The 144,179-nt window shown below is 38.3% G+C and overlaps 2 protein-coding genes and 1 long non-coding RNA gene across 4 annotated transcripts in view; 1 reads left to right on the forward strand and 2 right to left on the reverse strand.

Moving 5' to 3' along the window:
- Nucleotides 1-19,093: 19,093 nt before the first annotated feature.
- Nucleotides 19,094-104,131, forward strand: MROH2B (maestro heat like repeat family member 2B). 2 transcript variants are annotated; one of them, XM_072605740.1, is made up of 42 exons: nt 19,094-19,684; nt 23,557-23,618; nt 31,975-32,085; nt 32,244-32,403; nt 33,493-33,591; nt 35,191-35,342; nt 36,834-36,977; nt 38,118-38,210; nt 38,305-38,374; nt 46,046-46,159; nt 47,795-47,868; nt 49,274-49,396; nt 51,030-51,143; nt 55,122-55,275; nt 55,446-55,486; nt 57,236-57,377; nt 58,559-58,602; nt 61,490-61,597; nt 63,166-63,282; nt 64,861-64,968; nt 70,544-70,696; nt 72,245-72,271; nt 72,629-72,751; nt 73,128-73,207; nt 74,195-74,330; nt 74,837-74,932; nt 75,512-75,601; nt 75,993-76,113; nt 77,895-77,992; nt 82,582-82,734; nt 85,632-85,789; nt 88,975-89,101; nt 89,680-89,867; nt 92,457-92,597; nt 93,293-93,407; nt 94,420-94,566; nt 94,821-95,003; nt 98,741-98,896; nt 99,252-99,386; nt 100,018-100,120; nt 102,550-102,615; nt 103,990-104,131. In XM_072605740.1, the coding sequence occupies exons 1-42, from the start codon at nt 19,657-19,659 to the stop codon at nt 104,094-104,096; spliced, it is 4,761 nt and encodes a 1,586-aa protein (XP_072461841.1). In that variant the 5' UTR covers nt 19,094-19,656; the 3' UTR covers nt 104,097-104,131. The 2 variants fall into 2 exon arrangements, with proteins under 2 accessions (XP_072461841.1, XP_072461842.1); XM_072605741.1 differs by lacking the exon at nt 72,245-72,271.
- On the reverse strand, nt 24,052-31,217 carry LOC140501791 (uncharacterized). The gene is made up of 3 exons (XR_011966353.1): nt 31,009-31,217; nt 26,012-26,106; nt 24,052-24,754 (listed from the first exon to the last, which is right to left on the reverse strand). It is a non-coding gene; the product is annotated as an uncharacterized lncRNA (long non-coding RNA).
- A 34,610-nt stretch (nt 104,132-138,741) lies between the features above and the next one.
- Nucleotides 138,742-144,179, reverse strand: part of C7 (complement C7) — a 68,551-nt gene continuing 63,113 nt past the window's right edge. Inside the window, exons 17-18 of the mRNA XM_072605742.1 lie at nt 140,808-140,992; nt 138,742-139,084 (exon numbers count right to left, since the gene is read on the reverse strand). Of these exons, the coding sequence (XP_072461843.1) occupies nt 138,909-139,084; nt 140,808-140,992 (361 nt within the window). The 3' untranslated portion in view covers nt 138,742-138,908. The remainder of the gene's footprint in view (nt 139,085-140,807; nt 140,993-144,179) is intronic.

The following is a 144,179-nucleotide window of genomic DNA, read 5'->3' on the forward strand; positions in this document are numbered from 1 at the left end:
TCCTGATCTATTTTTTAATTTTTTATTACTGCAGTTGTATTTCTGCATGCTACTTTCCAGGGAGGAAATTTATTCTCATTAATACTCAAGGGAAGGACCTAAAACATGGCAATGATTAGGTTAAGGATAATCACCAACCCTTCTACTGCCTCCCAAATGTCTCTCCCTACTAAAGGAATTTTAGTGCCTAAAGATGAAGCCAGTGGCTCTCATTCATTTCAGAAAACTGGGAATCTGAAGCCAAGTCTGCAAAGAATACAACCCACAAAACCAACAGTAGCATGATGGAAAAGTTCATCAGCCCCACCATCTTCACCATCAAAAGAAATCATCTCCAACCTACAGTGACACACAAGACAACCCATACTAGGAACCACAACAGCCACCATGTTCCATGGCCATGTACACAGATGTCAGTTTAATGAAAAAGCATGGAAGAAAGACCATGTGGTGATGACAGAGGAGTAGAATATGACATAAAAAAAAAACAACACAGTTGTAATGGGTGATTCTATTGTGCGAAGTTTTGGGTTTTTTTACATACATGAAATTATTTGATCCTCATAAATGACCCTATAAAGTAGTTACCACAGGTGCCTACTGTAGGATCAAAGCTCTTAAGTGAACTGGACCTCCTTACACATAGCCAATGAGGCTACACTACACATCATCATTTCACACAAAAAATGGCCCATCTTCCTGCCACATACTTAGATGTAAGTAAAATAAATAATAACAAAAGAATCATGATATTAAAAGAGAAGTGTATGATATAAAACAAACAAATCAATACCCATGGGATAAAGATCAATATAAGAACATTTTACCAAAGACAGAAAACAAGAAGGGGAGGAAAAGGAAGAATAAGTCCTTTAGTGTATTTTGTGTGTTTGTATGTAATTCTGTAGAAACAAAGATGAAAGTTTCATGCAGGCAGAGATTATCTTGTTTTGATCTTTGTATCCTTGGTCCTCAGGAAGGCTAGCATAGAACCGGCTCTTGATAAGTATGTTTAAACTGAATTCACTATGCGATCCTTTCGTTGCTTCCAATGCTGGTGTCAATGCTAACTCTCCTAGTAGATTCATGCTACTCTTCTGCTTTCATTTCAAACATGACAAATATGTGATAAATGTTAATTTATATGCCTTACTCACTAATTGTTATTTCAAGGCAACACAACAGAAAAAAACATCTCATTTAAAAGGCATTATAAATTCCATCATATATGATCATGAAAGACAAATTCATCAGGGTTGTCTAGTGTCGTCATCCTAACTTGGAGTTATAAGGAGGTTGCAAATGCACATGGCCACCAAGCACTGTCATTTAGTCATTGTGCATTTTCTTAATCAATAAATGATGACAAGAGATCACGTGGCAATCTGCAGAATGGTTTGATGCTAAAAGGGTTATTTTAACATGAAAAATGAAGACACTAACATGAAAAATTAAGACATGGGAGTTCTGTTGTTGTTCAGTTGTGTCTGACTCTTGGTGACACCATTTGGGTTTTCTTGGCAAAGACACTGGAGTGCTTTGTCATTTCCTTTTCCAAATGAGGAAATGGAGGCAAACAGGGTTAAGTGACTTGCACAGGGTCACAAAGGTCTTAAGTATATGAGGCCAGATTTGAACTCACAAAGGTAAGTCTTCCTGATTCTGGGTCAGGTGCTCTGTCTACTATGCCCCCTACCTGCACAAGAATTAGCAGACATTAATTATTGACTCTTCTCTGCTGTTAACTTGCTGTAAGATTTTAATTCCCTTAATCTCCTGGTACCTCAGTTTCCTTATCTGTAAAATGTCAACATAAAAATGTGTTCCATTGACTTTATAGAGCTGTCATGAGGATCAAAGGAGAGGATGGATGAGAGTTATGAAAAAAGTATAAAAGTAATATGCAAATGTAATTATCACCATATTATGATGTATAACATATAATGCATAATGACATGACATGGCATGTATGTATGGAACTTTGTCCCCAGGTAATTCCTCCAGAGCCAAATTTATACATTCTTTAAAAGAAGCAAGGATCAGTCTGATAAAATGCTAGAAACAACTTACTGAAATGAGGAAAGAATTCATAGCATTCATTTCATATACCAAAATATGGAGAAGGGAAAATTCTTCACTCTATAATGATCATGGCACAATGAAAAAATGATAATATTATCAAAAGTCAGAGAAGCACAGGGAGTCACACTCTTTCCTCAATAAACTATGCCTAGCTATTAACAAGGAGTGTAGGTATTAACTCTTCTGGGCCCTGAAAAGGTTCACTATCAGCAAAACGTGACCTTATTAAATATATCCAAGACCAGTTCTATATATGGGTACATAACTGTTGGTTTCCTAACCCCCAAAAGCCCATTTACTGTAATCTGAAATTCCTGTGATTAGAATCATTAATGTTTAGGTGATAATGTCAAAGTAATTGTGTTCAGGAAGCCCTCATTAGAAAATGTTTCTATTACCTTGCCTATTTGTAAACAGGACAGATCATTCTGGAAGGATAGATTGGGGTAATTTTGTACAAAGTTGGTCTCAGCTTCAAGAAAATTTTTGTTGTTGTTTAGTTATTTTCAGTTGCATTCAATTCTTTATACCTCATTTGGGGGTTTTCTTGGCAAAAATATTGGAGTGGTTTGTCATTTCTTTCTCCAGCTTATTTTATAGATGAAGAAACTGAGGCAAACAGGTTTAAATGACTTTCCCAGGGTCGCACAGCTAAGTGTCTGAGACCAGATCTGAACTCAGGTATATGAGTCTTCCTGACTCCAAACCCTATGCTCTATCTACTCTAATATCTAACTGACCTTCAGGATCAAGAATACCTGAGTTGAAATCCCACCTCTGATACATACTGGCTGTACCACCCTGAAAAAAGTCATTTAATCTTTCAGAGGTCCAGTGAACTCCAGAAGCCTCTAAATTGCAGACTAGTTGCCAATTGGCATTAGAAGAATGAATTTCTTCACCAGGAATTCCCTCTAATACTAAAATCATAGCTCCAGACCAAAAACAAATAAAAAACAAATTCATCAGATCAGTAGCTTGACACTAGGATGAACTAGACTACCTGTAATATTGGACAATCTTGGCAGCAACAAGCTCTGGGTAGGCAGGGAACAGACACACAGCAAAGGTTATGAAGGCATCTGTTAGACTATAGAGAGTAGGTCTACAATAATAGATACCTAAGACTGGCACCTGAATTCACTCTGCTCTGCATCTGCTGCTCTGCCTGGTTTCAATTCCATGGAACAAGATCTCCCTTTGCCAGGTATCCTCCAGTTTCCTCCCATTTTCCTGCCTCCCGTCATATGTTGTCTCCACCACCACTCCCATCAGAATGTAAGCTCCTTGAGAATAGAAACTGTCATTCTTTCTGTTAATTATATCCCCAGTGCTTAGCACAGTACTTGATACATGCTAGATGAATTAATTAACATAATTAATAAATGTTGATTGAATTGGATTGGACCTGGGGGTGGGAGAAAATGGGGAAAGAAGGAAAGAAGAGAACTCCTAAAGGAGAAGGAGACATTCATTAAAGTCCATCATGGTTTTGTCTAGGGCAGGGCTTTTAGAGAAAAAGGATTTTCTGAGAGTCACTAATAATAATTCCACCTCTAAGAGACTTCAAAAAAAAACCCAACACAAACAAAACAGAAGCAAATAAGCCCTTCAGGCTACTTCAAAAAGAAAGAGATAAAAGGACTTCACAATATAATAACACATAAGAGGTCTTTCATGTAGAAGTAGACTAGGGGAAGGGAGAAAAAATAGGGTGGGAAGAAGAAAGCCCAACCTGTTTGTAGTATCTAGATAAATAGACTAAATGTTTTGTTTGTGGGGCACAACATCAGTAAAAATAACAAAATACATTAACTTCTCTCAGCTGTGATCAGTTAGAGATAATCCCTAGAATCATTAACACCTAGAGTTCAAAGGAACCTCAAAAAGAGACAGAATGATACAGTGGAAAGGACATTGGCTTTGGGGTCAGTGGGTTCAACCCTATATCTGTTCCTTTCTGAGTGACCTTAATCAAATCTCTTAACCTCACTGGATTTAATTTTCTCATCTGTAAAAAAGAGGGGAGGAAACTGACTTAGATCAGTTCTGAGGTCCTTCCAACTCTATTGTCCATACTCCACTTAAATGCCTTTTGTGATGAGGAAGTTCATTACTTTGGTGGACAGCTCCAGTTATTTCTCCTTATATTGAGTAAAAATCTACTTCCCTGTAACCTTTCCTAACTGATCTCCCCTCAGGAGAGAGGCAGAATAAGTGTAATCCCTCTTCCCCATGGCATGATTTTGGGATTTATTTGAGAATTAAAATTCCCATTACAGATGTTTTAAGCAATTTTCACACTCCTGTAAACAGTTTCTCTCCTTAAATTTACATCTTATAAATAATTCCAACTTATCTTTATAGGTTGTTTTAACTTTTTCAACCTTTTCTCCTACATGGAGCCTAATTTTTACCCTTCATTCTTGACTCTATGTAACCAGAGAGTGAGGCTGGTGGCACAGTGGATAAAACTCTGGGCCTGGAACTACAAAGACTCATTTTCATGAGTTTGAACCCAACCTCAGACACTTACTGTGGGCAAGTTGTTTAATTCTGTTTGCCTCAGGTTCCTCATCTGTAAATTGAGAAGGAAATGGCAAACTACTCTAGTATCTTTCTCAAAAAAAAAAAAGCACTCAAATCTGGTCACAGGGAATTGGACATGACTGAACTACAACCTCTGATTTTTGTTGGCTATTTGCTTGGAAATTTTTTTTTATTCACTATTCTCTGTAAATGATGGTCTTTTGCACATCTGGTATTGAGTGAGAAGACTTTAATTTGTCAGGATATTCTAAGAGCTAATGTCCAGAGGAGAAATATCTTTTCTATACTAGACTCGTATCTCCTATACCAGTAATACATGTAATTCTAGTCCTCTACTCTCCTGAGAGACAGGTGAGTAAAGGAATAAGCAGCCAATCACAGTCTTTCTTTTCCTTCTCCTACTCCTTTCCAAGCACAAATCAAAGTCTCCCTTGGCAAAGGATGGACCAAATTTCAGACATATCTATCCATGTATCCCATGATCTATATTTAGACAATTCACATAGATATTTATATACACACATCTTACACACACACACACACACACACACACACACACACACACACACACACACACACACACATCTTAGAGAAGCAGGAAAGTCACACAGTAGCTAGAGTGCTGAGCTTGAGTTCAAATCTGGTCTTAGACACTTACGAGCTGTGTGTCCTGGACAAGTTACTGAACTTCTATGTGCCTAAGGATCCTAAACTGTAAAATGAGGAATAATATTCACTCCTACCTTGAAGAGTTGTTCTGAGGATCAAATGAAATAATATTTGTAAAAATCGCTGAGCACATGCATGTACGTAGTATGTGGTACTATAGTACATGGTACATAGGAGGTACTTAATAAATACTTGTTTCCCTCCTTCATTCCTAACATGAGTATATATGTATCTGACATAAACAACTCTGAAGAAGAAATAGGTTGTTACATATCTTATGGAGGAAGAGAATGGGAAGTGTGAAACAATGGAAAGAGTTTGGGACCCGTAGAATTTGGTTTCAAATCCCAGTTCAGCTACTTATACCTCACTAAGTCTGACCTCACCAAGTATTTTAATTTCTCTGGACTTCATTTGAAAATGAGAAGCTTTAGACCAGTTGATCTTTAAGGTTCGTCCTAGCCCTAATTATATGATCCTATGTTCTAATAATAATAATAACTAGCATTTATGTAGCACTTATTATTGGTCAGTTTTTATGCTAAGCATTTACAATAATAATTGTAAATTATTATTTATTAATTATTTATCTTGTTTGATCTCACAACAACCTTGGGAGATAAGTGCTATTATCATTCCTATTTCACAGGTGAAGGAAACTGAGGTAAAATGAGGTAAAGTGATTTACCCAGGGTCACACAGCTAGTAAGTGGCTATGACCAAATTTGAACTCAGGTCTTCCCCCACTCCAGGTCCAAGGCACCACCTAACAATTCCTGTTTAACATTAATGGGCCATTTACACCATATCTCCAGTCAGCTGGACATCATCCATAATCATTCTAATATTAATAGAAATAGAAATCACTCCAAATTCCTTGATATTTAGTCCCTTTTGGGGATTCAAGTATTCAAATTCCTCATGATTGGTAAGTACCCAGCTTTCTGTCTTTGAGAAAGTTTGAACCTTCTCTGAATAAGGAAGTAGGCTACATATCTGTGAATGTGTGTGTATACATGTGTGTGCAGATATATACACCTATATACGTAAATATATATGTACACATATATACATATATATCACAATATAGGCTTCTGAGATATACAATAAGCATTAATGGGAGTGAAGCCAAGATGGTGGAGTAGAAAGACGCGTATACTCTAGTACTTCCCCCACAGCTCACAAAATACCTGTAACAATGACTCTCAATAAAGTCTAGAGCAGCAAAAGCCACAGAACAACAGAGCAAAAGAGGTTTCCAGCCAAGGGTAACCCAGAAGGCTGATAGGAAAGGTCTATCTCACTGGACGCAGAGTGGAGCCCTGGCCACGAGGCTCTTGGAGGAACAGGACCTGAACAGACCTCTGGGGCAGAGTTCCTAGCAGGGAATGTCCCAGATACCTCAACCCACAAGCAACGAAGAAATCTCCAAAGGTCAGTGGGGGAGGGCTTTCCCAGCTGGGTGAAAGGGAACAGGGTTTCTCCAGCAATAGCCCCAGGAGATGGCAGAGGCCCCCACTGTAGACTGTAGGCAGCTAAGGAGGCCAGGAAGCAACCTGGATCCATTGTTCAGGCAGTTCAGCTTAAAACCTCTGGAGGTAGGGAGCAGTTGATCTAAACCCCAGTCCTGAGTGATGGCGCTGCCCCTACCCAAAGCCCAGGGGAACTGAGCAGCTAAGTCTAATCTCTTGACAAAGGATTCAGAAGGCAAGTAATTGGCTGGGAAAATGTCCAAAAAAGGGAAAAAAATATAAGACCACAGAAGGTTACTTTCTTGTTGAACAAGTGTCTCCTCCCATCCTTTCAGCTGAGGAAGAGCAAGGCTTACTGTCACAAGAAGTTAAGATCCCTGCCTCCAGGGCCTCCAAAGTGAATTTAAATTAGACTCAGGCAATAGAAGAACTTGAAAAGCAAGTTAGCAGCTTGCTAAAGGAGAACCAAAAAAATACTGAGGAAAATAACACCTTTAAAAAGAGGCTAACTCAATTGGAAAAAGAGGTCCAAAAAGCCAATGAGGAGGAGAAATTAAAAAACAGAATTAGCCAAATGGAGGAGAAGGTTCAAAAGCTCATTGAACAAAATAGTTCTCTAAGAGAATTGAGTTCAGGGAAATGAATGACTATGAGATAAACCAAGCAGTTGGAAAAGTTTGAAAAAATGGAAGATGTGAAACATCTCATTGGAAAAACAACTGACCTGGAAAATAGATCCAGGAGAGACAATTTAAAAATTATGGAACTACCTGAAAGCCGTGATCAAAAAAAGAGCCTAGACTTTATCTTGAATGAAAGTTACTGAGGAAAACTGTCCTGATATTCTAGAAGCAGAGCGCTAAATAAATATTGAAAGAATCCACCAATCACCTCCTGAAAGAGACTCAAAAAGAGAAATTCCTACGAATATTGTGGCCAAATTTCAGAGTTCCAAGGTCAAGGAGAAAATACTGCAAGCAGTTAGAAAGAAACAATTCAAGTATTATGGAAATACAATCAAGATAACACAAGATCTGGCAGCTTCGACATTAAGGGATCAAAGGGCTTAGAATAGGATATTTCAGAGGTCAAAGGAACTGGGATTAAAACCAAGAATCACTTACCCAGCAAAACTGAGTATAATACTTCAAGAGAATAAATGGTCATTGAATGATATAGAGGACTTTCAAGCATTCATGTTGGAAAGACCAGAACTGTATAGAAAATTTGACTTTCAAACACAAGAATCAAGAGAAGCTTGAAAACATAAACAGGAAAGAGAAATAATAAAAGACTTTCTAAACCTGAACTGTTTACATTACTACCTGGAAAGAAAATATTTATAACTCTTGAAACTTTTTCTCAGTATTTGAGTAGATTGAGGTATTGCACATACACATACACACATACACACACATATAGACAGAGAGTACAGGCTGTGTTGAATCAGAAGAGATGATATCCATAAAAAGAAGATATAAAAATAAAAATTAAGGGGTGAGGGAGGAAACTACTGGGAGGACAAAGGGAGAACTGGAATGGGGCAAGCAATAACTCATAAAAGAGATAAAGAAAAATCTTCTTCAATGGAGGAGAAAAGGGAGGAGAGAGGGGAAATGTGAAGCTACTCTCTCCATATATGGCTTAAGGAGAGAATAACATGCTCACTAAATTTGATATGAAAATCTATTTTATACTACAGGAAAGTAGGGGAGGAGGTGACAAGTGGGGTGAGGGGAATGATAGAAGGGATGGCAAATGGGAGAAGGGAGTAACTAGAAATAAATACTCCTGGGAAGGGACAAGGTCAAATGAGGGAATAAAAAAATAAGGGGGATAAAATAGGATAAAGGGCAATATAGTTAGTATTATACAACATGATTATTATGGAAGTGTTTTGCAAAATGACCCATATATAGCCCGTATTGAATTGCTTGCCTTCTCAGTGGGGATGGGGAGGGAAGGAGGGAGGGAAAGAAAGTGGAATTCAAAGTATTAGAAACAAATGCTGAGAATTATTATTGCATATAACATAAGAAACTCAGGTAATTGGGGTATAGAAGTTTATCTTGCCCTACAAGAAAAGAGAGAAGATGGGGATAAGGGAAAGGTGGGATATGATAGAAGGGAGGGTTCATTGAGGGAAGGGGTAATCAGAATGCAAGGTATTAGGGAGTGGGGGGAGGGGAGAGATGAGGAGAAAAATTGGACATGTTGCAAAGTGATGTAAAAACAATTAACATTAAAGCAATTGATTGAATTAATTACTGAGACTAAATTAGAGACATCTCTAGTTTGTGGAAATGAATTTTAGTCTAAGTCTCCTAGAGGCAGGTAACTTAGGGTAAAATTTGGCATTGATGGAAAAGTTAAGGTTTTAATGGTAAACTTGATTTTATGATTGTTATTTAAGCAGGAACTAGAGCAGGTATAGAAAGGCATGTAAGGCACTTAAGACTTGCCTCAAAAGATGTTCCTTAGCCAATGTGAAATTATAGTCATATCTGAAATCTGGTTATTGGAACTTGTTATTTTAAGAAGCTATTGGGACCATTAAGTGACTGTGAACATCTGAGGTCGTCTAAAATTATGCTCTTAGGTTTAGGACTTTAGACCAACAACGATAAGTTAAGGTCCTTTAATTCTTAGTAATACAGTAATACAGTAATACTGTAATACTGTAATACAGTAATACAATTAGGTCAAGGGCTTATGAAGTTAGCATACGTAGTTATTATTTGTGTCTCAGTTGGTCAATGTTTTAAAAAAATCCTTTTGTGGTCTATATTGTAAATGATTTAAAAGAAACATCACCTGACCAAAAGTTGGAATTGTGTTATGTGATATGAACTATGTTAAAAATGAAAAAAGAAAAAACCAATAAGCATCACTGAGGATCTATTATATTCCAGCACTATGTTAAGAATTAGGGATACAAAGAAAGGCAAAAAACAATCCTTGCTCTCAAAGAGTTCATTGCTTAATGGGGGAAGATACCACACAAACAAATATGTACAAACAAGTTATATAAAGGAAAAATTGCATATTTTCAACAGAGATATAAGGGAACTGAGATAGACTTCTTGTAGAAAGCGGAGTTTTATCTGACACTTGAAGGAAACCAGAAAAGGCAAGAGGCAAGGATGAGAAGGGAAGGTGCACCAGGCATGAGGGACAGCCAGGGAAAATGCCCAGAGTTGAGAGATGGAGCTTCTTTTGTAAGTCACATCAGGGAGGCCGATGTTATGGAATCACAGAGTGGAAAGGGAAGGGGGAGTAGGGTGGCAAATGATTTTGACGAATGCCAAACACAGCAGGTTATATTTGATCCCAGAGGTGACAGGGAACTGAATGGAAGATGCACTAGAGTGAGGAGAGACTTAAAGGAGATCATTATATCTTCTTAGGATATTTCCTCCAATACCTAACTAATACATCTTCTCCTCTAGGAAGATTTTTCTAATTCTTACCTTCTTCTGCTCCCTGCTCCTACCAGTAAAAAAGAAAGATCTCTTCATGCAGGCATAGCACTAATGGAATTCTGCTCTGTAAGTGTGTATTTGGGTATGTATATATGGTGGGAGGGCAGTAGGGAGAGTTCTTTGGAAGTAGAAGGGAACTATTTGTGGGGAAAGTGTATGTATGTGTGTGTGTGTGAGAGAGAGAGAGAGAGAGAGAGAGAGAGAGAGAGAGAGAGAGAGAGAGAGGGAGTGTGTGTGCATGTGTGTGTGTGTGTGTGTGTGTGGTCATAAACAACCTTGGAGTTAGGAAGACCTGGGTTCAAGTATTACCTCTGACACACACTGGTTATATGACCACAGACAAATCACTTAACTTCTTAGTGACTAGACAACTCTTTAAACTGTAAGTTACGTAGCAGTTGTCCATCTACATGGAAGGAGAGAGTTTCTTGTCCAAAAAGTCTTCTGGCAATAAAAGTCTAAGTCACACAGACACACATTCTGAGGGTACTCTGTGTACAAGGACCATGTCTTATTCATTTTTAAATCTTCCACAGGGCTTAGTCAAGTTCATTGTACACAGAAGGCACTTAATGACTGTTTGTATTGAATTGAATCTGTGTCATTATTTTAGCACGATGCTACTTGCCCTTTCTCCAACACTCTGTCTCTTTATTGGAGGGTTTCTTAATTATCTCAGGCTTAGAGTAGGACACATTCTAGTCTCAAAGAATAGCCAGCCTCTTATATGTTGCTCAGGTAGGTGTCAGAAAGACTCTGTTGACCTTGTTCTGTCATTTTCTCAAGTAATTTCCAAACTCTCCAGGTTTGATTTCAATCTTCTATTTGGGTGTGCAATCAGAACATTCCCTGAAGAATTCCCAACTAGGCAGTCAGCCAAGCAGTTTTCAAGTACTTGAGTTCAGTCTCTTAGGAAAACAAAGTGATATAACAATTAATTTTGCTCTAACCGGGTTCTCTATGAAACTAGCTAAGTAGTGTATATATACATAAGAGGGCAAGGGCTATGATTTTCCAAAAATTTTGCTTCCTGCTTCTCCCATGAAAGTCTCACTGGGTTGGCAAAATAATAATGAACTTCATTAAGAGTTTCACAGCAGCCATTGCCCAGCAGGAACTGAGGAGGATGCTGGGATAGTGCCATCACTTGCCAAAAGGCAAGACATACATGAAAAGGATCAGTGTTTTCCTGGGAGGGGTGCAAGGCTAAATGTAATATGGCCCCTTGTAACTCAAAATTATACAGACCTCTGGGAATTAGGTTGTGTGCTTATGTTTTATGGGGGGGGGGGGGTTAAAAATTTATAAATATAAATTTGTTCAAATTTCTGTTATTGTTACTCATGTGAATAATCTTCCACAGCAAATTACCCCTTCATTGTCTGCTGTTGCCTTTACTTTTCCTTTGCCACCTAACTAAACCTCCCTTTGTTTTCCTCTTATCTCCTCTTATTCATTCTCAGGAGCACCTCACTCTTCTCTACAAGTCAAACTGTTGAAAAGAGTCTCCATATTTGAAAACTTTAAGCCCAAAATCAAGAATTAGAAGCACATTGTCTCATAGCTGTTGGTTACCTGCTGTCATTAACAAGATGTGGTGGATAGATCACTAGGGGAAAGGTCGGTTGTAGCTGTTAACTTTGCTACTAATTGTGTAACCTTGGGCAAGTCATTCCATTTCTTTGAAATTCAGCTTCTTAATCTTGCCCCATCTAAGCAGTATAATGGATGGACATGCTGGACTTGGAATCAGGAAGATCTGAATTCAAATTCTGACTCAGTCATTGAACAGCTATGTCACTCTCATCAAGTCATGTAGCTGCTCTCAGTCTGTTTTCCCATCTGTAAAATAGAAATAGTAATAGAACTTACCTCCCTGGGTTGTTGTGAGGATCTAGTGAGATAACATATAAAAAGTGCTTCACAAGTCTTAAGGTGCCATATAAATACTAGCTATTACTATTATCTATCTGTAAAATGGGGATAATAATGCCTGCCTTGCTTACTGAAGAGGTATTGCAAAGATAAAATATGAGATACGGAAATATCTATCCCATAGAGCTAGATTGTATCTATGTTTTCTGGGTTTAAATGTCATTATTTTAGGAGACATATTATTATCAGAGATAAGGACATGTGGTAACACTTTCTGGAGAGGGGGCGAGTAGCCCAATATAAAATATGTATGTGAAAACTTCTTAAAGATGTAAAGGTCTGTATAAATATTAACTATACTATGTGCAAATCTACACAAATATTAAGGATGAATGTAAGTATTTTTTGTCTTTGAAGTATTGCTGGTGCCCAGATCGATGCCTTGTAGATAGCAGGAATTGACAAGTGCTTATTGATTTATTAGCTGATTAAGTCTCTTCGTTAGCACAGTGCTTAGCACGCAGCAAAGCACTTAATAAATGGCTATGTGATTGACTGATTTCCTGACAAACTGGGGCCACACTCAAATCTTTAATACTAAGACCAACAGCATTGGCGATAGTCAGACAGAATGAAATGGACTTCACAATGAGATTTACAGAGTGAAGGGAGTATACATGTCAAGGATATGATGGCTCTCTCAAAGACTGGAAACCTAAGTCATACATGGTAGTATATTGGGGAAAAGAACCCTTGAGACAGAACATCTATAAGGCAAGTGTTTCTAACTGAATGCTGTAGTATTATTAGCCCATTATTTTTCCTCCTCAGTCAATATGTTTCCCTAGATTGGTATTTCTATGACTTCAACATGGATTGCCAATGACTTAAGGTATCGTAGACGTCCAAATCTGGTTTTCTGCCCAGTCTAAGGAAGTGAAGAAGCAGTGGGTTTGTAATTATCTGCCCTGGGTTTCATCCCTAGCATGGAGAGGTCACTCCTTCTCAGGGCCTTAGTTTCCTCATCTGAGTAAACTAGGACTAGTTGGTATATGTTTTGAAATCTAAGTCTAAGTGAGGTCATGTCAACATGGTCATCATTGCCCTCCTCTCATTCTGAGTGAATTGTGCTCCTTAATGATGGCAGTATCCCAGCATCCTCCTCAGTTCCTGCTGGGCACTGGCTGCTGGGATATTCTTAATGAAGTTCATTATTATTTCAGCAACCCTGAGAGACTTACATGGGAGAAGCAAGGAGAAAGATTTTGGGGAAATTACATTATTGAGCCTTTTCCTTTTATTTTCATATACCATATTTCGTACTCATTTTGCCCTTGTTCTTTAAGAGATTACACTAAGAAGGTGGATGGGTAATGATGTGTACAAAAAAAAGAGATAATGAGACCAAATAGAGTGCAAAAAAGGAAAAAAGAGAGTGATACAAAGTGGTATAAGAAAATCTGGAGGAAAAAAAGGATTATTTTGAACTAAAGGAAAAGCTTCATGGACAAAGTGGAGTTGGACTTCACATTAAGAGAAGGATCTCAATGAGGAGAGACATAAAAGAAATGCATTTCAGGCTTGGGATAGTCTACATGAATTAATGGGAAGAGATACAGTCAAGAATGAAACTGGAAACCACTCAGACTTAAAATCAGAAGCTCAAATTGACTCTGAAAGTCTATTGTTAAATTTTCATTGTGAGCATTTGCACAATGGAAATTGGCAAATGCTACAAATCAGGGCTTGACGTAGTATTTTGTCAGTTACCAAGACCTTAAAAAATTATGGAGAAAATGTTAATAATTCAAATTGAACTTTAAAGTGTGTCCTATATACATTCCTCTCTCCACTCCCCAGCTGGTTGTTAAATATTTACCAGCCCATCCCTGCTTAAAACCCAGGTTAATGGGCCTGTTTTTACGTTCTTGTCTTCTTTCTATCATGATATACGTATGGATGGTCCAAAGCCAGTGATAGCTAGAAAAGTCCCTTGACCAAAGCAATGAGCAGAGCTGGCTTCACACCCATTTAATTTAACAATTATTTATTAAACACCAATAAGATACTGTACTAGACACTCAAAAACGAAAAACAAAAGGAAAAGCAGTCATTTCCCTCAAGAACCTTCTGCGCTACTAAGGAGATATAGGATACTTAAACAAATACATAAATACCATAAAATATGAAAAAGGAGAAAGCACTGAATTATAGCAGGTACTCAGGAAAGGTTTCCCATAGGAGATAGCACCTGAGACGAGCCTTGAAGGAAGCTAGAGATTCAAAGAGACAGAGATGAGAAGAGACCATATTCTAGTGATAAGACCATGCAAAGGCTCTAAGAAACTAAAATCCACGCTTACACTTACAAGTGCAGGTCCCATTCATCTCTAAGTAGCTGTTACCTGTCCCACAGACATAGACTGTGTCTATGTTTTCTGGACTTAAAAGTCATCGTCTTAGGAGAAATAGTATTGTTGAGGAGAAGACAGATGGCAATACCTTCTGGAGAAGAAATACTAAGTAATAAGTCATCCAAAGACAGGAGCAGAATCTTGGCAGTGGGCATACAGTTTGGGCAGAGTCACTTGGTTTACACCAAGTCAGGCTTCTCAGTCCAGGGTTCTGTGCTTTGGGAGACTCTCTACCCACCATGAGTGCCTGGCTGATAGTAGGTGCTTTAAAATGCTTGTTTCCTCCCCTCCTTTTTTAGAAAAAGATGCAGAGAGAAAAGAAGAAGATGGATTTAGCTTTGGAACAGAAGGGGGAGGAGAAGGGAAGAATTAGATAACTAGATAAAATAAAGAAAAAGAAATTAATGTTAGGCAATACTTTAAAACTGGGAAAAACGTAACGAAGTAGGGAGGACTTGAGAGTTAAAGGAAGGTATAGGATTGCCTAAAAGTAGTTAAGCTAAAATAACTAAAAAGATAAAAAGTACTATCTTTGCAGAAAAGGAAACAAAAAAAATTAAATTCAGAAAAAGAAATGACATATGAAGGAATAAATAAACCTAACTCATACCTTTAAATGTGAGTGAATTAAACAATCCAATGAAACAATAACAAAAAAGAATGACAAATTGGATATAAAAACAAAATCCAACAATCTGTTGCTTACAAGAAATGTGCATGAAAAAAGCAAAGACACGCACAATAAAAATGAAGGAGCAGAACAAAATTAGCGTGCTTCAAGTGATTCCAAAAAAAGCAGAAGTTGCAATCAGACAAAGCAAAAACAAAAATTCAAGTCCTCTCCACATTCTTATCTTTCCCCCCAGCCTGGAACTTTTACCTAACATTAATTTCTTTTGTTTTCTAGTTGTCTAATCTTTCCTTTCACTTTCAAAATCCAATCATCCTCTTCTCTCCAACTTCTTTTGTTAAAAATTTTTTTCTTCCTTTTCTAAAAGAAAGGACAAAAAAAAATTGGATAAAAAAGGAAACTTCATTATACTAAAAGAAACCAAAACCAATATCAATATTAAACTTATAAGCTCCAAATGCATTTAAATTCATAAATAAAAATTAATTATAACACACATATAATGTAATTAATAGTAACCTATAAGTGCACAGTTTTACGTATATACATGTTATGTGCAGGTATTAAGGTGCATATACTGTGTGAATATATATATATATATGTACACATACATATATATATATACACATATATTTCTTTTAAATTTTGGTTTTAGAGCAAACTGTGACTTCTGAAAAAAGCCCTTATTCTTTCAACCTCCACAAAATATCATTTGTAATACACACCAGTGCATCAGTCCACTTTCCTGTCTTGGAAAATAGAGTGAACTGACCACACAACACAGCAGTTTTTGTTGTTCTTCCCTGTAAGTAGTTCACACTGAGCTGTGACTAAAGCAGGTATGGACCTCCTGTGCTCAGGTCATATCCTCGGACTGAAAAGAGTACAAAAAGTGTTGCCAACATAACTCTGGGTGACATGCTTCTTTTTATTCAAAGGCAAGTACAAGGGGAAAAGAATTACTTCTACCTGAGAATTCATGTTAAAGTTTTACTGAATTGTAAGTTTCCTTAACATTTTTCCATCTCTGTTTTTTATCTAATAGGTTCATGAGCAGATTTGGAGAAAAATGTCATTTGTATGAATCTATCTGATCAATTCTCTAGTTTTAAATTTATGTGTGAAATATATTATAAAAACTTCAGGGGATATCTATTATTTTCAAAATTTTTCCTACTCAATTTCTACCTTTACTGGTTTATATATTTTTTTTAATTTTTATTTTTTAATGTTCTGATGTCTATTAATCATATAAATAGATAAGAATTACCTTCATTAGCACTGTGTACTGAAATAAGAATATTCCTTCTGTATTCTCTCTCAGGCAACCTGAAGGCTGTCTGCCTCACTAAAAACTTTTGAAAACTAATCCTTCATCAATAAGTATAAATTCCATTTTGTTACTTCTTAGAATTTTATACTAGCCATATACTAAAACAAAGAAAAAAATGTCTTTATTCTTTGAAGATGAGGGAAGGGGGAAACCCATGTGTAAAGTTAAATTTTGAAAAGAGAAATGAATGAATGAATAAATTTTGAAAGTATATATATACACATATATAATTTAGTTGATGATAAATAAATTATATATAATATACATTTGTGTATATAATTTAGGGGAGGCATTGTGGCATAGTGGATAGAGTATTGGGAAAAGCCAGGAAGACCTGTGTTCAAATTCTGCTTCTGTATCTATTGACTATTTTGCCCCTGGCAAGTTATTTTATGTCTTAGATAACTCCCTGAGACTAAGTTGCAGAATAAATTTCAACCTATATTGGTAGAGAAATTTCCTCAGCAAGACTTCCCTAAACAGTGAAATTACAAGTCCTGGCTCTATTCTAATAAATTAATTGTTGCATTTGTCCTTCATTTTCAAAGAAGACAGTGACATCAGGGAATGATGACATGATTTGCAGTTGACTTTGATTTGAGTGAGAGAGGGCTGTGCAAGGGTCACCAGCTTCACTTTCTCCTCCAGAGTCACCTGGATTCAGTGTTCAGATATTCATCAGAATGACTAGACATGGCCCTGAATGCAATGGGAGACCATGGTTCTTTAAGGCTAAGGCCTTTCCAGGTTCTCACTTTGAGTAAGGTAACATCCATTCAATGTACAGGCCTCATAAAGAAATGGAAGGGGAAAACCCTCAGGGCTGCTGGTCAAAAGAGAGAGTTGCTATTGACATTTACTCTGAGCCAGGAGAGCCCAAACTATAGTCTTTAAATGATGCTTGGGCAGGGATCTATTGTGATCCAATGTATGAGCTCCAGAGGGAAATGGGTTTATAGTTAGGTCTTTGAGAAAAGAGAAAGAAAAGGAAGGAAGGAAGGAAGGAAGGAAGGAAGGAAGGAAGGAAGGAAGGAAGGAAGGAAGGAAGGAAAGATTAATAGTAACCGCAACAGTGACAACAAAATTAATGTTACACATGTTCATTTCATATTATATTGTAATGTGTTTTATTTTGCTGTAAATATAACTATATCTAAATTTGTGTATAATTTGTTGGGACAACTAAACACATATTTAATAAATAAAATAAAAAGCCATATGATAGACAGAATTGAGATGTAGTAATATTACAAATAATGACTTGCACACAAAAAAAGTGACACCAAAGTCTATCATTCAGGTAGACATGATGGGCCACAAAAAAGAGATAGACCAGTCATAGTAAAAGCAAGGGATGAAGGAACCTGGTGGTTACATTGACAGGAATTCCGAGATACCTTGAGGAAGGCCTCTAGCACCTTGGATAAATATCCAATGGAGGATTTATAGAAGGACATGGTCAAGAATCAAACTGAATGAGAAGATGGGGATAGATCACAACCTGCAACAGTAGAAGTACTCATAATGATGAAATTAATCCATTTATGAACTGAAGTAGCCAGTGTAAGTAAGAACACTCTAAACACTCTAAGAATGCTCTAAGCAGCCTTTATACTCTCTAAAGTAAATGAACTTTTTATGTACAGTCAGGCAAAAATAGCCATTTGTCAACCTTCCCAAAGTTACTATGAAATACATCATAGCAAGTACACAGATTGGTAGTTTTCTTTTTATAGATTTCTATTACATACATGGCATTGATTGAGAAACTCTAAAATTTTTCAGGAAAGATTACAGATAGACTCTATTACCTCCTTAGGAAGGTAAGCAGTAGAGACCTCTAAATTTATTTCCAGACATTCCCTGACATATGAATTTCACAATTGGCTCCCTACCTATAGAAAAGAAGTATGGTGGGTAGAGAAGATAACAGGAAGTCACTTTCCAGTAATCCTTTAGTTAAAGTGGTCAATCCTTCGCTGGATAAAGAACTAGACCCAAGGACCATGAGAGAGAATCTGACCTATTATCATTGATCGTCATCTAAACTAAATGTTACCATATAATTGACTCCCATAATACCAGTGTCCAATAGTTAAGTAGAAGTACACTGCCCCTTTGTCCATCAGAAAAACTTCTGGAGACAATTGAGGCCCAAGGAGATAGTAGCAAATGAGAGTGGCCCCATAAGCTCAACTCAAGTCTTCTTTCAAATCCAGTCCTGAGAATGGCCGTCTACTACTACTCCCTTCCAAACCCTATCACTAAGGCATACAACTCAAGCACTGGAGGAAATTATGAATGGGCAAGTGTTGGGAACAGAGGTGTTGAGGCTACAACCACCTCTAGTGCCAAAAAATGAAAGAGACAAAGACTAAAAGACTTTGATAGAAGGAAGCCAAGAGGTTGAGTGGAAACAAAGGTTGAGTAAAGTTAGGGTTAAAGGGCTGAGGTATTAAGGTGTTGTCATAGTTAGATCAGAAATAAGGTCAAGGGACAGTTCCCAAGAGGTCTGGGGAGTGGACTTTCCACTGTGCTGTCAGTTACACATTCCTCTCAACTGCCCACCCTAGAAATTCTATTTCCACTGAGCGTGAGCAGATTGTGGGACAGTCACCAAGTAGAACAACTTACAAGACCACCCAAGAGGCTTTCCTAACACTCAAGCCAAGAAAAACAATCACGGAAAATGATTCCCAAACCAAATTGTGTCTAATCTCTCCCTGTTTTCACTTGATTAATGGACCCAGGCTCAAGGAGAAGTGCTCCTTTGTCCTGTGCCCTGGGTCTGAGCCCCATTCTCTATACTACCATCATCTTCTCTGGATGTGGTCTCCACTAAAGGGACAACACAAAGTGAAATGCAGCCATTTTGTTGGTCAGCAGCAGCTCAGAAGCAAGATGTCTTAGCAGCACCATCCAGTAATACTCTCTTTGCCAGTAATCACATCCCAGATGGCTTTCAGACCTTAGTGTCAACCGAGTGGAGACAGGATTTACTGTTAGAAAATATCGCCAGCAATTTGTGAGAAACTTGTGAACCTGGTTTTTCTTTTTTTTTTTTTTTTTTCATTCTTTAACCTAATCATTTGTGTTTTAAAAAGCTGCCTCTGGATTCAAGTAAGAAAGGGACAGTGAACAACCAGATATGGCCTGCATCATGGAGGAAACTGGTGGTAGGGAATCTCATCTTCTGAGATATATCTCGTGTGTCTGTGTGTGTGTGTGTCTGTGTGTGTGTGTGTGTGTGTAAGAGAGACAGAGACAGAGACAGAGGGAGAAAGGCAGGGAGGAGAGGGAAGAGGAAAGAACTGTCTAAGCGTTAAATGTTTTAATCAATGGTGTGTGAAAGGGAGGTTGAGTACACAGTTTTTTCCTTTTGTTCCAGCATAGCTAGAGCAATGTTGATTTGTCTGCAGCCTTAAATAACTCATGCATTGTTTGGGGCTTTCTACCTCTTTAAAGGTCTGCAGCCCCAGAATATCAGGGAGTTAATTTTTTTAAAGGAAATTTTCCGATTTAACTATTCAAGACTACCCTGGAGATAACTGCATAAAGGAAAGTGTATTCAGGAAGTTTTTCAAGTAGCAAGTAGAGCAGATTTTGAAAGAAGAAATTATATAGTCAATATAATTATGAATGTTTCAAACAGTGTGTCAGTTTCTACCCTGCTTCTCCCTGAAGTATATGGCATGCAGAAAGAGAAAACAACCTTTCAGCTAGTACATTGTTGGAAGAGAATCTGAAAAAAAAACCACTGGTCCACCATGAAGAAGTGTGCACCTGCTTTAAGTAGCTATGGAAATTAATTCTAAATGAAAACTAGAAACCTATGTTTCTATCCAAAAAGCAGCACTTCTTCTGCCTAAGGAAAGGGTCCTTCTTAATGAGATGTGTGTAGAACAGTGGATTTACAAAATAAACCATTTAAATTGGATTTTGAGCAAAAACACCCTTCCTAACTTCAGTCCTCTAGGCTTCATGGGGGGAAAAAGATCTATTTGTTCTCTACTCCTTCCTTAATTCATAAAACAGTGTCTAACTCTAGACTTAATCAAAGCTTCTTTTCTTTAAAAATTCCATCTAAGAATGACCTGGGTAGAGATTCAGCATAATTTTAGTCCTTCATCATCACTAGGCACCCCACTTCTTAATACTTAAGCTGAAGTGGTATGGAAAATATTTCTACTTTATAATACATTAATTAGCCTCTTCAACTCCTCATGACTTCCAACCAACAAGATTATTTTTATATTATTTACATAATTGCTAAGCCTAAGTGTATGTCTCTTCATGAAGTCCAATACTGTATAGAAGATTACAGATTCAGAAAACAAGTAAATTAGGGAATGATCGTTTGCTTTCAGAAAGCAAATTATTAGATTCCTTTAAAAAGTGAGCTCTCATAAAACAATCCATGACTTGATTAATCCACAACCTAAAGGGACATATCTACAGGATACAAGGAGGTCCAGTAACACTGCTGTGCAACAGCAGTCATGAATTTTATATCTCAAGTTTGTGTTAAAAAACGTATTGGACATTTTATTGTCTGCATTAATTAATCTATCTTCTTTGGGACCAACAAGGGCTAGCCCTGAAGGTAGCTAGAAATAGTCTTCTGTGGTCTATTGTTGGTGGTTTCTCTGAGGTGTCTCTTTGTCCCCAAATACCTCTCCCAACTGACATCTCAGTGCCTGAAATTCCAACACAAGAGATTTATTCCTTTGGTCATTGGAGGTTGCATAGTCTTCCAGAACATCTTACTAAGTTAGTAATATCCAGAGAAAGTTTATACTTTAAGCTATTATCTGCTAACATCAATGGGCAGCTAGGTGGTATAGTGGATAGAGCACCAGTGCAGGAGTCAGAAGGACCTGAGTTCAAATCTCATCCCAGATACTTGACACTCACTAGCTGTGTGACCTTGGGCAAGTCATTTAACCCCAATTGCTTCACCCTGGGTCATCTCCAGTCATCCTGATGAATCTCTGGTCACTGGATCCAGATGGCTCTGGAGGAGAAGTGAGGCTGATGACCTACACAGCCCTCACTCACTCAAAACAGTCAAGTGCAAGTCATGTCATCATTTCTCTGATGGCATGGTCTTCTTTGGCAATGAAGGATGAACACATAACACACTAACATCAATAATGTTTGGTTCATAGCCAGTTGAGAGAGCAAGATGTTGTGGGAACAAGACACAGAAGAGGTGCCTAGACAGAAGGTGAGGTGGGGAAGAGACGATGAAGGAATGATATTAAAAGGAGGAGGTGGGAGATTACCAGTGATGATTTTACTCATTTTTCCTAAAGATAATCATGACAAAGAACTAATCAGTCAGGGATGAAGAAGGAAAGCTCCCACAAGATGTCAGATTTAGTGCCTTTTGAATGTAGGAATAAAGAGAAATGAGTAGCCACTTCTCTGACCAATGGGTAGAAACTGAACACCTTATCCATTCTTTTTAATTTTTAGAAGCAATCAGGGTTAAGTGATTTGCTCAAGGTCACACAGCTAGTAAGTGTCTGAGGCTGAATCTGAACTCAGGTTCCTCCTTCATCAAGGGCTGATGCTCTATTCCCTATGCCACATAGCTATTTGTACCATTTCTGTTCTCTACCTGCCAAAGGCTCCTGGACTCCCCTAGCTATACAGTGATTATCAGTAGTAACTATTGCTGTTTCCCACCTAGCCTTGTTTTCTTGACCTCATTAAAGGGGCCATGCCTTGGCTACTTCTTAAACATGCCTATTCAACAAATGCTTCACTCTAAGTGAGTACCTGCAGAGACATTGGCCTTAAGGCCCCAAGGTCTCCCAGTGCTTCCTGGGCCATCTCCAGTCATCCTGATGAGTATCTGGTTGCTGGATCCAGATGGCTCTGGAGGAGAAGTGAGGCTGATGACCTACACAGCCCTCACTCACTCAAAACAACGTCAAGTGCAAGTCAAGTCATCATTTCTCTGAGGGCATGATCTTCTTCGGCAACGAAGGACAAACACGAACCTTGACTTTTAAACTGTGACATAGAAAATCAGGAACAGTTCTTGACATCAGAAGTCTTGGTTTGAGTCTTGTCTCTGGCACACGCCTAGCTGTGTGACCATGGAAGTCATTTATGCCCTCAGTTCCCCAGATTATGGCCCCAGACCACCCTGGGAGATGTGCTTCTGATCTGAATTGTTGAAGGGAGCTTCAGAAGCAAGACTGCCCTGCACTAATGAAATTACAGGTCTATACTGACATGTATCCATTTTATTATCTTGTGAGTTCTTTGAAGGCAAGGCCTATGTCATAACTATTTTTCCTAGTATACCCATCACAAAAATCATAAGCTTAATAATTACTGGTCAAAATGTTTACCAAAGTTAAATAAAAACTTCACAATGACTATTCCTGGGATAATTGTAACAGTAAGCACCCCAACATACACAGGGGACCTGCTACCACAGGTTCTTTGATCTGCTTCCCTAAAAGGAAAGGCAACTTTTGAGGGGTTAACAATCACTTTAACAGAGCATATGTATCATTCCTTTATCTATCATTCAGTTAGTTCAGGGGAAAAAGTCAAGGCCCAGAACTTCAGAGAAAATATAGAGAAATCAAAGATCAACAGACTGATCCAACTGTCTAACCATAGTTACCAGAGAGGTAAGTGTGAACCTCTGGGTTTTCTAAGCCAGGGGACTCCTTAGTGGCTTCCCAGAGTCCTCCTCTGGCCAAATAAACACTTCCAGTCAGTAAGCCCCCAAATTAAACCTTACCTCAGAATATTTATATACTTTTCAGCACCAGAGGGCATGATCCTCTGACCCAGTCCCTCAATAGAAAAAACAAAAGGTAATTGGGACCCTCCTACAAAACAACTCCCCTAATCAAACTTCCCTCAATGGGTAGGCCCATCCATGGATGGGGAAGATCTTCTTTAATCACGTTATTCAATTAGAGGCACTTTTAGTAAAACAAGAACAGCATAAGATTCTACTTTGCTTGGTCTTACACATTTTCAGCAGAGAGCTCATTGTCTCCTTTTGTTTGCATTGCAGAAATTTCTAGAGATATTCACATCACGCTTGGTATGCTGGACAAAGAGGACAATGAAGGCAAGGTACGGTAAATGGACAAAATCACATAATTGTAAAATCATACATTTAGAGCTGGAAGAGACCTTAGAGATTATTTGGTTAAAAAAAAAGAAGACAAAAAAAGAAAAAGGAAACCTTCATGTTACAGATAAAGGAATGGAAATTTACAGAGAAATATATCCTTGTTGACAGTTTTCAGATCTGTTGTAGAATTTCACACCATTCCTTTTTTGCCTGCTCACTGTAATGTCTTTTCAACTTCCATTTATCTCCAGATTAGCTGTATTTCACATAGTACTATCTTTTCCATGAAATAACAGCTCTAATATAAATCTTAATTATATTTAAATGATTGCGTTTAGTGATATTTTAACAACCACAGAATCTAGCATTCTTCAGAATTAGTGCAAACGGCATCCTTTTCAGTGCCATTATTTGGTGACCTATTTCAAATCACTAAATTCATTCGCTGATTGGTCCTTTATCACAGTACTGAGGTGCTCTTGGGTTGTCAAAAGCAAAACCAATGAAACATAAGCTCTAATATGTCTTAACCAAGGTGGAAAAGATTGAATATGCAGCTGCAATGGTTAAGTTTAGATACAGGCTCATCAGCAAAAAAACTGGCCATCAGATGGTGGCTATTTTATTTATTTTTAACTGCAACTCATGACACTATTAATAGAGAAGGTTTTGTATTCTTAAAAAGAAAAGGTACCCACGTTGAAGGAATCACAGCTCTTTTGAGGCACTGAAGTAGGTGAGAACTATGTTCTATGATGATGAAAACATAATTAAATGTAATCATGTAATAAAATTAAGACTTCCATTGAAGGTGTTAATGGCAGGAAAGATAAGAATAAGCTAACCTTACAAATAAGTCAAATAGGAAGCCTCTTAAATTTTGTAATTTAAAAGGCTACTGGGAAGGTGCCAGATCATCTTCCTGCATGGGTTTGTTGTAAATTTCGCCATTAGACATTCATTCCTTTGTGTCTTAAAGTCAGTCCAGGCTCAAAGAAACCCTTCTTCAATCCTTCAGTGAATTCATGATCTCATTCATTGATGTCAACATTTCCTCCCTCCATTAGTACAGATTACAAGTCATTTGTGCTCTCTTCTCCTGGGTGATTCTGGACCATGTTCTGCCATAGATCCTCTGAAAAGTATTTAAGCAACATATTGGCTCTACTAGTTATTTTTATCTTTCATAGATACTAGTGTATCCCCCAGACTGTCCATATGCTTTCCCTGGCTTTAGCAGGCCCACTTCTCTTCCATGCCTTGGATATTGTGTCTTAAACCAGAGACCTCACTGCATAGTGGATAGAAACCTGACCTAAGAGTCAGGGTGAGCCAGGTTCACATCTACTCTCTGACACCTCCTGGCTAGGGGATCCTGTAAATGTCATATAACATTTTAGTCCTCCAAGAAACCAAGATTCTAAGGTGAAGAACAGAACCTTGCATCACTGAAACCCCAAGTCTCAGCTGCTTCTTATATGAAAAGTGTCAAAAATATTCTAGCCTACTTAAATTTACTATGCAATTTGTTTCTCCCTTGCTCTTTGAGTAACCTGAAACTTTGCTTCTTCTAAACTGGTGGCAATACAAGATTCATAACTATATAGCACCATAAGAAGAATATTTTTGTTTAGAAAGACAGATGTCTGTATTAAGGAGCAAGGTGAGATCATTAGAGATGCTGCACAATTTAGACTATTCAGGCTTCTCTCTTAATCTAATTCAATTCTAAGAGTACCTTCCTATTCATCTTCAGAGTCTGGCTGAGACATGTGGACTAACTAAATATGTTCACCATTCAGTTATATGTCATAGTCTCAACAACAGCTTTCACACATTTGATTTTTCTTTTATGAGTGGTTAGGCTGATCTCTTTTGAATAATCACAGTTCTCACTGATCTCTCTTATGTTTGGGGGTTTCATAACAATTAATTACTATGCTTTCCACAAAAAACGATCATCTGGAAGACCTCAACAGTCAGATGTCCTTCATGGCAATGGTGAAAGCCCTGGCAAGCAGATGTCTGCCTGGTTTGTGCCTCACTAACTAGAAGGTTATTGAATAGAATGGTCTTTGTATTTGGATTTATTAAATAATACTACATGATCTCAATGTGAGCATTAAGCAGTTTTGGAGGAGAAACTTTAGAACTATACTATTGCTCCACCAAGTCAAATGCTTTGGGGGCATGAGTGTAACTAAAAAATAAGGAATGGACTTTTGTATTCTGTTGACCCTTTAGGCAATTGTGTGACAATAAATATATTATCTGCTATAAGGAATTATTTGTAAACATCTCCTATCCCCCTCCTCATATTTTTATCACCAATGTCCTAGATAGATTTGTAGATCTTTCTTATAAAGAAGATTACATTAAGATGAGAAATTACCAATATGAATCAGCAGTTATGAATGTCCTCTTGCTATCTTTTTGGAGTAAGGATGTATAGTCTGTTTTTCCCCATTCTGTTGGCATCTTCACCTCCTGAAGATATGATATAAAATGAACCCTCAATAATCTCACATTTATATTGCCTCTAATATGGAATTCATCTGTGTACTTGGTATGATCCAACTCTTTCTTCCAATTCCATCTTTTTGCATTCTTTTCTTTTCTTTCTGATATTTTAGGGTCAAAATACAAGTGTTCTTCCACTGTCATTAATGATGAAAATATGTCATTATAGAATCAATGACAACTCTGTTCTATTTTTCATTTATTTGTGCTTTTGACAGTTTCATCTATGAATGTTTCTCTTGAAATAGTATGGCTTATATGATTCTGATGACTTTTTTTGCCACCATTCATTAACTTTCACTGTTTATGAAGGAATATTGCTTAAAATCTTCCATCATTCTCATCAGTCATGGTTAACAAATAAGGTTGTATACAAAACTAGCTTTGTCTTTGACTGCCATATTTCTCCTGAGTCTACAGTCCCATTCTTGTGTTAAAGTGACAGAGGTAAGGCCCCTGCACCATTGTTTATCTGAGATCCCAATACCCTTTTTAGGATTCTCTTCTGCTCCCTCTGGCTGCATGATTCCAGTCCACCCTTTTCCCATAGTTCATTCCGTGATCTCTTCCCTCTAATTCAGCTTTATAATTTTATGCTTAAAAGATGACCCACTATGGTTGCTCCTTAGATTTTTAACCAGTACTTTGTCTGAATTTCATCTGAAATCTTTGTTCAAGTAATTGTTGGGAGTGCTGGGCTACAACATTTCTTCCTATTCCACCATTTTGGCTGGGCTCCATATCTCTCTATTTAGTAATGAAAGTATTTGCTGACTACTGTGTTTTCTGGACTCCTTTGGTCTTCTTTTGTGGGAATTATTTTATATCTGTTAAACCCATAGAGGTAGTGGTGACATCTAAATAATTGTCTTTTCCTTTTGCCCTTTCCATTGCACTTAGTATGTGTGTTAGCTTTAAATTATTGAAGCTCTACAAAATAAATCCTGTCTAGTTTTAAACTTTCTTCTAAGCTGATATTGATATTTATTTTTGCTCTAATTGATGATTTGACTACAATTAATACTGATACAATTCCCACACCAGAGACTAATAACATCTCATCCATTGACATAGTCACTTTCATTTTTTGACATCGTTTGGTGCTTGCCATGTCTATCATCTGGCGTTTTTCCTAAAGAAAGTAGTTATGATACATAAGTTTAAAACTTCTGAGTTCTGTACAAGTCTTTGGTCATTTTCTTTTCTTAAACCCAAACCACATTTCCATTTTACTATCCTTCCTTGTTCCTGCTTTCACTCTGAGTATCACTATATTTTGACTTGGTTTAAAGGATCTTATCAAATGATTGATAGAATTTTCTACCTCTAACAAAGATGTTAGCACAAAAGCTTTAATTCTCTTCAAGGTGGATTTCTTGCTTGAGCTCACCATGAGCACTGTAAGACAGGGTGAACCAGTGTACAATTAAATTATATTTCTTAATGTCTTTGAGTGCATAATAAGAGCAAGTTCATCAATTCCTTAGTTTTTATCTATCTAAGGAGAAGTTGTCAGTTATATTTCCAATTTGGTTGCATCTTTTGTCTTATGATTTTGTTTATCAGAATAATATCAATAGTGATGCAGTTAATTCTCCAAATAACATTACTTGGTTGGTCATTGGAGAAAGATCTCAAATTTTGAGTACCAACAATGAAATTTTGGATATCAACAATGAAGTTAATAATATTTATTTATTGTTGTTGAGCTGTTTTCAGTCATGTCTGACTCTTCGTTATCCCAGTTAGGGTTTTCTTGGCAAAATACTGCCAAGTGTCTTGCTATTTCCTCTCCAGTTCATTTCCAGATGAGGAAACTGAGGCAGAGTTAAATGGCTTGCTTAGGGTCACGCAGCTAATAAGTGTCTGAAGTCAGATTTGAACTCAGGGAGAAGAATCTTCCTGACTTCAGACCCAGCACTCTATCCACTGTGCTACCTACCTGCACTTGCAAAGCGTGTCATTCCAACTCTGAAAGGCTTATGATGAAAAATGCTATCCATCCCTCCATCCCCAGAGAAAGAACCCATGGAGTCCGAATATAGATTGGAGCATACATTTTTTTAACTTTGTTTTTTCTTGAGGTTTTTATTTTGGTCTGTGTTTTCTTTCACAATATGACTTATGGAAATGTTTTGCATGACTACACATATATAACCTATATCAAATTGCTTGCCTTTTCAATGTGGGGAAACAGAAGGAGAGGGAGGAAAGGAGAGAATTTGGAACTCAAAGTTTTAAAAAAATGAATGTTAAAATTGTTTTTACATGTAATTGGGGGAAAATAAAATCCTAAATAAATAAAAGGATTTTTTTTACCTGTGTCATTCTTAGCACCTTCTACTCTCTTTTTGCCACTCCATTTTTATTACAGAAGCATAAGGGAGGCACATGAGACTAAGACATTCTCTACTTTTTCGTTCTATGGTTTGTCATGGTTGAAAAATTCACCACCCAGTGGCCAACCTACTGGTGATGAGCCTCTTTGCCTTTAGCCAGGTTGCTCCTCAGACTTCAGGCTCCATGTTGTGGCATTAGGATTGTATTGGAAATCTTTCTAATGTGCTGAACCCAGCCAGAAGTTTAACATCACTGGCATAGTCTTCATCAATTTCAGCTCACCTCCACATTATTAGGCATCAGAGAAGGATTTTATGGAGGAAGCCTCCCTATTAAAATGTTAAATATCTATGAATGGGAAAAAAATCAACTTTTCACAAAGATGGACTTTGCTTATTTCACAAGTTTGCCTTGAATAAATAAGCTGGGAGATGGGGGTGAAGGAGCAGAGTAGAAAGAAAAGTGATTCTCCTTGTAGGAATGGGTATGGTGAAAGGTACCAGACCTCTGTGGTCTTTTCCCAGCAGCCCTTGTACTGAAAGTACAATCAGCAGCATCCGTTCATTGTTACTTCACCTCATCTTCTTTATACCCCCAGGAAAACTCAACAACTTGAAGATGAGAATAAAACCAAGAGAACTGCTTCAAAGCAGTAACCACATCTGCAAACCATCCCAGGCCACCCTAGCCTCAAAGATGTCTGAGAAATATAACCCTTAGTAAACTTGTTGGAACCTTTTCAACCAAACTTATCTTCCAAAGAAAGCTTAATAAACAGAAACCTAGAATTAACATTAGTGCAAAGAGCACATGTCAGCTGTCTATGGTTATTCACATTCATGTTCATTCACATGCCGTAATCTCATTAACTAGTGTTATTTCTTAATTGAAAAATTTCAGTTGAAAAATTGAAAATCAATTAATCAATTCTTAATTGAAAATTAATTAAAATTCTTAGTTGAAAAAACTTGCTCTTCTCCCCAGGAGAATAGAAGTACCTAAAGGGAACATTCAGTTTTGTTTTTGCTCTTGTATCTCCAGTATCCAACATGGTAACTGCTTCTTAAAGGACACTTAATAAATGTTCATTGAATTTAATTAAGTTGAATTGAATTGAATTGATACCTAAACTAGTAGGCTTATTCAGACCTCAGGTCAATTAAAAAGAGTTCCCTTAAGAATATAAAGTTTAACTTTATCAGTCCCACTCCTATTTAATAAAAGCGGAAAAATTCCTTTGACCATATGGTATAATTCCACAAACTTCTGTTCCTTCAAATCTCTCTCTGGAACCAATAGTCCTCATTATAGGAGCCTTTCAGACTGGTTTATACATCATTTCAGTCTTGATTTAAGTTTATTAGCATTTCTCTTTCAAAGAGACTTTTATATTTCCACATTGCTGACATATGTTTAGAAGGTAAAAGCTCATATCTATTGATTAAATATAAAACTGAATTTATTGTGAAAAATGGTGAAAAATCACAAAGATTTTCATTTGGTTTCTATTTTCTAGGAAATCTAAAGTTTGCTGTTTTTATGTTTTCAGTACTTCCACTTCTTACTAGTGCCTGAGTCACATTCTAAAAATAAGCTGGGTTCCTTCGGTGACATGAACTGAGCTCTGGAATACATTCATTAAGCATTTGTTGTCTGAAGTTCTCTGTTGGGTCTTGGGTTTGGAAGAGAGGGAACATGATCACTACCAGCCCACTGAGAAGCCATTGAAGTTCATAGGATTTAGAACTATAAAGCAATTTAGGAATTATCTATAGACCCATCAGTCAATCCATAAATGTTTATTAAATACTTACTGGCTAGGTACACAGCTAGATAGTGTAGTGGACAGAGTGCTGGGCCTGGGATCAGAAGGAGCCAGGTTCAAATAGGGTCTCAGACACTTAATAACTGTGTGATCCTGGGCAAGTCGCTTAACCCTGTTGGCCTCAGTTTCCTCATCTGTAGAATGAGCTGGGGAAGGAAATGGCAAAACATTCCAGTCTCTTTGCCAAGAAAACCCACCATGCAGTCATGAAGAGTCAGACATGACTGAACAACAGTAGGGTAGGCACTGCTGTATAGATATAGATATAGATATATCTACTATACATACATATATATCTGCTATACATATATATGTATATATGTATCCCTAGGGATATACACTATATCCCTAGGGACACAAATGAAAATAATAAAACAATCCTTAAGCTCAAGGAGTTTCCCTTCTAGTCTAACCCTATAGTTTACAGATGAGTAAACCAAGGCCCAGAGAGGATTATAGAATAGAAGAGTTGAGAGTTCATAGGTCTTCTGCTCCTGAGAATCTTTTTTTTCTTATAACTTGTGTAAGGTCACACAGTTGTTTAAGTAGCAGAATCAGAATTTGAACCCAGAGCCTCTGACTCTAGATCTAAAATTAATATGCCACTGTGTTTCCATACTTGCTCAGCAATAGAGATGAGGCCTAAGAGATTTAATGTCCTTACCATGCTTCTGCAAAGCTGTAGGGAATGGGGTTACACTCACCCTGGTCTAGTGTAGCCAATAGGCCCCAAACTCCTTAGAAAGTTATGGTGTAGGGTCCTGCTCCAAGAATACTTTCCCCAGTGGAATGGGAATCATGATGATGACCATTTGTTCCAATGTTCATGAAGGTCATTGAAGTTGATAGATAAAGAAGCTTAGAGCTTGGTCAGACATCAAAGATTCCAAGATCACCCACTGCATTCTGAGCATCATCCATTGTCCTGATTTTTGTCTTTGGCTTTCTATGATTCTGAAAGAGTGAGTCAGACTACTTTGCACAACTCTGCTTCACTTCAGTCTAATTCATACACGAGTCAAGACATCCCCTGTGATGTCACTGGTATTCTTCAAAACAAAAGATGAATTACAACAAGCAATGAGGAAAATTAAGCCCTTTAAAATTTTAAGGAATTTGAGAATTGATCTAATTCCTTCTCAGGACTGCACCATCCCAACAGGATGAAAAATTTATGTTGTTTTTTCAAAATTATCTATTGTAAACTCAGGAGACAGTTAGGTGGCACAGTGGATAGAGTGCCAGGCCTGAAGGCAGGAAGACTTATCTCCCTGAATTCAAATCTGGACTCAAACAGCTTCTAGTTGTGCAACCATATAAGTCACTTAAGCCTATTTGTCTCAATTTCCTCATCTGTAAAATGAGCTGGAGAAGGAACTGGCAAAGCAGTCCAGTATCTTTGCCAAGTAAGCCCCAAACGGGGTCACGGAGAGTCAGATGTGACTGGAAAATGACTAAACAACAACAAATACTAAACTCCTCTTTGTATTCAGTCTACAAACAGAAACTATTTGTTCCTAAGAATATGCCAGGAAGCCATGTAGAAACCAGAGAGTATTCTTTCTGGTGGAGATCAATAAGCATTGTTGTCAGCCTTTTACTTCTGAGTATCACCTGATTACTATGATTTTGCAACACTAGTTTCTGTTTTCATACTTGTGTGTTCACAGGAAGACATTTACAGCAGTCTTGCTACCATTATCCAGAATAATGACAACTTGAATAACTCAGCTATTCAAAGAATGATTTTTCATGCCTCAACGGACATGAGGAGCAACTCCGTGAGTAAAGTTTTTGTTAGTATGGTTCCTATGCTTCCTAAGGCTGTTGGAAGGATCCACTCAGATAAAATATGTAAAGTCTCTGTAAGCCACATGTTCATGTGGAGCTGTATGATACAAGCTCTTTTATCACAGTCATTATTCTGGTTAATTCACAGGCCTCAAGAGAACTTAGAATGTTAGCTGGAGAGGTTTTAGTGTGTCTTGCTGAACATGATTTCAACTCTGTGATGGAGGAAGTACAAAGACACTTCAAGATCCTGGAGCTCCCCGATGAATTCACCATCCTTGCCCTGGCTGAACTGGCAACCAGCCATGGTATAGTCCTTCTGCCAGTCTTGCTATGTGGTTGTTGGCAAAATATGAAGAAATGATACTTTCTGTAGGAAATGACCCAAACTAAACTAATTGCCAGTGTTTCAGGCACCTTTCCATATACTCTAGCAGGGATAGCAAGCTATATGTAAAAGGAGAAAGAAAAATCTGCTTCCATGTTATAGAATAAGATGCTATAATAGAGATGTTCTATGATGTCCTTTATCTATAAAGATGGCAGTACTAGCACATCATTAATAAGGTATGCAGATTTTCATTGCACAAATATTGAGGATATATTTTCTGACATGATTCATTGATTCTCTCTGTCTGACTAAGTTCTGGTGGCACATATTTGAAAAGTAGCTGGTTAGGGTTGGGAGAACTTGCATGTCATAGTGGATAGTGCTCAATGAAGTCTGAAAGGTCTGGGTTCAGATGCTGCCTCTGAAACATCCAAGCTATGGACACTTAGTCTCCCCAAGCCTCAGTTTCCTCATCTGCAAGATAAGGATAAAGATATCTATAGCACTTCCTCACAGAGTTGTTGTGAGGCTCAAACACTTTATGAACTTCAAAGTGTTTTGTCAATTATCATTACTATCATAGAACCAAAGAAAGCCAAGTACCTTACACCATGATCAAGCTAACAAACTAACCTTTATTAACATGGCCCACTCACCAATGAAGCTAATTAGCCATGAACTAACAAAATTGAGTCAAGAGAAGGCCACCCAAGGAGAGGCAGAGAAATAGCTTTCATGTAGCTGCAAAGTCTAGTTCCTCAACTTAGTATTTTTTTTTGAATGTGTGCAAAGTGTATATCTGGTGTACCTGGTGTATCAGATATAGCTAAGGTTCAGTTCATTCTCTAATTATAGCATGGCATGAACAGGCTCAAGTAGAGAATCAAGGGAGTCCAGCAGTTAAACTCTTCTGACATCTCCTAATCCATTCTCTATTAGACCCTCCTGTACCTGAAACTATGTTGCTAACACCTTCCTGATATTAATAGGATACTCAAGTCCAGGGAGAATAATGTGAAGAACCATCCAGTGGAAGAAGGTAATATCTTTAATCTCTTCTCTGCAGTATCCGAGAGCATACCTTTCATGGCTATGACCTTACTCACTATGCAAACCATGGTAAGGTTAGCTAAAGAAGAAAAGATGAAGAAAGCATTCTGTATCGGTGAGTATTTCCTCAGCTTCCTTCTCATTTAATAAAATTCCAGAAAGTACGCAGCTTTTTCTTCTTCTGAACAGCAAGAGTTTATATTTATTTTTAGTAAAAATATATTCTTCTACTATTCACTTTTTATACCCTCTACCATCCCTCATTCCTTAGTTTGACCACAAAACATTCTATTCTCATAGTTACAGGAGTCAAGTGGGTCTCAAAATTTAGGCTAACTTCCATATCTACCTCAAAATGCAATGTTTTACTAGTCATCAGCTAACAGTTTCACCTAAGGAAAAAGCATCATAAGGTCATGGACAAAAATAGAGCCATAATGTTCAGAAAGCATCTCATTTGTTACCCTTTTCCACACATCCATTTAGATGTGTGTTTTATGATTAAAGTTCTAGAGGAAAAGAGAATCACTAGACTTTTTTTTCTAGAATCAATGCTAATGCTCAAGAAACCACTATACTGCCATTAAATACCTCCCTCTCAATAAAACACATCTACTTTTCTAAACTTGGGCCCATTACCTGTCTTATTCCCAGTAAAGTTGGAGAATGGCTAACTTCCTTTCCTAGCTTTGAACATAGTTAGGATTCTCCTTATACAAATTCACTTATACTACTCAGGCATCCAGAAATGCCGTTTCTGACCACAGCTAAAGAAAGGAGTAAAATTTGGGCTTGATTATCCTAGTATCATATCTGTATATGTTAATTATCTTCGCCAAATGGACAGATTTGATTGTCATTATAATAACTAAGATGATACAAGAAGAGGATTCAAAGATATTTTCTGATTTTCGTACAGGCAACTTTCCAGGGTGGATTCTGATCTTAACATGAGTTAGACTCACAGTCAATCAATAAACATTTTTTAAGCACTGTCTGTGTGGCAGCCATTGTGTTAAAAACTGGAGATATTAAAAAAAAAAAAGCATGAGACAGTCCCTGCCCTCAGGGAGCTTACAATCTGATGAGGAAAGATAGCACAAAAAAGGAGGAGGGGGCAGGAGGGCACCTGGAGCTGGAACTTGATGAAGTCCTATGGCTGGGGTAGGAAATGATCTGAGGAGGCGTGAATTGTAGAGTGTCATCTTACAGATGGAATGAGTTTCTGGAGCTCATGAAGGCCCGGATAGATTCAACTTTGGTGGAAGCAAGTCACTTTGCAATGAGTAGCTACTGCTAGAACATTATTATTGAGCTATGAAAATAACCATTGGCTTAGGTGACTAAAAACCCAAAGAAAACAAGACTTGAAGAAATTAGGCTTCAGGCTGAATGAAAGTCAGCCAGGACAATTACTATAATTCTCTGCCTTGCCTTTCTTTTCCCAAGTATTTCATGAGGCTCCATGTTTGAGAATAAACACACATGTGTTAGCTATCACCTGTCTTTTATGATTGCTGATAGCTGGAGAGAACTGTTATCAGTAAATAAGGATGGTGCTAAATGCAAACTTGGTGGTCCTAATGTTACTTTTTTAGCCCATGAGCTTTTTAAAGCCATTTGTTACATTGATTTATTTATGATCTCTTCCTCCCTTCATCCACCTTTTTTCATCCCTTCCTGATTTGTCTCCAATTCTGTCTTTGAAACACAGCCCTTGAGAACTTCAGCAAGGCCATTTTCAAATATATCAACCACTGGGAAGAATTTCCTTATCCTAAAATGAATGCCAACCGGCTCTCTGATAAAATCTACATGATGTTTCGGTTCATAATGGACAAGTGGACAATGAATATGACCCATGAGGTAAGGAGGAGCTGTAAGTGGTTTTATCCCTGCTTTTCTGCAGTGTGAGCCAGCTTTCTTGTCCTTCTATGATGCTATCTACCAACATTCAATTCCATTCAGAATCTATGGGGCTTGCTTTATTAATTATACCAATTTCTTCATTTTTCCTTCTGTTGTATTTGCTATAACTTGGTCTGAATAAAAACCCAAAGAAATAATGTAAACGGTATTAATACATCAGTTAAGGAAACTCAAGTCATTTACACTCAGGTTTGAGAGGATGTACTGTTCTGCCTACATGTGCTTAATTTTCTTTAGTTGCTATAATATCTTCCGAGAATGCTTAATTATATCCTATGAAGTCATCTAGTTGCAGTAGCATCTACACTTTTTCTCCTTTTATATTAGAAATAATGGAGCTCTGTGTGGGAATGTTGTCTCTTCATCTGTTTTTCACACTAAGTCACCAAATAAGTTCATTAAGACATCTTGGACTCTTTTCATACATGAACAGAAACATTCCTTTAAGCTTTATTTTCCCTTAAGACATGCAGTGTTAATTAGAGAGTTAAAGATCTTCCCCACCCATTAATGGGCCTTCCCGTTAAGGGAAACTTGATTAGGGGAGGCCCATACCTTTTGTTAATTTTCTAATGAGGCTCTGGTTCTCAAGAGTCGTGATGCCCTCTGGCTCTGCCAAGTATATAAATACTCTAAGGTGAAGTTTTACTTTGGAGCTTACTCATTGGAAGTGTTTGTTTGGCCAGATGAGACTCTGGGCAGCCGCTAAGAAACTCCCCTTTCTCCCCAGCTTTGAAAACCCAGATGTTATTGCTTCTCTCTCTGGTAACTATGTATTTATGGTCAGACAGTTATCTGTCTATTGATCTGTGATGTATGTATTGCTTACAGTCAGATAGCTGGAAGGCCTGTCTGTTGGTTGATCTTTGTTTCTCTGTTTGTGTTCTCTCAGAAGTTCAGGGTGCTGACTTTTTCCCTTGAGCTAAGTGAATGATACATATGCTTGATTAAAGTGATTGTTGACCCCTCAAAAATTACCTTTTCTTTTAGAAAAGCACCTATACATCAGGTCCTCCTGTGTATGTCGGGGTCCTTGCTTTTACAGGATAAGAAGAAAAAAAACCTTTTAAAAATGTAACTATAAAAATGGAATGTCTGGTAAAGTTTCAATTCTGAGTTTATACGATGCCAAAGATAATGATCAAGTAGTACTTATATTTTGTTTATGATAATTTTTTTCTTCCTTTCTTAACCCTATTCCCAGGTATATAAAGGACCTAGCCTAAGCATTATTTTAAAAGTTGTCTACTCTTCTCTGATTGGGTCAAGAGAATGACCTCTGATTTCACCTGGCCACAGATAGGAAAGATGACAGAAGTTGAATTTTGGAGCCCATGGAATCTTATGGGGGCTCTAAAGAAAGTTGTGTCCATCTAGAGAAACAGAATAGCTAAGCATTAGAGATTTTTCTTATGCCTTTTTTTGCAGATCAACCAAGCAATCATCAAGGCTCATGGCCCAGCAGTGGCCCTCCTACTTCACCGGGAAGACCTCCAGGAGTTTGCTTTGCGCCATGTTCCTTGGCTCTTAAACCAATATAAGGATATTGAAACAGATTTCTATATCACTCAGGTAGGTCAGGAGTCAGTCACTGGAGAAACAAGTTCTAAGACCCACCCACAGACCATAACTGAGGAGTAAGGGATGGCATTCTTTTTTCTTCTTCTTCTTAATTAATCTATTTGTTTTCATTTTTCAACAATTACTTCCATAAGTTTTAAATTTTCTCCCCTTCCCTCCCCACTCCCTCCCTGAGAAGGCATGCAGTCTTATATGGATTCTACACATACATTCTTATTAAACACATTTTCACATTAATCATGTTGCATAGAAGAATTAAAATGAATGGTACAAACCATGAGAAAAACAAGGGGTGACATTCTTGAGGTAGAGTTTTGGAGAAGTTGCACTGCATTTGAAGGCAAATAGCCTGCCCCTCGATTCTGGCTCTGCCACTTACTGTGTGACCTTGGCAATTTATTCACTCTCTCTAGGCTTCAATTTCCTTACCTGTAAAATCAGGTCATTGGACTACATTTCTCTAAGGCCCCTTCTCAGTTAAAAGAAAAGTCTTATGTTCTAGTGATTCAAAGAGTTTGGACAGTTGTACTTAAGACGGAAGCTACGTAACAAAGATGTTCAATTCCCTTATGGGGTCTCCATTTGTGACTGCTAAGGTGTAGGGGCAGCTGGTGGTGCAGTGGATAGAGCACCAGTGCAGGAGTCAAGAGGACCTGAGTTCAAATGTCACCTCACACACTTGACACTCACTAGCTGTGTGATCTTGGGCAAGTCACTTAAACCCAATTGCCTCATCCTGGGTCATCTCCAGTCATCCTGATGAATATCTGGTCACTGGATTCAGATGGCTCTGGAGGAGAAGTGAGGCTGGTGACCTGCACAGCCCTCCCTCACTCAAAACAAAGTCAAGTGCAAGTCATGTCATCATTTATCTTATGGCGTGGTCTTCTTCAGCAACAAAGTACGAACACACACACAGCTAAGGTGGAGAAACATTCCAGAAATGAACAGAAATGAAGCATAAGCCCTGCAGTCCAAGAAGGTTCTGTGTCACTGTGCCTCCCAAAGTGATGTTAATACACTGTCACACATTATGTTTCTGTTCTACATACATTTGCCAGGTAACCTGTTTGAGCAGCTTCTACCTTAAACTTAGAAGTTCAAGGTAAATGTGAGTCATTATTATTTCAGAGTCTAAAACAATTATTGGCTGCAGCCAACCTTTATGAAATCTACATTCCAAAGAACACAAAGAGGGCCATCTTTACTGTCTTACACAAACAGGTAAGAAGTAAATTTATGCCTTTATTTCTCTAACAGAATTGCTTTCCCCAACCCCCTTGCTTCCATTTCATAATGATTCCTCTCCATTCCACAGGTCTGTGGCACCTCAGAGTCTAAAGTTAAGGAAAATGAAAATGAAGCTGTGCAATGTTTCCTCATTTTGGGTAAGAAGAATATCTAGTAGCAAGCAGAAAACTTAGCAGAGTGGCAAGCACTCAGTACAAATGGGGCCCAGTGCATCCTCAATAACGATGGTGACGAAGAAAAGACTGACAGGCACATGACTAATTTCTTTTCACTTAATACTGTCCCTCCTTCTTTGGATTCCTACTTCTATTCTTCCATGATGCTGACAGTTCTCTCCTCATTTATCCAGTGTTTGCTTCAGACCTTCATAATCAACCCAAACCCCCCGAGAGGTAACCGCATCCAGCTTGAACAAGGCCTTCTATAACTTCCCTGAAAAAGTGTTCATCCATCCTCTGCTTGAAGATTTTCTTTTATGGAGAGCTCACTACCTGTCAAGTCAGCCCATCCTATATTTAAACAGCCCTAAGGGTTGTGAAATTTTTATTTACACTAATATAAAATCAGCTTCTCAGTGACTTCCACCTCTTGTTCTTGGAGACACATAAAACAAATACAGGTCTCTTCCATATGGAAGCCCTTCAAATATTTAATAACAATACGATCTCCCTAAGTCTTCTATTTGTCAGGTTAAACAAACAGTTTCTCTAAACAGAATTCATTTAATATGGATAGTAATCATCTCATTATCTCAGATGCCCTTACTGGATGCTCTCACATTCATTAGTTTTTCCTAAAATGTAGCACTAAGAGCTGAACACTGTGTACATTGTGACTAGGGCAGAGGCCATAAGTACTATTGCTTCGCTTTTTCTGAATTCCTTGTTTCTATAATGCAATCTAAGGTTTCATTTGAATTTTTGACTGCTATTAGTTTACATTTTCGATCAATACTAAGTTTTCAATCAACTAAAACCATAAAATCTTTTTCACGGTGACTGTTGTCTAGTCATCCTTCCCACATCCTGTTCTTCCACAAATGACTTTTTGAATTAAAGTGTAGGAACTTATATTCATCTCAAATTATATTTCATATTATCAGAATCAGCTTAATTAAGAATTTTTTTGGATCCCAGTTCTGTTGTACATGTTAATAATTCATTTTAGTTTCTGGTAATATGCATACTTGGTAAGCACACCATCTATGTTATCATTCAAGTCATGGAAAAAATCTCTCAGTGCCCTATTAGTTCTATGTGAAGTATAAAGGCATTCTCTAATGAATTGGAAATGTAACTTGCCATTGGCTTACAAAAGTATGTCTGTTCCCCTAATACCCTTTATTTCTTTTTCAATTAAATCTAATTTCTCTACCTCTACTTGCCCCACATTGGAGGGAAGGGAAAGGAGAGAAAGAAACTTATAACAAATACGGATAGTTAAGTGAAACAAATTCCCGCATTGGCCATATCCAAAAAATATATCTCATTCTGTGCTCTGAGTCTATCATCTCTCTGTCAGGACATGAGTAGCATGTTTCATCACAGGTCACCTGGAATCATGGTAGATCTTCAATATTTCAGAGTTATTTGTCTTCACGATATAATTATGATAGAAATTGTTTTCCTGGTTCTGTTTACTTCACTCTGCAAAGCACAAATCTGACTAGTTTATCTTCCATTATAGTCAACACGCCATTCCTCAGTTAACATGGACTCACTCAGTTTCCAGTTCTTCATCATCACAAAAAGAGCTGTAATACATATTTTTGTACAAATATAGTTTCTTTTCTTTTTCCTTTACTTTGAGGCACAAGCCTAAAAGTAGCATCTCTGAATCAAAAGGTATACACCATTTTTTAACTTCTTAAATATAGTTCAAAATTGCTTTCCAGAATGAATGTCTGGACCAAATTCATCGCTTCACTTTCAGTGAATTAATGCTTCTGTCCTTCTAATCTTTATTATTTTCCTTTTTTGTCAACTCTGCTAATGTGATAGGTATGAAATAGCTTAGATTTCTTCCTAGGAAAGCTCTTAGCTCATATTCTTTGCCTGAAAACTATCAAACTTACCATCCTTAGAGGCAGTCAAGGTAGTTGAAGCAGGAAGCAGCTTTATGAAATTCAATCCTTGTGTATCTATTAGAAGGCAACATGAGGAGGGGAGCACTCCTTTCTCCCCTTCCCCCAATCCCCAAAAGTTGTGATGCTTCACAAAAGAAATACTCATCTAATAGGAGTCGCTGAATCCAGAAAGGGACAGAGAGTGAAGAAAGCTCCAAAGAGTGTTGATTCCTGGCAGCAGAAAAGAGAACTGACTATGGAAGACATAAAAAGTAAAGATAATTTGGGGTGCTGAAGTGACAGAGGGGTGACTTGCTTTGGCCACATGTATTCCCTACCTTTATGCCTAACTACCAGGGCAGTTTATATTCCCACTTTTCCCAGTGAATTCATGTGCATATGTGAGAGCATCTTAGGAAAGGTCTTTATTTCAAACTAATTGGATCTACTGACTGACTAATAAAGGTCAGCACACTGGTCAGTGTTTGTGATCTAGAGTTTCAGGAGTCTAGATTCAGGGAGAACCTATGAACCAGAAGTACCTCTGAAACCACAGTCAACCCTCAGGGGATCCAACATGAAAAACTGTGAGTGATGAGTTGCAGGGGATGGGTAGTTCCTGGTCATAGCTCCCAGAAGCAATACTATACATCTATAGCTCTGTTTAAGTTGTAAATCACACTCACCTAATCTGATACCTGAAAAGTCAAGTTTGCCTCTTTGTCCAAACTGCCCATCCTTTCCCATTCAATCCTAATTCCCATTATCATCAAGATGAAACTTTCATTCCAGATAAATCAATCACTTCACTTCCTTCTATTTCTTCTATTCCATTCCTTGTATTTCTTCACTTTTGTCATACTGTCCCATCTCAAAAGCCCAAGTAAATGTCCTGCCCTCTCTTCTCCACCTTTCAAAATTCTGCTCCTTCAAAGTTGAAATCCTCCCTCTTGCTCGAAGCAAGACTCCACCTACATTGATATGCACACTACTCTTTCTCTGATTTCCAGTAGGATTCTATCCTATGTTTTACCATTGAATGGCATAATTATCTCCTTATCTATTTGACTTAGATATTGCCTATCTCCCCAATGAATTAATAATGTAACATCCTTGAAGAGCTGGAAACATCTCTCATATCATGTTTATTATTCTCTGTAGGGGCCATTGTAGACTCAAAAGGAAAGAACATTAGACGTCACAGAATAATCTTATCTACAATATAATTGACAAATGGTCATCCACCATTTATTTAAACCCTTTCTGTAACATGGCACTCACTGACCCTGAGGGTCTTTCCCTCCCAGATTGATACTATTTTACTGGGTGAAAAAGGTCTTTCCCTACCTCATTTCTTACCTAGCCTTAATCACTGGATTGGCATTGCTTCAGTCAAACTGAAACCTGTTAAGCTTAAAAAGGCCAAGGTCTCCCTCTACATCCAGGGCCATCCCCAGTCATCCTGATCTATATCTTCCCACTGGACCCAGGTGGCTCTGGAGGGGAAAGTGAGACAGGTGACTTTGCACAGACCTACCTCACTTAAATCCAATTCACTTGCAAGTCATGGCATGGCAGCACCTCCCTGATGTCACAGTCCTCTTCAAAAATGAAGGACAAACAACACTTCACTACTTTATGAAACTCTTCATTCTTTTTTGTTTTGAGATCTTTAGTTGTTGGGAAGTTTTTCCTCCTGTGTACCATAAATCTTCTTCCCTATTCCTCCATTCACTGATCCTTGTCCTTTCACCTGAAACCATACAGGAAAAAGTCCGTACTTCTTCCCTTAGAAAGTCCTTTAAACATTAAAGGGAAGCAATTATGTTCTATGTTTGTCCTTCTCTACAATAAATACCTCCCAGTTTTGTCAACCTTTCTTCTTTCAACATTGTTTTGAGTCCCTTTATCATCGTAATTGGCTTCCTCTGAATATGTTCCAGTTAGTTAACATCTACTTTAAAATGTGGCACTCAGAACTACAAAACCATTGCCTCCTCTGTTTTGGACACTATAATTCTATCAACATAGCCTAAGGTTGGATTAGCATTTTTCACAGCTGCATTACATTTTTGACTGATATTGAGCTTTCAATCAGCTCAGGTCTCTAAGACTTTGCACACATGAACTAGCTTTAAACCAGGTCATTCCATCCTATGCAGTGTCTTCTAAAACAATGTGAAGGATTTTATGTCTTCTCTATTAAATTTCATCTTATTAGATTTGACACATTGTTTCAACCTGTTGAAGTCTTTTGGGATCTTGATTCTAAATTCCACTTAATTAACTATCTCTCCCAGCTTTGTGTCATATGCAAATTTGATTAGAGTGTCACATCTTCCTTTAAATCATTGATAAAAATGATGAGCAATACAGAATAAAGGACAAAGCCTGAAGTGTGCCCCTAGAGATGTCCTTCCAGGTTGACATCAGTCCATTAAAGCTACAGTCTGAGTACAGTTGGATGGTTATTCAACAAGGTACAAGTACACTCAGTTGTACTATCATCTAGTCTACATTTCTTCATCTTGTACACAAGAATACCAGAGAGTAATCTGTCAAATGATTTGCTGAAATCCAGGTATGTTTTATTGGTGATAATCCTTTCATATTCCAGTCTGCTAACTCTATACAAAAACAAATAAACAAACAAATGAATGAATAAAAGGAGACTGAGATTAATTTGCTATGACTTTTTTGTGACCCCGTTTAGTTCTTAGTGTTTACTTTTCCCCCTTCTGAGTCCTTGCAGATAATCCATTATGATATATTATGGAATATTGCTAGGTATTTATGTTAAACTCAATGGTCTGTTCTATATTTTTTCTACTTCTAAGTAAGTGAGAAGACATTTGTTCCTCTCTAACACCTCTTATAATTTTCAAAATTCCTCAATGACTATCAAGAACAATTTAGTGATTGTATCTGCAAATTATCTTCTTAGATTGGGCTATCATTCCTTGGTAAGGCAGTGTTAAATAGTGAGTTGGGTGCCAGCCTCAATGTTGAGAAGTCCTCAGTTGAAGACCCACCTCTAACACATAATGACTATGTAACCCCAGACAAGACACTTAACTTTTCAACATCCCAGGATGCTCTCTAACATTACACCTCAAGGAGACCTTTTAAATCTTTATCAGTAGAATGAGTATCCTTCTTGGAAGTTCCCTACATCAATGAAATACTAAGGTAAGCACAAACATAATCATTGCCATCACTTAACTTGTCTTCCAGGCTTTAATTTCCTTTTAACCATGTTTGTTTTCAGCCTTTTCAAACTGAAGGTTGTTCTCAATAGAGAAAACAGAAACAAAATAGAAACTGAAGAGTTGTACTTCCTCTATGACAAACATTACACCTCCTGCCTCAAGTAATGGGGCTATTCTTTCCTTATTCTTGCTCTGAAAATAAACTTAAAAGTTCCTTTGCATCTTTTGGCATTTTTTCAGGCCTCAACTTATTCTAGTCATTAGTCTCCTGGAAACCCTTCTTACAAGCCCATCCCGTGATTTTGAATTTGTCCTTGGTTTAAATGTGAGCTCAGTGGTGGCCTCCCTTTGAAAACACATATCTTGTAGTTTTTTTCCTTCCTTTTCTTTAGGAGAATTTTACTTTAGAGGGCCTCTCATCCCTCTTCATCCAGTTTCCTTTTTAGACTCTGAAGCCATGAAATCATGCCTCTTATTTCTCTGAACTTTTTGAAATTTCTTTTCCTAAAATCTCAGGATGTCTGTTTGATTCTAAGCAATCTGCTAGGAAAGACAGGGTGGAATGGGATTGCTTGTGCACATGAAAGACTATGCATGTAGCCAGTCCTGAAAAGAGTGGGCAGAGAAGTTGTGTTATTCAAAGAGAATTAGGTCTCAGTGAGTATAAGAAGAGGAAAGGGGTAAGAAAGTAATAGATTTAAGATAGAAACAAGTTTTACCTGTAAAGCAGGCATTCCAGAAAACACAGGGGAAGGGGTAGGCAGATTTGGAATGGGGTTTGGGGGTGGGGAGGGATAGTTGTATTAAGAAGGATAGAAGTAAAGAAGTGAGAATGGGGCATAGAATGATTTTTGTACAGTGATAGCTTGGGGGTTCAAAATCACTTGAATGAATAGGATATGATGGGGTGGGAGTATGTTAACTACTGAAGAATGAATTCTGACAGGTTATTATCATTCCTAAAGCAGTAGGTATGGAGGTAGGGCAGGCTGATGGTGCAGAATGAGCAGTGAGGCAGGACATTCTCATGATATAGAGGTTCCACTCAGACAATTATTAAGTCAGCCTCAGAGCGGAGTTGTCCCTAAGCATCAGGCAACTGGTCTATAACTAAAAGGGGAGGGTGGCAACAGAGCACCCACATAGGAACAAGGCAACCAGTGCAGAGTTGTGGGATGAAAAAGTGACAGGTGGGTAATGAAATGGCTGAGTCAAGCAAGGCACCTCCCTCAAAAAAACTTGATTAGATAGGTTGGTATTGCCTCAATAAAATGTTACATCTTTTTTTACTATGTTTCATGGAAAAGATAACATAATGATTAGGGTGTACTATGATAGGGAGATAGCCCTGGTGACATAACTAGTTAGGACTGGGCCTATGTTTGCATTAAATATACTTTTCAAATTGAATTGAGTTGAATACTGCCTCTCTACCCATCCAACTTTTACCACAAGCTCCCACATCTTTCTTTAAAGTGCACATGCTTACTCGTGACCTTAGAGACACTCCAGTGGCTCCATAATAATTCAGTGAATTGTACATTGTTGTTTTTCATAGATACCTTGATGACTTTTCATTTCTGTCTTTAAATCTTTGCCCAATAATACTGACAGGTGGAATGAAGGAGTCCTGGTGACTGCTTCAATACAGTCTGGGGCTGAGGGCCATACCTGGAGAGTATCGGTCCAGAGAGAGAAACACATAATAAATTCCTTCCTTCATCTCTGGCTCTTCCACCAGCCAGTGAAAGGATGAAAGTGCACTTACTGGGAGCAAAGGATTGTTTTGATTTGTGTTCTTTGTAACCACCAGAATACCACTAAGTAGAGCTTGGAGGTGGAAATGGAAACAAAACATGGTCTCCATGACTCCATGACACTGAAGAAATTGTGATCCAATGTGACAAAATTACTGAGAGAGAAACAGTACTTACTCTGTGCTGCCTTAAATGGAAGAACTAAATTGGAGGAAAATGTAGGCTGAACATAAGGCAAAGCCTCCTAACAACTAGGTTGTCCTGAAGGGGAATAATAGGCTGGCTAGCAGATTCTGGCAGTTTTCTAGCAGAGGCTGGACTGACAGTGGTTGAAGATGTTGTAGGCAGAATTTCTGCCTTGGGTCCTGTTATAGAACAAAGAACACTGACTCTGGAATCAGGTGGCCTCTACTGGAAACCCAGTGCTGTCATATACTACCTTTGTAATCTTATCTCTACACCTCCCTCTTCTTGTTTGCTCCCCCTCCTGAAAAATGGAGTCCAAGTCCTGCAAGCAAATTCTGCTTTGAACACAATAACTATGTGTCGCTAGTCCTCAGGGTCCTTTGACCTCTAAATCTATGATCCTTTGTACTAAGTCCTTTCCAGCTACAAATTGGTTTATTTTAGAGGTCACTTCCAATTCTGATTCTGTAAATCTTGCTCTCCATCATGCCACAATCGGTGGTTTTGCTTTGGTCGTTGCTGCTTTCTTCATATGGATAATTTGATATGAAGTTAAGTCCTCCCTGACCCTGGATCCCTCTCCTCCTGCAGTGCATTCCAACACAGCAGACCTGCTAGAATTTTTTGAGGAACAAGTGAGAAACAGCAGCGAGCACATCCGGGTGGGAACGTTCTCTTTTCTAAGATCTGCCATCTACGCTGAGGGTAAGTATGAGGAAACAAATCTGAGAGGCTTCCAAAACCAGTCTAACATGTTCCCTTACATTCTGCTCCTTTAAGACGAGGACTTATTTTTATCATTTAATGACTCATGTTATTGAGCTTCTGACTCTTGGGTACTTCAAAACATACATTTTCATTTCGCTTATTTTTCTGTCATCTTCATAGAAAATTGTTGGTTTGGATAGCTAGGGGGAGCTTTACTTTTCCTCCATAAAGACATTTTTTTTTTTTAGAAATTATCCCTCTCTCCCACCGACTTCCTTTACTCAGTCCAGCCTACAATCCTCCCTATTCTGACCCCTAATCCCCCATCCTTATGTCAAGATTTGATTGCCGAGCCTGGCTCCTGCCCCACCCTATTCCCCCCCACCCCCAAGCAAGTGCAACCCAGCACCTGCTGACCACCCCACCCCACCCATTTCCAACCCCATTCTCTGCATATCCCTATGAAGCATTTACATTTGCTGTAGAATAGTTTTCAAAGCAGATGTGGGATTTTCACAAGTCGGAGCATCAGTTGTTTGTTGGCATTCCTACTGGCATACACCAGCTGAAAAAAAAAGTTGCTGCTGCTACAGCTGATGCTGATTACAAGTCATTAAATAACTTTTATATAACTATTTTCAAAGCACTTTTACATATATATTCTTAGATCATTATAATGGCCCTTGGAGGTAGGTCGTGCAAGCATTGTTATCTCTATTTCACAGATGATGATAGACTCAGAGAGACTTTCCCAAGAGTCCATATCCAGTGAGATCTGGAAACTTAGGAAGGACTCAGGAGATGAAGAATGCTAAATATCAAAGTACTTTATATTTGATCTTGGCGCCATAACTGGGAGTCAGGTCTCCTAACAATCTGGTCATGCACTGGAGTATAGGATAAAAATGCAGAAGGACAGAATTCATTGGAAAAATAGGTAGAACAGAAGAGGATGCAATCATACATAGGAAGGAAAAAAAAGCTTTAAGTATTTAATAATGGAGAGTGTAAATAGCCAAACCAAGCAAAGTTAGGAATAGTAGTATTATTGTTTTAAAAATTAAAAAAGAGCCAGATCATATTCAAATGAACAGATGCTGTACAGACAATAAAGTAACCCCTTTCCCACACCTCAAAAAAAAAAAAAAAACAGCTCTATAAGATGGCATTAAGGGACTGTGTTTGATTTGGGGTTAGACTTGAATCATTGAAAAGACAAGGAGCTAAACATTCTTCCAAGTGAAGCGTATTTATTGCTGCCAAATTAGGCACAAATCATATATTTGAATTCCCTGTAGCATACAGTTATGAGAACTTAACAAAAAGAACTAATCGCTAAGAGGAACCCAAAGAAATAAAAGCAGTCCCCTTGCCCAGCAGCACCCACTAACATGCCTCAATGATATCACACTTTAGAGGAATTAAGAAAAATTGAGAATAGATTCAAAAGAGAATAACCAAAACACATGAAAAGGTGAGGCACTAAAACTAGAGAAGACAGTAGTAACAAATATGACTTTTGATTTTAGAAAAGGAAATTGATTATCTTCAAATCTCTTGAGGAGTTCTCTTGAGTCCTGGAATAGTCTAGGCTTCTACTTACTAGTGCCTCTCTGTCTTTGTGTTTTTCAGAGCCCAAATTGAGGGATTATATTACTGTAATTGAAAGGACAGTCAAACTCGTCATGGATGATTACAGTATAAAAGTAAGAGGTTGGATAGCATCTTTCATTTGCTTGTCAGAAGAGGAATGTATGAAATGGTCATGAGACTTTAAACTGTAAATGAAAGTGACACAAAGAACAGCGTCAGAAACACAGTGCCCAAAATTTAATTCACCTTTTTCTTTAAAAAAATCCACTCCACAAAATGGAAATTCTATAGAGGAAACAGATGTCAGAAAGAAACTTGGTGGGACACATCTGGATTGTGTCACTGAGTCTCTTCAATTGTTAATAAATTGTCTACTACTTTTCCTAACATATCTTCAGAATTTGGCATAGAAATAAGTACTAAAGAAATATCTAAGAGTGAGATATTAAAGTTTTCTCCTTAATACTTAGTGAAGAAACTTTTATTCTTTGTTCTTATCATAAATAGAATAAAGTGTCTTATGGATAAGAGGTGCTTTGATGGATGAAGGCCTCAGCTATAGAAAATATAGGCTTTCTATCAAACCCCCAGATTATCTATGCACCAAAATTCTCCTGAGAGCCTTTAGTAGCTAGCTTCTTCCTCGTATACGATGATTGGTCTTAAAATAGATGATCCATAAATAGTTATTGCTCCATTGACTTTACACAGTCAGGCATAGTGAGTAGTCAGGTGATGTTTCATGAAGTAAAGATCAAAGAGAGTTACTGGGGAGTATTTGAGACCAAAGGAAAAAAATCACTGAATCCTTAAAGGCAAAACTGATCCAAGGAAAAATTGTAAGGTACAAGATCCTATCCCACCTCCTCTTTCCGTGCTCAGTATTCTTAGGCTGCCTTCTCCTGCCTGGCCTTGCCCTACTTTGTCCGTGTCCCATGCTCAAATATTCTCCTGCTGTCCACCAATGAAGTGTGTGGATTTCAGCTGGTTGAGGGGAGAGCAACCAGATAAACTAATTCACTATTATATAGTAAATGACTGATAAGATTTGATCATACTACTACTACTCTGAGCATTTGAAAAGAAGAGGTAACGTTTTATCATCAAAGAAGGTATTTTTCTTTTCATAGAATTTGAAATGACATGGCAAGGGGGAATTGACACTGAGGGATACAAAGAGACCCTACTCTCAAACAGCATTCTAATGGGGAGGAAGCACATAGTACACAAAGCAGATGTAAGTAACCAGAAGCACCAGGGACTTTGAGTTAGATGTTATTGGAATCCAGAGAAGCTAGGAGGTAAAAGTGAGAAGAAAGAGCACTCCAGGTATGAAGAACAAGCAAAAAGGACTGAGGTGAGATATAGAGGGTCATGTTCAAGGAATAGCTAGCAGCTCTTTCTCACTACCTACATTACTTTTGAAGAACACTTTGTTTGAGTGACTCAGTAAAGTAAAAGAAATGAAGTCTTGTTCCTCCAACATCATAAGCTGTGTACATGTTTCCATTACTCTAGGTGAGGCTTTCTACTCTCCTCCTCATCCAGAGCATGTGTGACAAGGGCTACCTGGAAGCGAGCGAAGGGTGGCAATTGATTGAATACATCTTCTTCCAGTTTGCATTTTCCAGAAAGAATTTGGTAGGATTCTTAGTGCTGCATTTTCAGTCTATGAATGGGCCAGAGCTTATTCCAGTAACTGATTCGGTATTTACAATTGAATCTCCTCCACCTCCCCAAAAGAAATATCTCAATAAAATAACTGAAGGTTACTGTAAGCTCTTTGAGATTACCACTGGACCCTGGCTGACTGATGATTCTCTGGTCTAGTGCTATGTAAGACCAGAGACAAAATAGCTTAAATTAAGGTTTTTCTGTTTCAATAAAAAAATTTTCTTTTATTCTCTAGCATCTTTTCACCACACAAACAAAAAAAAAATCAAGAAATCCTTCTTGTCTTTGAGTGGACAGATAGATTGACCCAGTCTTCTAGGCCATCATAGCTAAACTTGCTGAATGAACAACACCCACTTTCCCTGGCCTCATTAAGCTATCTGAAAATTCTGTTCAGTTTTAAGCATGACAGAGAATGGTGTATATATAATTTTAACTACTTCTCTATGGCCAATTTTTTATCATGTGGTAAATCTCCTAAGGCTAATGATTTGTCAGGGGTTGTAAGAGAAATTCATTCTTTAGGTTGAACTAGATATCCTCCAAAGTCCCTTTCACTTCTGTGATTCAATAATTCTTGGATTCTATGGAGAAATGCCACAAAATTTGAGGGCCCAAGGTCTCCCAGTGCATCCTGAGTCATCTCCAGTCATCCTAATTAATATCTGGTCACTGGATTCAGATGACTCTGGAGGAGAAGTGAAGCTGGTGAATTGCACAGCCCTCCCTCACCCAAAACAAAGTCAAGTGCAAGTCATGTCATCATTTCTCTGATGGCAATGAAGGACTAACACAATCCTGTGAGTAGACATAGTTGGCTGAATGGGGACTCAGCTAGCTGGGTAACTCAGCTCCTCCTCTCCTATCTGCCTCCCCCTCTACTTCCTTCTCCTCTCCAAAGGAAGGTAAATATATATGGCCAAAAGATCCCCAGTTGACTTGGGTTTTACTGGCTAGTTTCTTTTTCTTTCCTTTCCCTTCCTTTTCTTTCCTTTTCTTTCCTTTCCTTTCCTTTCCTTTTCTGTCCTGTCTTTTCCTTTTCCAAAACCTTAAACCTACTGCATTCTGAAGCTGGGATGCCAATGGATCCCTTCCTAAGGGCTCTTCTGGATTCTCCTAGCTTTACAGTGATTATCAATAGTAACTGTTATTGTTTCCCTCCCAGCCTGATGTCTTTCTTTTTCTTGGCCTCATTAAGGGAGCCATGCCCTGGCTACTGCTTAAACAATCCTATTCAATGAATGGGCATTACATCACCCTAAGTTAGTACCTGCAAAGACCTTGGTCTAAAGGGCCTAAGATCTCCCAGTGCATCCTGGGTCATCTCTAGTCATCCTGATGACTATCTGGTCACTGGATCCAGATGGCTCTGGAGGAGAAGTGAGGATGGTGACCTGCACAGCCCTCCATCACTCAAAACAAAGTCAAGTGCAAGTCATGTCATCATTTCTCTGATGACATGGTCTTCTTCAGCAACAAAGGACGAACACGAAGGACAAATACAAATTCTTGAGTATATCCTCCACCAAAGATTTGCCAAAGTGAAAGACAGTTAAAAGATCTCATTCTTAGCAAGTGACCAGTTTTGTCTTTCCTAAAGGTGGATCCAATAAAGCCCACCATCCAGGAGAACTTAATGGCAGAAACCTCTGTCCTAGAAACAGCCCTTGAAGTCCTACGGGGATTGAACCCACTAGTTAATGGCATGCCTCAAGTAAGTAATCTAGTATTGCTGTCCTTAGGCTAGAGATTAAACCTTTTTTTGATGGGCATACCCCTTTCATGCAGGCTGAATTGTCATATAGAATTCAGCTTAGCTGGAAATATAGAAAGACTTTCACATACTATTTGATGAGCCATAATCTGAGTCTCTCTTATGAAGTAAGTGGTCACATTGATGTTGGGATCTTGGATTTGATTTTAAAGTGAATAAAAGCAGCTTACTCACTTAATTTACCTAAGTCCCAAAGCCCCTGTTAGCCTTCTCTGAGTCCTACCCACTCCCAGCCTTTCTCCTTCCCTTACTTACCTCATGTAAATCCTTCTTCTTATTGCCTACAGATAACTGATCTAATAATTTGACAAACTGAGGTTACTCATTTAGTCAAAATAGATATTAATTGGCAATAGATGACTTGTCCATTCAATATTTGAGCATTTCTTTTTACGTGTACGACACTCTTCACAGTTCTTTGAGTTTCTTCTCTCTTTCCTAAACTTCTTGAAAAAAGTAGGTCAACACCTAATGTCTTCACTCTCTCACTATTCTTTAGCCTACTGTAATCTCCTTTCCCTCTTCACCATCCATTAAGGCTGTTCTCACTAATAGCGCTTCCCAGTCATCGCTGGACCATGCCTCCTCTACTTAGACCACACAGTCTCCTCTTCTTCCCTACTGGGACCATGAGCTCTGCTCTTGGAACCAGTTCAGGCTCTAATGGGTGAACTCTCATCTTATCTTCCTTGAGGCCAGACCTCCTCCTCATTTCTCAGCCCTCGTGTTCCTGTACGCATACTACAGGTTTCCCCTTCCCATCTTCACTTTATGTGCTATCTTCCTTCCTTAAAAAATCAACTCCTTGATGCCTAACAATTCCTTCATTCTGGACACAGTGTCTCTTTTAACGAAGCCTAAGAGAGCATTAACATGTCTGCCATGTTAGACTGTGGAGACATTATGACCTTGTGTCCACTAATAATTCAAGTATTTTTTTTTCTCAAGTGAAGACTTGTCTAGCCCCTCCTTGTTCATAGGTACTTAGGAAGTTGACATTCTGAACCCAAAAGCAGAACCATATTCACCCCTATTAAATTTAATATTGTTAGATTCGGCTCAAGGTTCTAGTCTGGGGTGGGAACCTGCAGCATCAAGGCCACATGTGGCCCCTCTAGGTCCTCATGTGTGTCTCTTGGATTGATCCCAACTTCACAGGACAAATCCCCCTAATAAAAGGATTTGTTCTGTAAAACTTGGACTCAGTCAAAAGGCCACACCCAAGGACCTAGAAGGTCATATATGGCCTTGAGGCCACAGATTTCCCACCCCTGGTCTAGTCAAAATATTTTTAGAATCTTATTCTGGCATCCAAAGTGTTCCTCACAGTTCATGTAATTTGCAAACTTGATTAGTATGCCATTCATTATTCAAATATTTATTGAAGTGTATTAAATAAGGAAAGAATTAATCTTTGGATTATTTCCCTCAAGATGTTGCTTCCCTGTGAACTTCAGGTCATTAATAATTAATCTTTTGGTCCAATTATTCAATGAGGTCTGAATCTACCTAAGTGTACTATCAGATAACCCATGTCTCCATCTTGCCCTCAAGAGTATAATGAGAGACTTTTTAAAATTCCTGGCCAAAATTGTAACTATAGAATTCTACTTTTCTACAAGTTTAATAAGTCTATCAAAAAAAGGAAAATTAAGCCAGTCTGCACTTGTTCTTGTGAATTCATACCACTCCCTTTTGTTCATAGCTCCCTTTTCTAGATGTTCACTAACCATCTGTTTAATAATACATTCTAGAAATTTACCAGGAATCCAAGTAATACCTATCGGTATAAAGTTTACAAGTTTCATTTTCTTCCTTTCTTTTGTTTTTTAATTTGGGCCTTTGCCCTTTTCCAATCTATCATATCTGTCTCTCTTTTTTACAATAATATTTATTTTTTTATTTTCCTGATCTTGATAAACATGAACTTTTTCCTGCAAAAAGCATAGCAAAGAACACATATGAATCTCTATTAATAAAGGTTGAATTTGAAAATTCTTTAACAAATTCAACATGCTAGTTTCAAAGTTGTTGGTCTGCATCTGTGTCTGTCTCTTCCTGTTTTTGCCTGTGTGCAAAAAAGAAAAGAAAAGGAAAAGGAAAAAGAAAAGCTTCCATAATCCCCGCTTTTTAGCACCAGTATTGTTGGTACCTCTCTCACATACCTATACTCCTCCTTTCCCCCACCTCAAAAAAATAACACTTTGGAAAAAGTAAGCCCAGTAAAGCAAAACAAAACAGACTAGAAAAGGGGGACAAACTGAAATATTTCAGGAGGAAAATCAATAGGATTTGTACTATTAACTAGATAATAAGGGAAAGGGGAAGGGTAGGAACAAAAGATAACTGCAAACTTCCAAGCTTCAAAAACTAAGTCCTTTCTTTTCTGTGAAGTGTTCTCAAGTTACTCAAGCAACATCTACATCTCCTTCCTCTGAACTCCTGTAGCACTTATTATATATGACCCTCATTTGGCTTTCAACGTGTGGGGTGGTATTGTCAGAATTCTGACCCTTGTCTCTGCTGTGTCGGGGGCACAGAGCATTGTCCTGACCCATGCCAGAGTTTGGGTCCTCACAGTTGACTTGTGCTGCTGGCTTCCTCCAAGCTTGCCCAAAGACAACCTGGGTTGGATTGCACTCCCATTTCACCCAAGACAAACCTTTCATGTTAACCTTCTGAGTTGTCCTGGACAAGGAAATTTTTTTGTCCCGTCCTTTTGTTGGTTCTCCAGCTCCAGGATTCATTTTAAGGTGTTATTTCATATTTGTTTGGAGGTGAATTTGGGAGAATTCACGTGAGTTCTTGCCTTATTCCACCATCCTGACTCCACTCTTTGCTTTGAAACATTTCTTAAGGACTCTCCTTTGTTGGTATCTAATTCTGTGGGAACAAAGAGTGTGCCTTTTATACTTTGTGCTTGAAACAATAATTTAGTATGGGCCTAATATGCAAAGTATGGCTCTTGGCAGTGAAAGAATTAGAAAAATCAGTGAACAATCTGAGCTCAACTGGTTAATTCAATCAGCAATGACTTATTGAGGATGCCTGTAGAAGTTACATATTTGTGTTGATTCCCTGTATATTTTGATAGCTGACTTTTATTGGTGATTTTTCTGCTCTCACATTTCTTTTCTGATTCTATCTTCACTGTCAGTGATTTAAAAATGACAGAGATTGAAACAGTCTGTGTTGGGAGGGTTGTGGGAAGATAAGTAGGCTGATGAACTAAGGGTAGAGCTGTGAAGTAGCTTAACTGTTCTAGATTTCAATTTTGGAGAAATACAAATAAAAGTGGCTAAGCTGTACATCCCCAAGTATTTGAAAACTATAAATGGTAAGAAAAATGCAAATTCAAACAAGTCTTCAGTTTTACCTCACTCCTTCCAAATCTGTAATTTAGAAGGATTATTTTGTTAAGTGGAAGGGATGGAGAGAGACAAAGAGTCTAGAAGCAGAGAGCCTAGGTAAAGACTATTGCAATAATCCAGATTCAAGGTTCAGTGTGAAATTATGAAATACTGGACTACAATGGTAGCACCGTAGGGAAATGAGAAAGGAAGGAACTCATGGAGATACATTAGAAGAAAGAATTATCTAGTCAGTGATTCATCAGATCGGGAAAACAAGAAACAGAGAAAGTCCAAATGAATACGAAGTTGAAAGTCTGGATAGAACCACTTGGAATTTGGACTTTTATAGTTCTATGGTTTTTTTTCCAGAGACCTAGGGTAAGCTGACAGTCAATTCCTCACCTGTAGAGCTGAGAGATCCCATTGGGGCCATCAAGACAGAGATAGAGAGAGAAGGAAAGTGAATGTTAATGAAGCTTTCTAAGAGGAAAGGAAGCAAACCATAAACACAGACAAATGGAAAGGTATAGCCTAGGTTTGATCTCTTGCACTGTCTTTTCTACAGGTCCTATGGCCAAAACTCCTGACTTTTGTGGTGCCGATGGAATATACTGGAGTTCTGCCCTATCTGTTTAATATCCTTAGGATCTTGCTGATGGCAGAGGAGAAGAAGCAGTATACTGATGAGTCAACAGCTCTTGTCGTCTCTGCTGGACCAGGTTTGTACTTAACAAAATAAAATACCTCCTGTTTCTGTCTTTACAGACACATTGCCAGAGCAAGCATGGTTATTTTATTTTATTCAACTAAATGCAAGAGGAAGCATGCTCTAAATCTAATCAGAATCATTCCAGTCCCACTAAAACTACTATTTAACTTCTCTTTCTAGTGAAACTTCCTTCAGCCCAACAGCTGCTGGCCAGACTTCTGGTGAGTGCAGCTTAACAAAGCAGGGGAGGAACGTGGGAGAAAAATACTGGGATGAAGTTAGAGGAATCCAAGGTCTGTTGCTTATACTTTGTAGGGGACCTTGGGGAAATCATTCAATCTTTCTGGTTAACTTTCTCCCCTGAAAAAGGAAGGAATAAAATTAGGTGAACGCTAATATCACTTTCAGTTTTAAATCCATGACTTCATGATCCTACACAGATATAGGCAAGTCTGTACCAAATTATTTCTGTTTGGTGTTATATAAATTGAATTGTCATTTGTACCAATAACGCTGATTAAGAATTATTGTATCTATAGCCTAGTCAAGAGTGATGGGATCTTTCTTTCATCTACTTAGTTAGTTTCACTTATAATAAAGTTTCTCCACATAAGGGAGAAACTTCAGGGTTTCATCATGGAGGTGCTGGGATTACAAAGGCTAAGGCCAGTAGGGTGCAAACTCCAAGAGGTACCACCAAACTTGAAAGGTTTTTATTCAGAGCTTTGTGATAAAAGTATAAGCTTGGCATCCTTGTATCCAGCTAGCTGAACCTAGATAAACTAGACTAATCACCAGAGGATGGATCATCAAGAGGAGAATAGATGCCATTTTGATAGCTCATGAAGACTTTCTCTGAAGGCATAGATGTGAATCCATGGAAAGAGGATCCACACCAATGAAATCACAAATCCTTGAAGTGATGAAGTATTAATGAGCAGTTGTAGGATGACTATTAAAATAAATCAGCTAAGAACTCTAATCATGCAGTGGCTAATCATATCTCCAGAGGATTGATGGTGAAAAATGAGACCCACCTACTGACAGGTGACAAGTTCAAGATGCAGAATGAGACACATTTTGGGACACAGCCAGTGTGGGAATTTGCTTTGCCAAACTATCCATACTAATTGCAAGGTTCTTTTTCAATGAAGTGAGAATAAGCATTTATTAAGCATCTACCATTTCCCAGGCACAGTACTAAGTGCTTTACAAATATCCCATTTTGTCCTCATAATAGCCTAATGTGTTATTATTATTCCCATTTTACAGTGGAGGACACTGAGGCAGACCGAGGTTAAATGACTTGCCCAGGGTCACGTAGCTGAAAAATTCCTGAGAGTGCATTTGAACTCAGGTGTTTCTAACTCCAAGCCCAGCGTGGCAGCAAAGGGGTGAGGAGTGAAAAAGAGAGAAGATACATTATTATTTATTGAAAAATAAAATAAAAATTCCAAAAATAAAGTAAATCAGTATCTGCACAAGCTGTTTACTGGCTTTCCACTGCCGTTGGCCAGCTCTCTCATTGAAGGATGTGTTTTCTGTTGTATATCTAGCATCGATTTCTCAGGCATCCTTTTTCAAGTATAAAAGTAGCTATGTGATGATGACTCCCAGAGTTATCCACATTTGCATTTTTTTCCTTTTTAGATCCTAGTAATTCAAATCAATTCAAAATTACTTTTAAAGGAAAACTCTATACTGGACCCTAGAAATATAAGAAAATAAAAACAGTCCCTACCTTCAAATTACCTATATCCTACTGGAAACTTTCATAGTCCTCCTGGGAGGAGAAAAGAAGGGAAGGTGAAAATGGATTGTGAGTTGGTTGATCTTTCTCCTTCAATTAATTCCTTGGCAAGAGTAAAGAGTAAAAGGATTTAGGAGAATCCAAAATAGAATTTATGATGAAAGGGAGATGGATGTGCTAGAAGAGATCCATTATAACCCTTTTCTTTTCCCATCTGTAGGTGATTGCTATCCTGGCCAGTGAGGGACTACCATCTGGGACTGGAGCACTAGGTCTCCTAAAGAACCTGTCCAGTATAATCCACCCAAACCTGGTAGAACTGTGGAAAGAACTCATCCCTCAGCTGCTTCTCCCCTTGGAAGGTACAAAGGAAGTGGAGTCAGATTTATATAAAAAAAAATAAAGAACCTAAATGGATTCAGCATCATGTGCTGAACTCTAAAATAATCATTACTTTTAGACAATGATATCACTGGATTTTTATGTGAGTTGAATGAATCCAATTGTTTCTCCTGATGGTTCCACATATCTCTTTCTATGGTGATAAGTTGCCTACTCACAGGAAGGAAATGGACCATATTTTTACTATTTTCTTATGGGTTTGAGGGACTCTTGATTTGAGCATTCCAGGAAGTGGTAATTGAAGGAAACAGGCAGAAGCCACAGTTTTAATAAAGCACTCATCTCATAATACAGATAGCAGGATCATTTTTATGGTCCATAGAGAAAATAAGAAAGGAAATAAACCATGAGTTATGATTTGAATTGGGGTTCCCTTTCTACCTAGCCAGCACTTCGAATTTTGCCAAATTGATATTATTTGAGAAGTTGTTTTTAAGCAAGGAGAAAGGTTTAGAATGAACTGCGTTATTCAGTGGGTGAAGCTGCCTGGCTAGTCAAGGTCTCTTCCACCAAAGGGAAAAGCAGGAACACATAGACAGAAACAGACAAAATGACTGATGATTCCATAAATGTAGAGCCTGAGTATAAGAAGAATTTTTCCAACCTCTATTTGTATCCAAAACAAACTTATTCATGATAGATATATTCAAAGATGTATTACTATAGAATAGTGCATTTACAAAGGTTCCAGATACATTTGTCCTAGAAAAAAAGGGATCCCTGTCAAAGAATCCCCCCTTCAGGGGATGAATTTTTACCTAGAAATAGCTGCATTCCCTTTCATTGACTTTTGTAATAGGTTCTTTTCCTGCCCTGAGTTTAGGTTGAATTTTTTAAAAAGAAAGAATTACAAATACTGCAAAATACAAGTGAATTTTTCATCCCCCCAATTACAACAACATTCAAAAGTGACCCAAGTCAGTATGGAATCCTGACAAAACTGGACAAGTCATGATTGGGCATCCTGGGTACTGCGGTAGGTTAAGTCACAAACCATGCCAAAATCTATGTGCTTTTATCATTTGTTTTAACATCAACATCTAAGTTCTCGTTGTTAGATAGAAATGAACCAAATGGGAGATTGTGAATCTGCTGTAATTATGATTGCCTTGCAAGTCATTGAATCAACTTCTTTTTCTAGGAAACTGTTACAAAGTCACACTGTGGGAGGAAATGCTGCTGGAGGTGAGTGGGGCTTTCAGTTACAATGCCAGAGATTTTCAGATGAAATCAGGTAGAGATTAATATTTACACAAGGGAATTTGAATCCAAAGGGCAAAAAGTAGATAAACTCCCATCTAAAAAATGCAATTCCATAGGATTTACAAGTCTTTCACAGAATTTTATATTTAAATGGACCCCAAAAGATTATCTACTCTGATGAATCAAGAATCTTCACTACACACAAGGCATCCAAGGAGAACAAGTGTAATCTCCGTAATACCGGAAAAGAACTCTCATGCCCACATAAGGAATTTCTTCTTTAGCTTAAACATATCCAGACCTTTTGGCCTTGCATGGCACGATCACAAAGCCACTTACAGCACTAGTTGTTTTCTTCTGGATAATCTCCTACTTCTTCATGTCCTTCTAAAATGTGACACTTAAAAATGAACAGAGTATTTATTCCACATGCAGTCCTACCTAGGCAGAGCACTAAGAGATCTGCTGCTCCTGGACATAGACTTTCTAAACGCAACTTCACATCATGCTAGCTTGCTTGGTGGTCCTATCCCACAGTTAGTTCATATTGACTTTGGAGTCTAATTGCTCGCTTAAGGATTCTCTCAGTTGACACAGATTTATACAACTTGTACATCAACCTATAAAACCTTCATTTGATAAAGTGAGTGTGAACTTTGAAGCTAGATGTCAATTCATTCTATACTTTTGTTATGTTTTCCCTCTCTTTGTTTTCTAGGTTTCACCTCCTTATGTACACATTCTTCATCTATTCACACAAAGAAAGGAAATAGATTCAAATAATTTATGATACACAAACACATATACATATACATGTACATATACATGCATACATCATACACATGTGTGTATGTACCTATATATAGCAGCTAGGTGGCACAATGGATAGGGTGTCAGGCCTGCAGTTGGGAGGATTTATCGTTCTGAGTTCAAATGTGGTCTTAGAGGCTTATTAATTGTGTGACCCTGGACCAAAGAGTTGGACACAGCTGAAAACAACTGAACAGCAAAAACAACTCTGTGTGTGTATGTGTGTGTGTGTGTATGTGCGTAAAGTACAGAATACAAATACAAAAATGAGACAGTCCTTTTCCTAAAGGAGCTTAAACTCTTACTTTTAACCAATTCTCAACTATAACCAAAAACCAAGAATCACAGAGAGAACCACAAATCCAAACTCCTCAGTAGGATCTTCCTTACAGTCCTCAAAATGGTATTCTGAAGAAATATAATAAACCCAAAATGACATCCATATCATGACAGTATGCTTGATTGCTGACAGCAGGAGGATGTTGTGTCTGAAACAGATTTGATGATTCACTGGAGGGTCAAGAGAGAATTCTCACCTCTAATCTTCTTCTCCTTGGCCTGTGGCATCTGAAAACGAATCTACGACCTAGCCAGTTAAAGTGTCCTTCACTGCCATCCCATTTCTTCCTTTATGCAAAATTCCTGCCTTGCTTTCTCTAGATATAGATATTCTACCATAAAGGCACTATCTTTGCCAGACATTTTCTTTTTTAATCTTCATAGTAAATAACATTCCTTGTCCTTACCTGTCTATAGATAGTTTCCTCAGCAAGTTATCATCCTAAACTATTCATGAACAATCTCCATAGACTATCCTTCCTTTCCCTTACTTAGAAGATCCATAGAGTGGAGGATTTTAATCTGGAAATAGCCCCACTACCTTTCATTAGACAGATTCCTTTTTTTCTGAGTTTAGATTGAATTCTTTTAAAAAGAAGAATCCTAGATTTTGGAAAATACAAATGAGTTTTTCTTGTCCCTAAATGTGACAAGAGGTAAACTCCTTTGTGGGTAAGGATTGCTTTGTTTTTGCCTTTTTATGCCTCTCACCTAATATAGTTCACAGGCAAATGTATGGCTCATTGAACTGAATTGTGCTGTGAATGAATGGATAGCATTTGTTAATTACTTACTATGTGTCAAGTACTGTGCTAAGCACTGGGAATAAAAACACAAAACTAGGACATTAGAGGTTGCACATTAATAGGGGAGAGGACACACTTGGAGAGTAGTGGCCAGGGAAAACTGGAATGGTCTGGGAAGTCACAAAGATGGTTAATAGAACAGGACAGTTATTAGATGAGTAATGAGGACTTTTTTTTCCACTTTATTTCTCTTCAGAATTTTTACGTGTGCTTTCTTTTGCAACATGGCTAATACAAAAATAGGTTCTACATGACTTCACATGTATAATCAATATCATATTGGCTGCCTTCTCAAGGGATGAGGTAGGAGCAGGGGAGAGAGTATTTGGAACTCAAAAATTTTAAAAAGGAATGAAAAAATTTACATGTAATTTGGAAATATTTAACAAAAATATATATGCACATATACATATTTTTTAAAAGATGAGTAATGAGGGCTCTGATTGGTGAGTAAAGTTATTTATATAAAGTACTTAGTTAATATTGGAACATTATATACATGCTTGCTAGTACTATTATGAGTCAAAACTTTTTCTTCTTTTTATGTGTTTGAAAAAACTAATCTGGGGAAATGCATTTTCCCAAACATATTTCCAACTTTGAAAAAATTCAACTTGATTTTAAAATTAAGTTAGAGATTGTTTCTAATCTATTTGTCAACCTGTTCCAAAAGAAGCACATTCAAGATGAGGTCTTCTTTTCATTTTCATCCTCTCTATGTGAAACCAAAACTTAGGGAAAAGTCTGGGAAAAGAGCAAAAAAAAAGTTCCAAAGTGACAGTTTATTCCACTAGAATTATTTATATCTCTCATTTCTCATATTTGTAATTTGTAAAACCAAAGGTACCAGAAAAATAAAAATAGCCTGTGGAAATAAACTTTGCCTTATTTCCAACTTTGGCTCCCTTTAACAGATTCTAAGGGAATCTTTGTGGAAGATCAATGACAAAAACTGGAGTATCCAACTGACCCATGAATTCATCCAGCAGATGGGGGCCTATTACAACACGTCACTTGAGAAGGTCAGTTCTCAACTAAAATTCTCAAATTAGCTCCTGATGTTAGCAAGCTAATTTTCAAGAAAAGTAGTTCTAATGCAACCCAGAATTTTATTTGGAATATAAAATTATTGCTTATGGTTATCTGCTGTCAAACCAGAAAATAAAACTCTTCTTCATAATAACCTCTGTTCTTCACTATACTAGTTTAAGATGCTTCACTCTCAGATTTAGATGGGCCAGCTCCTAACAAGGATTATTTTCCAGTATAACTGAAATAAATTCATAGACTCTTAGACCTAGGGAAAAAAAAACCAAGAAACCATCAAGTTGAGCCCTGAGTATCTAAAAACACTTGTGCCTAAACTATCTTAGGTTCTGTATCCACTTATTACCAAAAAATTTCCTTGAAGAATACCTCCTAAACTGCATAAGTATTCTTGTGAGGAATCATCCTCCTCTCAGGTTTCTGAGAGGCAACATGGAGTAATAGATAGGGCCCTGGACTTAGAATCAGGGAGACCTGGGGGTTAGGCCTTGCTTTTGACACTTAGTAGCTATTTAACACTGAGCAAGTCATTTTACTTGTCTGTGCCTCAGTTTCCTTACCTGTAAAATGAGGAGGTGGATCTCTAAGTTCCCTTTCAGTTCTAAATCTATGATCCTATGAAGTTCTCCTGTATCTCTAACCTCATCACGGAAATAACTTCTTAGCCTATGACAAGGCCTTATTAACAAAGGACAAGTGTTCCTTTGATTTCTTATGTCTTAGCTCTGAATTCTTTGTGGCTTCTGGTAGAAGAGGAAAAGAAAACTTAGCTTCTCTCCCTCTAGAAACGCCCTCTAGAAACTCTAGAAACAGCTGTCACAAAGATAGGAAGCGGCTGAAGCAGATGGGGTAGATTGAAACCATTATCTTCAAACCTGAAGTCAGGTGGGAGAATCGACAGGACTATTTCATACCATTTCCTCATCCTCAATTGTCCCTCTGCTATGTACTTTTCCCTCCGTACATACCTCAGTACCCTCGACTCAGTACTCAGATCCTCAATGTCTGTCATTACAAAGAGGGAGGTGGTTTGGAAAGCAGAGGTGGTTGCCATGTGGCCCATGCTAGTTTCTGGTAGCACCACTTCCTGACCTTTCCAGATGCCTTATTCCCCTTCCTGGAGTAGATAGAGATGGATGTAGAACTGACTATAGTCAGATATGATCATCAAGGCTAAAGTAACCAAAATCTCTCCTATCCCAAATTAGGCTCACATTTCTATTTTTACTTGTTCTCAGTAAGGAGGATGGAGAACAGTTGGTAAAAATTCTGCTTAAAACAATCCTAACGTTGAACATTTATTAAGTTAAACTACCGCCTTCTCTTCAAACAATAATTCCAACTCTTTGCTTTTCTTCAGGCAACTTCTTTTATCCTCAAAAGTGATTATTATTGAATATCCCCTACCTTCTTCCAAAAATACCTTAGAGGTGGTTTACAGAGTTAAAACAAAGCAAGGAAAAGTATACGGCAATGAAACAACGGTTAAAAGGAGCAGAAACATTTCTCTTCCTGATGCTTGTCTTTCCTTTTTTTCCCCCAGAAATTCCTTTGGAAGGCTCTGGGAACCACTTTATCATGCTGCCAGGATGTAAACTTTGTAACTGCCCAGCTGAAGGACACCTTAGTGAATGCCAGCCAGCTAGGGGACCAGAGAGAGGTAAAGGAAACTTCCCCCCACCTCGCCACACACACACCTTATTTTTTGGGGTTTGAGTCATAGCCTCCAAACCTCCCACTGAAATGACAATAAAGTCTCATGACTCTAGCTGTTGTGCATTAGGGAATTTTCCAGAAAACTGAAGCATACCACTTTGTACAGCATTTCCCATGGAAAACATTCTTAAAAGCTATTGCTTTAATGGGGGAGAGGACACGCTTGGAGAGTAGTGGCCCATCCTTCTGCCTTCATAGGGAATGATGATCAGTAGTATCTTAATCATTCAATCATTATGAAAAGAATGATTATCCTTTATTGTAATATAGTGATGCCTTCACAGACTGGTGAAGTTTGGAGAACTCTTTTCTTCTGAAAGAAATGCACCCCACTCCACCCCCTCAGATGTTACGCTTTTTGAGTTGTGTATGCTTTTTCATATTTTTTTTCCTGCTTCCTCTTTTACTAATAAACTTTCAGTTCTTTCTTTTACTTTTATCGGTGTACCTGTATAGAGCAGATCCCTACCTAATTTGCTACTGCTAATCTGCTGAGTTGGGAAGTCAGATAACTAAGCTTATTAAAATTGTAAAGTAAAATGGTTTCTGCTCTCCAAGACTTGCACTCATTTGTATACTAATGACTTTTAATTACTTTTTTTTACTCTGACCTTAAATATCAAATAAAGTGAGAATTTGCATAAACATAGTAGAATTGTATGAGAGTTGTACATGAAGATGCAGATTTCTAGCATGTACCATTTGCTTTTCTGTATAAGTATATAAAAACTGTCAAAGCTGCCCTGCTTGTCTGTTTCTTTCTGACCTTCTTTCTTATCTCTGCTTTAAATATATATCTATGCCTCAATGACCCTGTTTTCTTTCTTTATTTCTTTTCTTTCCTTTCCCCTTTTTTGCAGAATTGTTCCTATGCTTCCTTGTCCTCCCACCTACTTCAGCCCCCAGTGGAAAACAAAACAAAAAACCAAAAACAAGAAAACACTCAAATAAAACATAGATAGGCAAACAAAGCATATTCTCATATCAACTGTGTCTGAACATCTCTGTCTCATTCTGCCCCTTGGGCCATTACCTCTCTGTAAAGAGCTGGTTAGCATGCTTTATCACCAGTCCTCTGGAATCATGGTTGAAAGAATGTGATTTCTAATAGAGAGAACATAGAGAGTCAAGCAGTGGCCAGGAAAACGTGAATGGAATGAGAAGATGATCCATTGATATGGCCTCTCCAGAGGCCACAGCAATGTTGACCTGATTGTATTTTTTGGAGGGAACCAGGAAAGAAAAGGGTCAGAGTGAATAGGAGGCTGTATAGCCCCAGGGAGTTCAGAGCTGAGTGCATTAGGTCCTTTGGTATGATTCTTAGAAGTCCAATTTAGAGGGTGGAATGGCAGTAGCAGGGCAGAAAATGGGCAGGATGAGGGTGAGTCAGCAGGGTCCAGAGGAATTCAGAGGTGAGTGCAAAAAGACTTATTAAGGGTAAGAAGAAAACTACCAGCCCCCTAAGTGTAAAATCTGATGTGCATTAGGTTAAAATAAATATTCTATCATTCTCAATTCCTAGGGGACTGTTTCTATTCTGGGATATTGTGCCAAGAATCATATGGATACTGTTTTAAAGGTTCTTAAAGAGTTCCAAGCAGATCGGAAGTCCTTTGCAAGTCGCTGTAAGGTAAAAAACACAATTTTCCCTTAAAGTACTTTGTAATGTCAGGCATATACCATAACCATTTCCTTAGGCTAACACCTAAGTCCTTATAGCCATGTCAGAGACATAGCCAAAAACAGTCTTTTGGAAATGAGAATGAGAAGTGGGAAGCTATGCATGTTTTTATTAGTCTCTCTCATTATACACTTGTGGTCAAGATAGGGGAATGTAAAATGGTACGGTCAAGTACATGATGTAAGTCACGGTGTGTTGACTATTGAATCACTGTTAACTAGAGCAGGAGTTCTCAGCCTTGGACCTGTGAACTTGTAGCTTTTTAAAAAAATATATTATTCTGATACTTATATTTCAATAAAATTTATTTCCTTGGTAATTCTATGTATTTTATTTTCATGTATTTAAAAATCATTCTGAGAAAGGATCCCTAGGCTTCACCTGACTGCTGAAGGACTCCATGATGCCAAAGAAAGCTAAGAATCTCTGAGCTAGACAGAAGCGTCAAGGGGCTTATTATAAGACTCTGGCCTTCATCCTATGATATTTCATTTGTTTGGTTGGTTGTTTGTTTGCTTATACTTTGCAAGAAGGCATAGGTAACACACATTTGAGACTTGTGGATAATGTGAAGCTGGGAAGCAGGCTTATTAATTCATTGAATGACAGAATAGATAACTCAAAATACCTCAATAAACTGGAAAAATAGGCCAAGCTGATGTAAAAATCTTAAGTACTACACTTCAAAAAACCAAAATAGAGTACAGAATAGCAGAGATATGCCTAGATGAGAGTTCCTATAAAAAAAGACTTTGGATTTGAGTTGACTGAAAACTAATGGGAATTCGTATTGTGAAATTAATACAATTTTAGCCTATATAAATGAAAATCTTAATATTGTAATGGTAAGGGAATTTGAAGTTCTTCCTGTCCCTTAATAGGCCCATGTAAACTGCTTTGAGCTTTGTCCCACATGGCTCCAATGGTGGGAGGAGTGTGCTGAATGGATGGAGCAGGAAGAGAGAGTGAGGTGGAACTGAGAGAGAGGAGGCAGAGGAGAGCAGCTAGCATGAGTGAGAGATGGAGTGATTTTGACTCAGGGAGCTTGTTTGTGGGGAAGCTTGACAGAAGGAAGGCTTGGGGATGGAGATCCTCCCTCTATTGGAAATGTGTACCTACTTCCTTGTTACCATGGTGGAATTGACTTTCTGGTATCTGAATAAATATCTTGGTTTCATCTGTGAACAAGAGAGTTTATATTTTGTGAATTTACCCTGGAAATATGCCTGCACATCCATAGCAATTGCTGTGGGTAGTACATTGGTGCTACATATTTAAGGAAGAAAATATTCTCACTGTATCCTACATTGGCCAGTATGTATCTCTTTAATATTGCATTGATTTCTGGGCACCATATTTCAGTAGTCAAGGATGAGATTGTATCAGATTTGCTTCTTGTTTTGGCCATGACACTAAAGATCCCTGGACTTCAAATTTCCTGTCTTACAAAAGGAAACAATTGAACTAAATGTGAATTGTAGTGATTTCCAGGTCTATGCATGAAAGACTATGATTTTCTAAGAAAAGAAGTTTATCATTTATAAGAGAAGACTTAAATGGGAAACCAGATCTGTCTTCTAATTCTTGAAGAATGGCTATTATGAAAAAGAACTGTAAAGTAGAAAAATGGATGATATAATAAAAAAAAATTCCATGGCAAGTGAGCAGAAAGACTGAGATGAGGAGAGATTTAAAGTGGAGAGACCAATTAGGAGGATACCTCAGTATTCCAGGGGAGAAGTGAGGAGAGCCTATGACTGTGGGAGAGAAAAGGTGTTGGAGACCAGGGCATCAGTAAAGTTGAGGTGGCTCTGGTTAATTTTCCAAATTACGAACAAGGGATATTGTGAGCCAAGGAGCTATAGAGTAGACCTAGTAAAGTTTGAGTTAACTCTTCCTTAGAGCTAACTTTTACTGAGAATCAGGAAAAGATCTGGATTTAAATCTCACCTCTGACAATAGTTATCTTAGCTTTCTGACCTTCAGTTTCCTCATCATTAATATGAACATAATAATCCCTGTTACCTCACATATTTCTTTTGAAGATTCAATTTCACAGGCATTTAATAAGTACTTACTTTGTACAAGGCTTCATATTGGGCACTGGGGAAATGAAACTGTTCTCATCTTTGAGGAACTTATTAAATTCTACTTGGTCAGGAGTGGAAGAGAGGGATACAACAGGCACGCAGATAGATATAAATTATCTGAAAAGTAAATGTAAGGTTATGTGGGAGTGGGGAAAACACTAAACATGAAAGAGGAGGCAGGATCAGGAAAACTCTCTTCTGGGTGGAAGCATTTAAGCTGAGCCTGAAAGAGAGCTAAGGATTCTTCGAGCCAGAGGTGAGGAGGGAGGGGGATCCAGATGTGGGAGAAAGCTTGGACAAATGCATAGAGGCTGGAAAGAAAGGAAACAACATGTACAGGGCAAGTAATAGTGTTGCTAAGACCCAGAGTCTCTGAAAAGCAAAGTCAAATCAATCTAGAAAGACTGTTGAAATTCAGCTGTGGAAGTCTCTAAATGCCCTACACATTAGATGCTATTTTCTTCCCTAGACATAAGAGGAAGCTTGTGAAACTTCCTGATCAGGAAGATAATATAATACCATCTAATCTTTAAGGAATATCACTGTGGAAGTTGTGTGATTGATTGTAGAGAGGGAAACTTTGATGTTAATGATACTCTTTAGGAGATAGCCCTCTCTCACTCAAATCAAAGCCAACTGCAAGACATACCATCATCTTTCTGATATCATGGTCCTCTTCAAGAATGAAGGACAGACACAGAAAATAGTCCAGACTAGAGATACCTAGGGCCTGGATTAAGAAATAGATATATGAGCAGAGAGAAGAGGGTATATGTGAAAGATGTTGTGCACAAAGCTTGGCACCTATTTGTTTCTATTTGAGTAGTTGGCAAGTATGAGAAAGTAAAGAGAAGGAAATATCTCAAAGACTGCTAACCTGGGTGACTGGAAAGATGGTTGTATTCTGACAGAAAAAAAGGAAGTAGAAATATGAGTGTGCTTACAGGAAATTGGCAGAAAAATGAGTTTTATCTTGGCTGTTGAGTTTAAGATGCCTACAAAATATCCATGTGGAAGTTACCAGCAAATAATTAGTGTAAAACACAACCCACTGTCTACACACACACACGCACACGCACACACACACACGCACACGCACACACCCTCCCCTTTTCTGAATGTCCCTATTATGTCAAGGTCTCCACCATCCTCTCAGTCACCCAGATTTCCTCTACTGAAGTCCTAAAAACTACTTTTATATTCCCCTTATCCAAAAAATTCACATTTTGGTCTAAATCAATCCAACTAGGGACAAACAACTCAAATTATACCAGGTCTGTTCTATGGTTTCTTGGTGAACAATAGCCCTTGTTGGTGGTATGGATAATTAGCCAGAGTCACTCCAACTTCACTGATGCTCTGGCCTCCAGCACCTTTTCTCTACTCACACAGCCACAAGTCTAGGTCTAGCTCTCATCTCTTCTCCCCTGGATGACTGAGGCAGCCTCCTAATTGGCCTCTCTGCCTTAAGTCTTTCCCCACTTCAATTGTTCCTCTGTTCAGCTGCCATAGTGATTTTTCTAAAATGTAGCTCTGATCACATTATCCCTCATTCAATCCATATTACAATACAATAAACATTTATTAAATGCCTGCTATGTGTCAAGCACTGGGGATTCAAAAGAAGAAAAGAAACAAGGAATTTGTGATCAAATGGAGGATGACAACATAGAGAAGGCAGCTGAAAAGGGGATGGGGTAGAGCATATCCAGTGCAGAAGCATGAAGGTAGTGGAGCCAAAATCAAGCAGTGCAGTTGGAGGCACATAAAGAGTTGACTGAGCTTCTGGGTCTCCTTTTAAAGGAAGTTTGGGGAGGAGTTTTATTTTGTTTTTCTCTACTGTCCAATCCTCCAATCAAAAACAAGTGCAAGTATATCCTAGAAGAGCAGTGCAACTGGAGGGAGATAGTACACCAAAGATCACATAGAAGCTCCTTGTTTTTTAGTTTTTAAAGCCTTGAAATGTCTGAGCCCTTCCTACATAACCAGTCTTAGGTTTTACGCCTCTCCACAAACTCTATAATCCGATTACACTGGTGCTATTTCTTGCACATGACACTGCATGTCAAGAATACCCTCCCTCCTCTATTCCACCTCTTAGAAGCCTTGACCTTCTTCAAGGTACCACTCAAATGCCACCTTCTGTAGTATTTTTCCAGACTCCTCCACTGCAAGAGTCTCCCCTCATAAAATAATCATCTATGTACTCTGACATATCTTGATGTAACTACTTAAGCATTTTATACAGTCACATTTTTATAAAGAAACAACTTTTATCAATGCAGTAACCAATCACAATCCCAGAGGACCAATGAGAGAGCATGCCATCTAACTCCTGATAGGGAGGGGATAAACTCAATTAAAAGAACAAGACACATTTTCTGACGTTGCCAATGCTGTGTTTTGTTTAACTAAGCATATTTGCTCCAAGGGTTTTCCAAAAGTTTTCTTTTCTTCAGTTGAAAATATATACTACTATAAACATATAAGCCTATATATTCAAGACTTGACGCTCTTGATATCAAATGCCACTTCCACAAAGAAAACACAGAGCAAATGGCAAATAAATGTATTTATCCAAACCAATAACAATTAGAAGTCAGAGAATATATGCAAATGATAATATACCCAACGATACACAGAGTGAATGCGCTCTCCCACTGGGAGTGGAATATCTCAGCTCAACCAGGAGTCCTATATTTTACCTACAGGGAAATGCCCCAGAGTCTCTACTGTAGTAGACTGGGGATGAGATGCTTTTATTAACAAGGATCAATGGTCTGAAAATATAAGAGAGGCAGCTCTGGGTTTACTGCAAGGAAGAATTTCCTAATACAAGTGCTGCCAATGTGAAATGGAAGACCTCAGGGAGTAGTAGTATGCGCTCTACAATCAAACGTATTCACATAGGAAATAGAAGACCACTGACTGACAAATATAAGAGAGGAGGGCTGAATCAGGTAATAGATAACCTCTTAACATGACTTCTAATTTTTGGATTAATGTTCCAAATACCAGTATTCTCCTGTTGATGTTATATGGAATTATATGAGAAATATAATCTCTATTACTGATACTAGTAAAGAAAATCTAAATGAGATTGTTATGTGTCTGTCTTTTTCTGAGTTTTTCAGGAACCAAGAAGCCCACTTAAATATGCATACTACTTTCAGGGCTTCCCTGCTGAAAAAAGGTTTCAAGTGTCCTAATTAGTATAATTCTCATTATTAATTACCAGGTATTGAGTGTATACAAACCACCTAGCCCTAAATAGGCACTATAAACAGGAGAATAATGTTTTCTCACCTAAGTTCTTTTGTGAGGAACCCTTTTATGGTTAGCAGGAAACTAGGATTTCTAGATTAGCAAATAACCTGAGAAAAAAAAGAAATTGACTCAGTCATCTTTTTTGTATTTTCCCTTCCTAACATCAGGCTTTCTTGTATGGAAAGAAGGAATTGACCAAGATTGACTTCATGGCAATTTATGGATGTGTGGCTCTCCAATCTCCTAAAAGACAACTTCTCCCTATTGTGGAAAAAGACATTGTGACCCCAGTGCTAAATCTCTATATTTCCAGCTGTCAGGTAACAATCAGCAACACCAGTACGCTGGTGGGGGTCTAACTCAGGGTTTTTGTCAAGTGAGGTTCAAGGAACCATGTGGATCTTCAGTTCACAGGCATCCCTTAGAGTCAAAGGAGGATTGCTTGGGCTTTGAGTCCTGATGGCTCAGCCTCAAGATAATTGGGATGAAGAACCTAAGGGAATAGGGAAAAAATAAGAAAATGCTCTGTAAGAAAGATTGAAGGCTTATACAAGTCCTTTAAAACCCAAGTTTTTCTGTGATGCTGTCCCAAAGGAATTTGACTTACACTCAACACTTAATGTATGTATATAATTTCTTCAGCAATGAGTCTTTTACTGATATGTCTTATATGGGAGGGTGGGGTTACTTAACATTACAATCAGCCGTGTCTTGTCCACCCAACTCCATTGTAAAGTCCTTGAGAACAAATACTGTATCTTATTCCTCGCAGCGTAAGCACAATGGACTAATTAGTATTTGTGTACCAATTTTTTTGTTGTTATATGATGAAAAGGTGAAAATATGGAAATTGTAAATATTACTTGAAAACTATGGAGGAAAAACATTGATGTGTTGCATGAAATTTAGCCCTGAAAAAAAATCATGGCCCACTACACACACACACACACACACACACACACACACACACACACACACACACACACACACACACACACACTGAAAAATTTCACCTTAAATTTTATAGCCATCAATAATACTGGAGTCAGGCTCTCTAGATGGTACAGTGGATAGAGCACTGGCCTTGAAGCCAGGAGGACCTAAATTCAAATTTGACCTCAGTCATTTACCGCTTACTAACTATGTAACCCTAGGCAAATCACTTAATCTCAGTTGCCTCCAAAGGAAAAAAATACTGGAGTCATCCTTCCCTTGTTGTCTATAGTCCTATAGCTTAAAAAAACAAAATACCTGTTAGAAAGTCATTTTTTATGATAAAAAAAATTTGAGCAGAATCAACTCATCAACCTTGTCTAACTTTACACACACTACTTCATAACCACAGACCATATCACCAGTTCCGCAAAGAAGGCAGGGAAGTCCATTCTCGTACCTCTTCTTTGGAATAATGTGAGGTCATTGGAATTTTACAGCTTTGGTTTTGTTTGTTTCTCTTTGGTTCATTTGCCCAATTGCATTAAATTTTATAAACTTCCAGCTCCATTTTTCCACTCACACAGCATTTTTTCCTCCCATTATCAGAGATAATTTTTTAGACTAATCATATGGCGCTAAAACCCAAAAAGCTCACACTTACAATTTGGTTCTGAACTCTGACTTTCTTAGAACAGTTCTCTAACTTGTATTGCACTGGTTAGTTAGTCAAGGATTACCCTGAAAAGTATACTTAACCCTTGAGACTTTGGCTCTGAGGATTCCAAATTTGAGAGAATTAAGAAAAGCCATGATGGGATATAGAATCATGCTTCAATGTTCCCTATCAGGAATTATCAGGAGCTAGTTTCAAGAAGACTTAATTATCCTATGACCACTCATTGAGTTTTTGCTTTCATCTTTGACTTTTTTAGATATTGGGAATGACTGTTTTAAACAAGGTGAGCTATAATTCAATGCTTTTATTTTCTATCTATTTTAGAGTCTATTATAAAAATCACTCAAAATTCTATATCATCTTGATTTGGTTCCCAACAATAGAATCAGCAATTAGGGATTTATCCTATTCTGGAGTCATGGAACCTAAGCCTGCTCTAAAACAATTCAAGGGGCTTCACAACTTTTCATTCAGTAGAGATTGAAAGTTGGATTCTTCTATCTAGAAGCAAGGCAACAAACCCAATACATGAAAGGGGTGGGTTGGATTTTCTTGAGATAGACATCAAAGATATCTTTTCTATCTGGTACCTCATTGCTAGTATCTCATTTATTATACATGATGCTTCATTTCCCTTTAGAACATGGATCTGCAAATGAGCTTCACAAAAAGTGTCACTGAAATTTGTATTGCTATTCAGGACACCGAAGAACTACTGAATTTTAATTTTACCAGTAAGGAAACACTCCTTGGGTACATGCTGGTGAGTGTACAAAAGTGCTCTGGAAAAGCTCTTAGATTTTTGTTTTTTGTGTTATCAAGAGTTCAGGGTTTTCCTTCTAAAAATGGACAAATAAGAAATACTGAATTTGATCAGCCCCAAGGAAGGAAAGGGGGAAGGGAATAAACATTTGTTAAGTACTCAACATGCTCCAAGCACTGTGCTAAGAACCTTATAAATATTATCTCATTTGATGAGGGTGCCAGTGTCTCAATTCCCATGAATATGACCTCCCTGACACTTCCAGGAGGCAGCAGCTCCAAGATGGTGGAAGTAGGAAATCAAAGGAATGAGTTCCCTCCCCCCCCCAAAAAAAATATTCTTTATCATCCATTTTGCCTCTTTGCTTGTGTTTCAGGATTTAATCAGAGAAGAACCTCTAGATTCCTTAGCTAGCCCTGTCCGATGGAAAGCATTAATTGCTATTCGATGCCTAAGGTATAGAACTTACTCTCATTGCTCTTGCCATCCTGCCTCATCTCAGATCAGTTGGTTGCTTGTTAGCCCTGGAAAAAAAAAAAAAAACAGAATCCCATAAACGTGATTTGGATTGGAAACTTTTTCTCTTTCCAAAAGGTAACAAACTAGTGTATGGGATAACCATCAAGAAGCAAATAGTCAGTCAGAAGAGCCAACTTTTATGAAATACAGGATACAAATATACATTCTTTACAGGATTTGCCTTGGAGCAAGCGCTCATCTTCTGGGTTAAAAGATGTTCACCTTGTTCTCATTCCTTTGGATTAGCTTCAACAACCTTCTGTTTACCTAAAAAAGAAAATTAGTCTAAACTGTATCAATCATTACATAGACATATTCATTAATTACCGACAGCATGCATAACGCTAGTGTAAGCATAGTGGGTGATACAAAACAAATAGGAATCCTTGTTCCCAATATTATACAATGTAGTGTTTTATACAAGAAAAAAAATTTACAAAGACAAGAGTGAATTAGCAGTTAAAGAAATATAAGTATAACAAAAATGTGTTGAGTAATATAAAAAGGATTCAGTGTAGTCCTCTCTTCAATATCATCTGAGGTCTCTCTCCACAAATATCACCCAGTTCATATTCATATAAATATGTGTGTGTATGTAAATATATATATTCAGATGGCTCTGGAGGAGAAGTGAGGCTGGTGACCTGCACAGCCCTCCCTCACTCCAAACCAAGTCAAGTGCAAGTCATGTCATCATTTCTCAGATGGCATGGTCTTCTTCGGCAACAAAGGACAAACACAACAACAATATATGTATGTATTTACTCCTGTCCTTAGTACTTCTTTCTCCATCCCCATCTGTAAGAAAACATACACTTTTAAGGATCAGAGCAATGACTCTTGTAAACCAACCATTGACCTCATCTTCCTGCTGTCAGTAATTCCTAGGCTAACATGCATCCCCCTTCATCTTTATCATTTCAGCAAACTGAAACCTATGTTACCTATAAATGACAACCTAAATATCCTCGAAGAGAGTCTTCGGAGTCTCCTTCCCCTTCCTCATTTAACTGAAATCATAGAAGATGGACAAACTGCCGAGGATAAAGCACACATCCAAGTATGAAGGAGGGAGGTCTGGATTCCCAGTTCAGGACAACACTATCACTGGATTGATCCCGGAAGGAACCTTAGAAATCTTCTAATTCAAGGGTTCTTTGCCTTTTTTTGTGTCATTAACTCCTTTGTCAATTTGGGGAAGATTATGAACCTCTGCTCAGAATAATGTTTTTAAATTCATAAAATAAAATATATAGGATTACAGAAAAAATAATTATATTAAAATATATTTATCAAAATTTTAAAAAGACTTCATGGACCCCACCTTAAGAATCTCTGATTTCTAATTCTGCCCCATTCTCTTACAAAAGAGGAAACTGAGACAAAGAGAGATGAGGTGACTTGTCCCAAATCGTATAGATAGTAAATTGAAGAACTGGGATTTGAGTCCAAGTCTTCTGACTATAAATCCAGCTTTTATACTCTTATTTAGCATTCTCTGAAAAATAGTGGTAAATCAGCTACCTTGGCTCAAATTGAGCCTCACAGACTCATTTCTGGTTTCAGTTTATCTATGGAAGATCCATGGAAGCCCTTGGGCAACTTATGAGAACTCTGGTGTGGAGTAATCATGATCCAGAAGAATGTCAAGAGATGTTTAATGTGAGTTGTCCCCATTGGAATTAATGTCCATTCTCTTTCATTTCCCTTCTGACTCTCCACCCATTACCCCAAACCTGTTCTATTCCCCTTCTTGTCCCTCTCTGTCTAACTCTCTTTTATCTCTTCCTATTCCACAACACCCATTTCACAAGCTTCTCTGACTTGTAGGAAAAGGGAGAAATAACATCCTCCTCCTTTCATAGCATGTCACTGCTCCTGCTACTCACTCATCTGTCCAGCAATCATTTATTAAACCCTTCTTCTGTGCTCAGCATTATGTTGCATATAATGGATAATAAAGAGGAAATAAACAATATAGTCCTTGTCCTCAATTCTCAAAAACCTAGAAGAGGAGATAATATATTCATACAAAGAACACTCACTATCAGCCTCAACCTTCTCCCTCTAGTGATAGAGAGATGGATGATCCCTTCCACATGTAAAAAAAAAATTAAGGATACTCAGAACTTAGAAATGCTGAGCTTTTACCCCATGGCCACAGTTAGAGAAAAAGAGAGTTCTGTGATAAAGAAAACCAAAACTATAAAGAATATACTTCTTTCTCTTTATTACCAATAGCTTCTGCGAATCTGGCTTATCTCAACAAAAGAATGGGAAAGAGAAAGAGCCTTGCAGATCTGTTCAAAGGTGTTAACCAATAATGATGAAGTAAGTATCCTAGTCTGTTTTAGATGAATGAATCTGAAGAAATCTTAAACAGAAGTATTTAGGAAAAAATAAAATGCTTGTCTAGTGTATTAATTTTTTAAATCTCTATCCCCAAAGGAAATAAATTTTTACTGAAAGGAGGATTTCCCCAAACTCACGAGCCCAAGAATGACAAACACAGAATGAGATGACTCTCAATATGGACCTTAAATAGTTTTTGCTATGATAGCGAAAAACTAACCTCTTTTTAAGGGAAAATTTAATCTCATTTTTAGTCCTTGGGGCCTGTGGGAAAGAAATGAGTGGAATTAAATGTGATATCTAGGATATGATGGAATGTTGTTTATCCTGTGTGAGAAATCTTGAGGTCATCTTTGTTCTTTTCCTATAGTCACCAGAAAGATTTAAAATTGGCTCTCTTCTTGGAATTTTTGCACCTCACTGCTGTGATACCCTGCCTACCATCCGTCAATGGGCTGCTGATGCTGTTATTGGTCTGTTTTTTCTCAAAGGTGAGAGGAAAGACATGAGAGAACCACTTGACAAAAAGAAGACTATCTCCTTTCTTCTGTCAAACATTCCTTCTCCCCTCCCATCTCCTTCCTTCTCTTCCTAACCAAGCATTGTAAATTTCTATTAGTGTATATTAAATCCTATGAGTTTCAAATTAAAGCACAGTGCAGCTGTTCATATTATCATAAATTCCTCTGCTACATGATTTTCTTTAATAGAAAATTGCACTACTTTCCAAAGGTTAAATGTATTTCAAAGTAGAGTATGAAAAAAGTCTTTGTGAGTTCTTTTTACTTGAATAGCATGACCCTACATGAACATCTGTGAGTGTAGGCAAAGAAACTCCGTCTAAAATGAGCATTCATAGTACAGCCCTGGACAGAGGCCAGAGGCAGAATCCAAAAACCAAGTAAAGCTTTCTATTGAGCCTGGTCATACTAAAGAGAAAAGTCTCTTGCTTACAGTTTCTCAATATACATTGGAATGTGCATATTGCACTATGTTTTTAGACCAAGAGATGAAGAATTGGGGGGAAAACACCACTTTCTCCATTTAATTTAAATCTCATACTATGTATGTGTGTATATGCATATACACACGTACATACACATTTACATATGTACACAAACACACATACATACACAAACACATATATTTGTGTGTCATTGGATGGGTATTATATATACATATGTATATATATACACATGGGATGAGATTTCAATTAGTATATATTTCAATTTATATGTATTATGTATGAATATGGATTTATGTGTATATATGTGCATGTGCGGAGAGAGAAGTAGGGAGAGAGAGAGAGAGAGAGAGAGAGAGAGAGAGAGGGAGAGGGAGAGAGAGAGACAAAGAGAGAGCAGATTTCTGACATGCAAATAGAAAGGACAAGCACCAAGGATCTTATAACTCTTTTTAAGTGGGGGTGATCACTCAGAGGTATTGATGTTCTAATTGGAAACTTCAGCTTATATAAGATGAGAGATGTTGGGGATGACTGAAGAGTGAAAGATGATAAATAGATAAGATTCAAAATTCCCTTGGAAAATGGAGCTATTATTTATTGAAGAAATAGTTTTTAAGAAAGAAGAAAAACAAACTGAGTGAATGACATAGCAGAGAAAAATATTTGAGGAATGCATCAGGAAGAAAGTTGAAGTCTCAGTTGGTCTTGACTAGAGTAGCATATTTTAGTCAACTCATATTTCAGATAAGTTGGCAAGATGGTAACTTGCTTTGTGGTATATGTGTGTATGTGTGTATACATATATACACACATATACATATATACACACATACATATACATATATGCATGGATGTGTATGTATAACTTTTTCTTGGAAACCAGTGTCTGAATGACCTTTGCCTGTTTATCTAATGTTTTTGAAACAGGTCTTGTCTACCGCATGAAACTCAAAAAAGACTATAAGCCAAAATCTTGCTACAGCTGATATGCTGGGAAATCACATTATGAATAGTTCCTCTAGCACTGTAGGTTCTTAACCTGGAGTCCATGAACTTGTTTTTTTTTTAATATTCTAATAATTGTATTACAATATAATTGGTTTCCCTTGCAATTCAAAGTATTTTATTTTATTCATTTAAAAACATGATTCTGGGAAGCTTCATGAGACTTCCAAAGGGGAACAAAACACAGACACACACACACACACACACACACACACACACACACATACTTACAGGTTAAGAACTCTTGCTTTAACTGAACAGATTGTGAATTCTGATCCAGTTTTCCTCTGATGATTTTAGATATGCCCCAGGAAACAGAGAAACTAAGGCATCTGCAGGAAGGACTGCACTCTACTGATAAACACGTCCAACTTTGGATTGTATCTAATATGGCTAAGGTAACTCTGGGGTAAGAAAGGAGCTAGGGAGCAAAGGGAACTCTTTCTTAGCTCAAGATATTTCTTTCACCCATAGTCACTTTGTGCCTCTTAGTGACCTAGAACACAACTGTATTAGTAATCATTCCACAACTCTAAATGATCCTCTGCATTAAAAGGGGTCACTGGTCTGGCCACCAACCCATGGAAGCAAAATTCATTCATTCTAAGAATATTTATTGTATCTTATTGTATGTAAGACAAAATGCGAAAGTTATGATATAAAGACAAAAAAGAAAACAGTCTCTGTCCTCAAAAAGCCTGCATTCTACTCAGGGGGTCAATAGAGAGGATGTAATTCACACAAAACTAAATAAAGACAGAATAATAGAGATAAAGTATTTTAAGGAGGAAAGAATCCCAATAACTAGAGGGACAAAGAAAGGCTGCATATATAGTATAGATTCTGATCTGTGCTTTGAATAAAGCTACAAATTCAAAGAGGCACAGGAGCCCCTATAGTGGGGATCGTATGTACAAAGGCATAAATGGAGAGGCTGAGATGTCTTGTATAGGGAACAACCAGGAGGCCACAGAAAAGGTAAATATAAAGATTAGATGGTACCCAAGGGTTAAATGCTGTACAAAATTAATACAAATATCATGATAAACATAAAAAAATGGAAAAGGATGGGAGGTGTAACACTTCCTAACTGTTGGATACAATGGGATACTTGTTTAAAATTCAATTTTATCTGATTTTCAGTTCCAAATCTCTTCTCTCCCCCTCATCCTCTGCCCATTGAGAAGGCAAGAAAAACAAAACTCATTATAAATATGTATTGTCCTGTAAAATCATATTCCACATTAGCCATGTCTCCCTCCCTCCATAAAAGAGAAGAAAAAAAAGAAAGAAAATATGCTTCAATCTGCACTCTATCCCAACATAGATAGCTGGGTTCATCATAAGTCTTTTTGAATTACTGTGGCTCATTGTGTTGATCAGCATCACTAAGCCTTTCAGAGTTGATTCTCTTTACAATTTTGCTATTTTGGTATAAATTGTTTGCCTGATTCTGTTCCATTCACTTTGCATCAGTTTATACCACTCAGATTTTTCTGAAACCATCCCTTTCATCATTTCTTACAGGCCAATGGCATTTCATTAAATTCAAATGCTATAACTTGTTCAGTCACCCCCCGATTGATGGGCATCCTCTTAGTTTCCAGTTCTTTACCACCACAGAAAGAGCTGCTATAAATATTTTTGTGCATGTGGGTCCTTTTCCTCTTTCCTGGACTTCTTCAGAGTATTAGCAATACCATTCATACTTTGGGGAGCATAGTTTCAAATTACTTTCCAGAATGGTTAGACTAATCCACAACTCTACTAATAGAGTTTTTTTTCCCACATCCCCTTCAACAATTGTCATTTTCCTTTTTTGTCATCTTAACCAATCTGATGAATATGAAGTGGTACCCCAGAGCTGTTTTAATTTGCATTTCTTAAATTAATAGTAATTAAGAGCATTTTTCAAATGACTATTTATAGATTTGGTTTCTTCCTCTGAAAACTGTCTATTCATATCCTTTTACCATTTATTAATTAAGGAATGGCTCTTAAATCCTGGAATACTATTCCTGATTAAGTCTATAAAAGATCATCTGGAGTGGGGAATCTGTGGTCTTGAAGTTTGGATACAGTCAAAGGGCCACACTTGAGGACCTAGAGGACCACATGTGACCTTGGGGCTACAGGTTTCCCACTCCCAATCTGGATATTTATAAGCTAACAACCTCCCTTGCCTGGAGGCAGTCAGACTTGAAAAGAAATTTTTTTATCATTAAAATAGCTAGTTGTGGATATCATCACCCTCTTAATTTCATATTTCTTCCATCTGTAAAGTTCAAGAATCAGATCCGATGACCATTAAGCTCTCTTCCAATTCTAAATCTACAATTCTCAGATTCTCTGGTAAGCTGCTTGGGGTTATATTGACGATGTCTCTGTCCCTACTCCTGATCCAGCATTGGAGGCCAACTGCTTTGAAAATGTTTCCTCATCTATAAAACTTGCTAAGAAATACTCACACTACACTCATACAAGTGACTGGTAACAAGAATTCTTTAATGTCCTCTGTACACACAATTCAACCATTGTAACTGCTTTGGTCTTGACTGATTAATGATTGTCACAAACACTACAGTAGAGCTCTAGGTGGCATAGTGGGTAGAATGTTAGGGTTAGGAAAACCTTAGCTCAAATTTTTCTTACACACTTACTAGGTGTGTGACTCTGGCTCAGCCACTTAGCCTTTCTCAGACTCAGGTTTCTCATCTGTAAAATGAAAATAAAAATAATAATCCCTAACTCCAAGAGTTGTGAGTATCAAATGAGATGTTAGTTGTTTTTCAAACCATAAAGATCTGTGCAAATGCTAATGCAAAGGTGGGGTGAAAATTACCCCTAATACTAGCTTTGATTTTTTTTTATTATTAGACAGGGTGAAGTTAAAGTTACCAACCTTAAGTAATCAAACCTCATATTTTAATAGGTGTCCTCAGTTCTCCTAAAGAAATTTTTGTCTCATCTCTAGCATTGCCTAGTTGAAAATGGCTCCTGAAAGCTTCACAAGATTCTGCTTTCATCTGCCAAAGGCAAGATCTTAGAATAAAGAACCCATACACATACTCCTCAGTTCCATATACATTATCCAATCTGTCGCTTCTCCATTTTATTGGATTATTCAATCCATTCATATTTAAAGTTATGAGAGAAAGGTTTTTATTTTCTTCTACTTGTGTCTATTTTTTTTAATTGGATTTTGTTATTGTTCCTCTTCCTTCATAAAGACAATATTTCAACTCTATTTGTGCTTAATCTACTTTAGACCAAATCTATTCCCACTAGTCAAGTCCCACCTCTTCTTATTTATCTCCTGTTTCCCTATTTTGGAGTATATAATTTAATGATTCCACTTATTTTTTCTTCTAATCTAATTATTTATTTCCCTTTTTTCCTATCAGCTAAGTTGTCAAGTAAAATTCTTCTCTTCCCCTTTAACTTCTTTCAGTTATTGTGATTTTTTTCTTAAATTTCTGTGCTTTTTCTGAAAAGGAATTTATTTCCCTCATTTTCATAATTATATCTCTTCCTTTTCTGTCTATTCTGTCTATTTTTGTTCTTTGATTCCTGGTCATTATACTTATTTATTCCTTCTTTAGTCTCTGAATTCTGCTTGGAATTAAAGCTACCAAAGTACTTATTCTGAGTTCCTTCTTCTAAGCAGTTTATATGTTTTTGCCTTTCTCCTCTCGAGAGAAGACACGGAGGATAAAAGCATTTCCTTTCGGCAGAAATGTTCCTGTGTTGCTGATTATTCTGCTCATAACTACCCACTGCCCTCCCCATGATCATTTCTTTCCATTTGCCATGAAATATCTCTGTGCCCATGTACCAACCCTCTGTCTATCAGTTACCTCCAGGTGCTCTGATTCCCTTTCCAAGAAAGGGTGTCATCCATGAAAATATAACATTCTCTTAGAGGCAGGGGTCTCTTTTTAAACACCAAATCCCTCCAGATTGTGCCCTTTGTTAAGAACCCCATCCTCCCCTCCCACTATAGAATATCTCTCTCCCCTTATGAAATATACAGTTGCTAAAAATGTAAAAAAAAAAAAAAAAACAAACCACCCTCCTCAGCCTTGTTGGCTTTCAATAAATCTGATCTTAGATCATGATGTGGTAGATAGAGTGCTAGATTTGGAGGCAGAAGACCTCTGTCTTGAAGCCAGTCTCTGCCATATACTACTTTGTCTCATTGTATGTATTATTTTATGTCTCTGGATCTCACTTTCCCCATCTATAAAATAAGGGGGGCAATTTAAATGATCTATAAGTTCCCTTCCACCCATAACTCTCTGACTCTATGAAAAGTTATTTAGAAAAATTGGGCAGCTAGGTGCTGTAGTGGATAGAGCACCAATGCAGGAGTCAGGAGGACCTGAGTTCAAATCTCACCTCAGACACTTGACACTCACTAGCTGTGTGATCTTGGGCAAGTCACTTAACCCCAATTGCCTCATCCTGGGTCATCTCCAGTCATCCTGATGAATATCTGGTCGCTGGATTCAGATGGCTCTGGAGGAGAAGTGAGGCTGGTGACCTGCACAGCCCTCCCTCACTCAAAACAAAGTCAAATGCAAGCCACATCATCATTTCTCTGATGTCATCATTTCTCTGATGTCATGGTCTTCTTCGGGCAACGAAGGATGAACACACACATACTTAGAAAAATCACTTGTAATTGAAGACTATCTGTCATTCCTTTCACTGCTACTGACACTGAGCCAGAAACCTACTCCACTGAATCTATTTCATCACCTACAAAATGAATGTAATAATACCCTGGGTTTTTTTCAGCTCTTTAATGAGAATCAAAGGGTATACTATGTGCAAAATACTTTCTAAGCTTCAAAGTACTATACATATGTAAGAGGCTTAGAAAAATCAAATGAATGTTGGGGCACTAACACAAGCAATGTCAAATTGAATCTAGGGAGAAAGCATGATTAATAACACCAATCAATATCTCTGACTGAAATCCTAGATTGTTAGCCAACTCATCCCTAAAGAAGAAATCCAAGCATTCCTAGAAGAATCCCTAGACAGTATGGAGAACCTGAACTCTGAATGTTCAAAGGCATGTGGTGTGTGGGTACTCACTATCCTAAGGGAACAAGGAGCTGCCTTGGAAAAAGAGGTAAGCCTGAAAGCTGTTATGGGAAAAGGGCAGGAGAGAGTGGACCTAAGGGGCAATAGAAATAGGGTAAGAAGAATGGGGAGGTGGGAAGAAGCATAGGGAAATGAACCGGAATTCAGGAAGACCTGGGTCAAAGCCCACCTCTGATACTTAGTAACTGTGTAACCTTGAGGAAATCGCTTCACCTCTCTGTGCCTCTGTTTCCTCATCTGTAAAATGAGAGGTTTGAGCTTTCCTCCATGATCTTGTCCAGCAACAAATTTATGATCCTATAATCTTTGCCTGGGCACAATATTGTTACTACATAAATTGTTCTCTAGATTCTACTCACTTCACTTTGCATCAGTTCATATAGGTCTTACTAGGTTCTTTTGAAACCATCACCTTCATCATTTCTTATAGCACAATAGTATTTCCTCACATTCGTATTCCATAACTTGTTCAACCATTTCACCAATCAATGGGCATCCCCTCAGTTACCAATTGTTTATCACCACAAAAAGAGCTACTATAAGTATTTTTGTACATACCAGGTCAAAGGATGCATATAGTTTCATACCTTTGGGGGCATAGTTCCAAATTGCTCTCCAGAATGATTGGACTAGTTCAGAGCCCCCACACCCCAGCCTCCAATAATACAACAGTGTACCTGTTTTCCAACATCCATAGCAGCACTTGTCATTTTTCTTTTTTGTCATCTTAGCTAATCTGATGTGTATAGTAGTAGCTCAGAGGGTTTACTTGCATTTCTCTGATTATTGATAATTTAGATCATTTTTATATGACTATTGATAGTTTTATTTCTTTCTCTAAAATCTACCTATCTATATCCATTGACTATTTCTTAATTGGGACATGACTCTTATTCTTGAAAATTTGACTCAGTTCCCTATATGTTTGAGAAATGAGACCTTTATCACAGAAAATTGCCACAATTTATCCCGTTTCCTGCTTTGTTTCTAATTTCAGCTACATTGGTTTTGTTTGTGGAAAACCATTTTTGATGTAATCAAAAATTAGCCATTTTACTTCCTGTGAACCTCCTTATCTCTAGTCATGAACTCTTTCCCTATCTATAGTTCTGACATGGAATTTCTTCCATGCTCCACTAATTTGCTTATAATACAACCCTTTATGTCTAAATGTCTATCTAAACCGTTTCGTCTAATCTAAACCATTTTGAGCTTATCTTTGTATGCTATATGAGATGTTGAGGTATGCCTAGTTTCTGCCAGACTATTTTCAGGAAGAATGTCTGAATGCAGATTTATAAAGCTTCAGAATACCAGCTTCCTGTATAAGTATATATGGAATTCACAAGACAGTAAAGAAAGCTAACTTTATTGAGGAGAGATATAAAATGAAGGGCAGTCATGGTTAAAGATAGAAACCAATTAGGTCCAGTGGAGTCCTGGTTGGAATTAGGCACCCTGGTGGATCCCTGGAAGGACTGAGCAACCTCTCCCAGATCAATAGTCTCATAGATTTTTATGGGGTTGTTAACTTGAGTCTAGCAGCACCAGGCACTGGGAGAAGGGAGCAAGGAATCTGCACCTGAGGACTGGTATTAATTTATAGTAGTGATAAAAAGAGAAAACAGCCCTTCCCCCTCCCCAAGGGAATTGGAGGCTAATTGAGATTCAAAGAAGGGACTTTGGGTCATTACTGCTGGTCTTATACTGGCAGAATGACTCAGCTTCCCACTCAGGGAGTTTTGAGCTTTCCTGGGGCTTCAAGAGGGAAATAAACAAGAGAAAAAAATGTAGATACAGAAAGGGTTGGGGAGGCTACTGTATTCCTTCCAGGACCTTTTTCGAAGCAGCAGTTTCTTGTGTCCTGTCACCAAATGAAAATCATCCAGTAATTGGCAGAAGAAGAGGAGTAGGAGTGATTGGGGACTGCCTATTCAGGGATACAGAGGTAGCTACTTGTTGACCTAATAGAAACCATCTGGAGGATGTGTCTGGAACAGGACAGAGAGAATTCTAAGAACTGGCAAACCTGAAAGTCATCACCTTCTTCTGGTAATTCTGGTGATAGCAGTAGCAGCTGGCTTTCAGACACCCCCTCCATCAATCTCAGTCATTTACTTGAACTCAGCATCTCTTCTCACCCCCATACCAATGTGCATAGCCTGCCTTTCATGACATCCCATCCTCCAAGGCAAGGGGAAAGTAACACTGTTTCTTTAAGATGTCATTTCAGCATCTCCCAGAGGTTCACATAACCAGACACTGAGGACTTTTTCCTGACAGCAGAAACTATCTCCATTTCCCAGCTATATACATGCATAAATAAACAGTTATTATCATTCAGAAATGAGGCATAATCTATAAATCTATCTTAAGCTTTAAGATCCCTAAAGATGTTTCCTTTGCTTGGGACTAAAAAGAAGAAATATTAAGTAAAATGGTAAGGTATTTGAGGACAGACAATCCCATCACTGTGTCCAAATACCATCCTACAACCAGAAAAATGAGATTTGAGATGGGAATGGCCAAAAAAGTGCCAAAGGCCAGCATGACATTACAGCTATCTTCCAAAGTTAGCTACAGACAACAATCATCGCAGATGATTTGACAAGGATGTTACAATAAAGTGAACTTGCATTCAAGAATCTGGCAAAGAATAGTGGGGTTTTTGGTGGGTCATGATCTCAGTTACTGTTATTTCAGATATCTTTGTCTGGAGTGCAAACTGTTGGTTCAGGAAGAAGACTCATGACCGAGAAATACATCTATTATATGTATGGATAATTATTATTCATTAACCAACTATAGATTATTGGACCCATAAAATGGATGGGACCTTCAGAAGTCCAGCAGTTTTTCACTATTTATATGCAAAAATTACATTCATAAAAAGTGATAATTATTTTTATCTTTTTTTCCTTGCAGTTGTTGGATATCTTGAGTTTAATTTATCATCACATGCCCGTCCTCAGGCTTAAGGAGCAAAACTTCAATTTTGTCCTACAGGCTATCACTGAGATGGCAAATTTCCACCTTGAGGCAGTTGTTTGCAATCTCCTGAATAAACCTCTACCCTTTGATAGGTAGGTATTAGTTGACATTTGTCCTTCTGTCCTAGTATGGGGCATCTATCTCCCCAGGATAAAAAAAATTGAGTAAATTATTTGAGAAAATACAAATAACAATAGATACAAAATATGGGAAAACTTTTCAGTCATTAGAAGAAAAATATCTCATCTGAATTATTCATATACATACTTATTAGATGAGATATAATGCAATTTAAAAAAAATTCTGAGATTTATCTTTAGCAGTTTGTATTCCTTCTCTTTCTTAGTGCCAAGCTTGATAAAGATTTTTGTCATAAAATCTTAGGGTTAGGAGTGACCTCATGATTCATCTAGTCCAACTCCTTCCTGAAGGCTTCCACAACATTGCCAAACAGATGACCTTCTTGCCTCCTCTTGAAGACTTCCAAAGATGGAGAACTGACTGCCTTCTAAGGCAGACCACACCACTTTTGAACAGTTGGGAACTGAATTGTTTTTTAATTGTTAGGAAGTTCTTGTTTTGAGCTGGAATTTGTCTATACCTTGAACTGTGGGTGTCATTCTTGCCACCCCAAAAATGCAATCAACAATCTATTAGGCGTTTACTATTGCCAGGTGCTTGGTATATAAATGAAGGCAAAAAAGAAATGGTCCCTACCCTCCAGGATCTTATATTCTAATGGAGTAGAGAACTTGTAAATAGGTGGTTATATACAAGATATAGAGAGATTAAATAAAAAGGGGACAGGGGGGGACTAGAAGAGACTTCCTGAAGACAGTAAGATTTCAATTGAATCTGATAAGTCAGGAAACCAAGAGGCAGAGATGATGGGGCTAAGCATTATAAGAAATTTAGATAGCTAAGCCTCACAAAGGCATGAGATGGGAAATGAAGAGTTAAATTTAAGGAAAAGCAGGAGGTCAGTATAAATGGATCATAGAGTGCCTAAGGAGAAGTAAGAGTTCTGGAAAGACAGGAAGGAGCCAGATTATAAAGAGATTTAAATGTCAAACAGAGGAGTTTATATTTGATCCTGGAGTCACCAAAAAGCAGTTGGTCACTGAAACTCATTGAATAGGGAGATGACATGGCCAGAATAATACCTTTTTAAAAATCACCTTGCTAACTTTGTGGAAAATAAATTCAGAATGGGAAAAGACCATCTTACAACCATTAGATCAGTAATTAGAAATTAGAAGGCTATTGCAATAGTCTAGAAGGGTAATGAGGGCCTTAATTGTGGTGGTAGTTATATGAATGGAAATAAGGGGAATACATGAGATACTGCAGAAAGAAAAATGAAAAAATGTGGAAACATTGGATCTATGGGGTGAGTAAGAGGTGAAGTCAAAGATGGCCCAGAGGCTGAGAGGAAAGTCAGGAAGAGAAGAAGGTCTGGGGAGAAAAATAGTTCATTCTATTTTGAACACGTTGAGTTTAAGATTCCTATGGGAAATCCAGTTCAAGACCTACAACAAGCTATTGGTGATTCACAATTGTACCTCAAGAGGGAGATTAAGGGTAGACATATAGACCTAGTAATCATCTCATGGCTTAATAATAAATAATGATCCTTGGGAGCACTCTGACTGGTTAAATAAAAATTCTTAATATCTCCCACATGAAGAGCATGGTCTGTTTCTTCTTCAAAATGTCATTAATAAATTATAAATATCCTTTGACTGGTTGATAACATGACTGGGCTTACACACCAAAGAGATCAAAGAAGAAAAGATCCTATATTCACAAAAACATTTATAGCAGCTCTTTTTGTAGTGGGAAAGAACTGGAAAATAAGGAGGTGCCCATCAATTGGGGAATGGTTGAACAAATTGTGGTATAGTCAATCTTCAACTTTTGTACATTTAAATTTTGTGACTTCAAACATTTGTGTGATTTTATTAGTAACCTCATTTTCACATTGACAGTTATGCACATTTGTGCCAATGCAGGAAAAAAATGAGAGGTGTAATGTGTGCAAGTTTATGAAGTGGTAGTTATACTACTACATACTTCAGTGGTCTAGCTCATCTTAGTGTTTCAGAGTAAAAAGGTCCCCATGCATTTGTGGCATATTTTCACTGTTTGCCTTTAAAACTCAAATTTTATGTTGAAATCATGTTCCCGAATCCCAGAGCAATCCTTTGGTTTCTAAGATAATGTCGAGACCTCACCAGTCTCAACATCTTCCAGAAGCAGAAATTAAAGTCCCAGTAACCTATTCCTTGTTCTTCAGAGGGTGGCCAAGGTAGAGAGGTTTACAGCAAATCAGTATAATGCCCTCACACCACCATCTGACACAATGAAGAGTAAGATTCAGGTTAAAAAGATGTTTTATGAATTTTATTTTCTGTACAATATTTATGATACTGTAGATTTCATGTGTAGTGAAAAGTAAATAGTGTCTGAAATCAATGTTGTTTTTATTAAGATGTTAGCACACAAAGGTGACAGAATTTTAGGGAATTACTGTTGAGAAAAATGTTTTGCATGTTGCCAATTTTATTTTGTGTACTACATCTCATGATTACTGTGTTAAGAAAAGTGCATATTATCAGAATTAATGTCTTATTATAAAGATATGTGCACAGAAAAGTGTATTTTCAGCAATCTCTAGTGAAAGATCATTGTTGGTGGTCATAGGAACCTAACCCCCATTTCCATAGGTTCAATGTATCAACATTTGCACTTTTGTCCTTCATGCCATTTTGTAGGAACGTTACTCCTGAGAAAGTTGAAGATTAACTATATGTATTCATGTAGCAGAATACTATTGTACCATAAGAAATAAAAGAGGAACCTGAAAAGTCTTATATGGATTGATTCAGAGTGAAGTCAGCAGAACCAGGAGAACTAGCTATACTAAAACATCAAAAAAATTAGAAGCTTATGAATTCTGACTAATGAAATAATTAATCATGATTCCAGGGGGCGAATGTTGAATATTACCTACCTCCTAACAGAGAAGTGATAAACTAATATATGAAATGATATGCACAAATTGGCCAATATAGGAATTAATTTTGTTTGACTGCTTATATATTACAAGAGTTTGGTTTTTCTTCCCCTTTCCTCGGGGGAAAGTGGGAAGGAATTAAAAGTTTTTTAAAATTAAAAAAAAAAACTTGATAATGTAAAAAATGTAATTAGTAACAATGATAGATTTTATGGTACTCAGGAACTACCTCATGGATTTTCCACTTCCTCACAATTCTAGGGACATAAAAGCACTGTGGAAGGCGCTGGCTGAGGATAGTTCCTCCAACACCCAAGTCTTAAGAGCCTTAATGGATAAACTGGAGAATGGGCTGGAGAATGACACAGTAGACTCAGAGACAATTGCAGTAAGTTAGACTACTCGTTACTAAGTTCAATGAGTATCCAAGCTCACTCACCTCCCCAGTCTTGTCGATTTGAAGCTTCTCATTATTCATACCCTTTCTCAAGTGCCTATCCAATTTCAGCACCAGTGTCTATGGAACAAGGGCAGCAACAATTTTGTCTGTGGATGATTCACTTGGATAAAGGCCCTTCACAATTCAAATTGAGAAGTCAATTTCTCCATCAGACCAAAGAAAGTCTGTGTTTTCTGCTTCATGTACAACCCTGTAAAAAACAGACAAACAAAGATGACAACAGCAGCGACATAAAAATCCCTTTTCAAAATTTCAAGGAATGGGAAGAACCCTTGATATTGATTAGACCATTTTCAGAAGAAAAAAAAGTATCAAAAGCCTACATTAGTTAAGTGTTTTTAGCACAAGATGACCATAAAGGATATAGGGAGGTCTGAAGATCAAGTCAGAAAGTGTCCAAACCCCTTGAGAGTAGGAACCCCAATAATATCTGTTGTCCTTTTCCTCAGAATTTCCCAGGAGAACTCATTCACCTCTTGACAAGTGGGTTCTTTCTCTCCCCATAGGTTGCCTGTGCTATGCATGAGGTGGTGTCAACAGGCATCCATATCAAGGAGTTATATGCTGAGCTTTTCTTTCTGCTCTTGAAGCTCATTAGCTACACATTGGGTCAGAAGATGCCAACTCCAACCTTGAATGAGAGAAGGAGGGTCTTGCACCAGGGACAGAGACATCAGGAGGCGGATCCCTGCAGGTAAACCACAAATATGAGGGAGTCTCCTATAACTGCTTTCATCCCATCACAGGATCATGAGATTAAGAACTGGAAAGTATTTTAGAGATGAACTACCTAGTTCATCCAGTCCTCTCATTTTATGAATGAGGAAATAGCAGCTTACTGGCTTTACTGGCCCAAAGTCACATAGGCAGTAAATAACAAAACTCACATTCAAACACAAGTCTTCTGACAACAAACTTGTTGCTCTTTCCAGGGTACTAGGTGATGACCTTGTCTCTGTCATGGAACAGAAGAAATATAAGGGCCTGTCCATTTGGCAGGTAGATTAGTCATGACCTCAGTGGTTCACCATGAGGGACCAGATTCCCAATAAACACATATTATATCCACATCATATCTCCCATTCATCTCTCTCTAGCCTCCCACGCAGTCACAAGCATGATTCAGGACCTCATTGTCTCTTGCGTAAACTGCCATAATCACCTTCTACTTGTTTTTCCTTCCTCTAGTCTCTATGTTCTACATTCTAGCCTCCACACAGTTGCCACCAGCTTCGGCAGTGCAGGAACTCCAGAGACTGCTCTAATCTTGTCTTTCTCTCCCCATTTCCCAGCACAGTGCCTTACACACAATAGACACTTAATAAAGTTGTGTGAAATTGGCTAGGACTTCACCATCTTGGGCTATAATGTGTCTTCATGTGCCTGCTTGGCCATATAAAACTGTTATAGAGAAGAAATGACTTAAAAATGCTGGATTTTTAGAGAGAAAAAGAGCAGAGTGTATGGTCTCTGACTATCCCTGTCCATATGCCCTGATACAGTAGATGTTCCTCTAGGGACCCCCATCTTTCCTCCAGGAGTATGAGGCTTATGGTCCTGCAATAAGATGAAACCTTCATAGTGGCTATTATTGCTCCTTTCCATTCTCCCCCACCCCTTGCTCCAAGAGTGCTCTAGAGGACAGTTATCTCTAGACTAAATGCTCTCTGACTCTGAGAGAACTGGATTCTGGCTCCCAGCAGTGATACACTCCTTCTGTGACTGGGAGTGGAAACAGCACTGGTTATAGAGTCAAACACTTGAGTTCAAATCCCATCTTGGCCACTTACTATCGTGTGTCCTCAGGCGAATCACTTAACTTCCCTGGCCTTTATTTTTCTCATCTGTAAAATGAGGGAGTTAGACTACATGACCCCTGAGGTCCTTTGCACCTCCAAATCCATGATACTACAATCCTATCACCCAGTGAATTTGTTTCATGTCTGCAGAAGCTGCTATTCTTTGATGTTAGTCAGATTCCCTTTGAGGGGGTTTACTTTGGTGTTTCATTGTGTCCCAAGAAGAAAGAATGATCCCCAAGCAAGGCTTGCATTCCACTCTTAAGTCCTATGCACATTATAGTGCTGTCTTGTGTTTTATAGATATAAATAGGTGTATAGATATAGATATATGCACACATGTATATACACATGCACACATATATATGCACACATACATAAACACAAGTACACACTTGTATATATATATGTATATATAAAAATATATTGGATCATTTTTTACCTTACGCTTCTAATTGAATAAAATCTAGTCATCATTTACCTTTACTATTTACTAACAGGAGTTACAATATCCTACACACACAACAACAGCTAACATTTATAAAATGTCTATGTGCCAGGCACTATGGTAAGCACTCTACCTATGTTATTTCATTTGATCCTTACAACAACTCAGGGAGGTAGGTGCTGCTATTATCCCCACTTTGCAGATAAGAAAACTGAGGCCAACAGAAATTAAGTGATTTGCCTAGAGTCACACAGCTAAGCTGAGACAAGATTTGAACTCCGGTATTCCTGACTCTGTGACCTACATTCTAACCACTGTACCATCTACTCGCCTCCAAATATATGATATCATATATGATAAATTATATAATTATCCATATAATTATATTTGTACATATGTAATTATATGAATTATAAATTCATGTCATTTTAATTGCCTTGTCAGAGACCACAAATACTCTCTGGCCTTTTCCTCAACCCAATCTATGGAACAATGTCTCCTTTCTCTCCCCCAGGACTGATACATCCTTGCAGTTTAGTGCAAATCCATCTGGTTTCCCTCCTCAGCCTCCCTTTTTGTTTTGATAAACTTAGTTCATCCTCTTCCCTTTATTATCATTAAATCTCATAGTTAGCTTTCAACTCCTCTCTCTCCTTTTCCCCTTGCCCATTGCCACCCCATCTTTTACTTGGACTCAGAATATTCCAACAAAAAGCTCTCTTCATAAAATAGCACTTGGCATTTCCTCTTGCTTCCACTTTCCAGATCAGCTCAATTTTACTGCTAACCAAGAATTCCAGGGAAAGGAAAAAGACAATATTTTGTTCATTCCATCCTTGGAGCTTTAGTGACTTCTAAGGCTGGTGAGAAATTGTGATGTTGTTTACTGCCTCCACGCATCTCAGCAGGTCTATCTGGATCAGTCTGGTTGTATTTTCTACCACATATCACTTACTAATCCTAGATGATAAACTGTATTTGTGATAAGAGCTGAGTCTAAGCTAGCTCATTTCTCTAATCTGGCTGTCTTCTTCAGGCTTTCAACTAACACCCTGAGATGTGTGCAGAACCAAGCCATAAAAGAGGGCCTGGCTAAAGAGTCTGAAGAGGGAGACAATTTATGGAATCTCCTGAGTAGCCCCCATTCACATCACATAGGAGTGTGTGTGCTGGCCAGGTAAGGGTTAGATAGATACTCCAGGGTTGGTGCTGGGGAGAAAACAATTATAAGCAATTAGAAAACAAGAAGCAATTATAAACTTCCTATTGCTTTCACACTGCTTTATACACACTAAATGTTGAATAGGTGTGAAGCATATGAATGAATAAAAAAGGGAGGAAAAACAAAAAAAGGTCTCAATTACAGCTCTTAATTAGCTTTACTTGTATTGGTTGCCTCACTCAGGATCAAGAAAGAAAAACTTAGAGAGCATAAAGGAAGGAGTGGGAAAAAGCAGAAAAGCATAAGAATCAGCAGTCAAAAACTTATTCACCCACACAGGAAAAATAAAAGTTGTTAAGTTAGGGGCAATTTTTTAGGATCGGTTGTTAGAAGTTCCACACCTGACATCCCTTCCCTATAAGGTACTCTTATGGAAAGTTTGTCTGCTCCAAAGTACCTGATGCTTCCCCTAACTCAGAGGTTCATAGCCTTTTTTGCATCATTGATCCCTGAGATATTTTGATAATGTTTTCAAATAATTGAAGGAAATAAATTTCTGTTCTAGATCAGGAAAAATAAAGACATAATTTTTTCCATCTTCTGAAACCTATCCACAAACCTCTCAGGGGTCCATGGACCCTAGATTAAGAAGCTCTGCCCTATTTAGAAATGCATTCTTTGTGTCAATATCTGGGCCTTGCCTTTTCTAGGAGTTTAGTCGTCTGGCAACAAGAGATCATGATAGGCATCATGGAGCACATGTTCCCATCGCTTTCTTCAGCCTCAGAGACCCTCCGAATAACAGGCACAGCATTCTTCTCTGAGGCAAGGCCCAGCACAGCTCACAGTGTGCTACTTTTTCACTTTGAGTTATTTTTCAGACTGTAAAACTTCTTCAGCCACTGAGATTCAGACCATTGAGGCCAAGTCAGAGGCAAAAACAGTGTCATTGACTACTATTTCCCCAACCTTGTCTTCCCAGTTAGACTGACTTTCAGGATTCTATGAATTCTGACAGTGGCACACAGGATAAAAGCTAGAAATACTCAATGTATTGTGGAGTCTAAAATTGTCATTGACCTTGTAACACAGAGACATCACTGCCCAGCCCTTTGATGGATAGAATAAAATCACAGAACACTTATAGCACATTGCAATGCACAAGATTTTCAGCGGAAACAACCACTCTCCAAAGGAAAACTCTCTCTCTCTCTCTCTCTCTCTCTCTCTCTCTCTCTCTCTCTCTCTCTCTCTCTCTCTCTCTCTCATTCTCTGTCTCTCACAGACACACACGCAAACACACACATATCCACACTGTACAACGTTGGGCCCTCCTCTACAAAAAGGCCTCATCTGCCTCTCTGGATTTCCCACCTTTCAAAACACAAAGCTAAACTATAGTGAACCATCTTCATGCCACCCCAGAAGTCCAGGCTTTCTGCTTTATCGATTCCATTTATCAGGCACCCTCAGAGAAGGAGAAAAGTTGATGTTCTCATTGGAGTTCTTGGCAGTAACTGTTACCTTCCTGTTCTACAAATCTACTTCCATGTCTTCCTGATTGCAACAACACTAGCAAATATTGTCATGTCATAAAGTTTCTGGAAAGAATTCTGTATGGACCCTCACCCTCAGAACTGTTCATATCCAGAAACCTGGCCTCTGCCAACAACCCCCAAGTTGCTGACCAACATACCTAGATCCAGTTTTTCTCTTCCCTGTCTCCCAATGTAATTACAACCTGTTTCTAAATTATGGGCTAATTCATTCCTTGTCTTCTAAAAAAGGAAAGAAAAACTCTTAATTCCAAGGCTAATGCTTAGTATGTTCATTTCAGCTCATGAAAGAGCCAATCCTTTGGAAACAGAGGAATCTAAGAGAAGTTCTGTTTGTAATAGACCAGAGTGCCTGGGACACCAACACCACTTTGAGGCAAATGGCGATCAGGGGGCTTGGGAATGTGGCCATTGGATCACCACAAAAGGTAAGAGAGGTTATGAGATTGAAAGAGAATTTACATCATCTTGTCACTTTTTAAGCCAAGATTTTTATTATTTTTCTCAAATGGATCCACTGGCTGCCAAAAATTTAAGTTAAGATACTACCGAGTGAAATGCTGAAATGGAAGCCATGAATCCATGTGAGACCCAACAGAAGTTTGGGTTTCTTGCTCCCTAATTCCTATGGCCCCAGTCCCTATTGCAGTAGTTAGCACTAAGAGGCATCTTTTCTCAACAGGTGAAGAAGAATAAGCAGATGCTGTTAGAAACAGTCATCAGGGGTCTCTACCACTTGACCCGCACAGAAGTCATCTGTGAAAGCCTGAAGGCACTGAAAAAAATCCTAGAACTGCTCACAGACAGAGACGTGAGCTTCTACTTCAAAGAAATAGTACTGCAAACGAGAACCTTCTTTGAAGACGTAAGTGATTCAAATCCAGAAATCCTCCCCCAGGAAGAGTGAGATGACAAGTGTGGAGACCTAACACAGACCCCAGAAAGGGCAGGGGCAAGGGCCTATTGGACAGCATCCCTCCTATTATTTATCCTAGCTCTTTCTCCTCCTAAGTTTTCATCAGATCCTAAAACCGGGGAAATATTCATCTCTTCCATGTCCCTGACTTCAGGAAGTATCACTAAAACATCCCAGGCAGGCGAGAATCATTCTATATTTAACGACTGCCAGAGGAAAAGATTCAATAACTTCTCTCAGCAATCCCTTCCAATGTTTATCCTCCCCCAATACCAGGAAATCATATATTTGTCTAACCCAAATCTTGTTTCTTCCTCTTGTTCTGGTATCAGTGAAGATGGAAAACAGCTAGTCACCAGTCTCTGTATAAGAGTTGAAACTTTTGAAAAGTATAATTCAATCATCTGCCTTCTTTCCAGACTAAAAAGTCTCATATTCTTTCCATTTTCCCCTAGCACCAATTGCCTCATCCTTTGTGCCTCTCCCCTGAGCCCTCCCTGAATTCTCCAAGTCTGCCTTTAGCTCTGTAGCTCAAAATTGGACAAAATATTCTAGATAAGGTTGAAATAGGACTGAATGTAACATGTAAGGTAAAATTCTTTCACAATTCCAATCTCCTGTTCATTGATCGATCAATAAGTCTCTATTAAGCACCTCCATGTTTCAGATACTCTGCTAAGCAGTGGATTTACATGTATAAAGAATGAAAGGTTGCTTTCTCCTCCTGATTTTGTGTTGCTTTATAATCCTGATTTATGGTCAGTTGTTAACCTCAATGACCTTTCCATTATCGTTTGCTGCACTTGCACATAATCCACCCTCCAGTCAATATTCATGAAGCTGTTTTTTTTCCCCAACCTGTGTGTACTGTTCAGCATTTAACCTCAACAAATTTCCTTATTTTGCATGCTTTTACCTATCTCTACAATTTACCAAGGTCATTTTGGATTAGAATCCTGTCCTCCAGGCTGGGTAGCCTATATCCACTCAGTTCAGTGTGTTCTCCAAAATAAATAAGCACGCTTCTTCTGTTCCTTCACACAGATAATTGATAATCAGATTTAACCCAGGGCCCAGGAATGACCCCTACAGAGGGTCACATGGTATACTCTTCTCCCTTGGTTTGGCATGATCCATTATAACAATTCTCTGGGTCTGAATCTCCTGTCAATCTTGCATTTACATAACAGCTGTGTGCTGTAGAATGGAGATGTTCTCAGTATCATTGTAGAAGACAGAATCTCAAGTTAGATTATATCCTATCATTTTGCCTAGATCTACCTAGGCTGTCAGTTTGTCACAGAAGGAAATTCGATTAGTTTGATAGACCTTGGGCTTTCACAGAGCCGTTTTGTTTGTTTCGCATGTAGCCTGTTTTCTTCAAAGAATTTACAAATTTATTTTGTGATTTATTTCAGCTTGTATTTTTCACCGTCTTGCTTAAGTTTCTGGAATAAATCTGTAATTTTTAATCATCACCTTTCTTTTTAAAATATAGATATTGTATTACTCTTCTCCAGTTTTCAGGCATGATGCACTCTGTTCCTGCCTCAATCCCCATAGCCCCAGTAGTCTAGGATTTCTCAAAAATGGTATTTATGCAAATCACCTTGAGTCAGAAATTGGTCTTGTTAAGCATAGGAAGGCAGAGCAGCATATTGGAGAAGCAGGAGAGAACAGGAAGAATTCTGTGCAGTAGATTGATCTAGACAATTTTGTTCTTTTTAAAGCTATAGAAATTGCTGGATTAAATGACTGCTTTTTCTTGAATCATTATCTCAGTTTGCTCTCCTCTTGTGAGAAAGAGGAATGGTGTTTTTTTAACCCTATTTCCCTTTACTCTTTGTAAATTGTACAATCCTCAATGCCTCCTTTAGTTCCCCTTCCCCCATTACTACTTATTCCTTCTTATGCTTGGATGATTAGACACAGCTTCCATCACACTGACAAATAATCATTCCTGTGAATGATTATGAGGTAGTATTTATATTACCCCAGACCAGTGTGACAGAAGAGTACTTATGGAAGAATTAGACTTGCCATTCAATGTAAAGCAATAGACTTTTATTTGGCACATTTTGGTTCACACAGTAGAAAATGTGAAATAGTTTAACCTGAGATACCCAAAGGTGAGAACATGGAGGGTTAGACAAGGATGACACCTGGGCATCAGTTTCCAGAGCAGCAAGGGAAAGAAACTGGGGCAGTATCCACCCTCAGACAAGGGCAGCAGCCAACACCTCACAGAGGCCACTGTTTATAGTCAGTGCATTGTTGCATTAAAAGCTATTAGTTTTCCTAGGTTCAGGGTCTAGGAGTCTTGGGTCCATCATTATACGCATCAGAGCAATTCAGAGATACTGAAGAGAGCCATGGGTTTTATAGGTAGGGATGGGTTCTTTAGCAGGTACACCTGAACAGCCTCCTTATTCATATGCTATAAGCATGGAAGTGCTGATTTCAGTGTATGCACTGGAAATGGATATTTCTAACCTGGAAGGATACAGGCATAAAAGATTCCAGAAATGAAGGGGCATCAGGAAATAGTAGCTTATATCTATAACCAAGACAGCCTATTTCAAGAAAACTAGATCCAAAAAAAACAAAAACAAAAACAAAACCAGACCACCATGACTTTTATTGTACTTTTAATATTTTCCTTTAAAAATGCCCAATGCTCTCTGACCATTTTTGTCTGTTTCTTCCAATGGGTCATTTAAAACATTTCTCAAAATCTGAAGAAATCTTTCAAATGTATTTTTCTGACTTTTTCCTCTTGTTAGGACTCTTAAGTTCTGGCTACAAAATATTTTTCTGACAAACCAAAAATCCCAACTTGAATTACACCAGCCCTTCTCCCACCTTTCCCTTCCTCATGCCATTAAAGGTTGTTCTAATTATAGACTGAGATGTTATGCAGAAGACCAAAGAACTATTTGTAATTTAGGAAGAGTCATAGAGTCACATTCCAGAAAAATGTAGATGTCTAACTGGCTGCATTCTATCCCTCTGAGTCCCCATCTCTGAGTTTCCTAGACATCTACTAAAGATTATTTAGGATCATGCCTGTTCAGCTTAGAACACTTTGTCCCATAGACCCTAGTCTAATGGTTAAAGGAGATAAATCATGATTGAGTACAACAGCAGAAAGTCCCCAGAGAGGTCAAGAGCTCAAACCCAGGATCTTGCTTCAACTGTGGCAATGGATTACCATCAATGGCCAAGATCTTCCTTAGCTCCTCAAAGGCAAAAACTATGCCTCCTATTTCTTACACTTTTCCACCTTCCCCCCATTTCTACCATTCCCCCAACTCCTAATAACCAGACCTACTTCTTTTAAATCCACATGGAACTAGGTTATTGATGTGGGAAGGAAACAGTTCCTGTCCACTCCAAGGGTTCTTAACCTGAGATCTATGAATTTGCTACAGATAGATAGATATAAAATAAGGTAGAGGTATATTTCAATATAATTCCTATGTAATCTTATGTATTGTATTTTTTGCTTTTGAAAACATTCTGAGAAGGGGTTCATAGACTTCACTAGACTTCCAGAGAGGTCCATGTCACATACAAGGGTCAAGATCCCTGGACCAGTACCTCCTTTGCAGATTCTAGGGATGGGTGGGAGGAGGGGCTAGCAGCTGAGAGTGTCACTCACCTAGAGGATGTGTTTGTGGCTACAGGAGCAGGATGATGTGAGGCTGACTGCATTCTTCTTATTTGAAGATCTGGCATCTCTAACAGGAAAAAGGTGGAAAATGTTTTTTACTGAAGAAATTAAAAAGAGCATGATTTCATTCGTTCTCCACCTCTGGGATCCCAACCCAAAGATAGGTACGGTAAGTGAAATAGCACAGAAACCCACCCCTCTTTGCTCTCCTCCTCACCTCTGAGAGAGAACAGAGAGCCTGCGCACCCCCTCCACTGCTCGACTGAGGAACCAACTCTGGTAATGTCATTCAGGTGACAGAATCTGAAAATCCTTTCTGTAATATCTATGGTCTCTCCAAATCTCCTTCAGGGTTTCCTCTGCCATCTTTACAACCAGCACCAACGAATGATAATAAGGCTCCTAGTACCATTGGCACTCCCTGTTTCTGATGCCTTTTGCTCTCCAGGATTCACTCTCAGCTGGGATGGAGATACTCTAATTGTCAAGAGTCAGAGAGTAGAGCAGGAAACTTTCTTTTCCAGGCCTGCCGTGATGCCTTGGCTGCCTGTATCCCATTTCTTGGGGTCCAAGATTTACACGCGCTACTGGACCGCTTTGTTGACTACCAGGAAATGCCAAAGAACATGGAATTCTATAGAGATCTATGCATGAAGCTGGTAAGTAAGGGACAGGGAGGTCAATGAATGCCCCGGGTTCTAAGAAAAGGGAGAGGGTGCATCGAGCTGACAAGTCACCTACTTCTCCAGAATGATTGAGGGAAAACTGCAGCTAGGCAAACAAGCAGATGAACACTGACCATGATGAGAATGTCATGAGGGATAGTAGTACTTTCTTGCCATCACTGCCCTTCCACTGTAACACACTAGCTGCAGTTAGTGCTCTTTACCTCCCCAAACCCAGTGTGTCACTACTGAATTTAGGACAGTGTAGGGATAGGGCATATACCTGTGAAATCATTCACTAGTCTAGGGGACCACCAGGTGAGGGAAAATCTATCAGTGAAGGATACTATCTTCTCTGCAACTTAAAATCTTAGAGGATTCTCCAAAAACAAGGAGACATTTGAGTGCAGCTCATACCAGAAAGTGTGGAGGGGGAGTAAAGTACAAGAAGACGAGAAAGATAAGGAAAGGAGAGGTGGTGAAGATCTTTATGTGCCAGGTAGAGGCTATCTAAGGGCTCTCTTACTCACTCCCTTTTAAATCTTTGCTTGTCGGGTTTGAGAGAAGAAATAAGCCAATTAGACCCTCTTCCGGATACTACCGGCTTAATATTCAATTCTTCCAGGCAAAGAAGAACCAGGACCTGCTGTGGATCCTCCACACGCACACGTTTGCCTACTTCAGCAGTTCCTGGGAAGGGATCCGGAGTGGTGCAGCCAAGCTGACAGGTCAGGCCAAGCCTCCTGTGTCTCTCACATGCCCCACGTGCCTCTCTTCCCTTTCTTCTAGATCCTTCCTTTCCTGTTGTCTGTCTCAGTGAAAACACAGTGTGATCAAGAAAAATAGACAAGGTCTCCCTTCCCCACAGAGAATCCTGGCTGCCTCCCTTTGTGGGTACCTTTTGTGCGTGCCCAAGTCAGAGAATCCCAGAAGCTCAGGGCTGGAAGAGACCCTGGAGGCAGCTTACTATAACATGGAACAAGAACTGTTTCCGTATCCCAGTGTACCTGAAAGGGGCTAATAGTCATTGCTTGAAAATTACCAATGATGGGCAACCCCTGGAAGCAGTACATTCCTCTTTGGTCTGGCTCCAATGATTAGGAAAGCTTTCCCACATTAAAACTAAGATTTCACTTATGTACCTTCCACCCATTGTTTGAAAATGCCTTTCCTCAAAGGGACTCATTTCTTAGATTATAACTCAAATTTACATATTTGTTCTTATTTCCTATCATGAACTCCCAAGTACAATTTAGAACTTTCTCTTCACTGCCCTTCTGGAATACTAGCCTTATTCCAATCTCCCAGGTTGCCCACATACTTTCAAACCCTCCCACAAGCCCAAATGCCTTCCTTCTTTTAAAAACAAAATTAATTAATTTTTAGTTTTCAATATTCACTTCCATAAGTTTTAAATATTCTCCCCCTCCATCCCCAAGACAACATGCAATCTGATATGGGCTCTACACACACATACCTATTAAACATATTTTCACATCAGTCATGTTGCGTAGAAGAATTATAACATGGGAGAAAGCATGAGAAAGGAAAAAACAAAAAAGAAAATAGTCTGCTTCACTCTGCATTCCAACTCCATAGTTCTTTCTCTGGCTGTGGATGGCATTTTCCATCTGAGTCCTTTGGGATTGTTTTAGGTCCTTGCATTGCTGAGAAATGCCTCCCTTCTTAAGACCTCTCTTCTCAGTTATGGAAAGAGCACTATAGAGGGAATCTGAAAAGTACCTAAGTATCATCCTTAACTCCTCATGCATACCCCCCATATCTAATCTGTTGCCAAGTATTGTTGATTCTTACCTTTAGTTACAAGGTACATCTTTCCTATGAAGGCCTTTCTCTCCATTGACATTGCCACTGCCCTAGCACAGGCCCTCCTCACTTTATGCCTGAACTATTACAATAGTCTGCTGGTTGTTCTCTATGCCACAAGTCTTGCCCCACTCCAGCCCATCCTTCACTCAACTGTCAGACTGATCTTCCCAAAACATAAACCTGACCATGTCATCCCCATACTCAATAAACAATGGTCACTGCCTGTCATCTCCAGAATCCAATATAAAATCCTCCGTTTGGCCTTCATCATAACTTGGCCCTTTTCCAACCTTCCTAGTCTTCTTATATTTTACTCCACAGCTCTATGGGAGTTCCATGGTCCAGCAACACTGGCCTCCTTAATATTCCTCAAACAAGGCAATTCATCTCCCAGTTCTGAGTATTTTCATTGGCTATCACCCAAGCCTGGAATATCTCTCCTCATCTCTACTTTTAGACTTCCCTGGCCTCCTTCAAGTCTCAGCTTCTATAAGAAGCTTTCCTGATTCCTCTAACTGCTCATGCCTTCCTTCTGTTGATTATCGCTAATTTATCCTATATACAGTTTGTTGGTACATAGTCATTTCTTTGCTTTCATCCCATGAGACTGTGAGTTCCTCGAGAGCGGGGACTATCTTTTGTCTTTCTTTGTATCCCTAGCATTTAGCACAATGCCTATCATATAGCAGACAAATAAATGCTCATGGACTGATCAACTAACTGGAGGCCTGGGTTCTCTCAGAATCACTTAGCATTTGTTATGAGATCTTGAACAAATCGCTTAAATGACTTTGATCTCAGCTTCCTTCTCTGTGAAATATAGGGAATGATTTCTTTAAGGTCTCTGCTTGTTCTAAAATTCTAGGGTTCAAGTTACACTTTTTTTCACTAAACCTGCTCCAATTAACCCCCCGTCCACACTGATCTCTTCCTTATCTGAATTCCCACAGCATCTTTAGTTAATACTGGATTGTTCATAGTTATTAGTCTAATCTTGCCTCACTCAAATGGCATTATTTTAAGGATAGAGATCTTGCAATACCTTTTTTGATTTCACACACCCCCTCACCCTGGCACCTTGCATAGTAGTGGGCATATAAAAGCCACTCAATATTTGTTGAGTGATTCCAGCCAAAGCATTCATCTTCACATCTCCTTGAGAGGAAAAAACCAAAGTGAAAATTTGCTTTCCATGTATATAACCAAAATGATAGCTCAGTTTTTAAGAAGATCCCATTTCTTCCTCCTCTCCCCTTACCACTGCCCCATTTTAACACTTGTTATCTCTAGTAATAAAGTCAATGTTCCCTCCTCATCTTGCACCTAGATGCCATCATTCAGAATGTGACACCTCAATTCTTGGAGATGCTGGACCGAGAACAATTGGACTCAAGTAAGTACCAAATGGAACATTTGCCTAGCTTGCTCCTGTATCCAAAGAGTAACCAATATTGTGCTTCTTTAAGTTCTGGATGGACCTAGGAGCTGTGAAAAGATGGCACTGCTTGATGCACTTGAATCAAAGTTAAAAAATTTCTAGAGAATGAAATTTCTCAAGAACTCCAAACTCAGATTAGAGCTCAAGACCATTTACTGAGACCGACTCCCAGGAGTCATTGCCAACCTGCTTCTACTTTCTAAGCTCTAAGGTCAGGCTCTTCTCTTCCTCATAGCAGAGGATCCTTTCACCCACCTGCTAACAGGTGAAGTGAGCTAATGAATAAAGGTGGGACATTTAGTAGTTTTGTGATTCAGGACAATTCACTTCATCTCTCTGATTCTCAGTTTCCTCATCAGTAGAATGGAGATAATAATAACATGTATCTCACAGGGCTATGAGGGAAAACTAAATGGCTGCTTTGCAAACCTTAAAGTAGTGTGTCCATGTGAGCTGTAGTGACTACTAAGAAGGCAAATGGGAATGTGAAAGATACAGTGACCATAGCAATACTAACACATCTGGACTCAAAGCAATACAATACTTAATCTTGACTCCCCAAGAGTGATGATGCAGTCGACGTGTCTGTCGCAGAAAGGTGGTGGAAGACTATAGGCACAGAATGATGCATCTAGAGCTAAGCATTCTTAGTGATTTGGATTTGTTTTTGCTACTCTGTACCTTCTTTGTTCTAAAGGAAGGTTCTATTTGGTGGAGAGAGGGATCATTGGCAAATAACATAGATTTCTACCAAAACATTGGGAGAAAGAAAGGAGGAAAGGAGGGAGGGAGAGAGAGAAGGGAAGAAAAGAAGGAATGAAGAGAGGAAGAAAGAGGAGGAAGGGAAGAAAGGAAAGGGGAGAAGAAAAGGAGAGAGAAAGAGGAGAAGTGGAAAGGAAAGGAAGAGGGAAGAAAGGAAGGGAAGAAGAAGGAGAGGAGGGAGGGAGCAAAGTAGGAAGGAAGGGAAGAAGGGAGAAAGGGAAGAAGACAAAGTAGAGAAGGAAGGGAAGGAGGGAGGGAGCTACACTTGGAATCAGGCAAGATTTAAGTTTGAATCCTTAGTTGAATGACCTTGCACTTCAGTTTCCTCATCCATAAATGAAAGATCATTCTTTCTGTACCTATCTATAAGGGTTGTCGTGAGGAAAGTGTTTTGCAAAACTTAAAGGTATTATATAAATATGAATTGCTGTCATCAGTTCCTGAGAGCTTGGTTAGGGAGTTGGCCCTACAAGGCAGCCCTAGCTGGATTGGGTTTGTGCTGTCCTTCCAGTTGTGATCTCTAAATGCCTCCTCCTCCATTGACCTTTCCTTTTCCTCATATTTCAGGTCTCCAGGCACTTAGGGAAGACCCCTGTGTCAGTGTCCAGAATGCTGCTGAAGCCGCCATGCAGACCTTCTTGAGAAGATGTAGAGAGATAGGCAACCGTTCGTAACTGTCAGGAAATAAAGTGCTGGACTTTTTACATGACTGAACCTAGTCTTCATCCTAATCCCTCATAACTTGGACAGGGCTAGCATGTGAGAGCTGGGGATCTTGTCACAGCAGTAGTCTAATCCTCTTTAGATTTGAGCACCACCATGACAGTCTGACTCCTGCCATGATTAGTACCCCCAGTCTTTCATTTCCAGGGCACTTCTTTGACTCAATCTGGTAGTGCCTCCTCTCCCACAAACTTTTGTCAGATTTGTCCTTGCTCCCAGGAAGCTCAAATTCCAGAAAATTTCAGAAAATCCTGTAATCAAAGGCAGGTGTAAAGCTAAGATTTATCACTTGGTTTTGTGTGTGTGTGTGTGTGTGTGTGTGTGTGTGTGTGTGTGTGTGTGTATGTGTGTGAAAGAAACTTTTTTCTCTGAAGGTCATTCAGTAAGCGTTTATTGAATGTCTACTATGTGCCAGGCTCTGTATTTAGTACTATGGGTATAAAACAAGGGAGAAAAGGCCCTTGTTCTCAAGGACCTCACATTCTAATAGACCTCCTTTTCATTTGTATCCCAAAACATCTGCCATCTTTATATTCTAGAGCTTGGTAAGGGATATTTTTTGTTTTTCTGTTTTTTTACCTTTTCTATAATGTCTTCTACTCCTCATCAAACATCATTGATGACTGCTTTCCTGTTTTGTCCTTATGTCCTTCCTAGACTCTGTTACTAGATTGAACCCCACCTAATCATCCAGCTCTGGGCATATGTTTGGTCTCTCAGAACCTTCAGTGGACCAAGTGAGACTCTATAAGTCCGAGCCCTAGAGGCAAGGCATACAGGTTTGACTGACCTGCCTTACAAGTTGGTTTCAGTTAGATGACCCTTAGGAATAAGAAGATACAATGTGAGAGCTATTTATGTGGTTATGTTCAACCACTTCAGCACAACAGAGAAACCTCATGACTTAGATTTCTTCTGTAAGCTCCACAATGATGTACCATAGTCTTATGCACAAAAGAACTATTAATTATTGCCTGACTGGTTAGTTGCTTTCCTCATCCACTTAAGTCAAAGATTATTCCACGAGTCCATGATCTAGTAATACTCTCCCTACAGATTTCAATTCCATTTAGTATTTATTGAGCATTAGAAAGTACTGTGCTGCGTATCTACTCACTTGACTTTAGGACCTTTGGGATATGGTAGAATTAAAATGAACTTGAGTCAAATAACTGCTTGCTCTATTTTGCACAACCATTGTATGTGATTTTGGTACCCTGAACTATGATAATACCATTCTTGTAAATAAAGTACACTCAACCAGAGGTGTCAAACATTAGATGTGGAGGCTGCCCACAACACTCCTGATGTGGTCTGAACCAGACTAAAACGCAATTGGGAAATATTTAACAAAATAAATAAAAGAAAACAGAGGTAACATTTTAAAATTAAGTTAATGTGTAGCCACAGGTCCTTATGGATAGATTGGTGACCCTATGCTTTTGTTTCATACTACCTCTCTAGACCGCAGGGCCTCATAAATCAATGGAGTAGGCAAATGGGCCACCAAACACAATGTAGAAAATGAACCCTTAGCCACAATAGCCCCTGCCTGACACAGTACCCAAAGTATCTACTACTGGAATCACTGAATGTTGGAAAAGACCTTAGAGATCCATCTGGTCCAAACCTTTCCTTTTACTATAAAAACAAAACTGAGGCCCAAAGACGTTACAAACCTTTCCTCCAAAGTCACAAAACTAGTTTGTGACAGACCCAGTACAAGAATTGAGATCCTTGGTCAGACCCATCATAACCATCCCTTGCCTCAGCTCACAAATTTGAGCACAGAAAAATATATACGACTACTGTCCCAAGCAAACAAGGCCTTTAGAATGGGTGGAAATAAAGTATATCCTTCCATTCAGAAGCAAGATTACTAACTTTAAGGTAAAGCTCCTGATTTTCTAACAACTTGCCTGTATCACTGCTTTTTGGGGGCATTTGAGTTAAGCCTCTGAGGTGTCAGAAAATGCCTTTTATACGTTTAGGTGACCCTAGAGTATCCTGCCTAGTTTTCTGCCCTTTGTAGTAAAAAGGGACCAGGTGCTGACAATATTTCCTCAGTCTCCTCCTTCCCCCTGATACTTGTACATTCCACTCAACCCCAGAGGTTTCTTGCCACTTGCTGTGTCTTTCAGGGAAGAGTGACAAAAAGTATCAATAAAATATTTTAAAACTGTGTATAGTCTTTATTCATGACCAAGAAAGCAAAAGGCATATAATCTAAAGCTATTCAAACAGTTGTCCTATAGGCTATGTACATTCTCCCTTCTCTCAAACACAGATTGGCTCCTCATAGCCAGTCAGTCTACACATGCCCTAAATCCAGGAGTTCCTAGGCATAATTCACACTCCTTGATCAGGTCCCCATTGTTGAACTTAGCAAATATCCTCAAAGTTTACTCATTCATGGACTCCAAAGGAATTATAGTTAAGCCAGTTGGGAATTCAAGAAGCAACTCCTGATGTCTCTCCTTTCCCCCTCACTAGTCTGGCTTTGCCAGTAACTTCCAATCAATTTATCCATCATTCAATAAATATTAATTTCCTACTCTCTCCCAGACCATGTGATGCATTAGGGGGTACAAAAAAAAACAAAAAATGACTTCTCCTGGAACTGCCATTCTACTAGAATTCTGAAGGTCCTACTCTCTTGACTGCTTTGTGGACCAGCTGCTCACGGACTAGCCTGTACAGGACTCTAAGGCCTCCACAATTGTTCATTATTAGTGATGCTGACAGAAGGTCAAACCCAATCAGAAATTCCTTTGGCTATTATGCATCCCTCCCAACTTCAAGTCACACAGTCTTCAGATGTTGGGTTGGTCAACATCTCTCACCATTTCTATCTCCTCACCTTCACCCCTTCAACTTGTTTGCCTTTTTAGTCTACACTGGGCTTTATGAGCTGGCCAGGTTCAGACAGGGAAAAGATGAGCATAGATATAACTTCATTATATATCCAGAGTCTTAAACCTGCAATGGATAACAACTCATGCTCATCCTTTAAACCTTAAGGGCCAGAAGATGGTAGAGTCGCAGGAAGAATTATAGCCAGTCTTTCCCTCACTACTTTTCCACTAAGACCCAGAAAACCCACCAGACTGAGTCCTGACTAGAAAATCAATAAAAGCCATAGTGAATGATTTTTCTACAATAGATTTGCATATGAAGATGAAACAAGAGGTCTTTAGACACTTGGTACGAGATCTAGTCAGGACCATCCAGGACCACTCTAGCACAAGAACCAAAAGAGAATTGCAGCTTTGCAATGGGACAAGAAGAGGTTCCAGACCCACATAGAGAAGCTTGACCTTGTGCAAGAATCAAGAACTGGTGCCAACTTGAGCTCTGTCACTCACTACTCAGTTCAGGGACACAGATACAGGACAGACTGAGGAGGGGACCTCTACCTAGAAGTAGCATTGCAGGGTGAGGTACAATGGTGGATCTTAAACTACGTACTGAGAAAGGAGCACATTCAGAAGCAAGCAGCAACCATGTGGCTCTAATCCTGGTAGCAAATCAGATCAAGGTTTTCATTTCCAGTGTCTAGTCCAGTCTGAAGCCTGCAACAGAATAAGCTGTGAAAGAAACCAAACCAAAATGAAGCCTTTAGTTCTATCATTCTGAACTAACAGAGCTTTGCAGCTGGCTGACAGTGACTGAGTCCAGCAGCACTCTGCCAGAACTCCTAAAAGAAGCAAGCCCATGAATGTATTACTCAGAACCAAACCCAAGCCAGGAACTTGCAGATCTCAGACCAAGAAGGCAGCGATCAGATCATTTAGAAGCACTGAGAGTTGGCAAGTCCCCAGCCTGAACTGTCTCTGAGATCCTGAAATACCATAACACTCAATATTCCAAGAAAGCAGGAGTAAAACCCAAGAGAACACAAGTTCAGCCCCCCATCAAGAAGTATACATGGGTCAGCCTGAACAAAATTCCAACCCAGGAAGTAGTCTGGAAGAGTAAACAAACAAAGAGTCCCACCATAAAGAACTATCATGGTGACAGAGATGGTCAAGAGCCAAATCTAGAAAAATAGAATGACTCCAAAATCCCTACAAGCTAAACTGCAAAAAAATAATAATAGCTAGAAATAAAATTAGCAGCTTGGCATAAGAGGTACGAAAGTTTACCCAAGGAACACACTCCCTGAAAATCAGAATGCATCAAATAGAAACTAATGCCTCAGAAAGACATCAAGAAATATACCAAAAGACTGAAAAACATTTGTAGATTTTATATATGTGTGTATATACACATCTATATATATACCTATATGTGTGTATTTATGTGTGTATATATGCGTACTATATATGTGGGAATATGTATATCTGTGTGCACATATATGTGTATGTGTGTATATATGCATGTGTATATGTTTATATTTGTGTGTATATACATATATATGTATATATGTATGTATGTGTGTGTGTATATCCACATATCTAAAACAACTAACCTGGAAAACAGATCCAGAAGAAATAGTTTAAAAACCACTGGACTACTTGAAATCTATAACTCCCCCCCCCCAAAAAAAAACACATAATAATTCAAGAATTTTTTAAACCACCTCATATCTCTTAGAACCAGAGGGCCAAGTAGAATAGAAAGAATCTTCCAGTTGTCTCCTAAAAGAAATCCCAAAATAAGAACTCCTAGGAACATTATAGGTAAAATACTGAGTTTCCAGTTGAAAGAGAAAAAATAAGTAGATGGCACTGAAACCTCACTCTCTCCAAAATGGACAAAGGAAGGAGGACAACAAACACATACAAACATATACATACACACCCAGAACACAGAATACAAAAAAAATATTTAATCAAATGGAAAAACGAGAGAGGAGAGGGGAAGAGAAAAGGGGGGATATAGGGAAAGGGAGAAGGGAGAATAAAAGGGAGAGATTAGTCCTAAGCAAAACTTATTCTAAGCAGAATAGATCTTGAAGAATGATTTGAAAGGAAAGAAAGAAAGTTTAGGAACCTGTGATTGGGATTTAGGTAAGAGAAAAAGAAGAAGGGAAGGAAAAAAAAAGCAGATTATACCAAACCTAGAGGACTGATACTAAGCACACTCCTTCCCTCTTACCATCTTCTCCTTATTTATAAAGAGGGGATAGGGACCAATGAGAAGGAAAAGTATAAGAGAATAGTATGGAAGGAAATATACAATAATCATGACTGTAAATGTGAAAGGGGTGAATTCACCATGAAACAGAAGAAGATAGCAGACCAGATTAAAAAGCATAATTCAACATGTTGATTACAAAAAATGCCCTTGAAACATAAAGATTCCCACAAAGTTACAATGAGGGGCTGAAGCAAAATTAATTAGAATTCAGCTGACCTAAGAATCCTGATAAATGCAAAGACTAACCGCAATTCAACACATATGACATTGAAGTATACACATTACCCACCTATCATAGGTGATAGACCTGAGATGTAAAATAAGACACATATTTTTAGGCACTGACAATGTGATAATTTGTTTTGCTTGTCTATGCACATATTTTATAAAAGTTCTGTTTTTCATTTTTATTTCCCTAACAGAGAAGAGATTAACACTTTTTAATTAAAAATGCTAAATATGATTGAAATTAATTTTTTTAATTTGACAGAAAGTAAAATAAAATCAAAGTTAAAAAATAAACAAACCTTAGATATTCCCTTACCAAAGTAGCAAGCTGAAATCTTGGACACCAAGTTCCCTGGGAACAGGGCACAGGACAGACAAAATTTAAGAGAAGCAAAAAGTTAGAGGAGGCGGCCTTGATTTTGGTCCATGCCAGTCTTAAGGCACCACCAAAAAAGGCTACCCAAAGGACTACTCACATAGATATAACTTGCTACAGTTAAGGTCCTTACAAAGAGGGCTACCAGCAAATATCTTTGCACAGCATAGTGAAATCCTGCCTGCCCATTTACTTAGTGGGAGACATTATAAGAATAAAGAAATAAATCTCACCTATTGCCACATATCATGTTCCCATACCCAGCAGTCTCAATATGCCAAGGCCACCCAGGGAACCAACAATGAGCATAGACTGTGTTTACAATGGGACTTTCAGACAAGACCAGGTAAGGAAGTAACACAGTCAGACCAGTAATTTAAGAAAATTGCTTTGGCAGCTGTCTGGAGGATGGACAGATTACAATGGGGAGGTTCTCAAGGATGGGAGACCAGGTAGAAGATGACCTGAATTAGGACAGTGGCTGTGTGAGTAGGGAAAGGGGGACCAATGTGAAAGATGTTATGGAGATACAGATAGCTAATCAGCATATGTAGTAAAGGAAACTGAGGGGTAGAAGATAACACTGAGATTCTGAATCTGAATGATTTGAAGACTAGCTTCCTCAAAAGAAATAGGGAAGGTCATATAATGAGATCAGCAATTCAGATCCCAACCTGCTCAGTCTATGAATCAGACACTGTCTGCAAAACACAACACCTCCCACTGAGGGGCATCTGCTAAAACCACAAGGTAATTGGAGGTTATGCATTGGCCTATTAAGAGTCAGGAAGCATTTGCTGCGGTATTAGGAAGTTGGAGGCTGGGAGCTTAGACACAGGAAGTGGGGATGAGGGGAAGGTGAGTTGGAGATATAAGAAAATGTAGTTGTATTAAAAATAAGTCCATGATTAGCCTCTGTACAGATAGCAAAATGAAACCCATTCAATAGTCCAGTTGGCTGATGACACATGTGAGTCAGGCCATGGCCCCCACCTTTGTAGATCAAACACTTAGATCATAAGATGATTGATTTAGGACTTGAAGGAATCTTAGAAATTATATCTCTCAGTTTCTACCTAATGGAACTGAGGCTCAGAAAGCAAAGTTATCTTCCTGAGAAAAAGAGGATCAAAATAATGGGGAAGACCATTTGTAATGCTGTTGGGTCATTGCGTCAATGACCTGAGAGAGAGGGCACTTGAACCCAAGCTATGCTAAGGGAACCATCAAAGTGGAAAGTGAGAGGAAGCTGAAAACAAACTTTACGACATGGGGAAGGGAACCCTGGGGATGTGAGATGATAGAGGGAGGGGAGTGATGCAAGCTGACACAGTAAGTGCAAAGAGAGGAAAGAACGAATATTTATTAAATGCCTGTTTTGTTGTTCAGTCATGTCCTACTCTTGGTGACTTCATTTGGAGTTTTCTTGGCAAAGATACTGGAATGGTTTGCCATTTCCTTCTATAGCTCATTTTAAAGATGAGGAAACTGAGGCAAACAGAGTTAAGGGACCTGCCCAGGGTGACACAGTTAATAAGTGTCTGAGGCCAGATTTGAACTCAATAAAATGAGTTTTCCCGACTCTAGCCACTGCACCACCTAGCTTTGCCAAATGCTTTCCAAATATCTCATTTGATCCTTACAACCATGTGAAAAAGGAATTGTCATATTATTTCATTTTACAGTCCAGGAAACTGAGGCAAACAGAGGTTAATTGACTTGCCCAGAGTTTCACAGCTAGTATGTGTCTGAGGTCAGATTTGAAGGTCTTCCTAACTCCAGGCCCAGAGGTTTATCCACTGCAACACCTGGCGCTCTCAATCAACCACTGTGAGAATCAGGGATGTACAAAAGCATGCTGCACGGATTCCCCTTGAAACTTTTCTTGCCAACTGACGTGAACCCAAGAGCGAGAGTTGTGTTGAGGCACCATCTGTCACATGATGGCCACAGATGCAACTGAAGTCCCAAATCTTCTCCTCTTCTCTGTCTTGATTCTTCTCCTCTAAAATTTCATCTTCCACTGTGCCACTAGCTACCCCACTTAACACATGGTGGGCACTTAATTAATGTTTATTTCCCTCTTTCTACTATCACTACCAGTTCAATATGCCTAAAACTATATATAACATCTCTCCTCTGAAACCAGCTCTTTCCCGAGTTTTCTATTTCTTTTAATGATACCATTATTTTCCCAGTTCACCAAGATGTCTTTCTTTCCATGAGGGCATTTCTTCAGTATTTCCCACAGCCCTTTACATCTACCTGGAAAGCAAATTAGATGTGACACTCAGAACCATTGTTGTAGGTTTAGTATGGGTTTCATGGGTAGTTTTGGAAGCAATACTGAAGATAAGTGAGTAGAGATCCAAAAGGAGTAGATAAAAGCTTCTTTAGGCACCATATAGTGAGCTCTGTGGGCTCTGGAGGGAGTAACTTTAATTCCAGGCAAAACTGGGAGAGAAACTCAGACTTCCTCTACCAGTACCTGGGGTACCCGGATGCCTGTGCTTGAGAGAGGATGCCAATACCTGACAATAGGTAATAGAGGAAGCAAATGAGGATTTGACAGCTGATGACAGCAGACTCCATAGGATAGGCACAGAGGAATGAATTTCAGAGAAGTAATATAAACACTGCATGTGATACTGAAAATATTGACTATAAATTCAAGTGAGACTACATTTCTTTCAGAATTAAAATAATAGCATCTTCAGGTAGCGTTTTTAAGATTTTCACATATTTTCCTCATAGGAAGCAGGTGATACAAATATTATTCTCCCCATTTTACAATGATAAAAGTAATATTCAGAGAGACTAAATAACTTGATTATGGTCACATAGGTAGCAAAAGTCAGAACCAGAACTCAAACCCAATTTCTCATACTCCTAACTCCAGTTCTCTTGAATAGAGGTGATTTGTTGCTTTCTCTTTCCTTTTAATGAAATGTTCTTTTGAAATCTTATAGTCAGACTGATTGCAAGTAGGAACTGGTACCACCTACCTAGCTGCCCTGTGGGAAAAAATTTCCCAATATTTAAAAAATGGCACTTCCCCCCCAAGAAAATACTGAGACTTTTGTGCCACTGATGTCAAAAAAAATAAGATTATTTTGTCCTCCAGGGCCACAGTATAAGTAAGAATTCTGTAGGAATTTTGCTGAAATACATAAACAGAGGCTACCATATTGGCTTACTCCTGAAGAGCAGCCATGTGATTTTCAGTTTCTATTATTGCTTGTTTTATTTAGTGCTTTAATGAGTTCATAAATAATGTCTAGATTGGACTTGCTGTGCTCTGTGTGCTCAGACAACTTACAAGTTCAGCACAGTCCCAGAGAGCTCTGCCTTTGTGTTATTTTGCAATCCTTCACTCTGCCCTTTAACCCCATAGTGATAGATAGGAGCCTTCCTGTAAATCACAAGCATTTGGTTTGGCTGACCTAGCTTAAAAGGAAAAAAGACCAAAGGTCCAGAGAAAGAAATCAGAACTATTGCTTAATTGGCCTTTCTACATGCTTTTTTCATCATTTCCCAAAAAAAAGTACATGAAAAATGAACATTTTCTGATGCCTCACGTAGAAGCTGAGAATGAGTCTACAGATTGAGGTTTCCAGTTGGCGTTATTTGACCCATCCCTTAGTGCTTAAAGCTGGAAGGAAATTTTTAAGATGAGCACAAGGCATGACTCTAAGCCACTGAAAACCTGAAAAAAGGGCACCACTCTGACAAGTGTACTATTGGTTGAAGGTTCTCACTTCTTGGCTTCTTTCCTTTACTATTAATTTACTACATTCATTAACATCCTTAAGCTATAATGAACACGGAGAAGTGAAACACAAAGAACCAAGATCTAGCAAAGAACAAAGAGTTCCATCCAAAACCAGAGCCATGTTAGGATTTGGAAGGCTGCACACCTTTTCTGTCTCTTGATTTTCTGTCCTTATTTACTTCTTCTTGTTGTTGCTCAGTTGTTTTAGTCATGTCCAACTCTTTGTGGCCCCATTTGGGGTTTTCTTGGCAAAGATATTGGAGAGATTTGCCATTGGTCTCCCTCAGGGATCTTCTCCAACTTCCACTTATGGAATTCCATGGTTAATCCTATTTGGAAGCTAATATTAGAGACTGTATTGAAAACAACCTTAAAAAAAACTATATAAATTTTAGCTACAGAGAAAACAATTTTTCAAATGACAGCAAAACAAATCCTTCTTTTAAAGTTCAGGAAGGGAAGGGAAGACAAGAGAGAAGAGGAAAGGGACAGAAAGAGGGAAGGGAAGAGAAAGCATGTCCTCAGCTTGACAGGTTCAACCAACTTGAAAAAGTTTTAAGTACAGTCAGCCAAAAAAAATCTGGTTTCCAAATCTCCCCAGGTTAAGTATGAAAAGGCCCATTATCAACAAGTTCACATTTGATGACATTTGATGAACATTATGATACATGAAATAGTAAAAAATGCCCTTTGGTCCTCTGTGATCCATTCTACCTCAACAGTCATAGTGGCAAAGAACATAAAAGAGCCATTTATGGATTCTTTTGGTCCCCCTGTTATGGAAATTATTTCATAAAACAATAAAAACTGAAACTTTTGTGCCGCTTGTAAACATTAGTTGGTACTCTAAATGTAAGACCTTTTTCCAACGTATGTTCACATTAACATTCCCTGCAAACGGAAACAGAAGACATAAAGGAATTACATGTATATAGAAGGATGGCTAACAAGTACTCCAGGAAGAGGCAAGGAGGTCCGTGAGAAATATCACTCCATGCGATATTTAGTCCTTTCCTTGGAGCACTGCTGATGAGCATAGATAAAGGTGCCACAGTGAACACAGTTCCAACTTACATATCAAAATTGGTTGCAGAAGATGAATTAATGGAAAAATACTACAAGAATTTGATAAAAATCTTTCAAACCAATACAACATATAATTTTATGCCTTATTAGAAGATTAGAAAAGAGAAAATATATTGGAAAATATAAATCAGAAGTAAGAAAAACAAGTCAAAATCTTGTAAGTTACTCAGAAACCTCTTGCTTATATATTATAGAAATTTTCTTCAGGGAGAGAGTGCAAAGAAGCTGAACCACACACAAAAAAAATGAAATGGACTATAGTTTTAGAGTCAAAGAACAACTTATTCCTAAGATGTGAATTATTTCGGAATCAGCTCTTTGAATCAGCTGACTGGTTAGAGCAAAAAAAAAATTCAATCAAATTAAAAGAAAAGATTAAGCAGTAAAAGTCAACAGAAAAAATAAGCTTATAAGAAGTTTAACATAGCTCTTAATATAGCTCAGTGTCATGAGCCATGATTTACAAAGAATCAAAATTACACGTTAGCCAAAAAGGACAACAAATAGGTGTATATTAAACCAGATCTGTCATTTCCTATAGCAATCGACTCTTGACAACAATGGTGATGAAACCACATTTAGAGACTAATATCTGAATATGAAATCTGCCATATATGGTGTCCAGAAGAACGAAATTACGCAAAGGGGTTAAAGCTGACAAAATGGAAACAAAAGAAATCCATGTTTTAAGAGAGCATAATCTCAAAGGCTCTCAAGTGAGTGATTTGTCAAACCCCACAGGGAAAAAAATTGCACATAAAATGAAAACATCAAGGATAGTATTACTGCACCAAAAAGAAAGTGAAAATAAAGTAGTAATTACCCAGCTCATGCCTACTTTCTAATCTCTTTAAAATCTTCATGAGAATGATTTATGCATGTATTAAGTGTATCCTAAAATGAAAATATAAATAGGCAGGATTTCATAGCTGATAATTTATAGTACACTATTTTATGTGTTGTCACAGAGTTAACTAAGGTAAGGAAAATAAAAGATCTATGTGCCACAGAATCACAAAATCTAAGACTTAGACCTCAAAAGACATCTAAGCCAACCCATACTTAACCAAAAGCCAAACAACCACCAAAAAAAAAAAACAAAAAACCACAAAAAAACAAACTCTTCTCCAGTATTGATATCAAGTGACCATCCAGCTTGAAGACTCCCAATGAAAGTAAATCCTTTGTTTTCTTTAATTTTTGTTCATAAATTCATCTAATGGTATCCTTTATACTGTTTTTTTTTATAAATTATTTGCTGGTAACATGTTGCAGCCTGCTTATGTCTACCATATATTTCTCTTTTGACTAATAGCTATAAAAATTACTAGAAAAGAGCTGATATTTTTTAAAAATTAACTTTTCTTTAAGAGGAAATCCTGGGGTCATTGAAAGGCCTGTGCAGTTTCCCAAAAGCAATCTATCCTGCTTTTTTGCTCCAGCTGAACCCTGTAACCACTTTGTTGGCAATATGAACGGTCTATTCAAGACATACGTGTTGCTGAATCAGTCCAATGACTTGTCCATCCAATTGCATGTCATAGACTAGACCATAAATATTCATTCATTGGATTTTTCCTGTGTAGATGATTGGATCAAATTCTTTTGAATGATTATAGATTTCATTTAGGAGGCTCTGCAGTATGATGTGGCTGGATGCAACCAGGCTAATATCCTAAAATATGGTCATTCAGAAGATCTCATCATTATATAGGAAATGCCATTTCCATTAGGACTCTGTACTAGATATCCTCCATGATAGTACCGAAGTATACTTATGGTAAGTATACAACTATCTGTTTTATACCTTGCCTGATTTTACATATCAGAGGGTCATTGAAACAAATCTTCTCTTTTGTTTCATCATTCAAGGAATCTCATATATCACTTTAACATAGAATAATGGGTAACACTTTTTTGAGGCAAAACCTGTAAGGCTGTATTTGCAGGAGTATATCAAAGTATTTTTTAAAACATAATCCACTAGCAATAAGCATGGTGAGACCTTGGTCATTGGCCAAAGATCTCACATTTAGGGTTAAAAAAGCTAAGTTCTAAAATCTGGGCTATTTCTAAAACCTTATTCCCACTTATATGTCACTCTATCACCATCACTACAGAGTAGACTAAGGACCATCTGGTATTTTTCTTTGTTTCATGGCTTGCAGGACCAGAGAAGTCATAACCAAATAGTGAACCTATAGATGACAAACTTTTCCAAACTTAGTTTTTTCCTAGGAAAGGAAACAGCTTTTTTGTTAACCACCTATTTGAAGACAATGTGGTATAGTGAGTAGAAAGCATTGAACTTGGAGTCATGAAGACCTACCTTCAAATCAATAACCCTGAGAAAGTCACTTAACCTTTATGGTCCTCAATTTCCTCATCAGTAAAATGAAGGAATTAGACTCTAACATCCCTTCTAATTCTTAATCTCTGAAACCTTTCTAGTATTTCTCACCTTGTCAGAGTTTAGTTCTGTGGACATAACCCTGAGAACCCAAAGTCACCTTCACTGCCAGATGAAGCATTGAAAAGGAACTTGTGAAGGATCTCTTTAAAACCTAAATTTGGCATACAAGTTCCAAGGGCAGCTATGTTATTTGTTGTTCATACTTCATTCTCAAACAGGACCAAAAACATCAGGAGGGTGATGTCTTGACTTGCAAGTGAATTGGATTTAAGTGAGTCAGAGCTGTGCAAAGTTTTCAGCCTCATTCTCTCCTCCAGAGTCATTGGAGTCCAGTAGCAAGACATAGGTCAAGATGACTGGAGATGACTCCACATGCAGTGGGAGCCTTTTTAAACTTAGGTCTTTCCCAGGTCTCAGTTTGTCTGAGGTAACAGCATTCAGTAATTAAAGGCTAAGTAAGAATGGAGGCAAAATATGGCCTAATTTATCTTCCCAAAAGAATCAGTTTGGTAGGGGAAGACCCTCAGAGTTTCTGGCCAGAACAGAAACAATTGCTACTTACACTCACTCTGAACCATCAAAACCCAAACAATTAGCAAAAGAGGGTTAGTCTAGGACCTGATACAGGCCAATCAGTAAGAGTCAAAGTGATTTAGGCTTAAAAGCATACTCAAATAGCTGCATTTGAATTCCAATGGGCTTTATCAAAGCCTGCTTTCCCAGAGCTATATTTCAAGAAATTCCAAATGAAAACTACATGAGACAAAAGAGTTAATTGTCTCAGTTTGGGGAGGGGGGAAGGAAAGTAAGGAAGAAAAAAAATTGCTGGTTTTCTCCTCCTTTGCTTACTTATCAGACTAATTTCTGTCTGTGTCTTTAGAACCTCTGTTTCAGAGCATCCATCCATTTTGGACTGACTCCTGCTACAGAATAATCAGTCACTGCATCTTCCTATGCTTTAACTGAATCCTTTTAAGTCTGCTTTCTCAAAATCTTGGGCATCTGATAGATAGAATTGCCTGGCTTCCCTTTCTATTATGATTTTTATTATGGAGTGGTCACTTGAACCCAAAGTTGCCATTATTTTTACTACAGCAATTTATTGTTTTCTGATTACAAAAATAGAATTTGACTGTATGCAAAAAAAAAAAAAAAAACAGCCTGAAAAGTCTTCCTCCATTTAAGCATCTTCTAAGTAGCTACTAAGACTTTACTACAGGGTTCCTTGGTAGAAGCAACTTGATTGAACAAGGATCTCTGGTGATCAACATCAAGTGAGGCTAAGAAGAGAGAAGTTAATTTCTCCAAAAATATTTAACACTGTTGTGGAAAGTGTCCTACCAAAACTCCAAATGACAAAAGGATTCCCTATATTCTATAAGGATCTTGAAGAAAATAAAGTTCAAAGCACTAAAAAGGAAATTGGAGCTATGTTATAGATGAGTGGTGTCAAACTCAAATAGAAAGAGGACCATTAAATCATACATAAGGATCCGTGTCCCTGTAGACTGCATATTGACTTGGAAAATCATATATTAACATTATCTATGGTCTATTATATTTTTATTTATTTTATTAAATGTTTTCCAATTGCATTTTAATCTGAAGTATGTTTGATACTTCAGCTTTAAGTCAGCATATCATAGACAGTAATGCTGGAAAATATATTCAGAAAGCATTCATTGCCGTAGGCAAAAAGCATGCTCCATAGCACATTCAACTTGTATTTAGTGAAACAGATACCTCACCCCCTCCCTCCACTGCCATATACACACACTATCATCATCATCTTCTTCTTAAAACTTTGTCTAAGGAATTATTCAAAACGTAGAGGACCAACACCCTCTTAAACCAGTGCTTAGGATCAGATTGAGAGATTCAGCTCTTTAGACACAGTCATGTCTTTCTGAGAAGGATTAAGGAAAGTGAGAACCTACACTTGATTAGTGTAACATATTGTTTACTCAACTGTTGCCTACTTACTGTGAAGGGGAGTCAATTGCCAGTCTGGTTTTTAATAATAATATTGGATGCTTATATAGCACTTTGGTGTTTGCAAAGCATTTTACATAAATTATATCACAGGTATGATTATCCCCATTCTACAGATACGAATCTGAGGTTCAGAGATCTTAAATGATTTGCCAGTGAGTCCACAACAAGTGTTGGAGGTAGAATTTAAACCAAGGTCTCTCCTGACTTCAGGCCCAGCTCTCTTTCCACAAAACTAGCCTGCCTTTTATGTTCATTACAAGCTACCACAGGTCATAAAGATGGCATAGTGGATAGAGTGCCAGACCTGGAGTCAAGAAGACATAAGTTCAAAATCGGGCCTCAGACACTTACTAGCTATGTGACCCTGGGCAAGCCACTTAGCCCTTTTTGCCTCCTTTTCCTCATCTGTAAAATGAGGAAGGAAAGAGAAGAAAATGGCAAACCACTCCCGTATCCCTGCCAAGAAAATCTTAAACGGGGTCGCTAAGAATCAGACACGACTCACCAACAATAACCACACATAATCATTGCTCAGATAACTGCTTTGCTCAACATAAACTCACGTTCTAGTTTCCGTTGTCAGAAAAGTTCTGAATGCAAGAGCTAGTCATGACTTTTGGTGCATCTGATTCATTTCCACTGTAATTCCAAGAGGAGAACTCCCACAAGCACACACAGGGTATGAATCAGGCTCAGCTGGTTTATTTTGGTCCCTTTGCATTATTTGCCATTTGCACAAACTATATTTCATCTGCCACTGTTCCCCAACAAGGCTGGTGTCCAAGTGGAATTTCTCAACAGCTCCTGACTGAAACAATTTAGCATCATCCACATCCCTTAGGAATTCATTGTCTCCTTCCTCCCCCAAACCAGGAATGAACTAACAGTACCATCCTAATCTCAATCTTTACCCTAGACCATTTCTGACAGAGGCCCCTCTCCTCCATCTATAAGCAGCTAGAAGGATCCTGTGGCTTAGGCTAAGCCTGGGAACCAGTAGCAGCTTGGCAATGTCAGCAAATAGGTGGAAATTAGTCAGCACTTATAGGCCGCTAAAGTGGCAGAAGGAAACCCTGACAAACTGACACAGAAACTGGGGCCACTAATACTAATAGTAGTAGTAATGGTAGCAGCTAATATTTGTATAGTACTTGCTATGTGCCTGGCACCTTGCTCAGCACTTTACAGTCATTGCAATGACGTATGGATGCAAATGCTATTATTGCTCTCATTTTACAGACGAGGAAAGTGACGGGAACAGAGGTTAGGAGACTTGCCCAGGTTTATTCAGGTATTCAGTGTCTGAGGCTGTATTTAAACGCCTGAAGATGAGTCTTCCTGACTCCAGGTCAAACACTCCATCTCCACTGTGCCACCTAGATGCCTGATTTATTTTGCTAAATATTTCCCAAATAAATTTTAATCTGTTTCAGCCTGGGAGGTGGGGGGAATGTTTGACATCTCTGTCAATAGGAAATAGTGTATTGGATGTGGAGTCAGAAAGACCTAAGTTTGAATCTTGCCTTTGTGATCCTGGAAAGGTCACTTAAGTTCTGTTTATCTCAGTTTCCACATCTGTAAAATAATAGCACTTAGGTTCCAGGGTTGGCGTGAGAATCAAATGTGAGCAAAATACTTTGCAAACCTTCAAATGTGATATAAATGAAGGCTACTATTATAGAAAATCCTATCATGTGTCCTGGATCAGGAAGATATTTAGACCAACCCCCTCATCTTTACAAATGAGGAAACTAAGGATCAGAGAGATTGAATTACTTATCTATGGTCCCACAACTATTAAACACCATAGTTGAAATTTGGAATCAGGTCTTTCTGATTTCAAGGGCAGCTGGTGGAAACATAGTGTATACAGTGTCAGGCCTGAAGACCGGAAGACTCTACTTGAGTTTCAATCTAGCCTCAGACACTTACTAGTTGTGTGACCCTGGACAAGTCACTTAATCCTGTTTGCCTCAGTTTCTCATCTGCAAAATGAGCTACAGAAGGAAATGGTCAACCACTACAGTATCTCACTAATGACCCAAATGGGGTCATTAACAGTCAAAAATGACTGCAACAACAACAACTTCTTCCTGACTCCAAGTCCCTTACTCTATCAATTATACCCTGCCATGCTGTTTCTTAAATGCTCAGGACCAATTACTGATGCTTCTACCTGGACAAATTATATTAAGAGGAGGTGATCAAATGGAGGTAGGGACAATGGATAGAGCCTTGGTGGCTCTCTTCACTCAATCCAGCTTGATATACTTACACTTTGGACAAACCACTTAACCTCTATCTACCTCAGTTTTCTCACCTATAAAATGGAAACTAATAATGTGTGTGTTCATCCTTTGTTGCTGAAGAAGACCATGCCATCAGAGAAATAATGACATGACTTGCACTTGACTTTGTTTTGAGTGAGGGAGGGCTGTGCAGGTCACCAGCCTCACTTCTCCTCCTGAGTCATCTGAATCCAGTGATCAGATGTTCATCAGGATGACTGGAGATGACCCAGCATGAGGCAATTGGGGTTAAGTGACTTGCCCAAGGTCCCACAGCTAGTGAGTGTCAAGTGTCTGAGGTGAGATTTGGACTCAGGTCCTCCTGACTCCTTGAATTGGTGCTCTATCCACTGCACCACCTAACTGCCCCTACTGGGATATCAAAGCAAACTAAAGAGCTCCCTCTGCTTTTCCTTCTCAAGCCAGAGGTGGCAGCAGAAAGGAACAAGTCCTTAGGAAAAGTTTGACCATTTCTACAATTCCAGGTGGAGATGAAGGAAGGGCAAGCATAAAGTCAATCATTTATAAAGTGCCTCCTACTGTGCCAGGTACTGTGCCAAGAGCTGGGGATACAAAGAAATGCCAAAACAATCCCTGTTCTTAAGGAGCTTACAGTCAAAAAGAGGAGATAATATATAAACGACTATGAACATCCAAGATATATACAAGATAAGTAGGAGACAACAGCAGAGGAAAGGCACTATCAATCGATCAATAAACATTTATTAAACACCTACAATGCACCAGGCACTGTGCTAAGTACTGGGGATACAACAAGAGGCAAAAGACAAGGAGCTTACTCTAATTGGGGAAACATCATTCAAACAAACATATACAAAGAAAGCTCAGGTAAAATAGGAAATATTCAAAAGAGAGAAAGCACTAGAACAAAGAAGGTTTGGGGAAGGCTTGCTGTAGAAGGTGGGATTTTAGCTTGGACTAAAGGAGCCAGGGAAGTCAGTAGTCAGAGTGAAGGAAGGAGAACTTTTCAGACAGAGTTTCTGCAAGGGTACAATGATATAACATGTGTAAAGTACTTTTCAAATGTTCAAACTCTATATAAATGTTATTATAATTCAAGGTTCTATTGATGACTGTCTTATTTAGCATTTTTATCTAAGAATGATCAAGATAGATAGAATACTTGTTTTTATCAAGCCTGCTGATGACACAGAGCTAGGAGAGACAGCTGAAATAGAAAGAAATAAAGGGTTTAGTGTAGATGGTTATACTGTACTTAATCCAAGTATAGCAACAGCTAGGATAGCATGTTCAGATCTGAACACCCAACCTAGAGTGACCAAGGCAAACTGAAGCTTATACAGTAGAAGGCAATGAGATAGTGAGGAAATTAGAAAGAAAGTGGTATTAAAATCAACTCAAAAGATATTAGAGATGATTTGCATTAAAAAAAGAGCCACTGTGGAATAATGATTGGGAGGGAGGGGACACAGAGCCAAGATGTCAGAGTAACAGTATGAACTTTCTAGAGTGCTTCCCCTAAGCCCAGTCAAATATCTGTAAAAAATGGCTCTAAACAAATTCAGGAGCTACAGAACCCACAGAATGATGGAGTGAAGCAAATCTACAGTTCAAGACAGCCTGGAAGGTTGCCAAGAAGTGTCTATCATGCCATGCAGGGGGCAGAGTGCAGTCCAGTATGGACTGCAAGTGCACAGAGGGGACCTGATACTTAGGGAGACTGAACCTCTCACACATGTGGTGGTTTCTACACTTCATGACCCCAAAATGCCAAGAACAAATTGGAAGGTCAGTGGGAAAAGCCTGTGGGACCAGTGTGGGATAGTGAAATGGTCCAGCCCCAATTCCAAGGTGGCAGAGGGGGAAGGGAGCAGAGGAACCCATGGCAGCAGTAGGGGCAAAGAGAGAGAGAGAGAGACTGATTCTGGAGTTCTAGGCCCACAGATGGTGGGGAAATTGAGAGGCTGACAGTACACCTCCCACCCCCACTGGAAGCAAAGAACTACCTTGACAAAGAGCTCAAAAGTTAAATAAATGACTTAGAAAATGAGCAAAAACCAGAAAAAGAATAAAACTAAAGAATCTTACTTTGGTGACAAGGAAGACTAAAGCATGCAAACAGAAGAAAACAAAGTCAAAGCTCCTCCATCCGAAGACTCCAAGAAAAATATGAATTGGTCTCAGACCATGGAAGAGCTCAAAAAGGATTTTGAAAATCAAGAGAAGTAGAGCAAAAATTGGGAAGAGAAATGAGAGCGATGCAAAAAAATCATGAAAATAGAGTCAACTGCTTGCTAAAGGAGACCCAAAAAAAATGCTGAAGAAAATAACACTTTATAAAACAGACTAACCCAAATGGCAAAGGAGATCCAAAAAGTCAATGAGGAGAAGGATGCCCTAAAAAGTAGAAATGGCCAGATGGGAAAGTAGATCCAAAAGCTCACTGAAGAAAATGATTCCTTAAAGAGTAGAATGGAGCAAATAGAAGCTAATGACTTTATGAAAAATCAAGAAGTTATAAAACAAAACCAAAGGAATAAAAAAATAGCAGACAATGTAAAATATCTCACTGGAAAAGCAACTGACCTGGAAAATAGATCCAAGAGAGACAATTTAAAAATTATGGGACTACCTAAAAGCCATGACCAAAAAAAGAGCCTAGACATCATCCTTCATGAAGTTATCAAAGAAAATTGCCCTGATATTCTAGAAGCAGAGGGTAAAATAAATATTGAAGGAATCCACCAATCACTTCCTGAAAGAGATCCAAGAAGAAAAACTCCTAGGAATATTGTAGCCAAATTCCAGAGTTCCCAAGTCAAGAAGAAAATATTGCAAGCAGCCAGAAAGATATAATTTGAGTATTGTGGAAATACAATCAGGATAACACAAGATCTAGCAGCTTCTGCATTAAGGGATCAAAGGCTTGGAATATGATATTCCAGAAGTCAAAGAAGCTAGGATTAAAACCAAGAATCACCTACCCATACTTCAGGGGAATAAAATGGTCATTCAATGAAATAAAGGACTTGCAAGCATTCTTGATGAAAAGACCAGAGCTGAATAGAAAATTTGACTTTCAAACACAAGAATCAAGACAAGCATGAAAGGAGAAATCATAAGAGATTTACTAAAGTTGAACTGTTTACATTCTTGCATGGAAAGATAATATCTGTAATTCTTGAGACTTTGTTCAGTTTTTGGGTAGTTGGAGGGATTATATACAATGGACAGAGGGCACAGGGTGCATTAAATAGGAAGGACTGATATCTAAAAAAATAAAATTAAGGAGTGAGAGAGGAATATATTAGGAGGAGAAAGGGAGAAATGGAATGGGGCAAATTTCTCTCAAAAAAGGCAAGAAAAAGCTTTTTCAATGGAGGAGAAAAGGGAGGAGGTGGGAGAAAAAAAGTGAAGCTTACTCTCATCACATTTGGCTTAAGGAGGGAAAAACATGCATACTCAATTTGGTATGAAAATATTTTACTCTACAGGAAAGGAGAGGAGAGGAGAGGAGAGTAGGGGAGAAGGAGATAAGTGGGGTAGGGGAGATTATAGAAAGGAGGGCAAATGGGAGGAGGGAGTAATTAGAGATAAACACTTTTGGGGAGGGACAAGGTCAAAAGAGAGAATAGAATAAATGGGGGGTCAGGATAGGATGGAGGGAAATATAGTTAGTCTTTCATGACATTACTTTTATGGAAGTCTTTTGCATAACTACACATGTATAGTCTATATTGAATTGCTTGCCTTCTCAGTGGGGATGGGTGGGGAGGGAGGAAGGGAGAGAAGTTGGAATCCAAAGTTTTAAATACAAATGTTAAAAATTGTTTTTACATGCAACTGGGCAATAAGAAATACAGGTAATGGGGTATAGAAATCTATCTTGCCCTACAAGAAAATAGAGGAGATGGAGATAAGGGAAGGAAGGGTTATGATAGAAGGGAGGGCAGATTGGGGGAAGGGGTAATCAGAATTCACGGTGTCTTGGGGTGGGGGAAGGGGAATGATGGGAAGAAAATTTGCAACTCAAAATCTTGTGGAAATGAATGTTGAAAACTAAAAATAAATAAATAAATTTTTAAAAATGGAAAAAAGAGCCAGGAGAAAGGATCACTGCCTGAAAATATATGAAGGTTTGTGATCTGACATTGAATTCAACAAGTATTTATTAAATGCTTGCTGCATGTATGTCAGTAAGCTAAGGGCTAGGGCTGCTAAGTTAGATATAAAATTGGCCCTCTCCTCAAGGAACTTACAGTCTGAGGAGATACAACATGTACATAGATAAGGAAATATAAAATATTCACAAATCACAGCATAGTGATTGACCTCCAGAGAATGAAGTAATAGAGTCAGAATGCAGATCAAAGCATATTTTTTTATTTACTTTATTTTTCTTGTTTTTGTTTTAGTGTATCTGTGTTTTCTTTTGCAACTTGGATAACATGGAAATATGTTCTGCACATTGATGCATATACAATCCATATCAAATTGTTTTCCTTCTCATGAAGAATGTTAAAATTGTCTTTACATGTAAATTGAAAAAGCATAATTTTTTTTAAAAATCATAGTATAGTGGATGAATATCTGGCCTCAAAATCAGGAAGACCTGGCTTCAAGTCCAACCTCTGACATATACTGGTTATGTGACCCTGTGCCAGTCATTTAACCTCTCAATGACCCTAGACAACTGGATGAGATTTTAAGTTGCGGAAAAAGTTATTAACCTGCATTGGTCAACAGTTTCCTCACCAGGAGTTCAAGAAATCACAAGTCTAAAATAAATAATAAAAAGGTAATTTTTGAGGAAGACACCAAGAAAATCCTCATGTAAGAGGAATGTAGCTGAAATGATCTTCAAAGAGAGATAGCGATTGCAAGCGGGAGGAGGTGAGGAAGGAGAGAATTCCAGACACAGGGCTATGCTCCAGCAAAGAAACAAGAGAAGGAAGACTATACTTGTTCAGCTGGGTCCAAGGAAACAACCAATGGTGAGAAGATACACAGTGGTGAGCGTAGTCTTATTATAGGACAGAACTTTTTTTTTTTTTTTTTAATTTTTTAATTTTTTTAATGTTTAACAATCACTGCCATACAATTGCGATTTTATCCCTCCCCACCCACCCCCCACTACCTCCCTCCCTCCCCACGACTGCATACAATTCTGTATAGATTCTACATATACTTTCCTATTGAGTATATTTTCACTATAGTCATGCTATGTAGTCAGACTAAGATAAATGAAAGAATCCGTATAACAAATCAGAACATGATACACAAACAGATACACATACACAAACATGATCTGCTACATTATGTGAGTGACTTCCATATTTCTCTCTCTGAGTGTGGAAGGCATTTTGCCTTGAGGTCCACCATTGGGATTTTTTTTTTTTTCAGAAGTTCTTGTGTTATTACAAAAATCTAAGTCTACCAGAAAAAGCTCTCACACACTGTGGTTGTTGCTGTGCATAAAGTTCTCCTGGTTCTGCTCCTTTCACTCAGCATCAGGTCATATAAGTCCTTCCAGGCCTCTCTGAAGTCTTCTTGTTCATCATTTCTTATGGCACAATAGTACTCCATTACATTCATATACCATAATTTATTCAGCCATTCCCCAATTGATGGACATCCCCTTGACTTCCAGTTTTTGGCAACTACATAGAGTGCTGCTATAAATATTTTTGTACATGTGGGACCCTTTCCCATTTTTATGATCTCTTGGGGATATAGTCCTAGTAGCGATATTGCTGGGTCAAAGGGTATGCACATTTTTGTAGCCCTTTGGGCATAGTTCCAAATAGGACAGAACTTTTTAACTAAAAACAACAAAAACAGGGTAATGGTCTGCTTTAATGAGAATTAAGTTCTCTGCTTGCTGCCAGTAACATTCAAACTAAGAGGGCATGACCTCTTGTTGGAGACATTATAGAGCAGAATGTAATCATCACTGTCCTCATCCTTGATAATGCACTCGTGATAATGAAGTCTAAGATCATATTTGGTTTGTTGTCAGTCACATCAATTGCTAACGTCTTCCCAACAAAAATTACCCTGTATTGACTTTGTACGTATTTTGCACACACTTATAGGTCCACATGTTATTTCCTAAAAACATAAGAGCAGGAACTATAGAATTTTTGTCTTCTTATTCTCAGTGCCTAGCTCAGTGTGTGGCCTACAACAGTTACCTAATAAATTACCTTATTGCTCCACTGATAGATTGATTCATATCAACACCCCTCTGGATCACCTTCTAGAGCTCATTAGCCCACTCTCCTCATCTCTTCCTCTTGGAATCTCCTGTGTCCTATAGGATTCATTTGTCTCCTATAAAAGACTTCCCACAAGAGCTAGTGCCATCCTCTTTAAAGTTATTGTGTATCTACTCTGGGTATATTTTGCATATACCTGTACAAGTATAGGTTTTCTCCCCCAAAGGAAGGCAAAGACTGTTACTTTCTGTCTTTGTATCCCCAGAACTTAAATAGTACAGTGTTTGACACATCCTTAACTAAAGGCTTAATAAATGTGCATTGATTGATAAAAGAGAATTGCTGTCATTAGGGCTCACCTTTTCTTTTCCAGGCAGTCATAAGGAATTTTTTATGCTATGTACTTGCTTAAGGGGGCAGCTAGGTGATGCAGTGGATAGAGCCTGAAGCCTGGAATCAGATAGACCTAAGTTCAAATCTGGCCTCAAGCACTTATTAGCTAAGTCTAGGCAAGTCACTTAATCTTGTTTCCCTCAGTTTCCTCAGCTGTAAAATGAACTGGAGAAGGCATTGGCAAAAACCATTCCAGTATTTTTGCTAAGAAACCCCCAAATGGGGTCACAAGGAGTCAGGTATGACTCAGACTACTAAACAAAAAATTGTTCAACATCTCTAAACAACAAAAAATTGTTTAACACCTTTGTCATGCATTCAGTGCCAGTACCTTTCCCTTGGTTGCACCAGGAATGATTTTCTGTTACTGAAAGAAATCTCATCTATTCATTTGACTTTCACCTCTCCGGTGGCCCCCAGGACTGTTGTTATAAAAGGACCCAGAAAAGGACTGCAGTCTCACAGTCCCTATTTCTGCTCTGTTTTGGTTACTATTTTTCTGCAGTCTGGACCTAATGCCCTGTGTCCTGGATTATGGTCTGGTTCTGCTCTCATAGAAATGCAGGTATCGCAGGGTGATAAGGGAGACTTTGTCAGGAAATTGCTCTGGGCCTATCGATTCTACCAGGTTTTGTGATGCTGCTCCCCCCTGGCTCCCTCTCTAACCTCCCCTACTCTTGGAATAATCTTTTCATCTGTATTTCTTAACCCTGAACAGAAAAAAGCAATTTTTTTTCTAAGTGATTGGTGCTTTGAGACTAACTATGGCTGTAGGGATGACAAGTAGAAATACAAGGTCTCTTGTCAGGGCATCAGTTTGTTCGTCTAAGAATGTATAAATTGCCTGAAAGATTAAAGTAATTGAAAAGTAGGTATTAACTAACTCGTGGTTATTGAATATTAAAGAAATATTAAATATTAAAGAAACTATCAAATACTATCTATGTGAAAGAGAGCTACCAGTCTGTTCCTAGGACCTATACTGAGCAGAACTTTGAGAAAAATCCTTAAGAAGCAAGAGTAAGTCTGTTCACATGGGGAATGGAACTGAGAGTTGGGAGGTAAGGGGGAAAGAAGGAAGGGGTGGGCAGATACAATGGGATGTGAAAGGAGATGAGGGAATGCCAATTCAAACTCTGCCTATTTCACAAATTTGCTTAGATCTGGTTTTATACATTTTTTTCTGGACAAGAACCAGCAACAGATATTTTTTTGCTTACAACTTGAACCTGAGTAACTATTATAATCTTCTGGGTGAACTGGTATGATACAAAAAAAAAACCCACTATTAATGTAACTACAAGAGATATTGTCATCAATGCCCTTGCAACTTTTTCTTGATCCATTTCAGATAATCAGTTTCACAAATCATGACCTCACCATGCAATACTCTATTTAAAGACAATACAAATTATAAATCCAAGAATATTGATTTCAGCATATAGACAATGCAAATGCAAGGAATTAAATACAAGAATTATTATTTTGTCATAAATAAAGGGGTACAATCCCCTTAAAGGGTCCACAGGGATAATAATCTAGTCACCCAATTCCAGTAATTCTTCCTTCCCAGTATCCCCAAAAGAGCCAGAAAGAAACATAATTCACTCTGAACTCATGGCCCACTAATTAAAGTTTCAATGCTATCTGCCTCGTAGAAATCTGTTGAAGTCCTAAGGAAAAGTCACAATTTATTGAAGCCATTTAACATGGTTCTGGGATCCTCAGGATTCTGCCAGGATTCCTGAGATTGGGGCCACTAAGACAATACCATTCCATATTCTCTCTTTCCATCTCCTTCTTCCAGCCACAACCCAACATTTACCTCTCAAGCTCTGTTAACTCTCCCATGGGTCTTACATTCCTTGGTTCACTTTGTGTCTCTTATCCATGTGACTCTTCCTCTGTTTTTCTTTCTTTTTTTTTCCTCCTACTTTACACATCCTAATGGAATACCATGCCTCCCTGGACTACTCCCCCAATCTGCTCTCACATTCATGGGTTAGTTCAACAGAAAGCAGTTGTTGCTTCTAACCCTGCAAAACTATACTCCCAGAACTATGAGCCCCCACCAGTGTACTTTCCTTTAACAATCATCTGGGATATCAATTAGCTCTGCTATCATTATAATTCTCACCTGTCCTACTTTGCATACCCTACATACAGTCTTCTGTGACGTTTTTCACAGTTCCCAACCACCCCTGACATCCTCCCTTTTCTTTCCACTTATTTAAATACTATTCATTAAATACCCAACCTTAGTTCTGTGTCCCTTGTGCCATCAGCCCATGTGGATCTTTTCCTGATCATTACTACAACTGCATATAATTGATATACTTTCAGCACTTAGTTGTTTACTGTTGCCTTACCCTGCTACTTTGCTGTATTTCCTATTACGCCAGTGATATTATAAACCCTCCTGAAGGCAGGTACTCTTTTTTCATACTTCTCTACCGACTCCAGTAGTGCTTAGAATGCAAAGCATTCAATAAATTCTTTGATTGAATATAATTGAGTTGCAAAGCCTCCCAGCAAAGAGTAAAAGCTGATTGACTGAGAATCATCTCCTTTCATTGGAACCAGCCTCCACAAAACGAGCAATCAAAATTAAGACAGAAAAAAAAGATAAGAAGAACAGGGCTTGGATAAGCTACTAATGAAATAATTCACAGTATGGATAACTTCTCCCTGAATAAACAAGAGCTAAGTGGCCATGTCCATGTTGACTTGCATTCATATAAAAGGCTGGTAGGCAGCTAAGTGGCACAATGGATAGAGTACCAGGCCCACAGCCTGGAAGATTTATCTTCCTGAGTTCAGATCTGGCCTCAGACACTTATTAGCTATGTGACCCTGGGCAAGTCATTTGATCCTGTTTACCTCAGTTTCCTCATCTGTAAAATGAGCTAGAGAAGGAAATAGCAAACCATTCCAGTATCTTTGCCATGAAAACCTCAAGTGGGATCACGAAGAGTCAGACAAGACTAAAACAACTTAACAACAAAAGCTAGTAACCACTGAATTTACACCCCTGCAAAGGTTTCTACCGCAGAGAATTGTGGAAGCTTTATTTATGCCTTCCTCTATCCTAGTTCTGCAGCATTGCCACCACCAGTGACACTTCCCCTATTTCCCTCTGGGCTGCCCTCTCTGCTCTCAAACCCACTCCACTGCCCCTATGGTGTCTCTAGAGACAATTGTTGATTCTTCAAACTCCATTAGTTCCAAAATCTGACTTTGCTAGCAGAAGAGTGCTGTGACAGGTGTGTGCTTCCTGGTCCACTTGAAGAATGAAATATTATTTGTGTCTGGGTGGAAATTGATAAATGGAATAAGCTGTGGGACATTCAGCAATAACAACTTAGATTTATATTTCCTATATCAAGCTAGAGTATCCCAGGATTACCTCACAAAACAATAATACCAAACTCAAGCCTTCAGAGAAAAGAGTAAATGTTTTAGTTTGATCTAAAGGGAAATTTTCATTGCAAAAATAAGACACATTTATGTCAACAGACAATTTTTCAGGCCTTATTGCTGTGGCAGCTAATATAATTAAGGTTGTCAAGAATTTGTATGGGACATTTTATTTCATCTGTTTTAAGTCTACTATAATAACTGTTCTGGGCTACTCCTCCAACTCTCACTTGTACTAGTGGATTAGGACCCCAGAAAATGGCTACTATCATAGGTCCTACTTGTAATCCTATGGGTGACTCTTCCTACTACTGCAGTTCCTAAGCCCCTATCAATATCTCTCCCACTAACAACCAGCTAGTGGACTTAGTTCTTAGCAAAGGCATTTACTGCTGTAATATAGAAAGACCAATTGGTACAAAACATTCTTCAAAAAAATCAGAGATTCACAGGCTCACAAGAGTAAGCCTAAACAGAGAGTAAAATTGTAGTGAGGCATACATATAAGATATACATATGGCAAAGGATAACTAATGTCTCCTGGAACAGCAGTGTTTAAAAGTCCTTTTTTTCTTTATTGAGTCCTCATGAAGTTTCTTTTAGGTTCAGTGTCTCTTCTGGGCAAGCCACTTAGAAAAGTTCCCAGGATTTGCTACCTTCTTCTATGTACATACCCAGACTTCTGTGCTACAAGAGGTCACACTGTTTGAATATACTTTCTGCTACAATGTCTTCCTTCACTCCTGTCTCACACAAAGAGGTGGCTTTAGTCCTTAACAAGTCAAAGCTTTCTATCTGCACAAATGATCTCATCCTGTCTCCTTCAATGTCCCCTCTGTCACCCCAACTTTACAATTTATCTTCAACTTCTCCCTGTCTCTGCTGACCTCCCTATCTACCTGATTCCTTCCCTCATGCCCATATCTCCCCCATCCTGAAAAAATCTTCACTTGATCCTTTCATACCCACTGTTGGTTAAACTCCTTGAGAAGACTATCTATAATAGAGGCCTTCAGTTTCTTTTCTCTCTCTTCTTAATTCTTTATAGTCTGGCTTCTAACCTCATCATTTCACCAAAACTCCCTTCTCCAAAGTTACCAAAGATCTTTGAAATGCCAAATCTACAGCCTTTTTTCAGTCTTCATCCTTCTTGACTTCTCAGCAGATTTTGACAAGTGTTAATTATCCTCTTCTCCTGGATACTCTCTTCTCTCTAGTTTTTTGAGACATCACTTTCTCCTAGTTCTCCTTCTACCTCTCTGGTCCCTCCTCCACTTCCTTCTCTGGATCTTCATCCAGGTCACACCTTCAAACTATAAGTATCCCACATGGTTCTATCTTGGACTCTTTTTCCTTCTCGCTCTGTCTTACTTTACTTGATGATCTCATCAGCACCCATGGATTTAATTATCATCTTTATGGTGATGATTCTCAAATCTATCTTTTTTGACCCAATTTCTCTGCTGACTTCCATTCCTGTAACTCCAACTGCCTTTCAGATATCTCAGACTGAATGCTCAGTAGATATCTTAAACTCAACATGTTCAAAACTAAACTCATTATCTTTCCCCCTAATCCCTCTCCACCTCCAAATATTCCTATTACTATCAACCACACCAGCTTGCAATTCTTGAGGCTCACAACCTAAGTGTCATCCTCAACCCCTCATTATTTCCTACCACCTATATTCAATCTTTTAGCAAGGTCTATCAAGTTCACCTTTGGAACACCTCCCAGCATATGCTCCCTTGTCTCCTTCGGCACTATCACCACTCTGGTGCAGGCCTTCATGCTCAGACTATTATAGTAGCATGCTGGTGGGTCCTCTTCCTACTGCAATCCATTCTCCAGATCTTGAAATGGTTTTCCCAAACTGCAGGTCCAACTATGTTACCCTCTCCCCCAATAAACTCCAGTGGTTCCCTATCATCTCCACAATCAAATAAAAAATCCTCAGTCTGGTTTTCAAAGATCTAACCTAGACCTCCACCCCTCACCTTTCCAGTCTTCTCACACCTTACCTCTCATACTCTTTAACACAATGACACTGATGTCCTTGCTGCTCCATGAATAAGAACTAGGTTCCAGGCATTTTCTTTGACTGTTCCTCCTACCTGAAATGTTTTCTTTCCTCATCTCTGTCTACTGAATTCCCTGACTTTCTTCAAGTCCCAACTAAAATCTCATCTTCCATAAGAAGCCTTTCCCAATCCCTTTTGGGAGTGGAAAGCTTCTTAATTCTAGTGCTTTCTCTCTGTCAGTTATTTCCTATTTTTCCTGTATATTGTACATAATTGTTCTCTTGTCTCCCCCATTAGACTGCGAGCTCCTTTAGGGCAGGGATCATCTTTTGTGGTGTTTTGTATCCTCAGCACTTAGCACAAAGCCTGGCACTTAATAGACACATCATAAATATTTATTGACTAACTGAAGAAACTTCTTTCTGGTGCTCTCTCTGTAACCATGTCTGTCCTCAAGTGTACCTCTACTCCCAAATGGATGTATTATTTTCTACTGGACCAGTATATGTGATAGTGAATGTACCCCAAGTTAACTGGGCAGCTTTCCTTTCTTCCCTTCTCTTTTTTCCTTTTCTTCTTTCTTTCCTGTCTGCCTTAAGACCTTAGACCTCATGCACTCTGAAGCCCGTGGATTGAAGGAAGAAGCATTCCTGCCCAACCTCCACTCAATGGCTGTTTTTGGACCCTCCCCACTTAGAGTGAAAATCAATAGTAATAGTTTCTCTTGAAACAATAACCCTGGGGCTCCTGCCCCTCCCAGAATGATTTCTCTATTTATTTGTTTTTTCTTTTCTATTAAAGGGACAATTCCCCTGACTACTTTTTAAAGAGGCTTATTCACTGAATGGGCATTACCTCACTTTACATGAGTACCTGAAAAGGCCTTAGCCTAAAAGGCCAAGGTCTCCCATTGCATCCTGGGCTACCTCCAGTCATCCTGATGCATATGGATCCAGATGGCTCAGGAGGAGAAAGTGAGACTGGTGACCCTGCATAGTTCTCCCTCACTCAAAACAAAATCAAGTGCAAGTCATGTCATCATTTCTCTGATGTCATGGTCCTCTTTGAAAATGAAGGACGAACGCAGTATGTGATAGCATGGTTAGTTGGAGAAGGGGAGGAAGGTCATAAAGTCTCCCCCTCCCCCACCTGGGTCTCCCTTACAAGTTGTTCCTGAGCCTAGATTCCTCAACACCAGAATGAATTGCTTCTTTTATATATAGTGTCAAAGGATGATTTATTCTCTCAACCAATCAAACTAAACTGTATAGTGTCAGTTGTCTTTATCTAATGACCAAGTCCCAAAAATCTTCTCAAATTGATTAAGAAACAATCACAAATTATTTTGGAACTGTAGAAAACCTCCTGAAGACCTCCTTCATACTTTTTTATTACATTCTTTGCCTTCAAGGATCATATCAACTAAGGTGAGGAATGGGGAAAATGAAGTAGGGGGGAGGGGAAGCCACTTAAACTGGCTAGTGGCACAATATTTTTTTTTAATCATATTCCTTTAAAGACGTTTCAACACTCCAGCACATCTGGGATCTCATCAATGTTACTATTTCCTCCAATAATGCATATTGGCAGCACATTCACGTCTAACTATACTATGTATGTCTTATCTATACTTTCCCATAGATCTACTACATGTAGTCCACCCAGTGCAATGGACCGGTGGCCTCCTCATTTCCTTCATACTTCAGAGTCTTTGCACTGGTCATCCCCTATGACTGGAAGATACTCTTTTCATATATAATTAATAGAATTCCATCTGTTTTTCAAGATTCAGCTCAAACACTGACTTTGTCATAAAGTCTTCCCTGACCTTCTTACCTGCTAGTATCCTCTCTCCTTATCACATATTTAAGTTCATCATGTTTATATGTATTTAATCTATTTATATTTATTCTGTACATATTAATATATGCACTCATCTCTCCTCTTAAAATAGAAACTTCTTAAGGACAGAGATTTTTTCATTTTATTTCAATCCTCCCATGTCTGGTAAATAGCATGTGTTTCATAAATAAGCATTTGATACCAAGAGAGCACATCCAAAAATATGTCTTTAGGTTACCCCTTGCTCTTGTTATAGGACCAAACCATTTTGATGAAAGGAAAGTAATGCAAAGGTTGGTGTTTTAGTAACAACAATTTGGAAACTCTGTGCAAAAGAATTCAAAATTAAATTCATGAAGGCATGTCATTCTCAATCTCCTAAATTATAAAGACAAAGAGACAATGCTGTGAACAGCCAAAAAAGTGTCACCATTAAATCATATCTAAGTTTCTATAAAAATAAGAAATGGCACAAACTTGAACAGACTAACTTCAAAGTTGAAAAATATGACTTGATGCTCAAATTAAGTTTTCAGCTGAACTATACTTGCTTTTCAAAGACAAAAGATGGACATTTAAAACCAAAGTGACAGCACAATTCCTATGGGGAAGAAAAATTCAACCTCAGAGAAACTTTTAAAAGGCTTTTAAAAGATCAGTAGTTGGTCTAAGGATAGGAATAAAGCATTCTTGAAAGAATTGCAAACTATTAAGCAATCATTGATGGGTTATTCTAAATGACTAATAATAAGAATAATGAAAATCAAACACCTTTAAGGTTTCACTTAATGTCCCATAACCTGGCAAAGATGATGAAAGACAGATCAATGTTGGAGGGGTTATGTGAAGGAAGGCAAGCTATAGGTGAACTGTTTGTAGGTGGACCAACCATTCTGGAAAACACATTAGACTTGTATGAAAAAAATGAATTAATTCTTTATAACTTTCCACCCAAAGATGCCACTCTTGGGAATAAAAACCTCCAAGTAGGTTGTTCTGGGCTGAACATGACTCAGACCAGTACCCCAATGGTTTAAGTTTGATTCAAAACCAAATGGGACACTCACAAGTTACTCATCAGATTTATGAAGCAATATCAGGATAAGAATATTCAATGAGAATAGAAATAGAGAATTCTTTGGGTTGATTGAGCTGAATGAACCTCTCATCATCATTCACTGAGAACCAAGCATCTTAACTTCATATGCAGGTGATGAGGAAGTGTTATCAATAGTCTGATCTCTTACTCATCTGAGCCAACCAAGTCTCAAGGAATGTCCCAGCACCTTTTAGGCTACCTCAATGTAGCCTATATGGAGAGAATAGTTAAGCTAATGCTCCTACCAGAGGTTAAACATAGAAAGAAGAGGTTTCAAATATGCCAAAGAATAGGTATCATCACTTTTTGTGATAGCAAAGCGTTAGAATCAAATTTTGTATCCATCTAAAAAAAAATCGAATATGGATATGATGTAATATTATTATGATGAAAAGCCTAAATGAATAATTCTGAGAAAATAAAAAGACATGAATTAAGGCAGAGCAAAGTAAGCAGAACCAGGAAAACAAGATATATCATGATTACAATGTAAATTAAAGGAAACCAAGCTGAATGTATTAATGACCAATCTTGATGTTAGAGAAAAATGAGGAAACATAGGCTCCTCTCTCCCTTTGAATGAACAAGTATGGAATGTCATCCATGCTTTAAGATACAACTGGTTTGTTTTGCTTACCTATTTTTTCTTTGTTTGAAAGGAAGTCTAAGGTAGAGGCGAGACTGGCAGGAAGATGAGTATAAACAGAATTACTTTAATGTAAAAAGAAAAAGATATCAAGAGTTTTTTAAAGGACTCCCCCTCTTTAAAAAAATGTAAATGTGATTGGATTTCATATAAACTTTAAGAAAAGAATACATTAGTTACACATACACACACATAACTTCCTATGAAGTTTCTCTAAAGAGAAACCTTTCAAACAAATAATTAAACAATGCTAAAGAACATTCTCTTTTATACAAGTTTTAAAATAATTATAGTTAAGAATTATGGCCATTTGTCACAATTTATCAACAACAAAAGAATAGAGCTCTGTGTGTGTGTGTGTGTGTGCGCGTGTATAAATCTATTTATTATTATATTAAGCCCACTCAATCCACTACCTCCACCTGCTCTTTCTGTTTCCATGTTGAAGATGAGAAAGAAAGAAATAGATAGAAATTCTAACAAATTTGCCTCAAATCCTAAGAAAAAACTAAGGATATGTATACATTAGGTAGGGAAAAAAAACAATTGGGAACATATTACCTTGTGCAACTTATTCAGTCTCTGTAATGTGCATGGATTTCCTCAAAACTATGGATAAAAGGGCTCCTGTTTTGATCCACATTAAGGGAAAAGTAATAAAGAAACAACTTTATGAGAAAAGTCTTAATGAGGCACTGCTAGGTCCTTCTTCCCCTTCAAAGGGAAAATAGAGTGCCAGGCCTGGAGTCAGGAAGGCTCATCTTCTTGAGTTCAAGAAGACACTTAATAACTGTGTGACCCTCAGCAAGTCAGTTAATCCTGTTGGCCTCAGTTTCCTCATCCGTAAAATGAGCTGGCGAAGGAAATGGCAAACCACTCTGGTATATCTACCAAGAAAACCCCAAATGGAGTCACAAAGAGTGGGACAATACTGAACAACTTCAAAGTTACCTTGCACCTCCCTTATATGTGTTTTGAATGGATCTCCATATGTAAATTTTGACTCCTTTATGTAAACTCCTTGAGAACAGGCACTATTTTGTTTTTGTCTTTGTATCTTCAGTGTTTGAAAGAAAGACTGGCACATAGGAAGTGACTAATAAAATGCTTGTTTGAAGGGTTGACATTGATTCAAATGTGTTTATAATCATTTGGGAAACTGAAAGGAGCCTCCTTTCATTATGATAAAATACATAACACTCTGACCTTTAAAAACTTTAGGCTCACTGACAAGAAGAGTGTCTCTATTTGATTAACTAAGATATATTGGGAGTAAGTTTATTTCACTGGAGAGAAAAAATTACACTTTTTCTCTTTTTTGGTATGCAGGGAACTTCATCAACCTCCATCTGTTTAAAGCAAGCATTTGTGGGTTGTGTTTTCCTAACCAATTTGCATAATGTGTTTTATCAGTGGTACGCAAACAGTTTGTCCCCAGTAGAATATAAACTCATTGGCGGCAGGGAGTGGAATGATTCTTTATTTACCCTTAGATTAATTTCCTTCTGCTCATATGCATTTTGTATATATTTATTTATATAAATTTGTCTCCCTATTAGCAAGTAAGTTCCTTGAGATGCGGGACTGGTTTTGCCAACAAGTGCTTAATAAATGCTTATATGATCAATTAATTGGTGTACACTATTGTGAAATGAAAATAAAGAGTTCTCGAAGCATATTTTGGAGAATGAAACATTTATGATATATTTATGACTGGGATGATAGGAAACAAAAAGGGTAGGAATGTCGCTGTTGTCTAAAAGACTGCCCAAACTAAACAGATACAGAAATAATTTGGAGAAGTTACAAACTAAATACGGAGCAAGTTAATGGCACCTATTTGCTCTATGCACCACAGGGCTTTATGCTGGTGATGGAGATGCTAAGGCCTTGGCATCTGAGGACACCAGCCTCACATTCAGTCATGGTCTGTTCATTCCCATCCACTTCCACACAAATGTAGAGTCCTCCTTCCACACAATTGGCTGCTGATTCTCTGCACACGCATTTATTTATCTGAGCTGGAAAACAGAAGGAAGGGGTTAAACACAAACTGGAAATATTTGTCCCCAAAAGGCACAGATTTGGGGATTTAGAGATTTGCTCTTGAACCAAGCACAAAAGAATGAATGTTCCTTTACTCTCCCAAGACTAAGTGTGCAGTGGGGCCAATGCCAGTTCTTTTATTGGTTGGAATCCTATGCTGATATTCTTTTCAGTTCTTTACATTCATATTCAAATAGTGATAAATGGGGGAACCAGAACACTAAATGGATCCACTTCCACCATCACATCTAGTATATGACACAAGATTCCATAAAATTGAAATTAAAAAGGTCCATAGGGAAATGAGAAAGAAGTCAACACATTTAGAGAAATGATCTACATTTCCCAAAATGGTCCCAAACCAGGGCCTGATGTCTTCTCTCTGAAAGTCAACGGACCAAGTCTTCAAGTCTTAAGTAGGATTCAAGGTCTTAAGTAGGAGAAAAATTGATCCCATACCTCATAAACAGAGCTCTGGGGTTGGAAATACTAACATATCAGCTTCAGTGACTTTGGGAGCACAACATAATGGGCAGTTATTATCCCTATGAAGGAAGTAGTTGTGGAATTTTCCAAGCCAGAGCAAAATACATGTGGCTGAAGTTCAGCATGTCGACCTCGGGTTAAATTTTGACAGTGATACATAGAAGGTAGTAAAGCTAGGCTGGATCAAAAGACAGTTCAAACTTGGAAAGGGCTGGAAAGGGTCCATCAAATCCTTAGCGAGGTGGTTTATATCTTTATTGTAAAAATCTAGAAAACTCTAGGATTTTAAATTGTGCTCAGAAATCAATTACAAGCATTTATTCCACATATCCAATCAGTTCCAAATCTTTGTAATATCTCTTGTATACATCCCTCTTCTCTCCTCTGATACTACCTGTACCATGTTACAGGCCCCCATCACCAAACTACCACAATAGCCTTTTAGCTGGTCTCCCTGCCTCAAGTCTCCCCCCACTCTAATAAGTCTTCCATTCAACTATCAAATTGATCTTTCAAAAGCACAATATTGACCCTGTTTAATCAATTCTAGTGGCTATTTCCTCAGGCTCTTAAAGCCCTCTCAATCCTAGTTCCTTCCCACCACCATTATTATTTACACTCCCACCACTGCCATGTATTCCATGATCCAGTGACACTGGCCTCCCTACTTTTCCTTGAAGAAGACACTCCATCTCCCAACTTCAGGCATTTTCACTGATTGTCCCTCATGTCTAGAATTCTCTGCCTCCTTAATTCTCTACCTCCTGGCTTCCCTGGCCTTCCTTCAAGTGTCAGCTAAAATTTCACCTCCTGGAAGAAGCCTTTCTTGATCTCTTTTAATACTAATGCCTTTCTTCCACTAATAATCTACAATTTCTTATGTATAATATATATGTGATATATGGATATAGAGAGAAAGAGATACCTTGTTTGTATGTAATTGTTTGCATGTTGTCTCCCTATCAGACTGTTAGCTCCTTGAAATCAAGAACTGTCTTTTGTTTTTCCAAGAGTCCCCATTGCTAAGCAGTTTCTGGAACATACTTATTACACTTACTTAATACTTGTTTCTTGATTTATTAAGTACCTACTATGTGCCAGGCACAAGAAGAGGCTCAAGGGATACAATGACCCCCCCAAAAAAGCCCCACAAAGAAAAACTATCATTACTAGTAACTATTCTTACAATTACAAGCGTTGCATATCTCTTACCATTGCATTTTTCCCACACAGAACATGCACCACATGTTCTCTCAGCTAGAGCAGGTAGAGTACAGCTCCCACTAGTCGCAAGAGTATAACTCTTCCCCAAACACTCAAGTACACGCAGCTTGCAAGCTGTCAAAGCTACAATCTTTTTTGTTCTCCCATCTTGGGCACAAACATCCAAAGAAGGTCTGAAAAAAATGGAATGAGTTACAGCATTTCCACATATCAACAAGCATTTATTAAGTGCTATATCAAGTATATTCCAGACATTATGCTAAAATCAAGAGCTAAAAATTCAAAAATTGAACTCTTTCTACAAGTAGAAAAGGGAGAAGGGCATTTATTAGGGGCTTATCATGTGCCAGGTCCATGTGTTTGAGATACAAACACAAACTAAAAAGACAACGTCCACCCTCAAGGAACGTACATTCTAACGGAAGAAGAAACAATCACAAAGGAACTGGAAAAGGAAAGAGAAAGCAGCAAGATTGCTGGGGAGAAGGTAGAAAAGTCTGGGCAGCAAGGAGTCCTACAAAGTACAAAATGAACATGGATGGAACACCGCATAACATGGCAGTCCAAGTCAGGGACTCATCAATCAGAAGGCAGGGCCTCAAAGCAGAGGCACCTCCAGTGTGAAGAGCACCTGCTCTACTCCTTAGATGAGAGGTTAAGTAAGTGACCACACAGAGTGACCTGAACAAAGAGCTAACAAGCGTCAGAAGCAGCTTTTGAACAAAGGTCTTCCTGACTCAAAAGTCAGCTCTCCATCCCCCATACTATGTTGCTTCTCTTAAAGGTTCTTAAACAAAAATTGTGGAATTTCCCTCCATAAAAGTCTCTGAGCCTAGTCTAAACCAAATCCGAGGACTTTGAATAAATTGTTACTTGGGAAATGTTGTACTTGACACCACAAATGGTAGAACAAGCAACATCCCTATCAGATAGACTTGAACAACTTTAAAATCTGAGATTTTTGAATTCTCACAGGTCTACAGACTATATACACCTTGGGAGCCCTGATGTTTCATTAGCTAAATGGGTGTAATTCACAATCATACAGAATAGGGGGAAATCTTCAGTAAATTCAACTAAGCAAATATGAATGGATTTTCTCAAAATGAATACAAATACTTCTTAACTCCCAAAGATGGCTCAGATAGCTTCCACAAGAGTGGACACTTTAGACTCATCATACATTGTGTTGCCATTTTTTTCTTTTCCCACATTTGTGTTATGCTCATCTCTGAGGTTTTCCAATGATGCAAGGATATTAGAATGCTAAATAACAGTTATTTTAGCATTGACAACGATTATAAAGAAAGACACTGAAATATCAGTTTGAGAATGAACCTGGCAATCAAATGCTATATGAAAATATGCCATTCACATTAAAACATTTTTGAGGTTTCACCTGGCATCCCTCAGATTGGCAAAGTTGACAAAAAAAGGAAAATGACAAATGTTGGAGAGGTTGTGGGAAAACAGGTACGTTAAATGTACTGCTTTTGGTAGAAATGTACGTTGGTTCGGTCACTCTAGAAGATAATTTGGAACTATACACCCCCTATACAACTATGTGTATACCCTTTGACCTAGCAATACCACTACTATATCTGCACCCCCAAAAAGGACTTTAAAAGGTGGGGGCAGGATTCATATGTACAAAACTGTTTGCAGCATTTTTTTTTTGTTAGTAAAGAATTGAAAACCAAAACGTGTTCACACAAATAGGGGATTAGCTGAACAAATTACTGTATAAGATTATAATAGAATGCTAGTATGTTATAAGAAATGATAAAGAGAACAGTTTCAGAGAAACTGAGATTTTTATGAACTGATGCAGAGAGAAGGAAACTAAACGAAGAATAATTTACACAATAGCAGCAACACTGTAAAAACAAACAACTTTGAAAGACTTAAGAAATATGATTAAAGCAATGACCAACCACAGTTCTAGAGGACTTGAGGTAAAACATGCTACTCATTTCCAGATAAAGAAGTGATAGGCTTACCCACACATATATATGTACATATGCATACATATGTACATATGTATGTATATGTATGTATTCACACTTCAATATATACACAGAAATTTTATATCCATATAGACATATATGGATGCATGTATTCATACCTATATCTATATAACTATTTGGACATGGCCAACGCCAGAATTTTTTTTGCTTGACTATTCATATTTTTTAAGTTAATTTATTTTTAGATTTCAACATTCACTTCCATAAGTTTTAAATTTTTACCTGCTCCCTCCCCTTCCCCTTCCCCAAGATGACATGCCATCTGATATAGGCTCTACATATACATTCCTATGAAACATATTTTCATATTACTCATGTTGTATAGAAGAATTAGAATGAATGGGAGGAACCATGAGAGAGAAAAAAAAACAAAATGAAATAAAAAAAGAAAACAGTCTGTTTCAATCTGAATTCAGACTCTGACTGTTCATATTTCTTATAAAGGCTTTATTTTTCTTCCTTTTCCAGTGAGCGACAGGGGATACAGGAGGGAGAAAAGGTAGATTTTGGTTAATTGGGGAAAAATTTTAATTAAAGAGATAATCAGTTTGAAAGTTTTCTTTCCACTGTTAGCTGTTCTCACTCGGAGATTAGCTTGCATGGAGATTGTGACATAAAGAAACACAAGAAATAGATGGACACATATTGGTTTTTGTGTCCCTTCAAATGGCTCAGCCACAAAGAGAAGGTAGTGGTTTCTAAACCAAAGGTTTCTAAGTATGGATGCTGCTCAGTTATAGAGAGATGACTTATCCAAATACCTCAACTAACCAGAATATACCTGAGAATCAGGAATGAAGTAATAAAGACCTCTTAGCGGATCCTCAAAACAGGTGTCACAAGGGCCAAGGACCTGAGGAACCTTCAGGCTCTTACTCTGAACACATTTATTCATACTTTATATATAGTGAGGTTTTTTAAGTGTGATTAATTAGGTTCCCTGTACACAGAGATTAGAAGCAAAATGGGAGGGAGGAACTCTGGGGTTACAGAAGCAGCTCCTAAAGTGCACCTGGGCAGTGAATAATAACAAAAAAATAGCTCACATGGCCTGACAACAAATAGACAGAGACAGAGAGCAGGTTGGGACCCTTTATTGTAATAGCAAGCAACCCTGGGTACCTTTCTAGATACCATGTGATGTAAGTAACTCTCTCTTACAGTATAGCATAGTAATAGATACCAAAAAAGATGACTATAAGTCATATGAAAAGATCAAAGTACAGAAATGACCATTAAAGAAATTAGGGAAGTATGCAATACTGTATAGAAAAGTATTTACATTCAAAACAACTACTATAAAATGGCTTGAATACTGAAAGGGTCATCTGGA

Source organism: Notamacropus eugenii, chromosome 4 (genome assembly GCF_028372415.1).
Source record: "Notamacropus eugenii isolate mMacEug1 chromosome 4, mMacEug1.pri_v2, whole genome shotgun sequence".
Classification (NCBI taxonomy): domain Eukaryota; kingdom Metazoa; phylum Chordata; class Mammalia; order Diprotodontia; family Macropodidae; genus Notamacropus; species Notamacropus eugenii.

What these genes read in the sequence shown, in the direction of transcription:
- MROH2B (XM_072605740.1), top strand. Translation starts at nt 19,657, where the DNA reads ATGGCCTGCATCATGGAGGAAACTGGTG. An exon ending in GGGAGGAAATGCTGCTGGAG is followed by an intron (nt 58,603 to 61,489) that starts GTGAGTGGGGCT and finishes TCCCTTTAACAG; the next exon opens with ATTCTAAGGGAATCTTTGTG. An exon ending in ACAACACGTCACTTGAGAAG is followed by an intron (nt 61,598 to 63,165) that starts GTCAGTTCTCAA and finishes TTTTTCCCCCAG; the next exon opens with AAATTCCTTTGGAAGGCTCT.